The 128,590-nt window shown below is 42.3% G+C and overlaps 1 protein-coding gene across 1 annotated transcript; it reads left to right on the top strand.

Moving 5' to 3' along the window:
* Positions 1-33,019: 33,019 nt before the first annotated feature.
* On the top strand, positions 33,020-110,693 carry RCL1 (RNA terminal phosphate cyclase like 1). Its single transcript, XM_055428280.2, has 9 exons — positions 33,020-33,335; positions 53,222-53,293; positions 55,556-55,731; positions 60,693-60,767; positions 61,696-61,820; positions 76,942-77,067; positions 81,022-81,178; positions 84,901-85,004; positions 98,280-110,693. Exons 1-9 carry the CDS (start codon positions 33,200-33,202, stop codon positions 98,428-98,430), a joined length of 1,122 nt encoding a protein of 373 aa, XP_055284255.1. The 5' UTR covers positions 33,020-33,199; the 3' UTR covers positions 98,431-110,693.
* The last annotated feature ends 17,897 nt before the right edge of the window (positions 110,694-128,590 follow it).

Here is a 128,590-nt window from a genome sequence, read left to right as displayed (position 1 = left end):
GGGACGACAGAGGACAAGATGGCTGAATGGCATCACAGACTCAACGGACATGAGTTTGAGCAAACTCCAGGAAATAGTGAAGGACAGGGAAGCCTGGCGTGCTGCAGACCATGGGGTGGCAAAGAGTTGAACACGACTGAGTGACTGAACAACAAATGATGAGATACCAGTGTATACTACCAGGACAGATAAAATTTAAAACCAGATCATACCAAATATTGAAGAGGATATGGGATGACTACAACTCTCATACGTTGCTGATGTGAATACAAAATGGTCCAGTCACTTTGGAAAAGGTCGGCAGTTTCTTGTAAAGTTAAATGCCCACCTACCAAAAAACAAGCAGTCTCTCTCCTAGGTTTTTACTCAAGAGACATGTAAACATATTTCCAGTATTAACCTGCCTGGGTATTGTAACAAATACCATAGACTGAGTGGCTTAAACATTTACCTTCTTATAGCTCTGAAGGCTGAAAGTCCAAGATTAAGGTGTCATCAGGATTGGTATCTGGTGATAGCTCTCTTCCTGGGTTGCAGATGGCTACTTTCTCACTATGTCCTCACATGTCCTCTTTTCTGTGTGTGTCTGTCCTCATAATGGGTGTAACGTGTTGATTTTTTTTTCTTTTACTTTTCTGTTTCATTTGAAAAAATACTTAATGAGCTCATATAATTTTTACCCCCAAAATCACCTTTAAAAGAATCAAATCTCATTTAATACAATATCACCTTTCAAAAATAAAGTGGATTTTCTTCAGCTTTTTTTAGCTTTATCGAAGTATAGTTAATAACATCACCTTTTTATTATTCATGTTGATTGATTCATTTTGATTCAATTAACATTTACTAATGTTCTAGGAATATAGCAGTGAGCACAACAAAGCCCCTATTCCCACAGAGTTTCCCTTCCGTTATGTGGAAGGGAGAGAGGATAGTAATGATTACTGTGGGAGAAAAAAGAAGAAGAAGAAAGCAAAGGAGAATTTAAATCTGCAGGCAATTCTTATAAAAATAACTGTCTTTTCAGTGAATATTTGCAGTATCTGCCTCATCAAATACTCTCTACAACAGAATGAAGTGACAAAGTCTGAAGAGCTGGGTCTTCAAATTAGAAGAGCTGGGTCCTAGTCCTGCCTCCTTTATTAATTAGCTCTGGAAACTTGGTCAAGTTCTTCACCGTTCTGTGCGTGTGTGCTCAGTTGCTCAGTCATGCGCAACTCTTTGCAACCCTATGACTGTGGCCCACCAGGCTCCTCTGTCCATGGGATTTTCCCAGCAAGAATACTGACGTGGGTTTCCATTTCCTCCTCCAGGGGATTTTCCCAACTCAGGGATTGAACCCGAATCGGGTCTCTAGCATTGGCAAGCAGATTCTTTACCACTGAGACACTTTGCTCTCTCAACAGTAAAATGGAAATCACACCCATCCCAGAGAGTGGTGAGACTCAAAAGGATGTGGCACACTTTATTACTGTGTAAATGAAGGCTCTGTCTTCAAATAATCTTATTGGTCAAAGCTTGTGATTTAAAATTGAAATTCTCTTTTTCATTATTCCCTCCATTTTTGACTCAAGGTTTTAAAGATTGCTATTAAAAGATTAAAGATTGCTTAACTTCTGTTAAGATAGCACATTAAGATACTATCACCTAAAACATATTTATTAAAAAATACCTTTTCCAAAGTTAATCAAGTTAGTCTAAATCGCAGAACTGTGATGCCTCGGGGCACAGTGAGATTGGGGTTCAGATACGGTGGGAAGTCTTCAAGAACAACCTGGTTCCTAGCTCTTGGTGCTTTTAAAGCAAACCACTAGACAGAAAAGTGAATGGAAGGACCCTCAAACCTTGCCCATCTTTGCAGTTTTGCCTTGGGCTTGTGGTTCACTTGTCTGGAGAACAACACAGAATAGGTGGATAAGCAGATGAAGACTATTTCTTAGCAAGCACTAATTGACAAGCTAAAAAGATATAAGATTGACTGTTAGAATTGAAGCCGTGCTCTACATCTCACAAATTTCTTCCAGGAGAGGTCCCCAGTGATATACAGAACCCTGTGGTTGAGTAAGAAATTATCACAGGGCAGTTAGAGAATTCTAAACTGCTCGGAAGATTTGATGCCCAGACTGAAGCCAAACTGAGGAATGGGAGAGTGGTACCAAGGAAACAGGAGGAAAGTTGTGGAACAACTGAGGAAGGGAACCTGAGATAAGGGAAACCTGTAAGCCTGAGGCGAGGATCCCCACTCTGGATGAAGACTGCCGCCTCAGTCATGTGTTGAAGTTCCTGAGACGCACAGAAGGAGGCAACATTCGTGTACTATTCCTCCTGCTCCAACCCCCCAGTGCTGAAACTCCTAGCGACAGGATTTGTCAGTTGTATTTCGCTTTACAGTTTTGAGAGCACTTTCTCATTTGGTTCTTACAACTAGGTGATGATTAGGGGCTGCTCCTATTATCTCCATTTTACAGATAGAAAGCTGAGGGCGGCCAGTGTAACTGAATATTCAGTGTCAGATAATGAGGATGCAGAGCTAGTCTTCCAACTTCTGACACTGCCCTTCCCACTCTCCTGTCTAGAGTAAAACAGGATTGTCAAGTACAGCTGAGAAATGAACAAAGACCCAAAAGCTCCTGACAAAGGGAAAGAAGACCCATTCCAGCAGCCATTCTACGCAGAGAATTAACTTTGGAAACAGCACTGCTGTTATCGGAGGGTCGGAGGTCAAGTTGTGCTCACTCCCAGGTTTCAAATATACAATAAAATTTAGCTTTGTTGGGTCATTCTGTGGTCAGGGCCATGAGTTGAGCTTGGTCAAAGGGAAGGAAGGGTATAAGCTGAAGTGGGTTGGGCACCTGACATTTTTCTGACTCAGTGCCTCTCTTCTCATAGGCATGAAGACACTCAGCATAACTCTTTGGTAGCTACAACTTGCAAAGCTTCTAAAATGATTACTTTTGGGAATTCCCTGGCAGTCCTGTGGTTAAGACTCCATGCGTTCACTACCAAGTGCCCGGGTTCAGTTCCTGGTCAGGGAACTAAGATCAAATACGTTGTGTGGCAAAAAATAAATTTTACCCTAAAAAAAGATTACTCCTGACAAAGGCTGAGAAAGCCTGGTGTGTTGTCAGAGATCTAGGAGGCCTAGGCAGCCTCTACTTTTGAGGAACCTAATGTAGAGATACAAGAATCCCTGAAACAGTGTAAAAATTTGGTCAGAGAATGTTTTCCCATATCAGCGTATTAGTTCACAATTGTTACAGTAATGCTCTGTAACAACAACACTCGTATCTTAGTGACACACAACCACAAACATTTATTTTCTTTCTTACAAGTCTATGGTTTGTCTTGGCCCCTTGGGATTGAGGCTGCTCCCTGGTCTTCATCACTCCAGGCCCAGTGGCTAACAAGGTCATGGTTGGTGAATAGCATAAGCTCAAAAGAACAAGCCAGACATCACGAGCACATTTAAAGCCTCTCCTTGTGTCACAGTGTCACTACTCCTGCACTGGCTAGAGCAAGTCGTGGATGCCAAACAGGGGGATGTACTTTATCCTAGTGCAAAGTCTTTTAGAAAAGGACATGGATGTTAAATTATAAAACATGGAGGGAATGAAACATTGGGGGCAATGACCCAATGTTACCACAGTTAGTAATCTGGCAATGATCATTATTATGAATAATATATAAGGATAATAAAATAATAGTTATCATCTACTGGACTTCCCTGGTGGCTCAGACAGTAAAGAATCTGCTGCAGTGAAGGAGACCCAGGTTCAATCCCTGGGTCGAGAAGATCCTCTGGAGAAGAGAATGGCTACCCACTCCAATATTCTTGGCCAGGGAAGCCCACGGACAGAGGAGCCTGGCGGGCTATAGTCTATAGGATCACAAAGGGTCAGACACGACTGAGCGACTAACACAACACTAAGTCTTATTAAGTGTTAGGCACTTTTGTTAAGTATCTTGCATGCATTAACTCATTTAATCCTCACAACAACCCTATGAGGTAGATACTAATATGGTCTATATTTTACAGATGAAACAACCAAGGCACAGTAGGATGAAGGAAGAATTAAGATCACATAGTAAATGTCAGAGTAGAGTAGTGACATTTATATTAGAAAAGAACACTGCCCATTACCTCTCTCCCTTTTGTGTCTCTCCTACTCTTCTTTGCCCCTCCCCAACCCTGACTCACTTTGTGTGCCTTGTCTTGGGACAGACAACCCAAAACTGGTTATTTGGTTCCTGATAAACCAAACCAGAACCCTTAAGGTCATCCTTAGACCCCTCACACTTGCTCCCTGCCCCGTGTGTGTCAGCCATTAGTTTCTACTGTCTGTACCTTCTTAATTCCTCCCAGTCTGCTCCCTCCTCTTCATCCTGTGCCCATTGCCTTCACTCAGAGCCCTTCTTTACCAAAGGATACTCTGCTTTTCATCCTGCACACTTAGTTTGCTGCCAGAGAGATTTTTCTAAAATACAGATCTGGCCAAGTCAATCTCCTATTTAAAAATTTTCTGAATTCCCTGGGGCTTTTAGGATAAAGTTAGCCTAGTATTCCACACCTTTTGTTTTCTGACACTTGGTCACACTTCAAACTAGCTTCCAAAATTAAAAGACGCTTGCTTCTTGGAAGAAAAGTTATGACCAAACTAGACAGCGTATTAAAAAGCAGAGACATTGCTTTGCTGACAAAGGTCCATTAGCCAAAGCTATGGTTTTTCCAGTAGTCATGTATGGATGTGAGAGTTGGACTATAAAGAAAGCTGAGCACCGAAGAATTGATGCTTTTGAACTGTGGTGCTGGAGAAGACTCTTGAGAGTCCCTTGGACTGCAAGGAGATCCAACCAGTCCATCCTAAAGGAGATCAATCCTGAAATTCACTGGAAGGACTGATGTTGAAGCTGAAACTCCAATACTTTGGCAACCTGATTCGAAGAACTGACTCATTTGAAAAGACCCTGATGATGGTAAAGATTGAAGGCGGGAGGAGAAGGGAACAACAGAGGATGAGATGGTTGGATGGCATCACTGACTCAAAGGACGTGAGTTTGAGTAAACCCCGGGAGTTGGTGATGGACAGGGGGGCCTGGCGTGCTGCAGTCCATGGGGTTATAAAGAGTCGGACACAACTGAGCAACTGAGCTGAACTCAACTGAACACTCCCTGCAGGTCACATGGAATTTCGTGACCTCTTGCCTTTTCATATGGTGCACCCTCTGCCTGGATCTTCTGTTCCACTTCTTCACCTCATCTAGAGTCTTACCTTTGGGGAAGCCTTCTCCAATCTATTCCCTATTCTGATTAGACATCTTTTCTCTGTGTCTTCAGTAGACTCTGCCATAGGATGTGGCATTTACCGGGCTATATTTCAATATTATTCCACTGTCTACTTCTGTTATTAGTTTTTCTCAAAATATTATTTGTGGGCCCCCCCTGCTTCAGAATCACCTGGGAATTTTGCTGAAAATCAAGTTCCTGGGACCTGTCTCAGTCCCATCAACTCAAAATCTTTGCAGGATGGAGCCCAGGAGTGTGCATTTTGGAAATTTCCTGAGATGATTCCGACTTATACCAAGATTCTGACCATCCTAGACAAACCAAAACTGCGGCCATGCTTTCTCGTACTTCTAACATCTAGCATAGTGCTTGACACAAAGTAGGCACACAATGGATGTCTTCCGAATGAATGAGTTAAGTGAGCAGCACTAGTCAAGGCAACACAAATATAAAGCGAGTATTCAGCGGCTGCAATTCCAGATTCCAACAGATGGCGCTGTGTCAACATCTGTGTTTTAACCCGATGGGGAGGAGGAAGACGGGAAATTTTGTTTTACAGGAATTCAAGACTAGACTGCTGCGTAATTGAATTTATTTTTTCCTACCCAGTTTGTCTACCATTGTCCCACTTGAATGACTAAATTGATTTCTGAAGGCATGAAAACTTAGACAAGAAAAACAAGTGGAAAAAGTCTGGTCGCAGAAAGAGCTGAGCAGGTAATGAAAGAGAAGGGAAGGATATGCTAATTACCCCTATTTCCATCCTGTTGATGGAAAGCTGCTCCCAGCCAGCACTAAGTGTTGTGAAATTACCCAGAAAGTTCAAAGAATAAGCCATTTCTGCGTGAGGGTGGAGTCATCCAGTAATTCTGTTAGTCATCCACGTTTCCTTTACAGACTGTCAAATGACTACGTGACTAACCTTTTAAAATCCTTTCCTTAGTAGCACAAAGTCTGAAAGCCTGAGTATTCCTCCTGGGCTGAATATTTTATTCTCCTGAGGTGTTGGAAGCGAGCCTCACAGTCTAGAAGCCCCATAGACCACTCTTCCTCCCGCTTCCAGCCTGCCCTCTCGACCCCCAGGGGCATCCGTGTGCAAATAACTGATAGGGCTGGCATAGGGCACTGGGAAGACTATCAGCTGGGCCAGAACGAGAAGCTGAGCTGTTTTCCACCCAGCACAGAGCCTTCTGCCGGAGGCCCTCTAGGGGGAAGGCGTGGGGGAGGGGCTTCTTAGCGCCCCGCATGCAGAGGGGAGCAGTAGACACAAAGATGCAAAGGAGAAGCAAAACTCCTGCTCTCTCCACAGCCTCCCAGCCTTACTGGGAAGGCGCAACTGAGAGGCATCACACAAATTTCGAACTGGTAGAAAATAACTTTCAAGTTCTGAATGACTCAGTATAAACTAGATGGAAGTGCTTAAAAGAAGTGAGAGACAATACAGTTTCCCTTTTGCTTTCTTTTTACTCCTTGAACTGTCAAGTTCAAAAGTCACTAAACGTCATTTGGTGGGAACTTGGGACTTCCTGGATGGCTCCTGGTCACAGCAGCAGGCAAGAGCATTCTCCCAGATGCCTCACACGGGTCTGGTTGTCCTCATGATGAGGGGTAGATGAGGACAGTGGCGGGGAGGTTGGAGAGCACCAAGCAGGAGAGTGCCGGGTGGCAGATGTTCCTGTCTTTGTCCAGTGTCCCCTCCCCCAACCCAGGAGCAGGGGCTTGTCTGGGCCCAAGGGAGCTGTCCCCTGGAAGCAGGAGGGCCAAGTCTGCTGCAGCTGCAGGTAGCACCCAGTGTCTCTGACCAAACTGAACATTGGGCCTCAGAGAACAAACGTATTTTACAGAATCTGAGCAGCTTGAGGGGTAAAAGCAGAAGCACTACCAGTAATCTTTCCAGGAAGTCGAGGGCCTTGCCCAGGTGGCTGAGGTGAGAGTAACCAGCTGGGGGTAAGTTCCAGGGGCCACACAACGCAACACATGTTACAGCAAGGAAAGCCAGATCTGGCTCATGTGGTCTGTGAAGGGCAGCCTAGAGGAGAGCAGGAGGCCAGCCCGCCAGAGGCCCTGTGGGGAATGCCCTGGCCAACAGGAGTGAACTGAGCAGGGGGCCAGGACTCAGCCTCCGGATGGCCATGGACCAGTGTGGGGCTGACACTGTCTCTGCTGGTAGCAGGGAGGGCACATCGTCCAGACCAGAGACAGGGAGATAGATTTCCTCCTGAACCACAGGGGATTGTGGAGGGCAGTGGTTCCTCCTGGAAGGGATCCTGCCCATGGGAGGATGGCAAGAGGAGGGAGGCCCTGATGGATGTGGGAGTCTTTGGGAGGAATCCGCCTCCCTTAAGTCGGGGGAGGGTTAGGAGCAGGTGCTGCTGGGGAAGAACTCTGACCATACTCTTCCTGCCCTGGAGGCTGTAGAAGATAAACTTGGCCTGATAAAAACCGGGCCAAGGTCACAGTTGCTCTGGGCTGGGTCTGCAACTGGGATAGGGATCAGCCACTGGCTGCCCAGAGGATTGTGTTCTCTCTGTAAGAGCTGGGTTTAAGGGATGGGGTCATGGGAGTCCGTTCCCTGTTGGGTGTTAACTATTGTGATTGCAGGGCTGGTTCCTCCATCTTCTTAGATGGTTGATTAGGTGCAACATGGAATTCCTGATTTCAGTCCTCAAACCCATTCTTCTCTCATATTCCTCATCTCGACTGGTACCACCATCTACCAGATTGTTTAAACCAGGAAGCTAGACGTGCTATTTGGGTCAGCTCTTCCCCTTCATATCAAATCCATTAGCAAGTCCTATCATTTCTGCTTCTTAAATATATCTCTAATATGCCCACTTCCTTCTCTCTCCACAGTAATCAAAACCATCTGTCATCTGCTGCCCAGACAATGGGAGGGCCCACTTTGTTGGTCTCCCCACTTCCTCTTTCAGCAACCCCCTCCCCCATATCAATCCCCCTCCCTGCATATCACCCACCCCAGTAGACCCTCTCTGTGATTCTTGGGCACCCTGGTTATTTATTTCCTTCAGAGCACTTGTCACAAGTTGTATGTTTATTTTTGTCTTGTGCTTTATTGTACATCTCCTTCACTAGCTCATGGCACCACGGGGTGGGGCATCTTGCCTGTTAACTTCGTTGCATTCTTGTATCCTTTCTGCCTAGCCCAGTGCCTGGCACAGACTAGATAGTTTTTAAATGAATGACATTAGGTCTAAGAGTTTAGATTTTAGTTAGTAAACAATGAGGACCTATGACACATTTCAGAAAAAGGACTAATAAAACATAAGGACGTGTGTTAGGGGGAATAATGAAGAAGCAACTGGATGGACATGAATTTGAATCCTCCTTACTAACATCTTTCCAGTTGATGAGGCCTAAATTGGTTGGTATTGTGAAATTCAAGACGGAATTCTGGAGACAGTTTAAAGGAGAATTCTTTCTTCCCCAGTTATATTGAGAAATAATTGATACACGTCACTGAATAAATTAAGGTTCACAGCATGATGTTTTCATTTACGTATGTTGTAAAGTGATAGCTACAATAGGATTGGCTCATACCTGTCTTCTCATAAAGTTGCAATTTAAAAAAAAAGAAAATAATAAAGGAAAAAATTTTCTCAGAGATAAAAGGAGAATTTCTGTCTTGGTAAATATGTGGAGAAGAGAGAGGCATTGATGTTGTAAGTCTGGTGAACCAGAAAACTATCATTACTTCCTCTCTTGAAAAGGGATGACATGACTGGGAAAAAACTCAGATTTGAGCAGAAGATGAGTTCAGCTTTTAGACATGTTGAGTTTGAGATGATTATAAATATTTCTTATGGGCCACTGAAAACAGCCTAACTGGGAAACTTCTTTGATAATTTAGTCAGCCATGTAGTAGTCATTGAGTTTGTTAAAGTTAAGGAATTATAATAAATTCTTTAATTATAGCAGAAAGGAGAGAGTTAAAACTTTAACATTCTGAATCCTGTGTTTAAGGACACAAATAATATTGTGCCATGATTTTGTTACATAAAACACGGCCATTGTCTATTGAATATAGAAAAATTTTATTGTATGAGTACCAGTCATATATGATTTAATTTCTACTTATGACAATATATAATGTTTTATAAATAAGATGAAAAGGGGAAAACTTTTTTTAACTAAAAAATAAAGACTCATTATGTCTATTGCTGACTATCTTTGGGGTGAGCACTTGCCTTTATACACCAAACATATGTAAGCACAAAAGTTACTAAATGTTCCCAGAAATCACTGGAAGTTTCACTCCAAGAAGTACACACATGTTGATGTTTCTTGGAATTCCCTGCAGCTGGTTTGCCCTCTCTGGTTTCCCTCCTCTGGTTTTAGACAGCCTTGGTCCCCAAAATCACTGGGCTAGAATTATACAATAATTCCATTGTTCCAGTACTTCTCCCTGAAGGCAAAATTCAGAGGTTTGTCCTTTTTGTAAAAAAAAAATAATAATAATAAATTATAGTGCCAGACCTAACTATGAGCTATTCTCTGTGTGGTTTTGATCTCTTAGAGGATTGTCCCAGCAAAAGTGTCTTTTATGTTTTTAACTTGGGAAAGTGGTGGTGGAGAGGAGAGGGCAGGGAAGGGAGTAGAGACTAGTGCATATCAAATTCAGAGTCATCTGGCTTATTAGACTGAATGGTCCAGAGGTGAGGGACTGGGAAAGAGAATGGTCTGGAAATAATGACATTGCGAAATAGACCAAATTTAGTCAGTTCAGTCACTCAGTCGTGTCCAACTCTTTGTGATCCCAGGGACTGCAGCACGCCAGGCTTCCCTAACAATCACCAACTCCCGGAGCTTGCTCAAACTCATGTGCATCGAGTCAGTGATGCAATCCAACCATCTTGTCCTCTGTTGTCCACTTCTCCTCCTGCCTTCAATCTTTCCCATCATCAGGGTCTTTTCAAATGAATCAGTTCTTCACATCAGGTGATCAAAGTATTGGAGTTTCAGCTTCATCATCAGTCCTTCCAATGAATATTCAGGACTGATTTCCCTTCGGATGGACTGGTTGGATCTCCTTGAAGGTCAAGGGACTTTAAAGAGTCTTCTCCAACACCACAGTTCAAAAGCATCCATTCTTCGGCACTCAGCTTTCTTTATAGTTCAACTCTCACATCCATACATGACTACTAGAAAAACCATGGCTCTGACTAGATGGAGCTTCATCGGCAAAGTAATGTCTCTGCTCTTTAATTGCTGCCCAAGTTTGTCATAGCTTTTCTTCCAAAGAGCAAGCGTCTTTTAATTTCATGGCTGCAGTCACTATCTGCAGTGATTTTGGAGCCCCCCAAAATAAAATCTGTTACTGTTTCCATTGTTTTCCCATCTATTTGCCGTGAAGTGATAGGACCAGATACCATGATCTTCGTTTTTTGAATGTTGAGTTTTAAGCCAATTTTTTTACTCTCCTCTTTCACTTTCATCAACAGACTTCTTAGTTCTTCTTCACTTTCTGCCATAAGGGTGGTGTCATCTGCATATCTGAGGTTATTGATATTTCTCCTGGCAATCTTGATTCCAGCTTGTGCTTCATCCAGCCTGGCATTTTGCATGATGTACTCTGCATATAACTTTTTTTTTTTTTTACTCTGCATATAACTTAAATAAACAGGGTGACAATATACAGCCTTGACATACTCCTTTCCCAATTTGGAACCAGTCTGTTGTTCCATGTCCAGTTCTAACTGTTGCTTCTTGACCTGCATACAGATTTCTCAGAAGGCAGGTCAGGTGGTCTGGTATTCCCATCTCTTTCATAATTTTCCACAGTTTGTTGTGATTCACACAGTCAAAGGCTTTGACATAGTCAATAAAGCAGAAGTAGATGTTTTTCTGGAACTCACTTGCTTTTTCTATGATCCAGTGGATGTTGGCAATTTGATCTCTGGTTCCTCTGCCTTTTCTAAATCCAGCATGTACATCTAGAAGTTCTCAGTTCATGTACTGTTTAAGACTTGCTTGGAGAATTTTGAGCATTACTTTGCTAGTGCGTGAGATGAGTGCAATTGTGTGGTAGTTTGAACATTCTTTGGCATTGCCCTTCTTTGTGATTGGAATGAAAACTGACCTTTACCAGTTCTGTGACCACTGCTGAGTTTTCCAAATTTGCTGTCATATTGAGTACAACACTTTGACAGCATCATCTTTTAGGATATGAAATAGCTCAGCTGGAATTCTGTCACCTCTACTAGATTTATTTGTAGTGATGCTTCCTAAGACCCACTTGACTTCACACTCCGATGTCTGGCTCTAGGTGAACACCATCATGATTATCTGGGTCATTAAGATCTTTTGTGTATAGTTCTTCTGTGTTTTCTTTCCACCATTTCTTAATATTTACTGTTTCTGTTAGGTCCATACTGTTTCTGTCCTTTATTGTGCCCTTTTTTGCATGAAATGTCCCTTTGGTATCTCTAATTTTCTTGAAGAGATCTCTAGTCTTTTCCATTCTGCTGTTTTCCTCTATTTCTTTGCATTGATCACTGAGAAAGCCTTTCTTATCTCTCCTTGCTATTATTTGGAACTCTGCATCCAGATGGGTATATCTTTACTTTTCTCATTTGCCTTTCGCTTCTCTTTTCTCAGCTATTTGTAAGGCCTCCTCAGACAACCATTTTGCCTTTTTGCATTTCTTTTTCTTGGGGATGGTCTTTATCACTGCCCTCTGTACAATGTCATGAACTTCTGTCCATAGTTCTTCAGACACTCTGTCTATCAGATTCAGTCCCTTGAATTTATGTCTCACTTCCTCTGTATAATTGTGAGGGATTTGATTTAGGTCATACCTGAATGGTCTAGTGGTTTTCCCTATTTTCTTCAATTTAAGTCTGATAAGGAGTTCATGATCTGAGCCACTCAGCTCTTGATCTTGTTTTTGCTGACTGTATACAGCTTCTCCATCTTTGGCTGCAAAGAATATAATCATTCTGATTTCAATATTGACTATCTGAAGATGTCCATGTGTAGAGTCATCTCTTGGGTTTTTGAAAGAGGGTGTTTGCTATGACTAGTGCATTCTCTTGGCTAACTCTCTTAGCCTTTGCCCTGCTTAATTTTTTACTCCAAGGCCAAACTTGCCTGTTACTTCAGGTATCTCTTGACTTCATACCTTTGCATTTCAGTCCTCTATGATGAAAACAACATCATTTTTGGCGTTAGTTCTAGGTCTTGCAGGTCTTTATAAAGCAGTTCAACTTCAGCTTTTTTGGCATTAGTGGTTGGGGCATAGACTTCTATTACTGTGCTTTGAATGCTTTGCCTTGGAAATGAACAGAGATCATTCTGTCATTTTTGAGATTGCATCCAAGTACTGCATTTCAGACTCTCTTGTTGACTATGAGGGCTACTCCATTTCTTCTAAGGGATTCTTGTCCACAGTAGTAGATATAATGGACATCTGAATTAAATTCACCCATTCCAATCCATTTTAGTTCACTGAATCCTAACATGTCAATGTTCACTCTTGCCATCTCCTGTTTGAACATTTCCAATTTACCCTGATTCACGGACCTAACATTCCAGGTTCCTATGCAAATTTGTTCTTCACAGCATCGGACTTTACTTCCATCGCCAGTCACATCCACAGCTGGGTGTTGTTTTTGCCTTGACTCTGTCTCTTCATTCTTTCTGGAGTTATTTCTCCACTCTTCTCCAGTAGCATATTGGGCACCTACTGACCTGTGTAGCTCCTCTTTCAGTGTCATATATTTTTGCTTTTTCATACTGTTCATGGGGTTCTCAAGGCAAGAATACTGAAGTTGTTTGCATTCTTTTACCCAGTGGGCCCTGTAATTGCTAGAGTGTTGTCATAGCAAAACATTGGAAATTGTTGTGGATTGTTGAATAAAGTGGCCCATCCACACAAAGGAAGGTGTAAAGAGAAATGAGAAAGAACTGTGAGTTCTTTTGTGGAGTGATTTCTAACACATATTTATCAGTTGAAAACTGACATGAAGAAAATTCTGTATAATATGATGCTGCTTATCTAAGAAAACTGAAAGGAGAGAGAATAAAACTATATTTTATAAAATAAGGATAAACTAAAAACTTTAAAAAATCTGTCATTTATATGGGGGAGGAAGGGACAAGATAGAAAGGATGGAAACAATAGCAACATTTTTCTACATATACTTGTGTTTTGTAAATTTTACCTAATTGTGAAGCAAAGTTAAACATTTTTTAAGTCCCCAAAATTGGAAGCAAATGAAACAAATAAGCCTAAGTCTATAATGAGTAGATGGCATATCTACAGAGAGTGGAACTATTTTAAGACTTTTAAAACATAGGAAATCTCTTGTACATCCCTTCTGGAGTATACTCTGGGGCCAAAAACAAATGCTGTAAGTTCTTTTTTATAATTGTATTGTTGATGTTAGAATTATTGTTCTGACACTAGTTTTGTGTTTTGTGGGATAAAGCAAATGAGTAATTATGTCCGGGTTCTTAGGAATCAGGTTTTTTTTGGTCGGGTCAATGGAAGCAGAGATACAAATGTAAGAATAATGGAATTAGCTTAAATACCTTGAATCCTGAATGGAAGTACCACTACAAATTCACAGTATATTTTTATCTTAAAAAGAAAAAGTATTTATCTGCTTTGTCTCCTGAGAAAGACTAGAAACAAGGACAATGCAGTAGATTACCCAGATCTACTTAGTGGCCTCCAGTTCCCACTAAAAGAAGTCAGAACTTCTTAGGAAAATGATTGATTCTAGATGAGAGACAGAAAAGATACAGGTTGATTTTGAAACACCATCTCATCCAAGAAAGCAAGGATGTTATTAGGATATACTTGAATAAGGCAAAAAGGTTCAGCAACCAAGTTAAAGAGTCACTTCTTGGGACTTGCCTGGTGGTCCAGTGGCTAAGACTCTGTGCTCCTAATAAGAGGGCCCAGGTTCAATCCCTTGTCAGGGAAGTAGATCCCACATGCCACAACTAAGAATTCACATGCCACAGCTAAAGATCCTGCATGCTGTAACCAAGACCCAGTGCAGTTAAATTAAATAAATATTTAAAAGAAAAAAAGAGAGTCACTTCTTAGAGAGAGGAGATAATTTTATTATTGTTAAGAATACTAACTGCAGTGATTTGAATCATATCAAATATGTTTAAATTAATGAGCTCATAAAGGCTCACATACTCCCAAATCCCCAAAGGACACCTTTGCAGAACTCATTATTTTGAAAATTGGTAGATAAATGAAAAGGAACAAACGCAGATCTTACATTACCTCTGTGAACTGCACCCCAGGTAACCAGATACTAGATGAGAAGAAGTTTCTCCTCATGGAGATATTTGACTTAATAAATGAAAAAGAAATAATTGAGTTTGAAAATTACCATTGTGCAACCCCTCCTGATGAATTAATGGAGGTAGGCAATGCTCATCCCTGGATGCCAACATTAAAAAGAAGAACCGTCTAGATAGTCTGTGCCTCATGACAGAGGTGCACATCCTACCTATAGAGTATGCCTCCTGCTCCCCAGTGCCCCATTACCCTAGATTTGATCCTGAATCTTCTGAGTCCTCTAATATCAGTTACTCTCAATGTTTTTGTTCATAGGAGACATTTGGCAATATCTGGAGATTGTTTTGGTTGTCTCAGTTGGGAGAGGTAGTGCTCCTAGTATCTTGCAGTTAAAAACCAGGATTTCTGGAACTCTCTTGCTTTTTCCATGATCCAGTGGATGTTGGCAACTTGATCTCTGTTTCCTCTGCCTTTTCTAAATCCAGCTTATACATCTGGAAGTTCTCCATTCATGTACTGTTGAAACCTCACTTGAAGAATTTTGAGCATTACTTTGCTAGCATGTGAAATGAGTGCAATTGCATGGTAGTTTGAGCATTCTTTGGCATTACTTTTCTTTGGAATTGAAATGGAAACTGAGCTTTTCCAGTCCTGTGGCCACTGCTGAGTTTTCCAAATTTGTTGACATATTGAGTGCAACACTTTAATAGCATCATCTTTTAGGATTTGAAATAAATCAACTGGAATTCCATCACTTCCACTAACTTTGTTCATAGTAATTCTTCCTAAGACCCATTTGTCTTCACACTCCAGGATATCTGGTTCTAAGTGAGTGACCACACCATTGTAGTTATCTGGGTCATTAAGACCTTTTTGGTGTAGTTCTTCTGTGTATTTTTGCCGCCTCTTCTTAATCTCTTCTGCTTCTGTTAGATCCTTGCCATTCTGTCCTTTATTGTGCCCATTTTGCATGGAGTGTTCCCTAGGTATCTCCAGTATTCTTGAAGATATCTCTAGTCTTTTTCATTGTTTCCCTTTATTTCTTTGCATTGTTCACTTAATAAGCCTTTCTTATCTCTCCTTACTATTCTCTGGAACTCTACATTCAGATGGGTATATATTTCCTGTTTTTCTTTGCTTTTTGCTTCTCTTTTTTCTCAGCTACTTATAAAGCCTCCTCAGAAAACCACTTTGCCTTCTTTCATTTCTTTTTCTTTGGGATGGTTTTGGACACCACCTTCTGTACAATGTAATGGACCTCCATCCATAGTTCCTCAGGCACTCTGTCTATCAGATCTAACCTAATAATGCTCAAAATCCTTAGACTAGGCTTCAGCTATATGTTAACCAAGAACTTCCATATGTACAAGCTGGATATAGAAAAGGCAGAGGAACCAGAAATCAAATTGGCAACATCTGATGGATTAAAGAGAAAGCCAGGAATTCTAGAAAAACATCTACTTCTGTTACATAAACTATGCTAAAACCTTTGACTGTGTGGATCACAACAAACGGGAACATTTCTAAAGAAATGGAAATCCCAGACCACCTTACCTGCCTCCTGAGAAACCTTTATGCAGGTCAAGAAGCAACAGTTAGAACCTTATACAGAGCAACTAACTGGTTCAGAAAGGAATGTTTTAAGGCTGTATATTGTCACCCTGTTTATTTAAATTATATGCAGAGTACATCATGTGAAATGCTGGGCTGGATGAATCACAAGCTGGAATCAAGATTGCCAGGAGAAATATCACCAACCTCAGATATGCAGATGATACCACTCTAATGGCTGAAAGCAAAGAAGAACTAAAGAGCCTCTTAAGGAGGGTGAAAGAGGAGAGTAAAAAAACTGACTTAAAATTCAACATTCACAAAAAGCAAGATCATGGCATCCAGTCCCAATGCTTCATGGCAAATAGATGAGGAAAAAGTTTAAACAGTGACAGATTTTGTATTCTTGGGATCCCAGATCACTGTGGACAGTGACTGCAGCCATGAAATTTAAAGACTCTTGCGCCTTGGAAGAAAAGCTATGATAAACCTAGATAGCGTATTAAAAAACAGAGACATCACTTTGCTGACAAAGGTCCATAGAGTCAAAGCTATGGTTTATCTAGTAGTTATGTATAGATGTGAGAGTTGGACCATAAAGAAGGCTGAGCACTGAAGAATTGGATGCTTTTGAACTATGATCCTGGAGAAGACTCTTGAGAGTCCCTTGGACAGCAAGGAGATCAAATCAGTCAATGCTAAAAGAAATCAACCTGAATACTCACTGGAAGGACTGATGCTGAAGCTGAATCTCCAGTACTTTGGCCACCTGACATGACTAGCCAACTCACTGGAAAAGACCCTGATGCTGGGAAAGATTGAAGGCAAAACGAGAGGGGATGGCAGAGGATGACATGATCAGATTGCATCACCGATTCACTGGACAGGAGTTTGAGCAAACTCCAGGAGATAGTGAAGGACAGAGGAGCTTGGTGAGCGGCAGTCCATGGGGTTAAACTGTCAGACACGACTTAGCAGCTGAACAACAACAAAAACTCGTTATCATCCAAATATAAATGGGACTCAGGTTTATATAACTCAATAGTTCCAACCTTCTTAGATGTTCCCTTAAGAGAGAGGCATTTGTCATAGAAGGACAGACCGTTTGACTTGTATTTCTTGAAACTCAGAAAGTCTGTCATCTCCATCAACACCTTTAACACCTTTCATAAGACATTTAATCAGGTGTAGGAGAGAGCACAGGCTTTGGAAGTCAAATAGATCTGGGTTTGAAAACCAGTGCAATAATTTTCCATTGCTATGTAACAAATTACCACAAACTTAGTTGCTTGAACATGCACTAATTATCTCACAGTTGCTGTGTGTAAGAAGTTCAGGCATGGCTTCGTTGGGTTCTTTGCTTCAGAGACTGTCAGCCTGGACTAGGTTCTTATTTGGAGGTTCTACTTCTAAAACTTCAACTTCTAAACTAGTGACTTTACTTGGATGTGTAGCTTTATGTATTTCATCAACTTTGCAAAGTTTTGGCTCACATATTCTTTCTATCCCTGTCTCTCTCTCCTCTTCTGTGAGACTCCCATTATGTGTATGTAAACTTGTGCCGTTTTTGTTTTTTTTTTTTCTGCCACACTGTGCTGCTTATGGGATCTTAGTTCCTGACCAGGGAATCGAACCCATGCCCCCTGCAGTAGATGTGCAGAGTCCTAACCACTGGACCACCAGGGAATTACCCTCTTTTTTTTTTGTTAACCTTCTCACAGTATGATCCTTAGGCCAGAAGCATCAATATCACTAGGGAAACTGTTAGAAATGTAAATTCTCAGGCCCTAACCTAGAGGTACTGAAGAAACTCTTCAGTATGAGGCCCAGGAATATGAGACCTCCAGGCAATTTTAATGCATAATAAAGTTTGAGAACCAATGTTTTAGCCAGTTATAATTTATTAATATAGGCTAGCCATGCATGTTTCAATGAATTGATTAATTAATCAACTGTAGTCACAGTGATTCAACACCTGTTAGATGCCAAGCACTGGACATACAGTGAGATGACTTCTGCTCTAAATGATAGGACCCAGTCCTCAGGCGCACTGGATCACAGAGTGTTGTTAGGAAGGCTGCCACATAAACAGGTTTCAAGAGGTAATAAGAGGGTATATATGTGGAAATGTACTTGTGACTAGTCATTGTGTGAGTGTAGAGAGGAGAGTGAAAAAGCTGGCTTGCAACTCAACATTCAAAAAGTGAAGATCATGGCATTCCATCATTAAGTGCCATCACCTCATGACAAATAGATGGGGAAAAAGTGGAAACGGTGACAGATTTTATTTTCTTGGGATCCAAAATCACTGTGGTTGGGGACTGCAGCCATGAAATTAAAAGACGCTTGCTCCTTGGAAGAAAAACTATGACAAATTCAGAGAGCATTTTTAAAACCAGAGACATCACTTTTCTGACAAAGGCTCACATAGTCAAAGCAATTATTTTCCAGTAGTCATGTACGAATGTGAGAGTTGGACCATAAGGAAGGCTGAGTGCCAAAGAATGCTTTTGAACTGTGATGTTGGAGAAGACTCTTGAGTGTCCCTTGGACAGCAAGGAGATCAAACCAGCCAATCCTGAAGTAAATCAACCCTGAATATTCTTTGGAAGGTCTGATGCCACCTGATGTGAAGAGCCAATTCAGTGGAAAAAACCCTGATGTTAAAAAAAAAAAAAAAAAGAACCCTGATGTTGGGAAAGATTTAGAGCAGCAGGAGAAGAGGGTGACAAAGGATAAGATGGTTGTATGGCATCACTGACTCAGTGGACGTGAGTTTGAGCAAACTCCAGGAGATAGTAAAGGGCAGGGAAGCCTGGAATGCTGCAGTCCATGGGGTTGCAAAGAGTTGGACACAACTTAGTGGCTGAACAACAACAAGAGAAGGAGCACTGGAAATAAAAAGGCATCCTAAAATTGGAGCAGTGTAAGCATTAGTTCCAGGCTGAGTCGAGAAAAAGCCCATTGAACCATTATGATTTGAATAAAGAAGATGATAAGATAGCAGAGTTGGTGGAAGTGTCGTGTTGAGTAATTTTCTCTATAAACTGGGAAGAATGTGTTTCTACTCTGGCCTGTAAATCTATTGCTGAGCCAAGTATACTATTATCACTATTGAAATGGGAGTAATCATGGAAGTAATTATGAGAAGATATATACCATTTATCATTGTAATATATATAAGTGTGAAGGAAGAATATATTTACATATTTTAAAAATTGTAATGGACAATTCTGAAAATAAAAATAGAATTGTATCATAAAACCCCTATGTACGTATAATCCAACTTTTGAGGTAGTTGTTGTGACCAAATGAGATCATGTATATAAAGCCTTTATACAGAGCTTTAATATCAGTTCAGTTCAGTCACTCAGTAGTGTCTGACTCTTTGCAACCCCATGAACAGCAGCACGCCAGGCCTCCCTGTCCATCACCAACTCCCGGAGTCCACCCAAACCCATGTCCATTGAGTCGGTGATGCCATGCAACCATCGCATCCTCTGTCGTCCCCTTCTCCTCCTACCCTCAATCTTTCCTAGCATCAGGTTCTTCTCAAATGAGTCAGCTTTTCACATCAGGTGGCCAAAATATTGGAGTTTCAGCTTCAACATCAGTCCTTCCAATGAACATCCAGGACTGATCTCCTTTAGGATGGACTGGTTGGATCTCCTTGCAGTCCAAGGGACTCTCAAGAGTCTTCTCCAACACCACAGTTCAAAAGCATCAATTCTTCAGTGCTCAGCTTTCTTTATAGTCCAACTCTCACATCCATACATGACTACTGTAAAAACCATAGCCTTAACTAGACGTTACAGGAATTAAGACCATCCCCAATAAGCAGAAATGCAAAAAAAGGAAAAGGCCTGTCTGAGGAGGCCTTACAAATAGCTGTGAAAAGAAGGGAAGCAAAAAGCAAAGTAGAAAAGGAAAGATAAACCCATTTGAATGCATAGTTACAAAGAATAGCAAGGAGAGATAAGAAAGCCTTCCTCAGCGATCAGTGCAAAGAAACAGAGGAAAACAATAGAATGGGAAAGACTAGAGACCTCTTAGGGCTTCCCTTGTGACTCAGCTGGTAAAAAAGCTGCCTACAATGCAGGAGACCTGGGTTCAATTCCTGGGTTGGGAAGATCCCCTGACCCACTCCAGTATCCTAGCCTGGAGACTTCAAGGGAACATTTCATGCAAAGATGGGTTCAACAAAGGACAGAAACGGTAGGGACCTAACAGAAGCAGAAGATATTAAGAAGAGATGGCAAGAATACACAGAGAACTGTACGAAAAAGATCTTCACACCCAGATAATCATGATGGTGTGATCACTCACTTAGAGCTAGACATCTTGGAATGTGAAGTCAAGTGGGCCTTAGAAAGCATCACTACGAGCAAAGCTAATGGAGGTGATGGAATTCCAGTTGAGCTATTTCACATCCTAAAAGATGATGCTGTGAAAGTGCTGCACTCAATATGCCAGCAAATTTGGAAAACTCAGCAGTGGCCACAGGACTGGAAAAGGTCGGTTTTCATTCCAAACCCAAAAAAAGGCAATGCCAAAGAATGCTCAAACTACCGCACAATTGCACTCATTTCACATGCAAGTAAAGTGGTGCTTAAAATTCTCCAGGCCAGGCTTCAGCAATACATGAACCATGAACTTCCAGATGTTCAAGGTGGTTTTAGAAAAGGCCTTTAGAACCAGAGATCAAATTGCCAACATCCGATGGATTATCGAAAAAGCAAGAGAGCTCCAGAAAAACATCTATTTCTGCTTTATTGACTATGCCAAAGCCTTTGACTGTGTGGATCACAATAAATTGTGGAAAATTCTGAAAGAGATGGGAATCCCAGACCATCTGACCTGCTTCTTGAGAAACCTGTATGCAGGTCAGGAAGCAACATGGAACAATAGACTGGTTCAAAATAGGAAACGAAGTGCGTCAAGGTTGTATATTGTCACACTGCTTATTTAACTTCTATGCAGAGTACATCATGAGAAATGCTAGGCTGGAGGAAGCACAAGCTGGAATCAAGATTGCCAGGAGAAATATCAATAACCTCAGATATGCAGATGACACCATCCTTATGGCAGAAAGTAAAGAAGAACTAAAGAGTCTCTTGATGAAAGTGAAAGAGAAGAGTGAAAAAAATGGCTTAAAGCTCAACATTCAGAAAACTAAGATCATGGCATCTGGTCCCATCACTTCATGGGAAATAGATGGGGTAACAGTGGAAACAGTGTCAGACTTTATTTTTCTGAGGTCCAAAATCACTGCAGATGGTGATTGCAGCCATGAAATTAAAAGACGCTTACTCCTTGGAAGGAAAGTTATGAACCAACCTAGACAGCATATTAAAAAACAGACATAACTTTGCCAACCAAGGTCCATCTAGTCAAGGCTATGGTTTTTCCCGTGGTCATGTATGGATGTGAGAGTTGGACTGTGAAGAAAGCTGATTGCCGAAGAATTGATGGTTTTGAACTGTGGTGTTGGAGAAGACTCTTGAGAGTCCCTTGTACTGCAAGGAGATCCAACCAGTCCATCCTAACGGAGATCAATCCTGGGTGTTCATTGGAAGGACTGATGCTGAAGCTGAAACTCCAATACTTTGGCCACCTGATGTGAAGAGCTGACTCATTTGAGAAGAACCTGATGCTGGGAGAGATTGAGGGCAGGAGGAGAAGAGGACGACAGAGGATGAGATGTTGGATGGCATCACCGACTCAAAAGACATGGGTTTGGGTGGACTCTGAGAGTTGGTGATGGACAGGGAGGCCTGGCATGCTGCGGTTCATGGGATTACAAAGAGTCGGACATGACATAGCAAATGAACTGACTAGGCGGTGGCTTTCAACATTGGCTTGTGTACCAGTCAGCATTCAAGGAAAAAAGCAAAAGAGGTTAATTGTAGGGATCTGACCTTATCAAGTGTGGGGACTAGTTTCATAGTCTATATGAGGCTCTTGTCTTTGTACTTGGTGATAGAGCTCAAAATCAACAGGAATGGGCTGGAAGCTGCATCAGTTGCTCACTGACTCCAAGTCTCTAAATTTAGTGACTAGCAGAAGATGCTGTCCTTTATCATGGAGCCCACGACAGTTGCTAGGATCACGTAGGAGCTAGAGGACCGGTGAGCCTGGCTGTTGCTACATGCCAACAAGGTAAGTATGTGAGCTGCTAGGGAGCCTGGCACCTTGTAGTGACCTTTGAAACATAAAAAGTGTGGCTGTAACTTCACTTTTGCCTTTTAAATCTCATATAAGGTGTTCCTTGCAGTTTGCTTGGCAACCTGCTCTAGTATTCTTGCCTGGAGAATTCCATGGACAGAGAAGCCTGGTAGGCTACAGTCCATGGGGTCGCAGAGTCAGATGCAACTGAGCACACATACACACAACTGAGAATTATGCACAGAAGGGGATTCAGGGACATGTAGTTTTGGTTATTCATTACTGTGTAACAAACTACCCCCAGAGCCATAGCTTAAAATAGTAACAATCATTTATTTAGCTCAGAAATACGCAATTTGGGCAGGCCTCAGTGAGGACAGCTCATTTGTGCTCCATATGGTGTCAGCTAGGGTGTCTCCAAAGACTTGTCAGAGGCTGGCTGGGGACTGGAATCATCTGAAGGCTCCCTCACTCCCGTGTCTGGCGGTTGATGCTGGTAGCTGGAACAGCTGGCGCTCTGTCTGTGTGGTCTCTCTGGCATGGCAGCTTCATGGTAGCCAGACTTATTAGAGTTCAGAGTTCCAAAGACATGAGATGAGAGAGGCAGACAGACAGTGACAGGCAGACAAAGTTTTTGTTCTGGTTCTGCCATTTATTAGTGGTGTCACTTTAAGCATTTATTCTCTCTGATCCTCAGTTCTCAAATATTAAAAACCAAAACTTATATTGGAGTTGCTGAGAAGAAGACCCTTAGGCAAAAATTTGAGTGAAAGTAGTTTATTTGGAAGTTAATCCCAGGAAATATCAGAAGGGAGCTGGGAAGATTACAAGGAAGCCAGTAAAAGGTACTTAAGCAAGTAACCCCTTAGGCAATGGAAGTGTAAAACCTCTGGGGAACCCTGAGGACCCACTGTAGAACTTATGTCTCAGAACTAGCATATCAACTCAAATCAGCAATTGGGTGAGGACTGGGCGGAGGTGGAGAGTGAGGGGGTGGGGTGGGGAGTGGGAGGTGGCTGAGGGAGAATTAATTCCCAGCACTTTTGCCCTGTTAAGTTCCACAGGTGAGAAAAACCCTCAGACAAAGAGATATAGGTGCTGTTGGAGGAAAATTAAGCAGGTTTGCACTGAAAATAGTAATAGCTGAAGGGTTATGAGCACGGCACCAACAGGGGTTGATATAAAGGATATTAGTTGTTTTTTTAAGGTCGTTGAATAACTAAAATGAGATAATACACAAAACATCTTCTACTGGTGTGATGGTTCCAGTTTTTGCTTTGGGATCCTCCACATCAGGATTCAAGGGAGGCATTCAGAGGTCCTGGAACTTTGAATACTGTCAACTTCCTAAAAGTAAGTCTCAGCAAATGACATTAATGTATATGGATTACCACTTCCCTCAATGAACTTCATGGCTGATCATGTTAAACTCTGCATTGTTGTTTTTGTTCAGTAGCTAAGTTGGTTCTGACTCTTTGTGACCCCATGGACTGTAGTAGGTCAGGCTTCCTTATCTCTCACTTCCATGTCCCTCTCATGGAGTCTGCTCAAACGTATGTCAAGTGAGTCGGTGATGCTATCCAATCATCTCATCCACTGTTGCCTCCTTCTCCTGCCTTCAATCTTTCCCAGCATCAGGGTCTTTTCCACTGAGTTGGCTTTTCGCATCAGGTGGCCAGAGTGTTGGAGCTTCAGCTTCAGTATCAGTCCTTCCAATGAATATTCAGGGTTGATTTCCTTTAGGACTGACTGGTTTGATTTCCTTGCAGTCCAAGGGACTCACAAGAGTCTTTTCCAGCACCATAATTCAAAACCATCACTTCTTCAGTGCTCAGTTTTCCTTATGGTCCAACTCTCACATCTGTACATGACTACTGGAAAAACCATAGCTTTGACTATAATAGGGATCTTTGTTAGCAAAACGATGTCTCTGCTTTTTAATGTTTTCTAGGTTTATCATAGCATTCCTTCCAAGGAGCAAGCATCTTTAACTTCATTGCTGCAGTCACTGTCTGCAGTGATTTTGAAGCCCAAGAAGATAAAACTTGTTACTGTTTCCACTTTTTCCCCTTCTATTTGCCATGAAGTAATGAGACTGGATGGCATCACCGACTCTGTGGACATGAGTTTGAGTGAACTCCGGGAGTTGGTGATGGACAGGGAGGCCTGGCGTGCTGTGATTCATGGGGTCACGGAGAGTCGGACACGACTGAGCGACTGAACTGAACTGAACTGATGAGACTGTATCCCATGATTTTCTTTTTTGAATGCTGAGTTTTAAGCCAGCTTTTTCACTGTCCTCTTTCACCCTCATCAAGAAACTTTTTATTTCCTCTTTGCTTTCTGCTATTAGAGTGGTATCATCTGCATATGTTAGGTTGTTGGTGTTTCTCCTGGCAGTCTTGATTCCAGCTTGTGATTCATCCAATCTGGCATTTTGCACAGAAATGTAACGTAATATGCACAGAAGTTAAATAAGCAGGGTGACAATTAACAGTCTTGATTTATTCCTTTCTTAATTTTGAAACAGTTCATTGTTTCATGTCTGGTTCTAACTGCTGCTTCTTGAATTGCATACAGATTTCTCTGGAGACAGGTAAAATGGTCTGGTATTCCCATCTCTTTAAAAATTTTCCACAGTTTGTTGTGATCCACACAATCAAAGGATTTAGCATAGTCAATAAAGCAAAGTAGATGTTTTTCTGGAATTCCCTTGCTTTATCCATGACTGAATGAATGTTGGCAATTTGATCACTGGTCCCTCTGCTTTTCTAAATCCAGCTTGTATATCTGGAAGTTCTCAGTTCACATACTGCTGAAGTCTAGCTTGAAGGATTTTGAGCATTACCTTGCTAGCATGTGAAATAAGTGCAAATTGTGTGGTAGTTTGAACATTCTTTGGCATTGCCTTCTTTGGGATTGAAATAAAACTGAACTTTTCCAGTCCTGTGGCCACTGCTGAGTTTTCCAAATTTGCTGGCATATTGCGTGTAGTACTTTAATAGCATCATCTTTTAAGATTTGTAATAGCTCAGCTGGAATTCCTCACCTCCACTAGCTTTGTTCATAGTAATGCTTCCTAAGACCCACTTGACACACTCCAGGATGTCTGGCTCTAGGTGAGTGGCCACACCATCATGGTTATCTGGGTCATTAAGACCTTTTTCATACAGTTCTTCTGTGTATTCTTGCTACTGCTTCTTAATCTCTTCTCCTTCAGTTAGCTCCTTATGGTTTCTGTGCTTTATAATGCCCATCACTGCATGAAACATTCCCTTGGTATCTCCAATTTTCTTGAAGAGAGCTCTAGTCTTTCTCATTCTATTGTTTTCCTCTGTTTCTTTGCATTGTTCATTTAAAAGTCTTTCTGTTTGCTATGCTCTGGAACTTCACATTCGGTTGGGTATACATTTCCCTTTTTCTGTTGCCTTTCAGATCTCTTCTTTTCCTGGCTATTTGTAAAGCTTTTGCCATCAGACAACCACTTTGCATCTTGCATTTCTTTTTCTTTGGGATGGTTTGGTCACTGCCTCATATACAATGTTATGAACCTCTGTCCATAGTTCTTCAGGCACTCTGTCTACCAGTTCTAACCCCTTGATTCTGTTTGTCACCTCCACTGTATAATCATAAGGGATTTGATTTAGGTCATACATGAATGTGCTAGTGGTTTTCCCTACTTTCTTCATTTTAAGTCTGAATTTTCCAACAGGGAATTCATGATCTGAGCCACAGTCAGCTCTTGATCTTGTTTTTGCTGACTATATACAGCTTCTCCATCTTCAGCTGCAAAGAATATAATCAATCTGATTTCAGTGTTGACCATCTGGTGATGTCCATATGTAGAACCGTCTCTTGTGTTGTTTGAAGAGGGTGTTTCCTCTGACCAGTGTGTTCTCTTGACAAAACTCTGTTAGCCTTTGCTCTGCTTCATTTTGTACTCCAAGGGTAAACTTCCCTGTTATTCCAGATATCTCTTAGCTTCCTACTTTTACAATCTAACCCCCTATGATGAAAAGGACATCTTTTTTGGTGTTAGTTCTAGAAGGTCTTGTAGGTCTTCATAGACTCTGCAGATGACCATTATATCTACTACTGTGGGCAAAAATCCCTTAGAAGAAATGGAGTAGCCCTTATGGTCAACAGAAGAGTCTAAAATGCAGTCTCAAAAATGACAGAATGATCTTTGTTCATTTCCAAGGCAAACCATTCAATATCACAGTAATCCAAGTCTATGCCCCAACCAGTAATGCTGAAGAAGCTGAAGTTGAATGGTTCCATGAAGACCTGCAAGACCTTCTAGAACTAGCACCAAAAAAAAGATATCCTTTTCATCATAGGGGACTGGAATGCAAAAGTAGGAAGTCAAGAGATACCTGGAATAACAGGCAAATTTGGCCTTGGAGTACAAAATGAAGCGGGGCAAAGGCTAACAGAGTTTTGCCAAGAGAATGCACTGGTCATAGCAAACACCTTCTTCGAACAAGAGATGACTTTACACATGGACATCACCAGATGGTCAATACCGAAATCAGATTGATTATATTCTTGCAGCCAAAGATGGAGAAGCTGCATACAGTCAGTAAAAACAAGATCAAGAGCTGACTGTGGCTCAGATCATGAACTCCTTATTGCAAAGTGAAAGTGAAAGTCGCTCAGTTGTGTCCAACTCTTTGTGAGCCCATTGACTATACATTCCACAGAATTCTCCAGGCCAGAATACTGGAATGGGTCAGGAAGCAACAGTTAGAACTGGACATGGAACAACAGACTGGTTCCAAATAGGAAAAGGAGTACGTCAAGGTTGTATATTGTCACCCTGCTTATTTAACTTCTATGCAGAGTACATCATGAGAAACGTTGGGCTGGAAGAAACACAAGCTGGAATCAAGATTGCTGGGAGAAATATCAATAACCTCAGCTATGCAGATGACACCACCCTATGGCAGAAAGTGAAGAGGAACACAAAAACCTCTTGATGAAAATGAAAGAGGAGAGTGAAAAAGTTGGCTTGAAGCTTAACATTCAGAAAACTAAGATCGTGGCATCTGGTCCCATCACTTCATGGGAAATAGATGGGGAAACAGTGGAAAGAGTGGCTGACTTTATTTTTCTGGGCTCCAAAATCACTGCAGATGGTGATTGCAACCATGAAATTAAAAGACGCTTACTCCTTGGAAGGAAAGTTATGACCAACCTAGACAGCATATTAAAAAGCAGAGACCTTACTTTGCAAACCAAGGTCCATCTAGTCAAGGCTATGGTTTTTCCAGTGGTCATGTATGGATGTGAGAGTTGGACTGTGAAGAAAGCTGAGCGCCAAAGAATTGATGCTTTTGAACTGTGGTGTTGGAGAAGACTCTTGAGAGTCCCTTGGACTGCAAGGAGATCCAACCAGTTCATCCTAAAGGAGATCAATCCTGGGTGTTCATTGGAAGGACTGATGCTAAAGCTGAAACTCCAACACTTTGGCCACCTGATGCTAAGAGTTGACTCACTGGGAAAGAGTCTGATGCTGGGAGGGATTGAGGGCAGGAGGAGTAGGGGATGATAGAGAATGAGGTGGCTGGATGGCATCACCGACTCGATGGAGGTGGGTTTGAGTGAACTCCAGGAGTTGGTGATGGACAGGGAGGCCTGGCGTGCTGTGATTCATGGGATCGCAAAGAGTCAGATATGACTAAGCGACTGAACTGAACTGAACCTTTCCTTTTTCCAGGGGATCTTCCCAACCCAGGGATCAAACCCAGGTCTCCCACATTGCAGGCGGAGTCTTTACCAGCTGAGCCACAAGGGAAAGCTCCTACTGCCAAATTCAGACTGAAATTAAAGAATGTAGGGAAAATCACTAGACCATTCAGGTATGACCTAAATCAAATCCCTTATGATTATACAGTGGAAGTGACAAATAGATTCCAGGGATTAGATCTGACAGATTGCCTGAAGAACTACGGATAGAGGTTTGAGACATTGTACAGGAGGCAGTGAACAAGACCATCCCCAAGAAAAGAAATACGAAAAGGCAAAATGGTTGTCTGAGGAGGCGTTACAAATAGTTGAGAAAAGAACAGAGGCTAAAGGCAAAGGAGAAAAGGAAAGATATACTCATTTGAATGCAAAGTTCCAAAGAATAGCAGAAGAGATAAGAAAGCCTTCCTCAGTGAGCAACACAAAGAAAAGGAGGAAAAAAATAGAATGGAAAAGACTAGAGATCTCTTCAAGAAAATTAGAGATACCAAGGGAACATTTTATGCAAAGATGGACACAATAAAGGACAGAAATTGTAAGGACCTAACAGAAGCAGAAGATATTAAGAAATGGTGGCAAGAATACACAGAAGAAGTATACAAAAATGATTTTCATGACCCAGATAACCGCGACGGTAAGATCACTTACCTAGAGCCAGACATCCTGGAATGTAAAGTCTAGTGGGCCTTAGGAAGCATCATTATGAAGAAAGCTAGTGGAGGTGATGGAATTCCAGCTGAGCTATCTCACATCCTAAAAGATGATGCTTTGAAAGTGATACACTCAAGATGCCAGCAAATTTGGAAAACTCAGCAGTGGCCACAGACCTGGAAAATGTCAGTTTTTATTTCAATCCCAAAGGAGGACAATGCCAAAGAATGTTCAAACTACCACTGTTGGACTCATCTCACATGCTAGTAGAGTAATGCTCAAAATTCTCCAATCCAGGCTTCAACAGTATGTAAACTGTATACTTTCAGATGTTCAAGATGAATTTAGAAAAGGCAGAGGAACCAGAGATTAAATTGCCAACATTCATTCAGTCATGGAGAAAGAAAAAGAATCCCAGAAACACATCCACTTCTGCTTTATTGATTATGCCAAAGCCTTTGATTGTGTGAAGTGAAAGTTACTCAGTTGTGTCTGACTCTTTGTGACCCCATGGACTATATAGTCCATGGAATACTCCAAGCCAGAATACTGGAGTGGGTAGCCTTTCCCTTCTCCAGGGGATCTTTCCAACACAGGGAGTGAACCCAGGTCTCCTGCATTGCAGGCAGATTCTTTACTAGCTGAGCCACAAGGGATGCCCAAGGATACTGGAGTGGGTAGCCTATCCCTTCTCCAGCAGATATTCCCAACCCAGGAATCGATCCAGGGTCTCCTGCATTAGAGGCGGATTCTTTACCAACTGCTCTGTCAGGGAAGTAGATCACAGTAAACTGTGGAAAATTCTTCAAGAGATGCGAATATCAGACCACCTTACCTGCCTCCTGAGAAATCTGTATGTTGTCAAGAAGCAACAGTTAGAACTGGACATGGAACAACAGACAGGTAAAGTAGTATGTCAAGGCTGCATATTGTCACCCTGCTTCTTTAAGTTATATGCAGAGTACATCGTGCGAAGTGCTGGGCTGGATGAAGCACAAGTTGGAATCAAGGTTGCAGGGAGAAATATCAATAACCTCAGATACGCAGATGACACCACCTTTATGGCAGAAAGTGAGGAGGAACTAAAGAGCCTCTTGATGAAAGTGAAAGAGGAGAATGAAAAAAGTGGCTTAAAACTCAACATTCAAAAAACTAACATCATGGCATCCGGTCCCATTACTTCATGGCAATAGATGAGGAAACAATGGAAAGAGTGAGAGAGCTTATTTTCTTGGGCTTCAAAATCACTGCAGATGGTGATTGCAGCCATGAAATTAAAAGACAGTTGCTGCTTGGAAGAAAAGCTATGAGAAACCTAAACACCATATTAAAAAGCAGAGATATTTCTGACAAAGGTCCATCTAGTCAAAGCTATGGTTTTTCCAGTAGTCATGTATAGATGTGAGAGTTGGACTATAAAGAAAGCTGAGCAATAAAGAATTGATGCTTTTGAACTGTGGTGTTGGAGAAGACTCTGAAAAGTCTCTTGGACAGCAAGGAGATCAAACCAGTCAGTCCTAGAAGAAATCACTGCTGAATATTCATTGGAAGGACTGATGCTGAAGCTGAAACTCCAATACTTTGGTAACGTAATGCAAAGATCAGTCTTCGTTCCAATCCCAAAGAAAGGCAATGCCAAAGAATGCTCAAACTACCACACAATTGCACTCATTTCACATGCTAGTAAAGTCATGCTCAAAATTCTCCAAGCCAGGCTTCAGCAATATGTGAAGCGTAAACTTCCAGATGTTCAAGCGGGTTTTAGAAAAGGCAGAGGCACCAGAGATCAAATTACCAACATCTGCTGGATCCAGGAGAAAGCAAGAGAGTTCCAGAAAAACATCTATTTCTGCTTCATTGACTATGCCAAAGCCTTTGACTGTGTGTATCACAATAAACTGTGAAAAATTCTGAAAGAGATGGGAATCCCAGACCACCTGACCTGCCTCTTGAGAAACCTGTATGCAGGTCAGGAGCAACAGTTAGAACTGGACATGGAACAACAGACTGGTTCCAAATAGGAAAAGGAGTACGTCAAGGTTGTATATTGTCACCCTGCTTATTTAACTTCTATGCAGAGTACATCATGAGGAACACTGGGCTGGAAGAAGCACAAACTGGAATCAAGATTGCCAGGAGAAATATCAATAACCTCAGATATGCAGATGACACCACCCTTACGGCAGAAAGTGAAGAGGAACTCAAAAGCCTCTTGATGAAAGTGAAAGACGAGAGTGAAAAAATTGGTTTAAAGCTCAACATTCAGAAAACAAAGATCATGGCATCCAGTCCCATCACTTCATGGCAAATAGATGGAGAAATAGTGGAAACAGTGTCAGACTTTATTTTTTTGGGCTCCAAAATCACTGCAGATGGTGATTGCAGCCATGAAATTAAAAGACGCTTACTCCTTGGAAGGAAAGTTCTGACCAACCTAGATGGCATATTAAAAAGCAGAGACATTACTTTGCCAACAAAGTTTTATCTAGTCAAGGCTATGGTTTTTCCAGTGGTCATGTATGGATGTGAGAGTTGGACTGTGAAGAAAGCTGATTGCTGAAGAATTGATGCTTTTGAACTATGGTGTTGGAGAAGACTCTTGAGAGTCCCTTGGACTGCAAGGAGATCCAACCAGTCCATTCTAAAGGAGATCAGTCCTGGGTGTTCATTGGAAGGACTGATGCTAAAGTTGAAACTGCAATACTTTGGCCACCTCATGCGATGAGTTGACTCACTGGAAAAGACTCTGATGCTGGGAAGGATTGGGGGTGGGAGGAGAAGGCGACAACAGAGAATGAGATGGCTGGATGGCATCACCAATTCGATGGACATGAATTTGAGTGAACTCTGGGAGTTGGTGATGGACAGGGATGCCTGGCGTGCTGTGATTCATGGGGTCGCAAAGAGTCAGACACGACTGAGCGACTGAACTGAACTGAAAATCAAAGAACTGACCCACTGGAAAAGACTCTGATGCTGGGAAAGATTGAAGGCAGGAGGAGAAGGGGATGACAGAGGATGAGATGGTTGGATGGCATCACTGACTCGGTGGACATGAATCTGAGCAAGCTCAGGAATTTGGTGATGGTCAGGGAAGCCTGGCGTGCTGTAGTCCATGGAGTCACAAAGAGTCGTACTCGACTGAGGGGCTGAATTTAACACCTCTAATAGCCTATAGGAGTTCAGATCTTCCAGTGGTTCCTCATGACTCTTAACCCACATAAGGCTAGCCACCTTCTTTAATCTTACTCAAACTCTGACCCCTTCCAGAAGCCCCTCTTTCCCCATATGTTCTGGAACTCATGATCTGGTAATATTTCCCGAGAATAGCTGCAAACCAACAGTATTATGGTATTGAACTCCCAATTCTTCAAAATGGCAACCCACTCCAGTGTTCTTGCCTGGAGAATCCCAGGGACGGGGGAGCCTGGTGGGCTGCCGTCTATGGGGTCGCACAGAGTCGGACACGACTGAAGTGACTTATCAGCAGCAGTGTTATCTTCGAAGAGTTTTGAACAGAGGAGTGACATAATCCAATCTTTGCAAAGATTTTGGTGTGCAAGATTAGAAGATGACAGGAAAGAGGGAAAAGCTGTGTGTCTAAGGTATTACAGCTATCCATTTTGAGGCATGAGAGGCCGGAGGACCTGACTTGGCATCAAGCACAATGACAGTAAAGGAAGCCACTGAGGTTAAAGTGGGAAAGCTTCATGTCTAGTGAACAATGGCCTGGTATCTGAAGACTTCGTTTCCTGGGCATGGGGCTACTGCCAGTCTCGCAGTGTTGCTGGTGTTTTCCCCAAGTGTAGGGAAGGAATGACACTACCTCGCAGGGTCACAGAGGGGAGCGAGGGGATACAACTGGTTGCGTGCTCAGCACTGTGTCTGCAACAGGGTAAAGCGCGCCAATTCTGTTTTCTATTAAGAAAAAGCGGGGGGAGATTATACCATCCACATCCCAGAGATTGCCGTTAGTGGTGAGCCTAAGTATCGGGCATGCTGTCCACTCCCCTTCCCTCTAAGGGGGAAAGACCCGAAGAAACTGGCAGGGAGAGTGTGCTCCAGAGCGTCTGCTCCCAGGTCTCTCCGCAATCCACCCCCCCGCCCCAAAGCTCCTCCAGCCGAGAGCTGTTGCCGGGGCCCGGGCGCCGCCCAACTCCAGCGCAGGCCAATGGTAGCGCGGCCTGGGCACCGCCCAGGGGCAGTGACGGCCTATAATGGCGCGGGGTGGGCACCGCCCTGATTCTCCGCCGGCCAATAGCGGCGTGACCCGGTGCGGGGGACCGCCTCCAGCCGGGCGGGTAGGTGGAGAGGCGGTCACCGGCCCCGCCTCACTCCCCTCTGACCCGGTGTCTCGTCTCCCTCTCTTCCTGTTCCAAACCACGTGGACGCGCCGGGGGCTGCGGGAGGGAACCCAGGCCGCCCTTGCCGCTGTCGCCGCTACTGCCAGTACCGCGACCCCCTCGCCCATCCGAAGTCGCCTTGTCCCTGCTGCCCGCGCCTTTGCGGAGGGCGTGCACATGGCGACCCAGGCGCACTCCCTCAGCTACTCAGGCTGCAACTTCTTGCGCCAGCGTCTGGTCCTGTCCACTCTGAGCGGGCGCCCCGTCAAAATCCGAAAGATTCGGGCCAGAGACGACAACCCCGGCCTCCGAGGTAACTCCGGGGCGCGCAGCTCGCAGGGTGGGCGCAGGGTCCGCGGGGAGAACGCGCTCTTGCCCTGGGCGCCGGCAGGCAGGGAGCCTCCGGGTTCCGTGGGCGCGTGGGGGGCTCGCAGCGCGTCACCCCCACACCAGAACGCGCCTGAGGTTGTGGGGAGGCGGGGTCGCGCCCCGAGGACTGAGCTCTGGTGCGCGTGGGCTCCGCGTCTCCCAGGCGCTGGTAGTAAACAGCTACACGTTTTCCAGCATTACGTGTTGCAACATATCCCAGGCATCGCCCCCTCGTTTGTCGTGAGTCCCTCTTGCTCTCGCTGTAAACCTCTCAAAAGAGAGAAACAGTTTGTTGGACCAAAATGTGGTGAATGGGCAGATGTAAAGACGGAGAGAGATGTGGAGAGAGCGAAGTACCACTGGTTGGTTTTGTCCCCTGTCCCAAAACAGGTCTCAGAAGCAGATGTCCCCTTGGTCGCCACCGGCTGTCCCTGTCGCCATGATTTCTCGGCTGCCCTCACACATCTCCTTGCGTGTGGATTAAAGAATTTTTAAAAATTATGAGTTTGTTTTCAGCCGTGAGTGTGATTGGTTTGTGCAGGACAGAATCTTTGAGATAAATTTTTAACAGTCATGGGCCTAATTGCCTTGACATTAGTAAAGGGTTGGTGACAAGTGCTAAACTATAGGCTTCAGAGCTCTCTTTTTGCTGTACAAAGGTGAATAGGTGAAAAATAAGACCCCATTTAAACCCATATCAGGTTAACTGTCCGAATTTCAACTGGTCCCATGGAATAAGACTCATATATTTAAAAGCTGTCTGGTTATTCCGAATTGGGAAAACTTCAAGAAAAAAAGAAAACCTCTCTACATGCTGAAGGAGAAGAGGGTTTGTGGTTGGTCCTGGGAGCTTTCTGGGCCCTGTTGGTGTGTTTAATTTTGCACTGGCTCCTATACTCGGTGGCCAGCCCATTTCATCATCTGTCTGAATGCATTTTTCTGGATGTTTCTGCCTCTCTTAAAGGGTGATTGGTTGCACGTAAGGGGAAATGCCGTGTCATTGATGGAGATAGAAGGTTCGTAAGGAAAGAACCGGATGAAACCCTGTACCATGGAGAGGAACCTGGTGACAGTGAGAAAGGCTTCTGTTGGTACATGATTATTAGTGCCCTTAACTTCCTGAAGAAGTTGAGGGACCGCTAGCACGGTTTTTGCCAGGTGCTGTTCCTCTCAACAATTCTTTTGAATCTGACCCTTCGGTGAAGCAATTGCTTGATTGCTCTACTCTGGCATTCCCTGTCAACTCTCCCATTAGCCCCCTATGTTAGCCTAGAGAACTCATAGCTGCCTGGATGTAGTATGAAGACAGGGTTCTAGGAACACTGGGGATAGCATTTTTAAATAGAAGTACTTTAGCTTCCCAGGTGGCTCAGTGGTAAAGAATCTGCCTGCCAACTCAGGAGACGTGGGTTTAGTCCTTGGGTGGGGAAGATTCTCTGAAGGAGAGAATGGCAACTGACTCCAGTATTCTTGCCTGGAGAATCCCATGGACAGAGGAGCCAGGCGGGCTATAATCCATAGGGTCACGAAGAGTCAGAAGACAAGACTGAGTGACTGAGCATACATTCATACATTAGCCTGTAGACCTGGGATTTCTAATGGCAATATCGTGCCCATGAGATATAATTTAGTGATGTTTCCCTTTCTCCCTCCTGCACTGTTTGTGAGTATCTCTTCACTGCCATACACATAAATGGATCTTGGGCACTTGGCATTTTCCTGAAAAGATACCAGACTCTGGTACCTGGGGACGGTAGTACTGGTTAGCAAAAATGCTGGTATTATATGAGGAGCACTGTGTATAGCCTTCTTTGCCTTACCTTATTAATATACTAGGGGGTAAAAAGAGACCCTTAATTTAGACCTTCTTGGCTGGATTCAAGGCCTCAGAAATTCTGTAGACATGTACTTAATTTCTAAGGAGAGAACTAAGATATATGTGTATATATGCACTCATATATATATCATACCTACATATGTAAGTGTATATACATACACACATATAAATACAGGTAGCCCCTGACACATGACATGATCATAGTCAAATGAGTCTGTAGTAGCTTCAGTGGAGATGTAGCCAATGAATGTTTTATCTTTCATCTGTCCCTTTCTGACTCTTCCTGACTTAGATTCTGAGAGTCAGAAAAAACTCAACATCTCCAATAAAATTTTCAGCTCAGGTGCAAGAATTATATCTCCTGAAGGTGCTTACTTAAATATCTCCTTTGGTGTGAGCTTTGGAGGGTGGAGGTGGCATCTCTGGAATAGTCATTCATAAAAGGTTCATTGAGCCCCAGGTTGAGCACAGCTTTGTGGAGGTGTAAACATGAGAATCTCATTGCTCTGCTCTCAAGGAGCTTTCTGAGGAAGAGCTGAGAGAGTAAATATCCTGAGTAACTTGAGGTAGGAAGTTATAATGGGGCTCCGCAGAGTTATAGCAGCGGGTTGTCCAAAGGTTATGATGGAAGACTCTCTGGATCTTCTGATCTGACCGAATAGGACTGAGATGGTGGCTTCGGGAATCATTGGTGAAAGAAACAGCTTTTAAGTAAAAAAGTTCTTCATTTTCTTTATTTTGTGGAGGTATATACCCTCCAAGGTGGCACAGTGGTAAAGAATCTGCCTGCCAATGTAAGAGACGGAAGAGATGTGGGTTCTCTCCCTGGGTTGGGATGATCCCCTGGAGTAGGAAATGACAACCTACTCTAGTATTCTTGCCTGGAAAATTACATGAACAGAGAAGCATGGCAGACTACATGGGGTTGCAAAGCATCGGACATGACTGAGCACACAAAGATGATGAATAAACTCTTCATTTGTCATGGTCATGGTAGGTTGGGAGTTGAGAGCTTGGGCTCAGTTAGATCTCTGTTTGAAATAGGGTTCTGCTTTTGCTATTAGCTATTGGAGCTCCTGAGCCTCAGTTTTTTTCATCTGTAAAGTGAGGCCATTACTACAACTTCAGAGAGTCATGTGAGAATTAAATGAAATAGTGCTTGAAAGTGCACTCAGCAGAGCCTGGTGTGTAGGAAGAGGAAATATTAGCTGATTTTATTTTTTGTAACTTCTGTTCACTGGTACAGTTCCATTGTCTGGCATTCAAAATCTGTTCCTACTTCTATATGGAAAATTTTCAAATATTTAATTGTACCTTCTCTGTTTTCTATTCAGTCTAAAGGTTTCCTTTTAGGTAATGTCTTCCAAATATTTGTGTGTTATATGTATAATGTAGTGGTTCTTAGTCAGGAGCAGTTTTGCTCCCCGGGGATATTTGGCAGTGTTTGGAAACATTTTTGGTTGTCACAACTGAGAGGCTGCTCCTGGTACCTAGTGGGTGGAGTCCAGGGATGCTCCTAAACATCCTACAGTGCACTGGACAGCTCCCCACACAAAGAACTATTCTGTGCAAAATATCAGTGCTGATGTTGGAAAACCCTGCTCTGCTAGACTTAATTGGGCTTTCCAGGTGGCTCAGTGGTAAACAATCCACCTGGCAATGCAGGAGATGTGGGTTCAATCCCTGGGTAAGGAAGATCTGAAGAAGGGAATGGCAACCCACTCTAGTGTCCTTGCTTGGGAAATTCCATGAACAGAGAAGCTTGTGGGCAACATACAGTTCATGGGGTCCCAAAAGAATCGGACGCACTTAGTGACTAAACAACAGCGACAACTGAATTTAATTGTTAAGCTTTTTCTTTTCTTTGTATCCGTAATGACTGGGAATAGCAGCATGAGGTACCAAGAAAACTGCAAAAAGATTCAGAAGGGGATGAGACACAGGTCAAATTGTGATTTCAGCTATATTTGTTAATCTCTTAAACAGAGATTCCTCCTCTGAATGAGGAATTGTAAACAATGAGAAGAATTTGAATCCCAAAGAAAGAGGATCCTGGAATAATTTTTGTTAATTATGCAGCCACAATGTGCAATATTTACTTCACTTTTGAGGAACATGAACGATTATATTACCTCATTAGATTCTTTCCATCAGGGAGGAGGAAATAAATATTCTTCTGTTGCTGTTTTACTAAAGGTAAAAAAGGCAAGACATGGTTAAGTAAGATAGCTGGTGAGGTTAAATATCCAGTCAGTAACAGAGCCAGAAGCAGACGGCAGCCAGCTCCGATCGGCAAGGCCTGTTCTCCCAAATGACTGCTTGGTGGACTTGAGTCTTCCTCAGATTATAAAGCGACTGTCCAGAGTGCTTCGGTTTCTGGATTTCATGAGGGCTGTATCCTGCAGGGTTCAGTTGAATTAACATTTTCTGGGTAAAGGTGAGGTCCATATGGAAAGAATTCACAAGAATGGTGATTTTTTTTAAAAGTGGGAATACAGAAATGATGGACTTGGGTAAGAGCCATTTAGCACTTAGGACATGGGATTGCTGCTACCCATGTCCCTGAGTAGGTCACATGTTTAAGCTTTGCTGTGAAACTGGAGAGAGGAGTTATTTGGTCCTTGGGGAGTGCTGCACATGGCTTAACCAGATGAGTTTCTGAAAAAGGAGAGGTAAGTGAAATTTTAATAAAAAAATCCTTTAAAATGTGCTGAGGAAACATCCACATGGAGGTCCTTAAAGGTAAAATGTCTTTTGGCAAACTGATACATTGTTTTGGGGATAAATCTGGGTGTTCATGAATTGGATTTTGTAAAAGGATTGTAAGGGCAAATTGTTTTTATTCCCTGCTCTCAATACTTCTGACACCAGATGTGTGGGGTTTCCTTTCCGCACCAGGCAGTTGTCCAGTTCCCAGTGGACATTCACTGCTGCTGCTGCTAAGTTGCTTCAGTGGTGTCCGATTCTGTGTGACCCCAGAGACGGCAGCCCACCAGGCCCCGCAGTCCCTGGGATTCTCCAGGCAAGAACACTGGAGTGGGTTGCCATTTCCTTCTCCAATGTGTGAAAGTGAAAAGTGAAAGTGAAGTCATTCGGTTATGTCCGACTCTTCACAACCCCATGGACTGCAGCCTACCAGTCTCCATCCATGGGATTTTCCAGGCAAGAGTATTGGAGTGGGTTGCCATTGCCTTCTCCGGGACATTCACTGGGTGTGCTACAAATTTAACTCAATTGTGAACTACCTCGGTAGTGATGGCATCAATTCCCACAGGTTAAGGACTTAATCTCAAATCTCAGTCACAAGCCCAGACCATTTATACTTCGCAGCAACCAGTTTTAATTTGGGGGTTCACAAACCTTCTCCTGAAGTCTAATAATTTGCTAACATTATGTCTCATGAAGCTCAGGGAAATATTTATTTGCATCTACCAGTTTATAATAAAGGATATAAAAGATAAAGATGAGTAGTCAGATGAAGAGATACATAGGGTAGTTCCAGAAGAGTCCTGAAGTAGGGTCTTCCATCCCTGTGAAACGGTGGGGGTTTGTTATTCTCTCAGAACGTGGATTTTTTGTTTTGTTTTGTTTTAAACTAACCTGAAGTTCTCTCCTTGTTCAAGAATTTTTACCAGGGCTTGATCTCCAGGCCGACCTCCACACCACACCACCCCCGTAGAAGTCAGTAGGATTGAAAGTTCTAACTGTCTAATCTTTTGATTTTTCTAGTGACCAGCCCCATCCTGAGGCTGTCTAGGCGCTCCATCCTAAGTCACCTCAGCAGCATAAACTCAGGTGTGCTCAAAGGGGACTCTGTATGAGTAGCTTTTAAAGTACACCCCCGTCACTCTGGAACTTCCAAGGTTGTTTTTTTTTTGTTTGTTTGTTTGTTTTTGGAGCTCTGTGCTGGGAACAAAGACTAACTATATTTCTTCTTATACCACAGGATGTACCTATACTTTATTTCAGTATGGTCTGGGACTCAAAGTTGTTGATAGATAACTGGAATCAGGGGAGGCCTGGCCACTATACTAATGATAAGCGTAGATTTCGTATTCCTACCAGTAGTGAAGGAATGATTTAGTTTCTCTACATTCTTGCCAGCATTTGGTGTTGTCACTATTTTTAACTGTAGCCATTCTGATTAATGTGTAGTTCTGTCTTGTAGGTTAATTTGCACATTCCTAGATAGCATATTAAAAAGCAGAGACATTACTTTGCCAACCAAGGTCTGTCTAGTCAAGGCTATAGTTTTTCCCGTGGTTATGTATGGATGTGAGAGTTGGACTGTGAAGAAAGCTGATCGCCGAAGGATTGATGCTTTTGAACTGTGGTGCTGGAGAAGACTCTTGAGAGTCCCTTGGACTGCAAGGAGATCCAACCAGTCCATTCTAAAGGAGATCAGCCCTGGGTGTTCATTGGAAGGACTGATGCTAAAGCTGAAACTCCAATACTTTGGCCACCTCATATGATGAGTTGACTCACTGGAAAGGACTCTGATGCTGGGAAGGATTGGGGGCAGGAGGAGAAGGGGACGACAGAGAATGAGATGGCTGGATGGCATCACTGACTTGATGGACATGAGTTTGAGTGAACTCCGGGAGTTGGTGATGGACAGGGAGGCCTGGCGTGCTGTGATTCATGGGGTCACAAAGAGTCGGACACGACTGAGCGACTGAACTGAACTGAATGGCTAATGATATTGAACAACATTTCATGTCTTTTGCCATTTTCTAGTCAGATTTATTTTTTTCTGTTAAGTTTTGAGAGTTCTTTACGTATTCTAGTCCTTTGTCAAATATGTGGTTTCCTAGTATTTTATCTCACTCTACAGCTTGCCTTTTTATACTGTAACATGGTGTTTTGCAGAGGGAAAGTTTTAATGAAATAGAATTTATCAAATTTTTCTTTTACTGCGTGTACCTTTGGTGAAAAGTTTAAGAACTGTTTGCCTAGCCCTAGACCTGAAGATTTTCTTTTTTTTTTCCTATAAGTTTTATAGGAAAAAAAGTTTTATAGTTTTACATTTTATATTTAAGTTAATTTTATATGAGGTTTAAAACTTAGGTCAGTGTTCATTTTTTTGCTTATGAATGTCCAGCTGCTCTAGTACCATTTGTACAAGTGGCTATCTTCCATTTAATCACTTTTTAACAAATCACTTCGTTTAAAAAAAAAAAAAATTGGGCACATGGGTCTCTTTCTGGGTTCTCTGTTCTGTTCCACTGACCTTTATGTCTGTCCCTTTGTCAGTACCACACTCTTATGATTTTTGTTGTTCAGTCCCTCAGTCGTGTCTGACTCCTTGTGACCCCATGGACTGCAGCACACCAGGCTTCCCTATCCTTCGCTATCTCCCGAAGTTTGCTGAAATTCATGTTCATTGAGTCAATGATGCCATCCAACCATCTCATCCTCTGTTGCTTCCTTCTCCTGCCCTCAGTCTTCCCCAGCATCAGGGTCTTTTGCAGTGAGTTGGCTCTTCGCATCAGGTGGCCAAAGTAGTGGAGCTTCAGTTTCAGCATCAGTCCTTCCAATGAATATTCAGGGTTGATTTCCTTTAGAATTGACTGGCTTGATTTCCTTGAAGTCCAAGGGACTCTCAAGAGTCTTCGCCAGCACCATAATTTGAAAGCAGCCATTCTTCTGAGCTCACTCTTCTTTATGGTCAAACTCTTACATCCATACATGACTACTGGAAAGACCATAGCTTTGACTATATAGACCTCTGTCAACAAGGTAATGTCTCTGCTTTTTAATACACTGTTTAGGTTTGACATAGCTTTTCTTCCAGGGAACAAGTGTCTTTTATTTTCATGGCAGCAGTCACCATCCACAATGATTTTGGATCCCAAGAAAATAAATCTGTCACCATTTCCACTTTCCCCTCAGTCTATTTGCCATGAAGTGATGGGACTGGATGCCATGATCTTTTTTTTTTGAACGTTGAGTATTAAGTGAGCTTTTTTACATTCCTCTTTCACCTTTGTCAAGAGGCTCTTTAGTTCCTCTTCGCTTTTGGCCATTACGGTGCTGTCATCTTCCTATCTGAGGTTATAGATATTTCTCCTGAAAATCTTGGTTCCAGCTTATGATTCATCCAGCTCCGCATTTTGCATGGTATACTCTGTATTTAAGTTAAATAAGCAAGGTGACAATGTACAGCCTTGATGTATTCCTTTCCCAGTTTGGAAGCAGTCTGTTGTTCCATGTCCAGTTCTAACTGTTGCTTCTTAACCTGCTTACAGAATTCTCAGTAGGCAGGTAAGGTGGTCTGGTAGTCCCATCTTTTAAGAGTTTTCCACAGTTTGTTGTGATCCATACAGTCAAAGCCTTTGGTGTAGTTAATAAAGCAAAAGTAAATGTTTTTCTGGCATTGTTATGTATATAATATTTGGGTGGGCTGATATGTTCAACTTCAGTCTTAATTTTCATGAGTATTTTAGCTATTCTAGTTCTTCGCCTTTTCATATAAAGTTTAGAATAATTTTGTCTTTATAAAAAATCTTATTAGGATTTTGACAAGAACTGTGTTAAACCTATATGATAATTTAGGGAAAGTTATCATTTTTACTGTATTCAGTCTCCTAATCCATAAACATAATGTATCTTTCCACTTATTTAAATCTTTGTTTTCTTTCATCAACGTTCTGTAGTTTTTAAGCATTTAAGTCCTGTACATGTTTTGTTAATTTACACCTAAATGTCTCACTTTTTTGAGCAGTTGTAAATGATATCTGATTTTAAATTTTGGCCTCTATGTGTTCATCAATAGTATATAAAAATGCAATTTTTTTTTTTTAATGCTTGTCTTGTGTCCTACAACCGTGGGCTTTCCTTGTGGCTAAGCTGGTAAAGAATCTGACTGCAATGCAGAAGGCCTGGGTTCAGTTCCTGGGTTGAGAAGATCCCCTGGAGAAGGGAAAGGCTACCCACTCCAGTATTCTGGCCTGGAGAATTCCATGGACTGTATATGTATAGTCCATGGGGTTGCAAAGTGTCGGACACGACTGAGTAACTCAATTCCTAGCCCTGCAACCTTGCTGAATTCATTTATAAGTTCTAAATGTGTAGTGGTTTTTCTTTTTTTGGTAGATTCTTTGGGATTTTTTATATGGACAGTCATGTCATCTGTCGAAGAAGGCAGTGGCAACCCACTCCAGTATTCTTGCCTGGAAAATCCCATGGATGGAGGAGCCTGGTAGGCTGCAGTCCATGGGGTCTCAAAAAGTCAGATACGACTGAGCAACTTCACTTTTTACTTTCATGCATTGGAGAAGGAAATGGCAACCCACTCCAGTGTTCTTGCCTGGAGAATCCCAGGGACTGCGGGGCCTGGTGGGCTGCCATCTATGGGGTCACACATAGTTGGACATGACTGAACCGACTTAGCAGCAGCAACAGCAGCAGCGTGTCATCTGTAACTTAGAACAGTTTTATTTCTTTTCTGAACTTTATATCTTTTATTACCCCCTTATTGCACTGAGTAGGACTTCTGGCACTATGTTAAATAAGAGTAATGAGACCAAACTTCCTTACCTTATTCCCTGTCTTAGGGATAAAGCACCCAGTGTTTTGCCACAAAGTATGTTAGCTGTATATTTTTTTTAGAATTTTTTTTTATCAAGTTGAGAAAGTTTGCTTCTATTTTTCTAAGATTTGTATGTGTATGAATGAGTGTTGTATTTTGTCAAATGTACTTTTTGTACCAATGATATGGTCATGTGATTTCTCTTGTTTAGTCTGTTAATATGGTTTATTTCATTGAATGATTTTCAAATATTGAAGCATCCTTGCATTACGGGAATAAACCCTACTGGTCACGATGTATAATTTTTTTTATACTACTGGATTTTATTTTCTAACATTTTGTTACAGATTTTTTCGTATATATTCATAAATGATACTCATTTGTGGACTTCCCTGGTGGCTCAGATGGTAAAGAATCTGCCTACAATTCAGGAGACCCAGGTTCAATCCCTGGTCAGGAAGGTCCCCTGGAGAAGGAAATGGCAAGCCACTCCAGTATTCTTGTTTTGAGAATTCCATGGACAGAGGAACCTGGTGGGCTACAGTCCATGTAGGTTTCTATTTTTGTACCCTTAGTCTGATTTTGATAGTTTAAATAAGAATATACTAGTTTAAAATAAATTGGAAACTGTTTCCTCTTTGTTTTCTAGAAGAGATTGTGTAGAATTGATTTTAGTTCTTTAAACATTTGGTAGAATTCTCCAATGAAACCATAAAGGCCTAGAGATTTCTTTTGGGGGAGTGTTAAAGAATATATTTTCTATTTCCTGAATGGTTATAGGGCCATTTAAATTACCCATTTCGTATGATGAGTTGTAGTTTGTGTTTTTTGGAGAAATGGTCCATTTCATCCAAATTGTTTTATATTCATAGTTCTTTCTTATTGTGCTTTTGATGCATGGAGGTTCTGCATTGATATTCCCTGTTTCCTGATAAACTGTTGATTTGTGTCTTTTTAATTTTTTTTGTCTGTGTTGCTAGAGATTTGGGGTTATTTTCTTAAAGAACCAGCTGTTTCACTGATTCCCACCCCCCCTCACTTTTCTTGTTTTCAATTTCATCTGCCTCTGCTATTTTTATTATTTCCTTCATTTGCTTTGGATTTATTTTGCATTTTCATTTAGTTCAATATGTTTTTTCTTGCCTTTAAGACTTCCGCTTTGATCCATGGATTATTTACAAATGTGTTGTTTAACTTCCAAGTGTTGAGTATTTTCCTGTTATCATTTTGTTATTGATAGAAGTTTGATTCCATTATGTTTAGGGAACATGCTCTGTATATTTCAGTTACTTTAAATTTGTTGAGTTTCTTAAAGGCCCAAGATACCATTATCTTGGCATGTGTTCAGTGTGCACTTGGAAAGAATGTATATTCTGTTCTTTGAGTTGGGTGATATGTAGATGTTGATTAGATCTTGTTGGTTGGTGGAATTGCTGAGTTCTTTCTTCTGTTAGTTAGAACAGTTTTAGCTTCATATATTTTGCAGCTTTGTTGTTTGGTGCATATAGGTTTGCTCTGTCTTCTTGGTGGATCGACCCTTTTAGTATTATGCAGTGTTGTCCTGCTCTGCTTTGAATAATTTTATAAGGTAGAGGAAATATTGCAGTGCATTAGGGTTAGAGAGGGGTCAGTTCAGTTCACTTGCTCAGTCTTGTCAGAGAAGGGTCACCTCCTCTCAATCTGTTTGAAGAAAAAGACTACAACTGGGGAGGTGGGATGCAAATAGAATACTTGAAGGTGCTAAATACAGCATAAATCAGAGAAATAAGCTGTCTTTTGTTGATTTCATTTCTTCAAAGGTTTTTATATAAGCAAGATAAAATATCTAGGAAAATTTGAAGGTAGGAGGCAAAAAAAGTAATCTTCAGTGTTGGTTGTTTTAAATAGAGCATCACAGTTCAAAAGCATCAATTTTTCAGTGCTCAGCTTTCTATAAAGTCCAACTCTCACAACCATACATGACTACTGGAAAAACCATAGCTTTGACTAGATGGACCTTTGTCTGCAAAGTAATGTCTCTGCTTTTTAATATGCTATCTAGGTTGGTCATAGCTTTTCTTCAAGGGAGTGAGCATCTTTTACTTTGATGGCTGCAGTCACAATCTGCAGTAATTTTGGAGCCCCCCAAAATAAAGTCTGTCACTGTTTCCATTGTTTCCCCATCTATTTGCCATCAAGTGATGGGCCCAGATGACCTGATCTTCGTTTTTGAATGTTGAGTTTTAAGCCAACTTTTTCACTCTCCTCTTTCACTTTCATCAAGAGGCTCTTTAGTTCTTCTTCGCTTCTTGCCAAAGGGGTGGTGTCATCTGTGTATCTGAGGTTATTGATATTTATCCAAGCAGTCTTGATTCCAGCTTGTGCTTCATCTAGCCTGGCGTTTCGCATGATGTACTCTGCATAGAAGTTAAATAAGCAGGGTGACAATATACAGCCTTGCCGTACTCCTTTCCCGATTTTGAACCAGTCTGTTGTTCCATGTCCAGTTCTAACTGTTGCTTCTTGACCTGCATACAAATTTCTCAGGAGGCAGGTCAGGTGTTCTGCTATTCCCATCTCTTTAAGAATTTTCCACATAAGTTAGTCGTGATCCACATAGTCAAAGACTTTGGCGTAGTCAATAAAGCAAAAGTAGATGTTTTTCCAGAACTCTCTTGCTTTTTTGATGATCCAACAGATGTTGGCAATTTGATTTCTAGTTCCTCCGCCTTTTCTAAAACCAGTTTGAACATCTGGAAGTTCACGGTTCATGTACTGTTGAAGCCTGGCTTGGAGAATTTTGAGCATTACTTTGCTAGCATGTGAGATGAGTGCAATTGTGTGGTAGTTTGAGCATTTTTTGGCATTTCCTTTCTTTGGGATTGAAATGAAAACTGACCTTTTCCAGTCCTGTGACCACTGCTGAGTTTTCCTAATTTGCTGGCATATTGAGTTTAGCACTTTCACAGCATCATCTTTTAGTACTTGAAATAGCTCAACTGGAATTCCATCACCTCCACTAACTTTGTTTGTAGTGATGCTTCTGAAGGCCCACTTGACTTCACATTCCAGGATGTCTGGTTTTAGGTGAGTGATCACACCATCGTGATTATCTGGGTCATGAAGATCTTTCTTGTACAGTTCTTCTGTGTATTCTTGCCACCTCTTCTTAATATCTTCTGCTTCTGTTAGGTCCCTACCGTTTCTGTCCTTTGTTGAGCCCATCTTTGCATGAAAAGTTCCCTTGGTATCTCTAGTTTTCTTGAAAAGATCTCTAGTCTTTCCCATTCTATTGTTTTCTTCTATTTCTTTGCACTGATCACTTAGGAAGGTTTTCTTATCTCTCCTTGCTATTCTTTAGAACTCTGCATTCAGATAGATATAGCTTTCCTTTCCTGCTTTTGCCTTTTGCTTCCCTTCTTTACTCAGCTATTTGGAAGGCCTCTTCAGACAACCATTTTGCCTTTTTGCATTTCTTCTTCTTGGGGATGATTTTGATCACTGCCTCCTGCACAATGTCATGAACCTCCGTTCATAGTTATTTAGGCACTCTTTCTCTTAGGTCTAATCCGTTGAATCTATTTGTCACTTCCACTGTATAATCGTAAGGAAGTTGATTTTGGTCATACCTGTATGGTCTAGTGGTTTTCCCTATTTTCTTCAATTTAAGTCTGAATTTTACAATAAGGAGTTCATGATCTAAGCCACAGTCAGTTCCTCGACTTGTTTTTGCTGCGTGTATAGAGATTCTTCACCTTTGGCTGCAAGAATATAACCAATCTGATTTCAGTATTGACCATCTGGCGACATCAATGTGTAGAGTCGTCTCTTGTGTTGTTGGAAGAAGAACATTAAAGAGATATCAATTTTATCAAAATATATGGGAGCCTACCAAAGAAAAATTTACCACTGTAAACACTTTGGTAATTAAGAAGAAAAGCATCAGAACAATGAACTAACATATTTAGAAATGGAACAAAATTACAAGCCAAAAACTAAATGAAAATAATTTCAAAAGAAGAGATAAACAAAATAGAAAATAGCAAAAGACATCAAGTTAATTCATTAAAAACATACAAAACAAATCAATAGCCTCATTCATTTGTAAAAGGAAAGAAAGTATGATTGATAAAATAAAAAATAGAATTAATGTAAAAGATCAAGAACATTTGTGGTAGACTGTTCTCTTTTATTTACTAATACATTTGGAATTAACATAGTTATGTAAAAAGATAACAAATCAAAATAGATAAAATGAAATTTTTAAAGACAAAACCAAAGAGAAAACCAAAACAAAAAGAATGCAAAACTTTACCAAGTAATAAATAGAAAAGAGCACTGAAGTTGCTAGAAAAATTCCCCCCAGTATTCAGAGAACAATAATTCTTATTATTTTACACATTCTGAAGAACAAAAAAGAATGTATAGAGATGACTTCAATTGTAGGGTACTTAAGAGCACCGCACACACAAAAATTAAATTACAAAATAACCCCATTTAATGAGGCCAAATGAAAAACCCTAAATAAATGTTTAAAAAATAGATCATAACAAATTTTTAAACTATCCACTATTATTAGGAAGGGTACATCCCAAGAATTGGCTACAGATAAAACACATGGAAAAGTATAACATAATTAAATGTAAGATTAAATACAAAAATGAGAAAAAAAATCACATAACCAGTTTAACTGCTACTGAAAAGACACCTGACAAAATTGAACATCCATCTTTCAGTAAACTGTTTCAAAAACCATGAGGAATAAATTTATTAAATATAATAGTTTCCACATGAAAATAGAAGTTCAAGGAGAACATCTTCATGACCTTGGTGAAGGCAAAGATTTCCTTAAAAGGCCACAGAAAGATTTATAAATTGGGTTCTCACACACTAGCAAAGTAATGCTCAAAATTCTCCTAGCCAGGCTTCAACAGTACATGAACTGTGAACTTCCAGATGTTTAAGCTGGTTTTAGAAAAGGCAGAGGAACTAGAAATCAATTGCCAACATCCATTGGATCATAGAAAAAGCAAGAGAGTTTCAGAAAAACATCTATTTCTGCTTTATTGAGTATGCCAAAGCCTTTGACTGTGTGGATCACAACTAACTATGGAAAATTCTTAAAGAGATGGTACTAGCAGACCACCTGACCTGCCTTCTGAGAAATCTGTATGCAGATCAAGAAGCAACAGTTAGAACTGGACTTGGAACAATAGACTGGTTTGAAATCGGGAAAGGAGTATGGCAAGGCTGTATATTGTCACCCTGCTTATTTAACTTCTATGCAGAGTACATCATGCGAAATGCCAGGCTGGATGAAGCACAAGCTGGAATCAAGACTGCTTGGATAAATATCAATAACCTCAGATACGCAGATGACACCACCCTTTTGGCAAGAAGCGAAGAAGAACTGAAGAGCCTCTTGATGAAAGTGAAAGAGGAGAGTGAAAAAGTTGACTCAAAATTCAACATTCAGAAATCTAAAATCATAGCATCTGGTCCCATCACTTCATGACAGATAGATGGGGATACAGTGGAATCAGTGACAGACTTCATTTTGGGGTGCTCCACAATCACTGCAGATGGTGACTGTGGTCATGAAATTACAACATGCTTGCTCCTTGGAAGAAAAGTTATGAGCAACCTAGACAGCTTATTAAAAAGCAGAGACATTACTTTGCTGACAAAGGTCCATCTAGTCAAAGCTATGGTTTTTCCAGTAGTCGTGTATGGTTGTGAGAGTTGGACTATAGAGAAAGATGAGCACCGAAGAATTGATGCTTTTGAACTGTGGTGTTGGAGAAGACTCTTGAGAGTCCCTTGAACTGCAAGGAGATCCAACCAGTCCATCCTAAAGGAAATCAGTCCTGAATATTCATTGGAAGGACTGATGCTGAAGCTGAAACTCCAATCCTTTGGCTACCTGATGTGAAGATCTGATTCATTTGGAAAGACCCTGTTGCTGGGAAAGAGTGAAGGCAGGAGGAGAAGGGGATGACAGAGGATGAAATGGTTGGATGTCATCACCAACTTGATGGACATGAGTTTGAGCAAGCTCTGGGAGTTGGCGATGGACAGCGAAGCCTGGCATGCTGCAGTCCATGGGATTGCAAAGAGTCAGACATGACTGAGCCACTGAACTGAACTGACGTGATTTACAATTTAGGAAAGATGGGATGTATTTAAGTTCAAATAACTTATTATTTGTCACATTCTGCATAATTATATAAAATATGTAAATGTTTTATATAAGTATTATTTCCAAGTGAGTGAGCATCCTTTAATTTATTCTGAGACTTGGGTATGTATTTGTAATTTCTACCTTTTTTGTATTTAATGTTGAAAATAGTAACTCCTAATTTCATGTGTTAATAGTTTGCTGTCTTTTCTTTTAGTTCTGTCTCTGACGGAATTGTAATCACATTGTATATATTACTTAAAAATTTTTTTCCTCAAAATAGTGTGAACATTTTCTTTTGTAATTAAGCAGTTATTTAAAAAATGATGGCTGCGTTGTATTATAAAGACCTTTCACAGACTTTTAAATGAGAGCAGTGTTTATTGGTTCTTTAAGTTGTGTTACCATACCTTTATTTATTTTTTCAACTTAGTTTTTATGTATTTTTTAAAAAATGTGTACACATGACATGAAATTCAGACAAAGCGGTTTACAGTCTGTCTGTTTCTTTTCTCAATTTTCCTTCCATGTGAAGCAACCGGTGTTGTTGGTTTGTTGTGTTTCTTTTCAGGGCTCTGATTTTCCATAAATAAGCAAATAGGCACTGTTTCCTTTCTCAGACAAAGGCCATTTGCATATTACTTTTTTCCCAGTCCGTATACTATGGAGATGATTCATATCAGTGTATGAAAAATCTCACTAATTTGATAGCTGCAGAGTGTTCTGGTATATAGATGTGTCATAATTTATTTGAGTCATCACAGTACTTTTAAGTTGAATCTGTTTCTTGAGATTTGCTCCTTGTTTTTAAAGGGTAGATCTTTGGATTGTATTCCTTTTTTCAGTCCCCTCCTTTAAGAAATGGCTTTTTGCTTTTCTTTGATGAAGAATGTATCAGACTTAGTGCCAGTATCGAGTCCTCTACAAGTTACCAGTCCCTTTAAAGAAATAATGAACTCCCTTCTTTGGGGGTCTAGGGAAGGGAGGTCATTATGTATGGGAGGTAGTATTTAAGGAATCCTGAAATTAAAGGTCTTAAATGGGACAATTTTGTTGAAAGTGTGAAGTATAATAACATGAGAAATTCATAAAACATAAAAGTAGCTCTTATAGGATTATAAAATGAGCATCCGTGTGATCCCATCCAGGTTAAGAAATAGAACATTGTGCACACCTTCATTGACCTGCTTTATTTACCTCTCCCTTCCATGCCGCCAGTGGTAGCCAGTCTCCTGACCATTATGGCGTTCATGTTGATTCTCCTTACAGCTGTGTAACCTAATTATGTGTTCTTAAACCATCTAGTAAAGTTGTGCTTTTGGGGGAACTTCCTCCCTAATGCTAGATATCTGAAATTCTGTACAGGAGTACAGAATTCTGTACAGGAGCAGTCTTGAAGAAGTGAGGTGGCAGGGAATCCTACACGTCTTGTTTTAACGAAGTTTGAGGCTTCAGTCTATTATTAGGCGAACTTGAGATCTTTTTTGTACCAGGTGATGGAGCTGTATCTTCACAGTTACTAGGATTCAGGAAGTAGCTCTGCATTGGTTCTTTGAGGTGCTGCTTCTAAAGCACCTGTTTATTGTGACCTGGGGATGGTTTTGTCTTGAGGTCTTCACATGTGCTCATTTTCTTCCTACTTGTGTTCTTCTGCTGGGCATTTTTAACTGTGTTCATGCTCAAGAGCCCCTGTGGATTACAAAAAAAAAACCAAAAACCTACTTTAAAAGTAATTTTTTGTTTTCTTTTCTTTACTAATTTATAAAAGCTATGGAGTTTATAATCTTGGACTTTATTCATAAATGCTTGTTTGTCTCACCCATTTAGATAGCCTGAAAGCTTGAACAGGTCAAGTTTTCTTTTTTTGTGCAGAATACCTTACATTTTCTATAAAGATAGGTAGACAGTGGCATGGCATTAATACATCCTGCCTACATTAGAAACATAGAATATTCTATATAAAAAGACCATAGAAATAATATGTAGTTCAATTTTGTAGCTGACTTAACCTTTGAACTTTCATGGTGCTACTTCTACCGTAACCTAATACATATACAAATATATATTGAACTGAGACTAAAATTTCATGAACAACACCCTTACTATGTAACTGATGGTGTTTATTCTGTTCTAATTTCATTAAAGATAAATGTTGACTGGGGACTCCTTAAGTCATCTGTAGGACCTTCAGTAGATCACTGCCTACAGTTGAAAGGTAGTATGAGTTTTTGGAGGAGGAGGTCAGCTTTGAGACATTAAACTGAGCGAGGCAAACCCAGCCCTGGTTTGGTTTGGAGTGTGGACTCTAGAGAAGGGCAGACTTGGGTTCAAGTCTTGACTCTGCCAGTTGGGCCTTAGCCTTCTGTAAAACTGGAAGCACTTCCTGCTTAGTGGTTATGAGGATTACATAAGGTAAGCATTAATACACAGCTGCTGTTATTAGCCATTATGCCTTATTTCAGGACTTAAGGGAGCTTCTCTGACTTCTAGCCTAGTGCTCTTTGTACAGATTGCAGAATCTGCTGTGACAGGAGTTATGGGACAGAGTTAAGTAACAACAGGTGGATGGGAATTGCTTTGTTGATCTGCTCCCCCTTTGGGATCAGTTTAGGTTACTGTTAAGGTCTGTGCTCTCAAGCTCTGCTAGTTTATTGGAGGAGTAGAAACTGCCTGCGGAGAAGGCAATGGCAAGCCACTCCAGTACTTAGAAAATCCCATGGACAGAGGAGCCTGGTGGGCTACAGTCCATGGGGTCACTACTAGTCAGACAAGACTGAGCAACTTCACTCTCACTTTTCACTTTCACACGTTGGAGAAGGAAATGGCAACCCACTCCAGTGTTCTTGCCTGGAGAATCCCAGGGACAGAGGAGCCTGGTGGGCTGCCGTCTATGGGGTCGCACAGAGTCGGACACGACTGAAGCGACTTAGCATGCATGCATGCATTGGAGAAGGAAATGGCAACCCACTCCAGTATTCTTGCCTGGAGAATCCCAGGGACAGAGGAGCCTGGTGAGCTGCCGTCTGTGGGGTTGCACAGAGTTGGACACGACTGATGCGACTTAGTAGCAGCAGCAGGAACTGCCTGAAAGCATCAGGCGGTCACCATGCCTTCAGTACAGAAGACTTGGTCTTCCTGTTTCTGTTTATGGGAGGGATGTTGAAGCTAAAGCTCCGTGTGTGTGTGTATGTATATAATATCAATTCAGGAGAACAGAGAACATATACTCCCGATTCTTCTCTCTGACTTTTCATATTTCACATTTACAATCTACCGCCTCACATATTAGAGAATAACCAGCTTTTGTATTTTTTTAATTAATTTTTTATTGAAGGATAATTGCTTTACAGAATTTTGTTTTCTGCCAAACCTCAACAGGTTTGATAACAATTTATTCATAAAAATAACTGAAGCAAATTTAAACTTATTAAAATTTAAACAAGAAAAATTCATATAAAATGCTACTGTGAAGAGAAACCTATTTATTAACATTTGGTGTTTTTTTCTTCTAATCTTTTCACGCATTAAAAAGGTAACAATAATACTGTATATTCAGGCACCTTGTAATAAAATTAAAAACTGAACTGATTAGAAAGTTCTAGATCAATAAGATAATAGAGGAAGGGAGAAGGGGCACTTTGTTGAACGAGAGAGGCAGTGACCTTTTACTGTCTCTGAGATTGAAGGGTATTCTGCAGCAAGTAAGAGTTTGACTTTAAAATTCTTTCCTGCTTTCTGTTCTTTCTCTCATTTGGCACACACTCCTGAGATCAGAACAAATGGGTGTTATGCTGCTGAAATTAATATCCTATTAGATTGCTGGTAGAGTTCCTATTTTTTGGTGGAATACAAAAACTGAGTTGTTTTTAATAGTTCTACTAAACGTGCATATGGTCTTCCCAGGTGGCTCAGTGGTAAAGAATCTGCCTGCCAATGCAGGAGATGCAAGGGACACGGGTTTGATTCCTGGGTTGGGATCCCCTGGAGAAGGAAATGACAAGTCACTCTAGTACTCTTGCCTGGGATATCCCATGGACAGAGGAGCCTGTGGGCCAAGTCCATGGGGTTGCAAAAGAGTTGGACACCACTTAGCGACTGAACAACAGCAACAGCAAAATATGCAAATGCTAGTCAGTGTTTCTCAACTGCTTCAGATTCCTTAGCTAATGTGCTCACCCAGGTCCTGTGAAGAACCCAGTGTGATGCAGGAAGTAACCTACCCTGCACTGCAGTACTTGGATGGGATGTGCTGTCTGGAAATGATTACCTAATTGGAGGCCAATCAGTTTTCTTTTCTCCCCACAGATTTTGAAGCCAGCTTCATAAGACTGTTGGACAAAGTAACTAATGGTTCTCGAATTGAAATAAACCAAACAGGTAAGCTCCTTTTCTTCCCGTTCCTGAAAGCACTTACATATACTACTTAAATATTCCTCTGTTACTCACTCTTTTTAATGGTATAAATATTGTATTTGAATGGAAAGATCCAGTTTCCTGTTTGTGATATGATTGTCTGAAGATAGTATGTGAAATTGCCAATTTAAGGGACATATACTTGACTTAAGGAAGTGAGAAGAGTGAAAATTTCAGATAAACAGACAAGCACCTCCTCTCTTTTAAACAATAAAAGTGTTTTATACCTAACTTTATGTACAGCTTTTCAATATCCATGTAGCTTATGTAGTCACAATAAAATCTTACAACAAACTCTCTGAGGTAGCTATATGTGATGAATTTTAATTTTTTTAATTTTGTCTTTTAAAATAAGTTTATACAAGTATGTGCAAAAAATGTGAAAATCCATTTACCTGTTTCCCCTTCCATTCACTCTCCCAGGGGCAACCATGGGGACTTTGTCCTGGTCTCCTTTATATGTATTTGCTTCCATGGGCACTTTTGTATCTCAAACTATCAAGAGGATCAGGCTGTTCATACTGTTCTGCAACCAGCTGTTTTTTTATTAGCACAGATGTCTCAGGGAATTTGCTTGCCAGGCACATGCAGGTCCATCTCAATTTTTCAGTGGCCTTACATTGTATTCTGTTGTATGGATACATGATAACTTATTTGACTGTTCCCTGCTGATAAACATTTAGGTTGTTTCTAGCTTTTTGTCTAGTTTTATTTTTTTTTTTTTTTGCTATTAGAAACTATTATCTACATTGTATAGATGATCATGGCAAACATGCTTTGATTGTCTCCATGAGCTACCTGCCTTTGCACATGTATTCAACAGAGTAAACTGAACTTTTCTGTGTGTTGCCTCTGTTAAGGGAGAAGACAAGCTTGGCTTTATAAGAGGCCATGGGGCTTGATCTATAGCTGCATTCAGCCATACCTCACAGAGAACAGGTTTCAGGAGTAAAACATCAGATGCCCTTTGCAAGCTATGATTCCTTTAGTCTTCCTTGACTCCTTTACTTTGAAATTGCTGGGAATGTTTCCAGCGATTTTTTTTGGTGATTGAGAGGACAAGAAATTCTGTTGTTTTGGGGTCATATCTACAGCTTAGTTGAGAAATAAGATATTTATATGATCCTGCTTCCTTTCACCTCTTGTGTCTACCTGCCTCCCCCCGCACCCCACCACTGCCCAGCCTTCATTTTGATGATCTGGTTAGTTTCTTATTTGGTTAATTTGCCAGCATAGACAGATTTTAGTGCAGAGTGTAGTGATTATAGAGTCTTTGGGAGTTGGGGGCTTTTGGACCTAAAAGATTGTTTTGTGTCATAAATAGTATTTAGAATAACTAAAGTAGAGTTTTCCAACTTTGATTAGAATATGATTCTGATTGTGATTATTGTGATTTTGATTTTTTAATATAGTGAAACCTATATTTCTTGTGTCAAACTCCCAAGAGCTGCTTTCCTTTTGGTGATTGAACATAGTTCCTTCCTCTAATGTTAAATTTCTTTATTGGTAAATTGTGCCAGGAGAACTTGACCAGGGATTATTAGTATCAAAAATATATTGTGTTCATTACTTCATATCCCCTGAATCATCTAGCATATTTTATTTGGGTTTTCCTCTAATATGTAAACCTACGAAGAAACTTTTTGGATGATATGCATATTTGAAAGAATAAAGAAAGATAAAGTGTTTCCACTAAAATAGTTCAATAATTTTAGACTTTTCCATTTGTTACTATTAAATTAAAATAGTTAACTATTAATGGAAGTGAGTGCCATAAAGTACTTGCCTTCTCTAGGTACCTAGTTTGGTGACTGTGGTATTGGGAAATCTGATTTCCTGGGCCTAGAAGAAGCTGATTGCTGGCACGATGATTTTAGAACATCATTTGTAAACCCCAACATTGGCACAATCTGAGAGCATGCTGTTGGGAGACTAGAGTGCCTGTTAGGATATATCTCTTCTGTGCCCTGCCATGACTCTGGCAATTCAGATGGCTTAGGGAGGGGTTTAATTTATTACTGTTTATTAAATTACACTCACAGTTTATTATTGTTACAAGGACTTGACAGTAATGAGTCAGCTTTTGGAGTGAAGTATGTGGGCTCTCAGGAATGGCATTTGAACTCTTGGATGCCCTTGCCAGACTTTCCCCTTGGGACTGACTGTTTTGTTGCCTTTGTGACACTTTTTTTTTCCTTCTGCTGACTTTCTTTCCTCTGTTTTAAGGAACGACCTTATATTATCAGCCTGGCCTCTTGTATGGTGGGTCCATGGAGCATGACTGCAGCGTTCTTCGCAGCATTGGGTATTATCTGGAAAGTCTGCTCTGCCTGGCTCCATTTATGAAGCACCCGCTGAGAATAGTTCTGCGAGGAGTGACCAATGACCAGGTTGACCCTTCGGTGAGTAGTGAGGCCACACCACACTGATTTTTGTCTCCTGTCACACCTAACTTCTGAGAAACTAGTTCCTGATAAAACACAGTTTATTGTTGAATTTATTTGTTTTGTTATTTAACTTGAAGTTTAGAGATTAATTACTCCAGAAGGCAGATGAGCCAAGACTCATAATCATCAGATTCAGTGACGATTGTTAATCTTCTTCAAGGTTCCTTTCATTGTTATGTCTAAGAACCTTCCGAACACATGCTTGCAGTCTCATCATGTTTGACGTGAAATATGGCTCTGTTGACTGAAGTGTGTGAGAGTGGAGTTTTCATAAGGTCATGTGATGGTTGAAAGGCAGCAGATCAAAATTTTAGGAAGAGAATAATATCTTCTTGGCATGCTGCAACATAATATTGACTTAGGCTTCAACTGTACACTTTAGGACTTTCTTCTTCTGAGAAGAGTTTGCAGATTTAGAGAAAGAGCATAAGGGCAGGGAAGGTATGTATATATGAGCTTTGCCAGTGTGTGAGCAGCAGCGATCTTCTTATTAAGCATGCTATGTTTGTGGGGAGGATAGTTTATTGTACAACTAGAATATTCATTGTGGCTACCACAGCTGTCTTAATGCCAGTCTGGGATGGGTTTTATTGTGGGTGTGTGTGAGAGAGAGAGGGAGAAAGACAGACAGGTTGGGGAGAGGGAGATTGATGGATTAGAGCAGGCCTGCCTTAGACCTTTCATAGTGAGGCAGTGATCCCTACCTTTGGATGCGCTGCTGTCCAGAGAAGATATCTTCAAGCTGAGGGCCATGATGTGAAGTTTTAACTGAGGATGCTTGTCTTCATCTCTGCAGACGTTAGAACAAGACCACTGAAGGGGTGGCTTCGGAGGCAGATGCGTGTGGCTTCCCTAACCAGGGAAGACCAGTTAGGTGGTGCAGTGAGCCCCAAAGCAGAGACTGCTGGTATTCACCAGGATGCTGATGAGGTTATAAACATGATTAATATGTTCTTGGCAATAAAAGGTTTATTCCTGAATTCTTAGGATTCAGGTACATAAACTCTTCCCAGGATCCAAAGTAGAGTGCAAGATCTGATATTCTTAACTGTAAACGAATGCTGCGTAAACTGTTTAGAATTTCAAAGTAATTTCAAGTGGTTGCTTATTTCTTGCATTTTTCCGGAAGATTCTAGGAAATGGGTTCTTCAGTTTAAGAGAGGAGACCTCTACTATTTCAGATTGGGAGGGGGAGGGGTAGGTGTCTTGACTCTCAGGAAAAGTCCCTGGAGCAGACAGGAGATGTTGGCACCATGTATACCAGTTTTGTACTCTTTTCTATAATCGCCAGTGATCTTAAAAGCTGTTATCACTGACAGTACTAAAAATTTACATATTTATATATTAACAATGACAAAGATTAATAGACAGATTCCCTAGAAATAGTATTTATTCTTTCTAGCAGTATATTAAAAGGCTTTCTTGTTGTTTTCGCATGCTACAGGGCTAAAATGACCTTGGTTAGTACCTGGCTCTAGCCCAGATAAAATAAATACACCTAATCCTGGATAAAGCGTAACTTCTTCAGCCTGTGGCTTCTTCATTTTGAACTTTCTCTTTAATGTGTGGTTTCCCCATCAATTTATGTCCACACCTACTGTCTGCACACGGGGATGAATACGATGAGTTCTGCCCATAGGGAATGTGGTTTCATGGGGTGAACAGCTGTGAACACAGCCAGGGAGACCACAAGGTTGGATACCTCTGGGCTCTGGCAGACACACAAGCCAAGTGCTGAGGGCTGGGGAGGGCTTTCAAGAGGAAGGGAAGCCCTAGAGTCAGTCATGGTTTTAGGAAGATAACTGTAGAGCTGAGAGAAGGGTGGATTGCCAAGGTGTCAACCAGTATGAACTTAATGCAGAGGGAAGTGGAAGGGTAGGGACAGATATGAAGGACAGTGTGGAGGGAGGGGCTTCATAACTCTAAAACTAATTGGAGATGGGATAGGAGGAAGGGGTCACAGGTAACTCCATGATTTCTGTCACGGTTGACTTGAAAGGATAGTGATCAGAAAGAGTTTGACACAGGAAAGAGGAAAATTGTGACGGGGTGATAGTTGATGTGTCTGATTTTGGTCCTGTTCTTGGGATATTGATGGGATATCCATGGGAGATGTCCAGTTGGGAATTACTGTTTGGAGCAGATGCAGCAGTGAGAAGTTCTGTTGAGCTTTAAGAGAACAGTGTCATTAGGGTGCAAAATCATGCACAGGTTCAGATAAATAAGAAATAGAACCATAGAAGGTTGGGAGATTCTTCCAGAATGCTAGATAGGATGTCTCCTTAAGAACTGAGGTTGGGAATTTTTAAGTGAGAGAAACTTGCACTTGTTTGTAGGCTGTAATGGAGAAGGAAAAAGTTAAAATGAAGAGGGTAGAAGGGCTTAACAAGGCCACCTACAGATATCCAGAGGATAGAAACAGCAGTGATGGGATGAGTCTTGTAAAGGGATAGGGACATTTTGGAGACAAAAGATAAGAAATGGAGGGAAATTTTGAGAAGAAAAATTCTAGGAGGTCTCTTTTGAGTCTCAGTGATTTGATACTAGTGCCTCCAGTTGATATGTACTGGTGCCAGCAGTTGGCCAGATGGAGAGTGAAGAGTCCGTCCTCTTTCAGGGCTATCCTGGCAGGGAAAAGAAGTCGCGTGAAGTCTGCTGTGTCCTGGCCACTTGTGTAGCTGGACCTCTGTCAGTATCTGTATTTATTTGATTCATGCTCTTATCACTGTTTCAGACAAGGGAACTGAAGGGAACAGGTTTCTTCCCTTTTTCTGTTTGTTGTGGTGTGTGCTAAGTTGCTTCAGCCATGTTTGACTCTCTGCGACCCTATGGATTGTAGCCTGCCAGACTCCTCTGTCCATGGGATTCTCCAGGACAGAATACTGGAGAATACTCGATTGCCATTTCCTTCTCCAGGGGATCTTCCTGACCCATAGATTGAACCTGAGTCTCTTATGTCTCTTGCATTGGCAGACAAGTTCTTTACCACTAGGCCTACCTGGGAAGCTATGGGTCTGATCATATTTCTACCTGTTGACTGATTGGACTGTAAGGGTGATGCCTTTGCCCTGAGGTTCCACTTTGGTCAGACTTTTGCCTTTCCTCTCTGACTGCAGAGTAACGCAGATAGGTTTCCTTGAAACAGAACCCACAGACCACCCCCACTTTGCTAGATCCAGTGTGTGGAGCCTGAGGAGGTTATGGAACTTTCCAGTCGGGCCCCTCTTTCTACAGCAGGCAGCCAAAGCCCTGAGGAGAAAGTGTCCAGGCCTCAGAGGCTGTAAGAGGCAGAGTGGGGCTCCAGCCCACAGCTGCCTTTCCAGCCCTTGTCCCACCACAGCAAGGGGCCTGCCCTTCGTGTCAGATGCAGAGTGACCCAGGAGACAGGACCACACCAGGAGTTATATTTGGGCTCCTGACTGGCCCTCAGAGTCAATTTGACTTCCTCCTATTTGACTCCAGGTGTGGGTAGGATGAACCAGCAGGGGTGTTCTGTTCCCTTGCCTTTCTCTTCCCCTGGAGAGCTGGAGGCTGCCTAGCTTCAGGAGTCATGCTGACAGAGTAACTGGCATCCTTGCAGCCCCCGCCTTTTCCAGAACCTGGCTTGGTCTTCTCCCCAGCTGCCCTTCATACTAGCCTTGATTGAATTCTTCTTGGTTTCGGCAATTCCAAATGCCTATTTTAAGTTTCTGTGTTGTGTGTAGCTTTAATATTTAATTGAAATTAGCTAATCTTTAATGGATTTTCCCAGTAACTGCTTCTGCCCCTCCTGATCCATGCTGAACATGTTCCTGGGCTACGTAGTTCATTTCTACTTCTGGTTAATTTTCTGATATACGAATATTTAGTTGGGGACTGTTCTCTGCCATAAAGCCCTGTTGGAGTATTGTTCTGTTGAATCTTAGCATGTAAGAGTTGGTAGCAACTTGGAGACAGGCAGGCTGAGCTCCTTACCTTAGAGACAAGGGGGTTTTCTTGTTTGAGGCCACACAGCAAACTGGAGCCTGGACTAGGACCAGGGCTTTTTCCCAGAGCCTCTGCTTGTGCTGCTTGCCCTCAGTGCTTCCTGGTGTGGGATCAGCCCCTGCAGGGCTGAGAAACATCTCTTGTTCCATTGGGAACAAGCAAGGGATTGCTCTTGTTTCCCTAGTTGCTGCTGAGACAGCAGTCACTGACTTCTTCGATAACGTGATTTGAATATCACCTTATCCTCTGTGAGGAATCTGCAAATGAATAAGGAAGGAGCGCAGACCTCCTTGGAGTTTTGAATGAGGAGATGGTAGCAGTTATACTTGATAGTGTCTTGCCATCACCTGTGGATGTCTTCATTGCACTTAGGGGTTTGCGCTGTTTGGTGCAATTTGAGGCTGTCCTCCCTCTGAGGCCCCCACTGCCTTGTAGAATCACCACCACCTTTAACTGCCTGTGTGTGGGTGTCAGCAGCATCCTTAGGTAGAACTGTTAGGTTGAATAGTTGGTTCACTTTAGCCTGGAGTGCCACCAACTCTAAACATGAAATAGTCATGTTGAATAAAGAATACTTAAAGAGGCCATTTTTTTGCTTAGTGTTTATACCTGTAAGAATGAGCAAAGGTCTCAGTTTGTTTTCTGCATGAGCCCAGCAGTTTCCTGGTGCTTTTTGCATGATAACTTGTGATGCTCATGATGACTTATAAGGTAGGGGTATACTACTGTAAGTGTGGAAAAGGGGCTCAGAGAAGCCAGTGGCTTATAAAATCATGGTCTTTAGTCGAGAGCAGAGCCAACCCATGCCCTCAGTTGTAAGCCAGCCTCTTTTCTCTTTACCAGACTGCTTCATCTACCTGGAACCTAAGCCTTAACCTGCTTTGTGGATTCTTTCTTCTTTCCATCTCAAGGTTTATCTAAACTTTTTTTTTTCTGAAATTATTCTACAGGTTGATGTTCTGAAGGCAACAGCACTCCCTCTGCTGAAACAGTTTGGGATTGATGGTGAATCTTTTGAGTTAAAGGTACGAATGTCCAGATTGTTGGTGGCATAAATCAGTGTGAAATATTTTCTTACCAACTCACTGAAGGAGCTGTATGGCTCAGTGTGTATGTGTGGCACGTCTGAAGTCACCATTATAAGAAGACCCACTGGATTCTTGAACCTAGCATTGCAGACTTTGAACTGAAAGGGTCCCTTTAATAATGACAAGAGTAATTGATATATTGCACTTAGTGGTAGGATATGTTTTCAGCATTCTACATACATTAACTCCTTGACTCATACGACTCAGCTGATAAGTCATGGAGCTGGGATTCTGACCATGCTACCTCTCTGATCTGGATCATTTATTTTGATTTGTGTCCAGAGCCTACCAATATGCATGTCCCTGAGACTTTTTAGTACTTTACTTTCAAAACTTAGTTGAAGTAATTTAAGCATCTGTTTGTTTGCTATTTAAGGGAATTATATCAATCCAGTGTGATAACACTGGATATCTTAAGCTCTTTAGTATCTCTGCTTTTTGAAGGGAAATTACTTCATTTTTATTTAATAACTCAAAACTTTTGAGTTTTGATAGACCATTTAATTCCAGAAGAGGAGAAAAGGGTTCTTGGTGGTTAAGAAGTGGGTAAGCTGATGAGCTAGACGAGTCCCTCATTTTAACATTGAGGAAACAAGTTCTGGTGGTGAAGTGACCTATCTGGCTTTGACTGGAACATGTAGGCTTTGTGTCTACTGCTTTTTCTGACACACCATATAGTCCCCTTGCTCAGCATGTGCCCCTGTGGAGCTACCATTAGGTGCTCTTGATCTTGAAGAGATGGACAAGTTGGGTACGAAAGCCTTCTGCATTCTAATGTTGGTTTTCATTCTTGGTGTACACCAGCCTGACTGGGTGTCAGCCACTCTGTTGAATCCTGACCTCTTCTTTTTCACTATGTCTGCAGGTTGTACGACGGGGAATGCCGCCTGGAGGAGGAGGTGAAGTGTTTTTTTCATGTCCTGTGAGGAAGATCCTGAAGCCTATTCAACTCATAGATCCAGGAAAGATCAAACGTATCAGAGGAATGGCGTATCCTTTGCATTCGCTTCAGATTTCTTACTTTTTTTTCTTTGCCTCAGTAAGATAAGAATGACTCATAACAGTTTACTTCTTCCCAGGGTTATTTACATTTCAGACAACAATCCAGTCACTCAGTCATGTCTGACTCTGTGACCCCATGGTACAGCACGCCAGGCCTCCCTGTCACCAACTCCTGGAGCTTGCTCAAACTCATGTCCATCAAGTCAGTGATGACATCCAACCATCTCATCCTCTGTTGTCCTCTTCTCCTCCTGCCTTCAATCTTTCCCAGCATCAGGGTCTTTTCCAATGAGTCAGTTCTTCGTATCAGGTGGCCAAAGTATTATAGTTTCAGCTTCAGCATCAGTCTTTCTGGTGAATATCCAGGACTGATTTCCTTCAGGATTGACTGGTTGGATCTCCTTACAGTCCAAGGGACTCTCAAGAGTCTCCTCCAACACCACAGTTCAAAAGCATCAATTCTTCGTCACTCAGCTTTCTTTATAGTCCAACTCTCACATTCATATATGACTATGGCAAAAACCATAGCTTTGACTAGATGGACCTTTGTCACAAAGTAGTGTCTCTGCTTTTTAATATGCTGTCTAGGTTGGTCATAGCTTTCCTTACAAGGAGCAAGTGTCTTTTAATTTCATGGCCGCAGTCACCATCTGCAGTGATTTTGGAGCCCAAGAAAGTGAAGTCTGTCACTGTTTCCATTGTTTCCCCATCTGTTTGCCATGAAGTGATGGGACCAGATGCCATGATCTTCATTTTTTAAATGTTGAGTTTTAAACCAGCTTTTTCACCCTCCTCTTTCACTTTCATCAAGAGGCTCTGTAGTTCCTCTTCACTTTCTGCCATAAGGGTGGTATCATCTGCATATCTGAGGTTATTGGTATTTCTCCCTGCAACTTTGATTCCAGCTTGTGTTTAATCCAGCCTGGCATTTCACATGATGTACTCTGCATATAAGTTAAATAAGCAGGGTGACAATATATAGCCTTGACATACTCCTTTCCCAATTTGAAACCAGTCTGTTGTTCCATGTCCAGTTCTAACTGGTCCTTCTTGACCAGCATACAGATTTCTCAGGAGGCAGGTAAGGTGGTCTGGTATTCCTAGTTCTTTAAGAATTTTCCAGTTTGTTGTGATTTACACAGTCAGTCTTTGGCGTAATCAATAGAGCAGAAGTATATTTTTCTGGAATTCTCTTGCTTTTTCTGTGATCCAACGGATGTTGGCAATTTGTCTTCTGGTTCCTCTGCCTTTTATAAATCCAGCTTGAACATCTAGAAGTTCTCGATTCACGTACTCTTGAAGCCTGGCTTGGAGAATTTTGAGTATTACTTAACTAGTGTGTGAGATGAGTGCAATTGTGTGGTAGTTTGAACATTCTTTGGCATTGCCCTTCTTTGGGATTGGAATGAAAACTGACGTTTTTCCAGTCCTGTGGCCACTGCTGAGTTTCCATATTTGCTGGCATATTGAGTGCAGCTTTAACAGCATGATCTTTTAGGATTTGGAATGTCTCAACTGGAATACTGTAACCTCCACTAGCTTTGTTTGTAGTGATGCTTCCTAAGGCCCACTTGGTTTCACATTCCAGACAACAGTCTTGGAAAAATCCTAACAGTGAACTTGTAATTATTGACTGAGATAGGGTATTTTATTATCTGCCTCATCATAGCTAGATTGACTGATTGATTCATTTATTTTTTTCAGTTAACACTTAAGCAAACAGTTCCACTGGTATTTTATTATCTGCCTCATCATAGCTAGATTGACTGATTGATTCATTTATTTTTTTCAGTTAACACTTAAGCAAACAGTTCCACTGTTTGTGACACTCTCTTGAGGACTTTGATTTGGGGGCTACCAATGCACTGTAGTCCCTGCTTCAGAAGAGCTCATCGTCTGGTGAAAGAAATGAATGTACAGATACATAATTCTGCTATAATGTATAAAGTGATGTAGATGATGTTCAGTGGGTTGGAGGAATTGAGAGAAGAGTGGCATATTTGTCTGGAAGATGTGAGAGAACTGAGTAATAATGAATAATATCTACCATTTAGTAATTGCTTACTCTGAACTATGATAGTTAATATACTTAATTTATTTTTATTTTTTAAACTATTGAGATGTGGTTGACATACAAAAAACTGTATATATTTAATGTGTACAACTTGAGGAGTTTGGAGATATATATATGTATATACCTGTGAAACCATCAACCCAATCAGTGCCATAAACATTTCTATCACCTCCAAAAGTTTCTTTTCATCCTCTTTATTATTTTAATTTTTTGTGATAAGAATACTTAACATAAGATTTACCCGCTTAGCAAATTTTAAGTATGCAATATAGGCATTACAGTGTATAAGTGTCTAGGACTTACTTAGATTCCTCATATAAATGGGATCATGTAGTATCTGTTCTTATGTATCTGGTTTATTTCGTATAGCATGATATCCTCCAGGTTCACTCATGTTGTCACAAATGATAACATTTCCTTTTTTGAGGATGAATAACATTATTGAATCCATATACCATATTTTCTTTATCCATTTGTCTGTTGGTAGACATTTAGGTTGCTTTTATACCTTGGCTATTGTAAATAATGCTGAAAAGAATGTAGGAATCCATGTGTATTTCTTTGAGATCCTAATTTAAGTTTCTTTAGATATATATCCAGAAGTGGGATTGCTGGATCAGATGGTAGTTCTATTTTTAATTTCTCAAGGAATCACCGTACTGTTTTCCGTAGTGGCTTCACCAGTGCGTGTTCCCACTAGCAGTGTACAAGGACTCCCTTTTCTCCGTACCCTCACCAACACTTCTTACTTATTTATTTTTTGATAATCACTATCCAAAAGGTGAGGTGATATCTCAGTGTAGTTTTAATTTGTAGTTCCTTTGGTAATTAGTGATTATTGAGTACCTTTCCATGTTTTAGTTTGCCATTTGTATGTCTTTTTGGGAGAAGTGTCTATTCAAGCCCTTTGCCCCTTTTAAGTAGAGTTGTCCGTTCATTTTGCTACTAAATTGTAAGATAAGGTGTCCTGTATCTTTTGAGTGTTAATCATATATATGAATTTCAGACATTTTCTCTCATTACATAGGTTGCCTTTTCACTTTGTTGTTTATTTTGCCTTCTTCCCCTGCACCCCCACCCCGCCTTTTTGGTATTCAAGAAATCATTGCTGAAGCTAAAAGTCTTCTTCACTGTTTTCTTCTCAGAGTTTTACAATTTCAAGTCTTACATTTGTCTTTAATTCATTTTGAGTTTATTTTTGTATGTGGTGTGAAATAAGAATCCTGTTTCATTCTTTTGCATATATGTATTGTTTTCCCAACAGTGTTTATTGAAGAGGATATCCTTTCCCCATTGTATGTTCTTGGCAACCTAGTTGAAGGTCAAGTGACTAGATATTCTAAGGTTTATTTCTGGGCTCTCTGTTCTGTTGTCTTTTTTTTTTTTTAATGTTAGTACTATACTGTTTTGATTTTGGTAACTTTGTAACATCGGAGAAGGCAATGGCAAGCCACTCCAGTACTCTTGCCTAGAAAATCCCATGGATGGAGGAGCCTGGTAGGCTGCAGTCCGTGGGGTTGCTAAGGGTCGGACACGACTGAGCGACTTCACTTTCCCTTTTCACTTTCACACATTGGAGAAGGAAATGGCAACCCACTCCAGTGTTCTTGCCTGGAGAATCCCAGGGACAGGGGAGCCTGGTGGGCTTCCGTCTATGGGGTCACACAGAGTCGGACACGACTAAAGTGACTTAGCAGCAGCAGCAGCAGCAGCTTTGTAACATATTTTGGTATCAGGACCTATGAAACCTTCAACTTTGTTTTCAGTTCAGTTCAGTTCAGTCGCTCAGTCGTGTCCGACTCTCCACGACCCCATGAATCACAGCACGCCAGGCCTCCCTATCCGTCACCAACTCCCGGAGTTCACTCAAACTCATGTCCACAGAGTCGGTGATGCCATCCAGCCGTCTCATTCTCTGTCGTCCCCTTCTCCTCCCACCCCCAACCTTTCCCAGCATCAGAGTCTTTTCCAGTGAGTCAACTCGTGGCCAAAGTATTGGAGTTTCAGCTTTAGCATCAGTCCTTCCAATGAACACCCAGGATCGATCTCCCTTAGAATGGACTGGTTGGATCTCCTTGCGGTACAAGGGACTCTCAAGAGTCTTCTGCTTGCTCAGAATTCTTTGGCTATTTGGAGTCCTTTGTGCTTTCATATAAATCTTAGGTTTATTTTTTTCCTATTTTTATTAAAAATAAATGTGAGATTTTGATAGTGATTGCCTTGAATCTGCAGATTGCTTTGGAAAGCATGGACATTTTAACAGTATTAATTTTTCCAGTCTTTGAACATGGACTGTCTTTTCCTCTAAAGTCTTTTAAAATGTCTTTTATCAGTTTTTTGTAGTTTTTAGTGTGTAGGTCTTTCACTTCCTTGGTGAAGTTTGTTTCTAAGAATTTAGGTTGTTTTAAGTGCTATTGTAAATAAGATTGTTTCTTTGATTTTTTTTTTTTTTGCGGGTAGTTTGTTGTTTTTGTGACTGATTTTTGTATGGTGATTTTTTATCATGCAACTATATTGAATTCATTTATTCTAACAGTTGTTTTTTTTTTTTGGATGCTGTTCTTTAGGGTTTCTGCATATAAGATCGTCTTCTGCAGAAAGAGATAATTTTACTTTTTCCGTTTCAGTTTGAATGCATTTTCTTTTTCTTACTTAATTACTCTGGCTAGGACTTCTAGTACTATGCTGAATAGAAATGGCAAGAGTGGGCATCTTTGCTTTGTTCTGAATTTTATAGGGAAAGCTTTCAGTTTTTTACCATTAAAGATAATGTTAGCTTTGGGCTTTTCATATATGGTCTTTATTGTGTTGAGGTACGTTGCTTCCATGCTTAATTTGTTGAGAGGTTTGTTTTTTTGTTTTTTTTTTATCATGACAGTGTTTTTTGTCAAATGCTTTTTCTGCAGCTATTGAGACAATGGTGTGATTCTTATCCTTCATTCTGTTAATGTGATATATCACATTGTTTGATTTGCATATGTTGAACCATTCTTGCATCTCAGGGATAAGTATCACCATGTCATGTTATGTGACCCTTTTAATATGCTGTTGAACTCAGTTTGTTAATTTTTTTGAGGTTTTTTGCATCCGTGTTTGTCGGATATATTGGCCTGTAGTTTTCTTGTATTGTCTTTGGCTTTGGTGATCCTAATCTCATAAAATGAGTTTGGAATTGTTTCCTCTTAGATTTTTTTTTATTGGTATTAATTCTTTGAATGTTTGGTAGAATTCACCATTAGAGTCATCTGCTGAAGCTATCTGGTTGTGGGCTCTTCTTTGTTGGGAACTTTCTGATTACCGGTTTAATCTCTTTACATGTAACTGATCTGTTCAAGCTCTCTGTTCTTGATTCAGACTTGAAAGTTTTTAGGTGTATAGGAGTTTATTTATTTCTTTTAAGTTATCCAGTTTATTGACATATAGTCATTTATAATAGTCCCTCATGATCTTTTCCAATTTCTGTGGCATCAGTTGTAATGTTTCCTTTCATTTCTCATTTTACTTACTTGAGTCTTGTTGTTTCTTAGTCTAGCTAAAGGTTTGTCAGTTTTTAACTTCAAAAAATCAACTATTTCATTAATTTTTTCTATTGTTTTTCTGTTTTATTTATGTCTAATCTGCCAACTTTGAATTTGGTTTCTTTTTCTAGTGTAAAGTTAGGCTGTTTGAGATCTTCCTCTCATAGAATGTTAGCACTTATCAGTATAAAATTTCTTAGTACTCCTTTTGCTGCATTTGTAAATTTTGGTATGTTCTATTTTCATTTTCATTTGTCTCTTGTTGGATTATCCATTCAGCCATTCTGTGTCTTTTGATTATGGAGTTTAATACATTTATATTTTATATACTTTATTCTTAACCTCAAAGTGAGTCTGAATTCACTTCCATCCTATTTTGTGGATGTCGAAACTGAGGCTTCAACACTTAAGGAATTTGCTCCCATGTAACACTGCTAGTAATGGCAGAGCCGGGGTTTGAACCCTGTCTCTGTGGCCCAGGCCTTTAACCTCTGCTTTTTCCTAAAGAGAGGACAGGGCATTGGGACTGAGCTGGAAGAACAGAGGCTTGTAAAGGGGGACAAAGAAGGAGGAATGCTGCGGACAGAAATGCGGGCCTGTGTGGAGGGAGCAGTGCACAGCCATTCTGGGGGTGGCAGGCAGTGTAGTGGGGCCTCAGTGAATGGCAGTCAAGGATGTTTGGCAGTGGAAGATGGGACCAAAGGGGAGAGCAGAAGCCTGTGAAAACTGGAGGCAAGGATGTTTGGCAGTGGAAGATGGGACCAAAGGTGAGAACAGGAGCCTGTGAAGACTGGAGGCTGTGCTGAGGAATTGACCTTCATTCAAGATCAGTAATTTTCTTTTGGAGAGAGAATTTGCACATTAACCAAATAACTCTGGTGGTCCAGAAAGAACTTTTAGCTGTTTTTGGCTCATTGTAGAAATTTTGGTAGGTATGAGTTGGAAAACAATACAAAACAAAAGCACCTCTTCACTGCAGTCACTTAGAGGCAGAGATAGTAGGGAATTATCATGCCCTAAAGAGAGCTGGTCGGAGAAGGCAATGGCAAGCCACTCCAGTACTCTTACCTAGAAAATCCCATGGATGGAGGAGCCTGGTAGGCTGCAGTCCGTGGGGTCGCTAAGGGTCGGACACGACTGAGCGACTTCACTTTCACTTTTCAGTTTCACACACTGGAGAAGGAAATGGCAGCCCACTCCAGTGTTCTTGCCTGGAGAATCCCAGGGATGGGGGAGCCTGGTGGGCTTCTGTCTATGGGGTCACGCAGAGTCGGACACGACTGAAGTGACTTAGCAGCAGCAGCAGCAAAAAGAGCTGGTGAGGGTCGTGGCTTGGGGACAGGTGAGGGCTGCTAGTTTATGGAGGTCTTCTAGAGGCAGGATGGATAGGATGCAGTGATCACCTGGGTCTGTGCTAGAGGAATAGGGAATCCTTGAATATGATTTTGATGCTTCTCATTTATGCCCCTGAATAGACATATTTGTTCAGATAGAAGCTGCAAATGTTTGGGGTGGGGTGTGGCCATGTGGTTGGCAGTGAAAATAAGTTTAGTTTTATTCATGTTGGGTTTTCTGATTCCAGGTAAGTACATGGATAAGTCCAGAAAGGACTTAGAAATTGGGAATGTAGAACTTCCTAGGAAATGTAGAATTCAGGGACAAGGAAAGCTAGAAATGGATGGTTGTGGCAACAGCCACCATGTAGAAGGCAAAGAGAAGAGGGTGGGACCCTGAAAGGTCACTAAGATTTGAAAGCAGAAAGGAAAGTAAGTTCTTCCAGGAAGGGAGACTAGGGAAAATCAGAGTTGAATGGGGAATAAAAAAATCAGTGATACTTCATTAAAAATAAAACTACACTGAGATGCCATTTCTCACTAGTTAGATTAGTTAAGAAACTAAAGCTTGACATCATATTCTGATGAAAGGCTGGTGAGAAGGTGAGATAATGTAACTACTATGATTAAGAATTTGACAGTATCTAGCAAAATTCCCTGGAGAAGGCAATGGCACCCCATTCCAGTACTCTTGCCTGGAGAATCCCATGCACGGAGGAGCCTGATAGGCGCAGTCCATGGGGTCGCTAAGAGTCGGACACGACTGAGCGACTTCACTTTCACTTTTCACTTGCATGCATTGGAGAAGGAAATGGCAACCTACTCCAGTGTTCTTGCCTGGAGAATCCCAGGGACGGGGGAGCCTGGTGGGCTTCCGTCTATGGGGTCACACAGAGTTGGACACGACTGAAGTGACTTAGCAGCAGCAGCAGCAGCAGCAAAATTCCCAGACATCAAGGAAGCTGTCAAAGGCTACTAGAGTCATGTCAGATGGACACAGAAGCCAACTTGAAGTGACTCCTATTAGCCAAAGATGGGACAATCTAACTACCAATAAAAATAACTACAGATTGATTGATTACACATTAAATAAGGTTACCTCCACAAATTTATTATGATACTTAAAAAAAAACAAACCTGTATTGATCATCCTTGGAAATCAACCCATTCTTTTGAAAATTGACCCATTCTTTTGAAAATCGGTAATAAGAGTCAACTGTGAAGAAAGCTGAGCGTGGAAGAATTGATGCTTTTGAACTGTGGTGCTGGAGAAGACTCTTGAGAGTCCCTTGGACTGCAAGGAGATCCAACCAGTCCATTCTAGAGGAGATCAATCCTGGATGTTCATTGGAAGGACTGATGCTAAAGCTGAAACTCCAATACTTTGGCCACCTCATGTGACGAGCTGACTCACTGGAAAAGACTCTGATGCTGGGAAGGATTGGGGGCAGGAGGAGAAGGGGATGACAGAAAATGAGATGGCTGGATGGCATCACCGACTCTGTGGACATGAGTTTGAGTGAACTCCAGGAGTTGGTGATAGACAGGGAGGCCTGGCGTGCTGTGATTCATGGGGTTGCAAAGAGTCAGACATGACTGAGCGACTGAACTGAACTGATTTATTCTACTTTTCCTATACAAACTGATGAAGTTGATGAGGGAAAGTCTCTGTGTATCAAGGTATTGACTCTTTGTTTGTGAATAAATTGCAAATAGTTTTTTTTTTTTTTTTTTTTCTAAAAAAAAATAGAGAAGAAAATGCAGCTTATTAGAAGCCAAGTCAGTGCCTTAAAGGGCCCAGAGGAGTAAGCATTAGGCCAAGCCGAGGGACTCACAGGAGGCTGCCACTGATAACCCTGAGGGCTCTTTCCAGCGGGTGTGGGAGTCAGAGGCCAGATAACCAGTTCTGGGTTGCAGAGTGATGGGGGGAAATGGTGGCAGGCAGAACCTACTCTTTCAAGAACTTTGACAGGAAAGAGAATGGAAAGAAAGATATGGTGATAACTTGAGGAAAAGAATTGAGAACATCCCCTCTCTTTAACAAAAAGATCGATGGTTTGAGTATTTTTGTAGGTTAAGTAGATTTATATATGAGAGAGGGAGACTGACCAAGCAAGGTAACAAGGTGATTAATGCTAAAGCACAGGTGCTAGAGTCAGACAGATGTGGGTTCTAATTTTGGCTTTGCCATTCACTGATGTTGGGATTTTGGCCCCAGACTTTGGTTGACACATTTACCATTGGGCCCGTTTGTAACTGCTGTGTGGGGCTGTTGGTGCCATGCTGTGCTCAGTCTTGTCTGACTCTTTGTGACCCCATTAGTCCTCCAGGCTCTAGTGAAGTTTCAGTGGAGTAATAGATGTATAGTACAAGACACTGGGCTGGTATAAGTAAGTATTTGGTAAATGGTGGCTGTTGTTGTTTTTATTATTATTATTTAAGAGGAGATGGATTGAAAATGCAGGTGTATGGTAAGAGTGGCTCTAGATGGAGCGTTCTGATGATGATCAGAAAGGGGTGGGAGGCATTTTCAGTTTTTACTGAGTTAGGATGGGTTCCAGCATGAGGGGACTGGCAGGGGTGTGATAAGGGAATGTGACAAGGGTGGCGAAGATGTGGCCCACTTAGGCATCGTGAGGGGTGTGTCCAGCGGGGCACAGCAACTCAGGATAAGAAAAAGGCTGTGGGACTGCAGTAAGGGCTCAGCTGAAGTGAGGTGAGGTGTTTTCATGAGGCTAGCTGTGTGGTGTGTGGTAGTCCAGCAGCAGTTGGCAGCCTCGAAGGAGGAGTGGAGGAGGCAAGAGGCCATCTTCATGCAGGACCAGGTGTGGATCGACCAGGTGAGTGAGATGTGCAGAAGGGTGCATTGCAGAGCGTATTGGTGAGCGTGTCATTGGAGCCACGGCCGGTGTACTCCTTACTGAGCAATGCAGCAGAGGCTGCCAGCCTGGAGAAAGCACATGGCCGTGGGGCTGGAAACCGTCACAGTTTTTTTTTCTTCACAGTTTTAATGGAAATAGATGTGTGTGTGGTGTAGAAGAACATGACATTGTGTTTAGGGAGTTGTATTTTGGGGTTTCAGATGTTAAGAGTGGTAGAATTCTAGGTGCCAACAAGATCATGGTAAGGGCAAGTATTGGAGGTGGGGGACCGGATGGGGTTGGGTGATGGCTTTCCTGGTGGGGATTTGATATGAGTAGAAAGGATGTGTCCTTCTAGGGGTGATAGGGGCTTAAAGTAAAGTTTTGTATTTTTCAGGAGGTTTTGGGGGGTGGTCTTACTTGGAGGAAAAGAACTGTGGAGTGGATTGCCTTTTCAGAGGCCTTGACTAGATTGCATAGTGAGTAGTGAGGGCACAATATAGGGTGGATTGCAGAGCCACAGGACAGAGAGAGCTGTTGTTGAGATAAAAGATCAAACTTGGGGTGCTGCCTGAAGTTCTTTTTAGGAATCATCAAGAACAGAGGAACTTGTAATAGAGCTTCCCTGGATTACTGTCTGTTCTCTGCAGGGCTATCCTTGGGCCCAACCGTGGGCCAAGACTTGTGTGTATGGGGGGAGAATGGCTGGTGGAGGAGAAATGGTACCTTTTCGAGGGAACCCCCAGGTTGATGGATGGTTACATTGACGTCTGAGGGTGATGGTCGACTCTCATAGTCTCCAACTCTTAGGAGATAGAAACAGGTTATAGAGGAATGGAAATGTGATGCAAGTGTGTGCTAAGTCGCTTCAGTTTTGTCCGTCTCCTTGCAACCCTGTGGACTGTAGCCAGTCAGGCTCCTCTTGTGTCTTTTATGTTTCCTGCATTGGCAAGTAGGTTCTTTACCACTAGTGACACCTGGGAAGCCTGGTGATGCTAGTAGGTGGGTTTTCTTTTTAAAAACTAAAGATACCTGTTTTGCTTGATGCACGTTAGTTACTTATGTGCATGTTTAGTCGTTTAGGTGTGTCTGACTCTTTGCGACCCCATGGGTTGTAGCCAGCCAGGCTCCTCTGTCCATGGGATTCTCCAGGAAAGAATATTGGAGTGGGTTGCCATTCCCTTCTCCAGGGGATCTTCCCAACCCAGGAATTGAACCTGGGTCTACTATATCGCAGGCGGATACTTTTCCGCCTGAGCCACCAGGAAAGGGAAGCCCCCCTAGTTACTAATAGCTCGACCTCATTCTCCTTAACATTGAATTTCACTGTGTACAAATTCCAAGTTAAACCCTGTTGATGGCCATTGGGATGTCTTCTGTTCTTCACTGTTGCCAAAAATGTTGTGGTTAATGGCCTTGTACACAGAGTCCTACACACTTTCAGAACTATTTCAGTTTGTTTTTTCTATTTAGAGATTTGTTTCTTCAGTGCTGTGTCGTGGCAGTGAACTCTGCTTGGAGTCCATTCTCTCTAGTTTGGAAATGTGATTTCCAGCGTGTGCTCTCTTTGTTTACCACAGTCCTGTGGTAACAACATGATTTGCATGGAGGCTGTTACACCGGGGTCTCACATGTACTCTGTACCAGGTGTACAAAAGCCTCGTGAGTTTTTTGATGCCTTTGATGAAGATGCCAGGAAACAGGGAAAGCTCTGGGATTGTACAGGGTTGTACATAAAAGCTGAAGCAGCTGTTGTACCCTAGGCATCTGGGATGTGACCTTGTTCCTCCCCTGCTTTTTTCTGGTGTTCTTCGAACATTCCTTGTTTAGGCTCTGAGCCAGAAGGATGCTGGTGAGGTTCCAGGCGGTTCCCCCCCTTGAGGCTGGGGATAGGACACCTGTGCCTTCCCCCATCTAGCCCCAACTCTAGTCCTTCCTCTAAACTCCCCACGAAAGTCGACACAGCACCCTTGCCCAGATCCCTGTCTGCAAACCAGACATTCCAGCTGCTGGTCTGCAAAGCTGCCCGTTTCACAGATACCCCAAAGGAATGTGGGTTTGAATTGAGATCACCTTCTTGGCCAGCTTTGGAGCCTGGGAGAAAAGACCTGCCTTTGGAAAAAGCTTTAGCTGGGGTTTGTTCCTTGCAAGGCTAGTTAACAGTCAGGCTGAGCTTGGAGCTTATATTCCCCATAGGAGAACTCAAGCTGGGAGAAATAGCCCCATTCTCTTGTGTGTGTTTGTGGTTTTAACTATTCTCCCTCCCCTGCCACCCCCATCCTTACAGAGTGCCTCTCTGACTGACTGGCCAGGGCCTGGGAGGGAGCTGGTGGTGTTCCTGCCAGCAGTTGTGACTGGACAGTGTGGTTGCCTTTTATTTACTGACACCCACTCTTATTCTCCCCACTGCCTGAGAGAGAAAGAAACATTGTCTTTCAGTTTTGTGATGCTGTCCCAGTAGTTCATGACTGGATGTATAAGAGTCAAGAGAAGCTGGGGTGGAGGCAGGAGAAGGGCGTGAGGTGGAGTTTGTTGGACAGTCTGGTTTCCTTTCTCTTAATTGTAGGGAGGGTACTTAGAGAGTCAGTCTTTTTCTTTGTGTTCACACACACCCTCACTCCTTAGCCTTCTGTGACTTGTAACACCAGGGACGGTGAAGGGTAGGAGTTCCATATGCCCTGTATCCATGAACTTGTCTTTCTTGGATGTGAGTTCTTCGTATGGTACTCATAAAAGGCCCCTGAAATTGTCTGCAAAATTGTGTGTTCATGTGTTTCTTGAGGGTTCATGGTTCAGATTCTCAGAGAGGTCTCTTACTCCTGAGAGGAAAGAACCTCTGCTTTGGGATTTGAACCTTGGACTGCCAGTAGGAAAAGCAGTAGTTGACATTCACTGGGCTCCGACTACATGCAAGGCATGGCTGAGCACCTGACATGCATTGTTTCAATTGAGCTTCCTGATCTCAATTGAAGGAGAGTATTACGATTATTATTTTAGTAACAGTGAGGATACAGAGGCACCAGGTTTTCAAGTAGCAATAATCACACCTTGGATAAAGCTCGTTGGCTATGATACCACCACTGTTCAAAGCCGGAAGCACCAAGAATAGCACATTGGTTCCAGAATGATGCAGTTTGCTGGAGCTGGGACTTAACACAGATAGTCTGATTCCAGAACTCTTAGCCAGTCTTGGTAGGACCTCCGTGCCAAGCCAGAGAGCTCCATAATGACTCTGGGATGCAGCCAGCTTTAAAGTTCCTTTCCTTCATTACTCCAGTGCTTGAATTCTAGTATATGCTTCCATTGGCCCTGATTAGCACTTTTACCTACCGAGTTTCCACATCCCTGGAGGGATCGGGGAAGAAGGTTGCCTTTGGGAAGTCGCATCTGTTTAATTTTGAATCTTGGTTTGGTGATTCAGTTGTCCTCAGTGAGAGCCCTGAAGCAGAAACCCGTGGCCTTACCTCAAGGTTACTGTGAGCATAAAATAAGATGATCATGTACCTGAAAGAACTTTGAAAGCCGCGAGCACCATGGGATTATGTATCAGGATAGTGACATCTGTATTTTCCTGCAGAATGCGGGCACTTCAGGCCTTAGAGGGACAGCACCCTCCTGGTCCAAAGGGTATGAGACTGGGACTGTTTGTTGAAGCTGCCTGTGGTCAAAAGTACGTTCTGGACAGAAGAGGTGGTGATGTAACTGGGCTGTGTCTGTGTGTGTGTGTATTGAAAAATCCCTCTTTACTCTTTCCTCATTTCGGGTTTGTCCTTTGAGTCAAGTCAAATATTTATCAAATATTTCTGAGTACAAAAGTAGTGAATGAGAGACTTGTGAGGGATACAGAGGTAGAGCCCCTTTCGTTATGAAGCGTGCAGTGTTATCGGAGAGCAAAGATGGCCTGAGTGTATATGAAGGAAGACGTGTGGTAAGTTCAAGTGCAGACCGTAGTTGGGGTGTCCTGGAGGATTTCAGGAGAGGGGGAACTCCAGGTTGGAAGAATGGAGGCAGGTAGATCGGGGATTTGGACACTTTGGTTCGTGGAGTTGGGGATGGTGGTGTTGGGTTGGGGATGGACCAAGTAGACTAGGGGTCTGATCTCAAGATCTGGGAGGGCCTGGAGTTACTGGGAGTTTCTCCCTCACATGTGGGAGCTGGATCTTTTGGTGAATGTCCAGGATGGGTCAGAAAGGGGAGCTTGATGCCAGTCAGGTTCTTTGCTTTTTGTTTCTGCAGCTCAAATGAAAATTAAATGTGTTATTGACAGTAATTTTTGAACAGTTGGGCTGGGCTGGGGAGACCACACACTTGGTTTTCCCTGTTGGACTTGTGCCTGGGGTTTGGATCAGAGTAACGGGAAGATCATGTGTTGTTACTTCTTTGTTTCTTTAGCCCCGAGTTCCACATGCACAGCCAGCCCCTAACCATACATTGGACATTGGAAGTGCTTAGTACATACTTAACTTTTTATTTGGTTGGTTGATTTGGGGAGAACCAGTCTCTGTAATAAAGTTTAATTTGAGGCAGTAGTTTCCAGTTCCTCAAGCAGCACTCTTTTAATTTGAGTTGATTTGAGTTGCCAATATCTTTCCTTTCCTTTCTGAGACTGTCCTGTTGTAAAAGTGCTAATTATCACTATATGGACCATTAGGTAGCAGTTGCAAGGTGCCTGTATCATCCATAAATAGCATTGTCACCACTTAAATAATTGAAAATAGGCTCGTAAGTTAAAAACCTGTTTATACCTATATAGACAGCCCCACTATGTTCTTTTACTAATGTTTTTTCTGCTTCTTTTGTCAGCATACTGTGGGGTGGATTGGGTCACCCAGGGGCCCAGGTCAGTCCCCGTGGGGTGTCTGTCCTGGTCTTAGGTTTCTAAGAGAAAGACTTAATGGTAACAGCAGTGGGGATGTTCAGAGAATACTTCAAAGGAAGTCTGGCTCATGCCATACAGGGGGGCAATTGCCTTTACTTGTTCCAAAATTGAGGTAAACCATTTCTAGGGGAGAGGGAATGGGTAGGCAATCTAGAGCAGGGTTGGCAACTTTTATTTTATACTTTCCAAGTGTCTATACTATTTGGATGTTTTTCATCAAGGACTTTTTATAACAATACAAAAATTATATAATAATAAAAATAATAATGTAAAAATTGAGTTATGATACTACAAAGTTAAGTAATTAAATACAGGTGGAGAATAGAATGAAATTAGAAGCATCATTTTGTTATGGCAGTACCACAAATATTGGCTAGCTTTATGACTGAGTTTTCTCCGCTGTGGAGCCCAAGCAGAATGACGCCCTTAACTCCAGGTTGCAGGTATTCGGTACGTGTATCACCTCAGATGGCAAACCGGATTGTGGATTCTGCAAGGAGCATCCTCAACAAGTTTATACCCGATATCTATATTTACACAGACCACATGAAAGGCATCAACTCTGGGAAGTAAGTGTCTGTGCATTTTGGGAGCCTAATTCTGCAGCCTTCGTAAGCATTTTTCATACTCCTGGTCTCTGATTGAAGCTTAAGCTGCCAGCTCTGAGGTTGGGCAGCCAGAGGAAGAATGATTCACAATTTTTTTCCTTCTGACTTACTGCCATTGTCACCACCAAGTATATTCTGAGCACCTATCACATGGAAAGCATCACCATGCCCAGTACTGGGTGATGAGGGTTTGCGATACCAGCCTCGGGGAAGTAAAACCCAGCTATTAATAAACAGTGCCTCCAGCTTTAAATCCCATCTACACTCTGTTCCCACTAAAAAGTAAAGTAAACAAAGTTCTCCCACCCTGAGTAAATAACAATTTATGGAAAAAAATCCTTTGTTGGTCTAAGTGCCAGTTGGCTTCTCTCTCCATCAAGGGGAACGATACTCTTAGAGCCAGAGAAACTTGTTATTGCAGATTTTAATTTGGTTTAGTTAGAGCCTTTGTGGAAAACCTCACGTTAGAACATAAAAAATTAATAATGATGATCTATGTAATGAAAATATCTGTTTTAGGCTTTTGTTATATATTTAGCAACCACTAATTTTTTATTATGAAAATGTTAAGCGTACAGAAAAGTTGGGAGGATAATACCGTGTACACTTGTATATTTTTCTTACTTGTAGGTAGAGATTATTTTGCCAAATTTGCTTTCCTTGTATGTGAGTTTTCTCTGTTTTTGCTGAGCCATTTTAGTGTGAATGACAGTATCTTTACACTGTGCACCCGAACGTTTCAGGTTGTGTCTTATAAAAGTAAGAACATTAGAGACTGACAATTGTGAGATAAGAAATCAGTTTTTTTCCTAAATTGTACCACAGCTTATCCTTTCATAGTCCTTCCTCTGAGCTTTCTTTAACCTCAGCAAAAGAAGGAAAGAGAGGGGAAAGAAGAGGGTGAGTGTGTTATGGGCTCTCTGACCTTCATGAGGCCTAAGGAGAAGATAAAGGAGATTTCACAAATGCAGTGGTGGCTCCTTGTCCAGAGCAACAGAGGAGGTGGTGTCAGGCTTAGAGTTGGGAAAGGATTTGTGTGTGAAGCAGGCCTTTTCTGTGGGAGTTGGGAAGGTCAGTGATGGTCCCAAACTTTTGGTGTATTGCTCAAATACCACTGGTGGTGTCCTCATTCCTAACATGTGAGTGATACTGCCTACATCCCTAGGTTACTGTTACTGTAAAGATGAAAAGATCCCATATGTAAGCCCCTAATGCAATGCCGGGCACATAGTAGGTGCTGCAGAAATGGTAGCTGCTAATGCCATTCTTGCTTTTTTCCACCCTTCTTGGCTGCAGGTCTGGAATTATGGGTCAGCTGTTTTCTGGGGAGAGGGAATTACAAGGGGTGGGGGAGCATAGGTGGTGCCAGCAGCTGTCTGAGTGGCCTGATCTCTGTAGTGCCTTGTCATCTGGCCTCTCGCTCTACAAAGAAGCAGAGCAGACCAGAAGGCTGTGCTCCCAGCTGGAATGTGGCTTTTCATAATGCCATCATTGACCAGCCGACCCTAGTGCTGCTCAAGGCCCAAACTTGCGAATAATGAGTAGGAAGTTCACATGTGTGTGGAGATGTAGGCGTAACGTAGCCTTGTTTTACAGGTAAAATTTACCTATAAAACCAATGCACGATGTTAAATTTGCATTCTGTTTTCTAAATAACAAGTTACGGTTGACAAACAGTGATCTTCCTTCTCCCTTACGAAATTATAGTCATGAGTAGGTGTTTTCCTTTTCTAATTCAGTGAAGTGTCCTAGTGAGTTAAGCTTGCTGAACTCTGGGAGTGAGAGTCCTGTGTGGCCATGCCCTGGGGCTTTGGGAGCCACCAAGGCCTGTGTCTGTTCTTTGTCCAGTGCACGTTTGTCCAGCGTGGTCCCATTTTGATTCCCAAAGTAATGACTTTTTGGAAAATCTAACCCTTTATCAATTAGAAGTTTTGGAGCCCGTTATCTATAAACTGTACTAATGCCATCTTCAGTGAGGTCACTTGGTGATCAGCCGCTTTGTCAGCATAACTTGAAATAAGTCTGATAATATACATATCCCAAATTGGGGGGGTGGGGGATGTCAGCATAACGTGCATAGCGCTTAATATGTTATCGTGTTGTTTTCTGTAAAACAAATACAATATCAAATGGAACAATCTTGATTAAATGTGAAGTTCATTGTAATAAGTGCACATACCTCAAAAATTTCACACGGATGGAAAAGTTTGGAAGTGCTTAGGAACTACAAGTTAAGTGGGTTAGAGCGGTGATGGTGACTTGTCTCCTGGCCCTTCCTTCCTCCGTTTTCTCCTTGTCATTTTGTGCCACTACCTCTGCTGATGAGCTGGGTGCCCCCTCCCTCCTCCTGGTCAAGTGAGTCACAGGCAACTTGAGATTGTGCTTTAAATGTCCCATGATGTTGCTGGGAAGTACAGTGTTAGATTGTTGAGTGTGACTCAGAGTGCCCTGGAACCTGTGTTCTCACTGCTCCCTCTTCCCTTGGCAGGTGTTATTAACCCATGGCTGCATAGACAGTCAATTTTTTTTTTTTTTTTTTAAGAAATTAAGGACCAACCAGTATAGTTACCTCCCTGTCGTGAGCTCATATAGTACATTATTAATTTTACATGTAGTTTTTCTGAAACAAATATTTTGGCTAGTTTTGTGCTAGATGCATAGAAGGTGCTTCATGAACATGTATGTTGAATTGTGTTAAAGGAGGCAGGGCTGTATCATGCTTGCATGTGGAGTGTACTGCTGGGAGCTGGATATAGCTAACCCTGGAACAATGCTTGGGTTAGGAGTGCTGAACTTCCCTGTAGTCGAAACCAGCAGTCAGCTCTCCATCTTTGGTTCCTCTGTATCCGGGGTTCGTACTTGGTGTAAAAAGATCTGTGTAACTGGACCTGAGCAATTCAAACCTCCGTTGTTCAAAGATCAGCTATATTTGTTTAAAAGGCACCGAGCAAGGTAGACGTGAGGTGTCACGTCTAGAAGTTTTGTGGGGAGATGCTTGTGTTTATTATTGTCAACTGATTTTGTTTTACATCAAACTGGTTGTCACTAAGCCTCATGAGAGCAGGGGCCCGTGTGTGCCCCAGTTCCCGGGTATGTGGAAACTTTCTCCTAATGTTTTCTGTGTGCGTGAGTGCACGAGGCATTTGTGGTCCTGGACTGGTAAGGGTGTTAGGTTCTGGCTGCTGGTGGTCAAAACACCTGGGCGAGAACATGATACTGGCTTCTGGATTATATTCATTGAATTCTGAGTTAGCGATGTCCTATGGGGACAAGAACATAAAGGTGTACCTTCTCTAGGCCCTTTCTTCTTGGGTGGTCTTTCTCATCACGGGGCAACAACTTGCTGTTTCTCAAGAAGAGCTGTAATCAGGTGGTCTCCAGGCTGCTTACCTTTCTGGGGAGGTTGAGTGAGGGCCAAGGAAGTGGAGAACCTGTGTGGGCTTTGGCTTCTGGAAGACCTGTGTCTGAAATGCTTATCAGTCTCTTTCTGGCCATGTGGACTTGGTGTTGGTAGCTTGATTTGTCCATTTCCTCAGTTGTAAGGTGGGATGGTAATATTTACTCTGCAGAGTCATGTCAAGCCCCTAGCTCAGAAACTGGCTGAGAGTAGAACTTTATATCTGGTAGCTGTTAGGATGGCTGTATACGTGGAGTGTTACAAATTCTCACAGTGTACGGTGTGGGGGAAGCGAGGGCTGAAAGGGAAAGCAATGCAAATTCTCATCACCTTTGGTTTTGCCGTGTGTGTGCCCTCACTGAGTCATGTGTATTTCCAGTGTGAGCTGGTAGGAACTCTAATAAGGCTTGATATAACCAGACAGAGTGCCATCAAAAGGATGTTTGTCTTCTCTTTTGACTGGTGAATGCAAACCCTGCTTCATACGCTACTCAGTGTCTGTGCCTTTGAACCTCCAGGTCTCCGGGCTTTGGGTTGTCCCTGGTTGCCGAGACCACCAATGGCACTTTTCTCAGTGCTGAGCTGGCTTCCAACCCCCAGGGCCAGGGCGCAGCGATGCTGCCCGAAGACCTCGGCAGGAACTGCGCCAGGCTGCTGCTCGAAGAGATCTACCGGGTATGTCCTCAGCTTCTGCAGGTCTGGGAGAGGAGCTCCTGGAAGCAGTTTCCATGTTTCTTCATTAGCAACTTTCTTTCTCTTTTAAGGGCTTCAGTCAAGGAGTTAACCTCTTCCTACCCTTTAGACAGTTCAGCATTAACTAGCTTAGTGGGTTAGCTAACTAGTCAGTGAGCAGAGACTCAGCCCCATTGGTTTGATACAAACAGCAGGTAAGTTTTAATGATCGGGAGGTCAGAGAACTAGAACAGAGTCATGCAGGAGAGAGGAGATGAAAAATGAAGCAGGTTAGGCAGTGACTGGCCAACTGAAGGGCACACACTGCCCTGCTCAGAGCAGGGACCTTCTCTCAGCCCTTCAGTCATTGCCACGGCATGGGTGAGGGCTCGTTCTCAGATTTTTCAAGAGAAACTGGAAAGCTGGATTTGTATGTGACAGTTAAGTCAGATAAAAAAGTGTCAGTGGGCTCGACTTTGCACAGTGTTCGGGAGCATTGACGACTGTCTAAGGAAGGCAGGCCTGTGTCAGAGCACAGTAGGGGCTTGGGAAGGTGAGACAAAGAAAAGGTGACAGGATGCTGAAGACAAGCCTGCACCACTGGTCATTTTGCTTAGACATTCATCAGCGCTCCTGTCTGTTTGCAGTGGACCTGGGGGAAGTGGATGTCTCTCATTACAGAACAGCCCAGTGGGAGCCCACAGGCACAGCTGGAATGTGGGTTTTATATCTCCATAAATGGCAGATTATAAGCCTCAGGGTGAAAGCACAGTCTACCAGTCCCCAAGACAGAAAACATGCAATCTGGATTAGGTTATTATTTTTTTTTTCTTTACTCTAGTTAAATTCTACTTTAAACCATTTAATTGTGGCTGGACTGAGTTTTTTGTTTTAAATCATTAAGAAAACTTTTGTGGGGTCTGTGATCTTTAATTGCTAAAAAGGATGAAGATGCTTCTTGTTTTTATAATGATTCTTTGTAAGTCTGTGATGTGACATGGTTTAAATAAGTAATAAAAATCCATCTCCTTTGGTACCGTTTATTTTTACCAAAATTTTAATCCTCTGATCTAATCCCTCTTGTTCCATTTATGTCTCATCAGTTACCAAGCCCTCGTGATTCCTTTCCAGACTTTTTGAAACTACCCTAGCCTCTCCATCTCTCTGCTACCATCTACTATCCTCTTCCCTTCCACACCAACCTCCTCTGATTAGACGTACTGGCTTTCCCTTCTTGCAGAGAGGAAATCCTTTCCACATTCTCTCCAACATCCTCTTCAGTCTAAATCTCCCCCTAAAACAGTGATCTGATCTTGTTACTCCTGTGCTCAGAGACCTTCACCAGCTTCTCACTTTCCCAGGATAAAGTCAAAACCCTTGACCCAGTGAGAAAAGCCCTGCCTCAGCCTTCCTGCTCCGCCTTGTCCCTGTAGTTTCACATAGTTCTCAGAGAGCACTCAGCCACTTTCAAGCTGGCCTCCTGGCTGTTCCTCACTGGCCCTGGGTCATATTTTCCCCCATCCTCCTGTTCTTCCCTCTCCAAATCCTGCTCATCACTCCAGGGCCAGCTCAAATCCCAACCTCCACAAAGCCTCTCTTTGGTGCCGGGCGAGTGACTACCCCTACCCTACCTCCTTGGCAGTCCTGGTGCCCTCAGCAGCATAGCTTCATTTTCACCTTGAACTGTTACTGGTTCCTGTCATATCTCATCTTTATAGTGAGATTGAAGCTACTTGGCACAAGGATTGTATCTTCTGCTTTTGCAGTGGCCCCACCACTCCCTCCATGGTGTCCTGTACACAGACCCTAATATATTTATTGCAGTAAAGTGTTGGTTCAGCACATAATAAAAATCAGTTGAGGGACTTCCCTAGTGGCCTAGTGGATAAGAATCTGCCTGCCAGTGCAGGGGACACGGGTTCGATCCCTGGTCCAGGAAGAACCCACATGCCTGTGCTCCAGAAACTGTGCTCCTCAACAAGAGAAGCCACTCCAATGAGAAGCCCTCACACTGCAAGGAAGAGAAGCCCCTGCTAGCTGCAGCTACAGAAAGCCTGCACAAACAGCAGTGAAGACACAGTGCAGCCAAAAATAAAATAAATAAAAATCAGTTGAGAATGGCAGAATAGCAGTATAGTGATAGGAAGCAGAGACTAAAGAGAACAGTTTTATGAAACGGAGTTAGTTCTGTAAAACAGAAATAATGTTGTTGGTCCATATATTCTCCATGGAGTCAGGTTTTCCTTTTAGATGGAAATATATGTGCTATAACTCTTGTTCTAAAATTTTCTAAAGGAGACAAATTTTGTCCTTTATCAACTCAGGTAGATTTAAGAAGAGCAGATTTTCATAAAGCCTGGCTGGAGGACCCACTTCCTGATTTTCTTACTCCATTGTAGGAAGTCTTAACGGCAGAGAATGAGTGTCTGCATCTGGGAATTGACTTACTCCCTACCCTACACACATTGAAAAAGGAGAGAGATGTGCTCACATAAGCAACAGTAGGCGACCACCTAACCTGTTCAAAGTCTGGGAGATGCTAGTCTTGAATGATGATGTGTCATGGTTAAAAACTAGATTTCTTGTGATGTGTGCAAAACATATTGATGTCATCCTGCTTTCACTATTTACCATGCAAGTTTAAATTGTTTTAGGAAGTTCCCTGGCTAAGGGAAGTGGTCCAGTGGCTAAGACTCCATCCTTCCAAGACAAGGGGCCCAGGTTCAATCCCTGGTCAGAGAACTAGATCCCATGTGCTGCAACTAAGAGTTTGCATGTGGCAGCTAAGCATTTGCATGCCGCAACTAAGGATCCCGCATGCTGCAACTAAGACCCGGTGCAGCCAAATAAATGAGTAAACATAGCTATCTAACTGACTGAACTGTTTTAAATAAAGGTATCCCAGAAAGAATGATCTGAAATAAAGACATCGTTTAAAACACGAATGGAAACAGCAGGAATGTACATATCAAGTGTAAGAATGGCTAAAGTGGTTGAGAAATCAGGAATGAAAAAAGAAAGGCAACCAAAGCAGTTATACTTCAGGAGAAATTTTTGAAAAGAATTCTGTTCTGCTTATTGGTTTGGAGGAACAGGGAAAATGAAAGATAATGTATAAATAGTAAGAGTGGAAGGATTAGATTTGGGAGGTTCTCCAGTTCTAAGGCACACAGCAAGAGCTGAAGAGGGGAATCTAATGGGACATGGCATGGAGTTTCTGAATGTAATTAAATAAGTGTTTCAGGTAAGACCCTTGAAAGGGAAATGTCTTCTCGTGTCAGATTAGCTGTGGTGTTCTCTGAAAGATATTAATGAGTAGAAATGTCATTAACTTAACCTTTAAACTTAACCATTAAATTACTTGTGCTTTGCCTATAAATGATTATGTCTTTTTGCTTATATGTCCTGCTATGGGTTTAATTGTGAAGGGAAAGTTTCATTTTTCCTTAGATATACCTCAGTAAACGTCACTGTCTATTGATTGTGATAGTCTCAACTCTTAAAATTATTTTGATTAACTGTTAGTTTAACCCACTACAGTTGTTAATATGAGGATAACTCTTTAAAAAATCCTTACTCAGTTTTATTATTGCTTGAACTTTGCAGTCTGCTCTTCTGTGCGTCTGCTTTGGGCATCTGTTTCTTTTTTTTTCCTCCCTCTGTTTGATTGGTTTTCCATTATCTGATTGGTACAATATTAATCTTTAAAGTGTTTTTATTTACAGGGTGGGTGCGTGGACTCGACCAACCAGAGCCTGGCTCTATTACTCATGACCCTTGGACAGCAGGATGTTTCCAAAGTCCTGCTCGGACCACTCTCTCCCTACACGTGAGTTGTTTTCTTTCAGCCTCCTTATGCTGTCCACTTCTGTTCCCTGATAGCTCAGTTTGTAAAGAATCTGCCTGCAATGCGGGAGACTCCGGTTCTATTCCTGGGTCAGGAAGATCCCCCTGGAGAAGTGATAGGCTACCCACTCCAGTATTCTTAGGCTTCCTTTGTGGCTCAGCTGGTAAAGAATCTGCCTGCAATGCAGGAGATCTGGGTTCAATCCCTGGGTTGGGAAGATCCCCTGGAGAAGGGAAAGGCTACCCACTCCAGTATTCTGGTCTGGAAAATTCCATGGACAGTCCATGGGGTCGCAAAGAGTCAGACATGACTGAGCGACTTTCACTTCACTTCTCTCCTCCAGTTGCACGAAACCACAAAAGTAAACACCGTCCTGTGGATACCTGATTGTACTAATCCATAAATGAGCTGGAGGTTGTCGTTTTCATCTGGTGTCTCAAGGATTTGGCCTTCCTTTCTTTCCTGCAGTTTCTTCCTGTCCATCTGTCGCTCCCATGTCCTTAAAGCAGCGTGATATGTATTTGACAGTTCTGTCTGTGCTTTAGACCTTATTTCCATTTTGGAGGTATACTATTATATATAGCTTGAGTGTTATTGTTAGTTTTTAAAAATTCCTCTTTCCTCTAGCAGAAGGAGAAAGGACTGCCTTTTTATCCAAAAGACAAAGTTCACAGTAACACCACTGGACTAGGAGGGAAATGCAGAAGTGAGTTTGAGGCCAAGGGGTTGTTATCAGAAGTTGACTGCTGGGTTATTGAAGTAGGCATTCTCCAAAAAGAGCAGATCCTCAGAATACTTGAATTCTAAACAGCACAGTGAAAAAGCATTACTGATAGGTTGCTGCGAACAGACCCTTTGAGCACTGATATCTCTGTACGTGTGTCTGTGTACGTGTGTCTGAGCACCTATGGGTGGGTAGCTTGTGAGGAGTGGGCCTTGGGTGCAAGGGAATATTCAGGCAGATATGAGACTGAACTGTCCTTTTTCGGTTATCATGGTACCGATGCTGTATATCTGAAAGGTACAGTACTGTGATAACTGAAGAATGGTGGTGCCATCACATTGAGAAAGGGGCGGGCACTGCAGAGGGGCTGGTGCACACTGGACCATGGTGTTGTGGGCAGAGACCAGGAGATTCTTCTGGAGGATTTAAGTTGATGGTGGAGGACTCTGAAATAAGAAAATGGAAGCTAATACATTCTGTTAGCAGTGTGGAAAGACAGATAAGCAGGAAACTGGTGAGGACAACATTATCTCTTGATAACTTGTGTAAAGTAAATGTTTCACAGGACAGGAAATCTGAAATTGACTAATCCTAAATGACATGCTGACATGAGGAATCAACATTGCTGAGAGAGACTTTACAGTTAGCACAGCACCCTAAGTGCAGAGATTGGCTTTCCGGTGAGGCTTTGCTCTGTGACTGGCAGCTGTGTGACCACCACAGCCCACTCCAGCTTCTTAGCCAGGCTCATCGCTGCTGCTTTCCCAGCCTTGGTTTCGGGGCCTGGCTGCTCACCCAGCCTGAGGCAGTGTCTAGAAATGTGTGTGGTCATGGGGCATGGGGTTTGGCAGAACATTATGTGAAAAATGGAATGTATATTTTTATTTTTCCTTGACACTTTTTTTTTCCCTCTCGCTTTTAGAGTTTTGTTTTTTTTTCAGTTTGCTACAGAGCCTTGTATAGTCTTTTTAAGTCAGAAAACTCTGCGGAGATGGTGAAGATGTGACTGGACATTTTAAAAGTTCCTGTGTCCTTAACACACTCCCTCACTAAACATTAATTGCAGTGTCTTGTCTTCCAGAAACCTTGCCTAAAATTACACATCTCCTGGAAAACAAAGTAGTCTGCCCTGAATGGCGCTTTACAGAAGTGGGACAAATTGCAAAATTTTGTGTTTTGAGCCCTGGGGCTGGAGCTCACAGGACATGTTCCTCTGGGTTACCCACCTCCCAGGGCTTCCTGCAAGAGGGGTGGCCAGGGGCTTGGAAAGGGCAGCCTCTCATCTTTCAGTAAACTAGCACAAGGTGGTGGTGGGAGGGGTCTCTTTTTGAAAACTGTTTCTATTTGGGACCCTTCTTCCCTTAATCATCATGGAAAGCTACAGAAGCCCAAAGTGATGCAGGGCAAAGGTGGGGAGAAATACATGAGCTGAGCTGCAGGGCAGACAAAGTTATCATCTCCTGCTTACATACAGGTGTTATGTACCTTACGTTAATGGTGAAAAGGACAGAATCCACTGTCAGGTAGATGGTGGTGAGGGGATAGCTTATCCCAGTTGGATTCAGGAACTTTGGAGACCAAACTAACACACTTATTTTTTTTAAAATTTATTTATTTAAATTGGAGGCTAATTACTTTACATTATTGTATTGGTTTTGCCATACATTGACATGAATCTGCCCCAGGTGTACATATGTTCCCCACCTTGAACCCACCTCCCTCCCCATCCCATCCCTCTGTTTCCTCCCAGTACACCAGCCCCAAGCATCCTGTATCGTGCATCAAACCTGGACTGGCGATTCGTTTCACATATGATAATATACATGTTTCAATGCCATTCTCCCAAATCATCCCACCCTCGCCCTCTCCCATAGAGTCCCAAAGACTCTTCTATACATCTGTGTCTCTTTTGAAGTCTCATATACAGGGTTATCATTATCATCTTTCTAAATTCCATATATATGCCTTAGTATACTGTATTGGTGTTATGTTTCTGGCTTACTTCACTCTGTATAATAGGCTCCAGTTTCATCCACCTCATTAGAATTGATTCAAATGTATTCTTTTTAATGGCTGAGTAATATTCCATTGTGTATATGTACCACAGCTTTCTTATCCATTCGTCTGCAGATGGACATCTAGGTTGATTCCATGTCCTGGCTATTATAAACAGTGCTGCGATGAACATTGGAGTACATGTGTCTCTTTCAATTCTGGTTTCCTTGGTGTGTATGCCCAGCAGTTTTTTAAGGAATTTCCACACTGTTCTCCATAGTGGCTGTACTAGTTTGCATTCCCACCAACAGTGTAAGAGGGTTCCCTTTTCTCCACACCCTCTCCAGCATTTATTGCTTGTAGACTTTTGGAGAGCAGCCTTTCTGACTGGCGTGAAATGGTATCTCATTGTGGTTTTGATTTGCATTTCTCTGATTACGAGTGACATTGAGCATCTTTTCATGTGTTTGTTAGCCATCTTTATGTCTTCTTTGGAGAAATGTCTGTTTAGTTCTTTGGCCCATTTTTTGATTGGGTCATTTATTTTTCTGGAATTGAGCTGCAGGAGCTGCTTGTATATTTTGGAGATTAATTCTTTGTCAGTTGTTTCATTTTGCTATTATTTTCTCCCATTCTGAAGGTTGTCTTTTCACCTTGCTTATAGTTTCCTTTGCTGTGCAGAAGCTTTTAATTTTAATTAGGTCCCATTTGTTTATTTTTGCTTTTATTTCCAATATTCTGGGAGGTGGGTCATGGAGGATCCTGCTATGATTTATGTCGGAGAGTGTTTTGCCTATGTTCTCCTTTAGGAGTTTTATAGTTTCTGGTCTTACATTTAGATCTTTACTCCATTTTGAGTTTATTTTTGTGTATAGTGTTAGGAAGTGTTCTAGTTTCATTCTTTTACAAGTGGCTGACCAGTTTTCCCAGCACCACTTGTTAAGAGATTGTCTTTTCTCCATTGAATATTCTTGCCTCCTTTGTCAAAGATAAGGTGTCCATAGGTGCATGGATTTATCTCTGGGCTTTCTGTTTTGTTCCATGGATCTATATTTCTGTCTTTATGCCAGTACCATATACTGTCTTGATGACTGTGGCTTTGTAGTAGAGCCTGAAGTCCGGCAGGTTGATTCCCCCAGTTCCATTTTTCTTTCTCAAGATTGCTTAGGCTATTTGAGGTTTTTTGTATTTCATACAAATTGTGAGATTATTTGTTCTAGCTCTGTGAAAAATACCATTGGTAGCTTGATAGGGATTGCATTGAATGTATAAATTATTTTGGGTAGTATACTCATTTTCACTATATTTATTCTTCCAATCCACAAACACGGTATATTTCTCCATCTATTAGTGTCCTCTTTGATTTCTTTCACCAGTGTTTTGTTGTTTTCTATATATAAGTCTTTTGTTTCTTTAGGTAGATATATCCCTAAGTATTTTATTCTTTTCGTTGCAATGGTGAATGGAATAGTTTCCTTAATTTATCTTTCTATTTTCTCATTATTGGTGTATAGGAATGCAAGGGATTTCTGTGTGTTGATTTTATATCCTGCAACTTTACTTACTGTATTCATTGATTAGCTCTAGTAGTTTTCTGGTAGAGTGTTTAGGGTTTTCTGTGTAGAGGATCATGTCATCGGCAAACAGTGAGAGTTTTACTTCTTCTTTTCCAATTTGGATTCCTTTTATGTCTTTTTCTGCTCTGATTGCTGTGGCCAAAACTTCCAAAACTATGTTGAATAGTAGTGGTGAGAGTGGGCACCCTTGTCTTGTTCCTGACTTTAGGGGAAATGCTTTCAATTTTTCACCATTGAGGATAATGTTTGCTGTAGGTTTGTCATATATAGCTTTTATTATGTTGAGGAGTGTTCCTTCTATTCCCACCTTCTGGAGGGTTTTTATCATAAATGGATGTTGAATTTTGTCAAAGGCTTTCTCTGCATCTATTGAGATTATCATATGGTTTTTATTTTTCATTTTGTTAATGTGGTGTATTACATTGATTGATTTGTGGATATTGAAGAATCCTTGCATTCCTGGGATAAAGCCCACTTGGTCATGATGTATGATCTTTTTAATGTAACACACTTATTTTTATGTGCAGTTAAAATAATAAAAATCTGCTTTCTGTAACCTCAGATTTCTAAAGAAAACCAGAAGCAAGATCCTCCTTGGTTTAAAGAAATGTATTTCTTCTGGCAGTTTGCACATTTTGATTTGTATAAATAACTTTAAAAATGTATTTACAGAGCACTGGGATCAGGCAGGATAGTTTTCTTCCAGCAATGTTACTTTCAGAAACCCTTCCTGGAAAATAAGGTTCCTTTGTTTTTCTCCTTTCATCTCTTTTATTTCAGGATGTGACTGGTAATGATTTTCTATGTTACTTGAGAAAGTAAGTCAATATGTGTGAAATTCTTTGGGAAAGCCAGAGATTTTTTTTTCCCCCCAGTAGAATGAAATAGTATTGGATGACATGGTGGTAATGTGGAGAATCTTATTTCTTTTCAGTTTGTGGAGTTCTGGGTGGTTTACAATTGGTAATGGTGATTCTACGTTCCCCTCAAAAAGCTTAGTTTTACAGTTTAGGGACAGTTTGTACTTCATTTAAAATTAAGGTTACATATCAGTGAGCATCTCAATTAGCACTTTCAGAAACCATTTGTGATCGGCGACTGCACTGACCACAGCTCTCTGTGTTCCTCCAGTGTACTGGTTGGTGTTGGAACCCAGCCTATCTGGATTTCAGTTCTGGCTGCACCTTGCCGCACTGGGAGACCATGGACATGGTGTCTCTGAGCCTCAGTCTCATCCACAGAGAAAGTCATTGGTCCTCAAGTCATAGGGTTGTGGAGGTACAGTGAGGCTTTTAGATGAGACTGGGCAATTTGCGCTCCAAACAGCGTGCCTGCTGAAGCTCCATCAGTACTCGACGCACAGGGAAGTCCAGTCTCCTGTTTAGGTTGTTCTGAACACCAGGAGGAGTTGCTGTGGGTCATCTCAGGCCTGAAGTCTGCTGTAAATTGTCTATCTGTAGATCTGCATCCACTGACTTTTAAAATTTAGGACTTAGCTTCCTTCAGTCACATTAATAAACAGATTACACATATTTTATTTACTGTTCCCAAGAATTCTGTAAGTTTATTTAACAACATTTACAGTGTTCACTGTTGGCCAGGTGTTGTTTTAAGTGCTTTAGAAATGCGAACTCATTCAGGTTTCATGATAATCCCACAAGGGTTTAGATAAAGACAGGTACTGTTGCACACTCTATTTTACAGGTGAGGGGATTGAGACACAGAAAGGTCAAGTCACATGCCCAGGGTCACTCACACAGTCAGCAACTGAGGTTTTTGAACTCTGACGTCCTGTCCCTGACCCACTGTGCTCTTCAGTAGAGCTGGGATTCATACATGTCATTGGACTCCAGGTACCTCCCTGCCTGAGCAAGGGTGCTATGCTATATCTTCTCAGAGTCCTTGTTTCAAATTGTCATAAAATAATTTCCTTTTGTCTTTCTTTGGAATTCTAAAGTAAACCATGTCACATTTTTTTATTCCAGTTTTTATCATTGACATCTTTATACTATTTTTGAAGTGCTGGGGAGTGAAGGCCCAGTGTCCTTGTCAGACGCTGACTGATGGGGGTCGTTGGTTCACCCAGTACATAGCACAGCGATGTGAGGATCAAGGCGAGTGATGCACAGGAGTACTGGGAGCTGCTGGTCGAGGCTGCTGCTCTTTGGGTTCGTTGTCTAACTGCTCTGTAGGAGCCAGGACAACACATGCCACTGTATTTACATCTGAGGAGTGGTTTATATGCTGCAAAGCCCTGCCAACTTACTATGCTCTTTGAGCCGCAGAACACATTGGAATATGGTAAAAACAAGTAATATCCTTACTTTTCAGATGAAAAGGAGGTCAGTCACCTGCTCATAGGCTGAACTTGGCCTGGGGCCCCCATCTCCTGAGAGTGCAACCTGCCTGGCTCTCTTGTTTTCTGTTGCCTTATAATGGAGTTTAATAACTTCATTCCTGGAGCAGAGGTCAGTGGGGCTTTGGGAAAGTTGCTCTTTGGCAGAAGAAGTACCACCAATACATCTAAAAGCTGCCGTGTAGTGACTTCAAGGGGCCCCGTTGAGCATATTCTCTTTCCACCCCCAGATCTTCCATCCCCTCAGCTTGCAGATCAACTCCTTAGAGCTCAGAGGTAGGTGATTCCAGTGTCTGAGTGGCTTGGTGGAGCAGGAGGCAGGACCTTTTGGCATGGTTTGATCTGTGGAGCTGCCAGAGGGAGCTCACTGTGACTCCTCTCACTGCCACGCTCTAGCAGGCTCTAAAGGGAGACCTGCTAAGAGGGGCTGTATTTTAAGGGGCAGTGCCAGGCAACCTGTCAAGTTCCAGGCAATTGGGATCAAATGGGCAGATGACCGTGAGCCCAGTGGCTTTCACCTGTTGACCAGCAGTGGTGGTGGGAACAACCTGCTCTTGGAAAATACCCAGGAAAAATCACCTCTGTGTTCTAGGAGTCTCTGAAACCTGCTTGTTAGATGGACTGGAGGCATTCACAAAAAGCAGGTTGTTTATATATATATATAAATCACTTTGTTCTGGGGTGGGGGAAGCTCACTCTGGATACTTCTCTGAGTCAGGATTTAAATTCTCTGCACAGGAGTTGCATAGTCCCAGTTGCCTAAAATGGTTAATCTGAGAAGCTGCCAGTGACACCACATGAGGGTTATCTATAGAGGAGCAGGGCTGTCCTCCGTGTCCCCTGGGTGCCTCTTCTGCCTGGCTCTGTGTCTGGGGTGTATATCTAGCAGGTGTGGGTCTATTGTATGGTGTTTGGAAGAGAAGGAAAGGGGAGTGGTGCCTTGAGGGCCAACATGTGGCTGTGGCCGTGCAGAGCTATGGGGTTGAGGAGGAGGATGTGGACCGGCCCTGAATGTGACTTTGTTCAACTGCATGTAGAGGTGGGTGAATTTATTCTGTTTGGTTTTCATTTTCTTAAGGAGATTGTTAGGATTCCATATCGTCTGAGGTTATTTCTCATAGCAAAAAGAAAGCTATATTTGCTTTTTGCTATCCCATGCAGCAAGAGACTTAGGGATAATGAGGCTGGAGGTGAAGGGGATCATAAGACATACCTTAATCCAGCCCTTACACAGTCTTCTTCAGACTGGCTGGAGGGCTGGCAGAACATTATGTAAGAAGTGAAACTGACTTTGCTTTTTCTAACACTTCCAAAGGCTACAAATACCCCATGCAACTATGCAGGCCTGCACACTCAAGCCTGTGTTTCTTCCCTCCTTCTCCAAGAGATCAGAAGCAGGCTGTGGCCTCTTAGGAATTCTGCCAGATGGGGAGGGTGTCTGGTTTTTCTAGCACAGTTGAGCGATTCAGGTGGAAGAATGAAGTAGCCTGGGGAGGCTTTCGGGCCTGTATTAGAACCGAGGCAGCAGCAAGAGAGAACAGGCTGTTTGCTTCTTAGAATGCAGATGAGTGGTTGAGATGGCTGGCTTTTTCTTCGTTACTGCCAGCTGGAAGCTTTACCCACAGATGTGGACTATTTATCTGTGACTTTGATATGTTTGTTTTCTTTTTTTCCTAGGGCAGGTTTGAGGAGGTTGTAAGGCTGGGACAGAGAGCAAAAATCTGAAAATTTCAATTGGTTAGTAAAATGGGAAAGCCAGCAGGGGAAGAATAGACTCCCCTTAATCGCTCAGAACGTTGAAGTCATTTCTCAAAAGTATCCCTGAGCCCTAACTCCCAGTTTCTGTTGGTTACCCCATTCCTGAGTGCCTTATATGGTTCCTGGCAGGTGTAATGGGTTAAGGTCATTGCCATGGAGGTGCTTATATAATTTGCCAAGAGGGGGCAGGGGGGCAATTATGAGACAGCTATACATGAGCATTTCATGAGACTCCATAAGCAGAGCCAAGAATGCTGTGGAAACCTGGAGGGGTCATTGGCTAGAGAAGGCTTTGTAGATTAGGCAGCAAATAGGATGTTACTTTAAAGATGGAAATGAAATAGCACAATTCAAGGTGGAAGAGAGAGCAAAGGAGTGAGGAATTCTATGAGTGTGCACTCATCACCCTGCTCTCCAGGGTGGACCCTAACCCTAACCCTGTCTCAAGCAGAGAGGATATGCAATTGTGAAGGCTTTCTTTTCCCCTTTTTGCCTTTTCTCTCTTTTGTCAAGATTAATGAGGACAGAGGGGTAGGAGACGGTGGAAAATACAATAGACTTTAGAGTTAGCTTGAAACCATGTGAGGATGGGAGCCAAAGATCAGTTCTTTTGTTTTTCTTAACTTCACAAAATTTTAACCAGCTTTCAGTTCAGTTTAGTCGCTCAGTCGTGTCCGACTCTTTGCGACCCCATGAACCGCAGCACACCAGGCCTCCCTGTCCATCACCAACTCCCAGAGTCCACCCAAACCCGTGTCCATTGAGTCGGTAATGCCATCCAACAATCTCATCCTCTATCGTCCCCTTCTCCTCCTGCCCTCAATCTTTCCCAGCATCAGGTTCTTCTCAAATGAGTCAGCTCTTCGCATCAGGTGGCCAGACTATTGGAGTTTCAGCTTCAGCATCAGTCCTTCCAATGAACACGCAGGACTGATCTCCTTTAGGATGGACTGGTTGGATCTCCTTGCAGTCCAAGGGACTCTCAAGAGTCTTCTCCAACACCACAGTTCAAAACCATCAATTCTTCGGCACTCAGCTTTCTTCATAGTCCAACTCTCACATCCATACATGACCACTGGAAAAACCATAGCCTTGACTAGACAGATCTTTGTTGACAAAGTAATGTCTCTGCTTTTTAATATGCTGTCTAGGTTGGTCATAACTTTCCTTCCAAGGAGTAAGCGTCTTTTAATTTCATGGCTGCAATCAGCATCCACAGTGATTTTGGAGCCCAGGAAAATAAAGTCAACCACTGTGTCCACTGTTTCCCCATCTATTTGCCTTGAAGTGATGGGTCTGGATGCCATGATCTTAGTTTTCTGAATGGTGAGCTTTAAGTCAACTTTTTCACTCTCCTCTTTCACTTTCATTAAGAGGCTCTTTAGTTCTTCTTCACTTCCTGCCATAAGGGTGGTGTCATCTGCATATCTGAGGCTATTGATATTTCTCCCGGCAGTCTTGATTCCAGCTTGTGCTTCATCCAGCCCAACGTTCCTCATAATGTACTCTGCATATAAGTTAAATAAGCAGGTGACAATATACAGCCTTGACGGACTCCTTTTCCTATTTGGATCAGTCTGTTGTTCCCTGTCCAGTTCTGACTGTTGCTTCCTGACCTGCATACAGGTTTCTCAAGAGGCAGGTCAGGTGGTCTGGTATGCCCATCATTTTCAGAATTTTCCACAGTTTATTGTGATCCATACAGTCAAAGGCTTTGGCATAGTCAATAAAGCAGAAATAGATGTTTTTCTGGAACTCTCTAGCTTTTTTGATGATCCAGCGGATGTTGGTGATTTGGCCTTTTCTAAAACCAGCTTGAACATCTAGAAGTTTATGGTTCACATATTTCTGAAGCCTGGCTTGGAGAATTTTGAGCATGACTTTACTAGCATGTGAGATGAGTGCAATTGTGCGGTAGTTTGAGCATTCTTTGGCATTGCCTTTCTTTGGGATTGGAATGAAAACTGACCTTTTTCAGTCCTGTAACCAGCTTTATTGAGATATAATTTGCATACCACACAACTTATTTAAAATGTACAATTTAGTGGGTTTTTAGTTTATTTGCAGACATATAAATGTAACTACAGTCTAATTTTAGAACATTTTGACCACCCCAGAAAGAAAGTCTTGCCTATTTACAGTTATCCCCAATTCCTCTCATCCCACCTCTGCAGCCCCAGGCAACTCCTAATCTGCTTTCTGCTGCTGTAATAGATTTGCTTGTTCTGTCCAGTTCATATAGACATAAACAATATGTGATTCTCTGTGACTGGCTTGTTTCACCAAGCAAAATGTTTTCAAGGTTCATCCATAGTATCACATATATCAATACTTCATTCCTTTTTATGGCTGAATAATATTCCACAAACCACAGTTTGTTTATCTCTTCATCAGTTGATGGGCATTTAGGTTGTTTGTACTTTTCGACTGTTATGAATTTATTCTGTGTACAAGTTTTTGTCTGGATATATGTTTTCATTTTTCTTGTGTATATACCTGAGTGGAACTGCAGGATCATATGGTAACTGACTCCTTGTTTCACATTTTGAGAAACTGCCAGACTGTTTTCCACAGTGGTGGTACCATTTTACATATCTGCTACCAGTGTTTGAGGGTTCAGTTTCTCCACATCCTCACCCATACTTCTGTTATTACCTTTTTTTCTTTCAGCCTTTCTGTTGGTTTGTGAAGTGGTATGTCATAGTGATTTTTATTTGTGTTTCTGTAATAACTAATGATGTTGAGTTTCACATGCTTAATGCTGTATGCATATCTTCTTTAGAGAAATTTTTATTTAGATCCTTTGCTCATTTTAAAATTAGGTTATTTGGTTTTTTATTATTGAGTTGTAAGAGTTCTTTATGTATTCTAGACACCAGACACTTACGAAGTAAATGATCTGCAAATATTTTCTCCCTTTCTGGACATTGTCTTTCTACTTCCTTAATAATGTCCAGACAAGATTTTAATGTTGATAAAGTTCAGTATATATCTATTTTTTCTTTTATCACTCTGCTTTTTATTCTGTATCTAAGAAATCATTGCTTAACCCGAAATCATAAAGATATTCACCTATGTTTTATTCTGTGAGTTTCGTATGTTTAGCTCTTGCATGCATGCCTTTGATCTGTTTTGAGTAAATTTTTGTGTGTGATAGGAGGATAGGGCCTAGCTTCATTCTTCTGTGTGTGAAGTTGTTACAGCACCATTTGTTGAGATTATTCTTTCCTCATTGAATTACCTTGGCACCTTTTAGAAAATTAGTTGACCATAAATATGTGGGCTCATTTCTTGACTCTCAGTTCTGTTCCATTGCTCCTACATGTCAGGATCAGTATTTTGAAAGCTCCTGGGGTGATTCCACATACATTCTGGGTGGTGAGCGTTTGGACAGTTTGATTAGGAGGCAGCACAACGCAAGGTCGCTGAAGTACTTCATGAAAGACGTACAGATTGTCTGTTCTTAACTAAACCAGTGTTTCCCAAATTGGGCAGGTAAGAGTCATCAGGGATGGGGAATTACTTGGGGAGACAAGGCCTGGTAAAGGGTGGAGAGGGGACATGTGGCCTGTATTTTTGGGCTCTCCAACATGGACATTTTCTCTTCTCTGATTGCCAGTTGATTGAAACCTTCAGGAAGCTGCTTGTTTAGTGAACTGTGGTCAGTCCTATGGTCAGTCTGCTGGAGTGATGCTGGATCTGCTTTGCCAGACCAGTAGAAGACTGCATACCTGAATCATGGTCCTTCCACAGAATTGTTCCCACAGTATTCTTGGGGTGAAGCCATCAGTCTGTCTTAAGAGAGATGACGAGAGAGAGCTCCTTGGAACTCCTCTCCATGTTTACTGTGAGCACTTCCCTGGTCACCTTATTTATTGCCTTCTGCCATATATGGGGCTTCCTTGGTGGCTCAGAGGGTAAAGAATCTGCCCACAACGGCTGAGACCCAGGTTTTATCCCTGGGTTTGGAAAGTCCCCTGGAGAAGGGAATAGTTACTCATTCCAGTGTTCTTGCCGAGAGAATTCCACGGACAGAGGAGCCTTGTGGGCTACAGGTCATGAAATTGCAAAGAGTCGGACATGATTGAAAGACTAACATTTTCACTTTTTCTGCCATATACATACAAATATTTTATACGTACATTTCCTTCTCATCTGCCTTGTTTAAATTTCTAATTATGGAGGCAGTATATATATATATATATATATATATATATATATATATATATATATATATTTCAAGGATATTTATGTTGTCTGCCCCACTAGCCTGAAAGCTTCATGAGAGAAGGGAGTTTTGGTTGACGGCAATGTCTCCAGCACCAAGGACAGTGCCTGGCACATAGTAGGCACCTGTAAATATTTGTTGAATGAATGAAAGGCCTGTCGAGATCAAACAATGGAGAGGGCAGCTTCTGTCTTTCAGCATCAGCAGCAGTCACTCTGCTTGGTTTTAGCTTCATGATACTGTGAATCATCAAAGCATGTGTTTCTCTGTATGAACCACTTGAAGATTAATGCCATATTCATGTCCATTCTAATGTGCTTGTAGGACTAACCTCCAAACTTTTCATTTATTTACTGAATTTGTCTACTGATGTGCATTTATTTACTGATGTGCATCTCTGCAAGCTGTCTAAAATCATCTTTGGAATCTAGCAGGCTGTATATAAATGCTGTTTAGTCAGCTTTGATGAGAATTTCTCAATTTCAATCTTTTCTCCTAATCCAGGAAATTCAGTTCTAGGTTGGCAGAGGAGAATTTCTGTAAAATCGAATTCCTCTTTCATTTCTCCCTCCTTTTTTTCCCTCCTCCCTTTTTTTTAATTTTAATTTTTATTTTTTAGGATAGAATTTTTGCGGCATTTGAAGACCTTTTTCCAGATTATGTTTAAAATCGAAACCAAGCCATGTGGTGAAGAACTCAAGGGAGGGGATAAAGTGCTGATGACTTGTGTTGGCATTGGCTTCTCCAACCTTAGCAAGACCCTCAAGTAACATTGTCAGAAGATGAAAGGCCCAAAGGCTTCTATATAACACAGAAGCTGCCAAAGAACCAAAGGGACCAGATTCATCCAGGACTTTGCCTAACTTCCCGTTTGAAAACAATCAGGATATCCAAACAAAAGTCGTCTCTCTACCTTGTGGTTTTCAGCCATTTCTCCGGGGCAGACATTCCTCAGGAGGCCCAGTCACAACAGGAGCTCCCTTGGCTTACCTGGATGAAGAGTGTGCCGTCAGGACAGAGTTGTACTGCTGCAGCATCACAGCTGTGTTTTAGCACTGCTTCCTGAGCCCACGTCCTCGGGCTTCCGAGGCTATTTTCCAGACCTTTGGAGTTTGTTACAGTTACTTCTGCAAGGACTGACCCCCCTGAATCTTGGTTTCTATGTTGGGATTAAATGAGATACTATGAGTGGAAGCCCTTTATGAATAATGTCATGTAATGCAAATGTCAGAAATTGGTATGTTAGACTATTTTATCCCTTGTCTTCTGAATGGACTACTATCTTGGAGGTACACTGCTCCCCATCTGGTTCATTATATGTGGATTTTGGGGGGATGAATGACTAGGGAGTGCAAGGGTCCAACTAAAGTTATTGGATGTTTTCCATATCTCGGGTGTGTGACGCATGTTCTCATTTAATTCTCCCAATAGCCCAGTGATGCAGATTTTATTATCCCTACAAGAGAAATTCAAAAAGGATATTTTGTCCCTTTTGAAAATTGATAATATAGAGATATTAGCTCTCCTGATTTCAAGATCTAAGTATCAGAGTCTGGAATTTTATGCTACTTGCAAGCTAGTAAGTTAGATTATTACTGTTTCATGGATGCTAGCAGAAAACATGAAAATCTCATGTCATAGACAAAAAGGTTTATTACTCAGAGCACAGGAAGCAGCATGAGCTTCACTGGTTTCTTTCTCCAAGTCCCACAAGATGTGGAGGGTCTGCCGGTATGCCATGCACACGAGTGGTTTGCATCACAGGCAAGGAACATGCACATGTAGGAACTCCACCTCGTACAAGCCTGCTCTTTGTTCCAGATAGGGACATTACTTCACCCCTCAAGATTGCTCGCTGTGAACACGTGATAAGAAAGAGCCAGGAAAAAGCCTCCCCAGCAGGAATGGGCAGGAACACTCAGGACTTGTGGCAATTGTACCTGCTGCTAGTAGAGGCTCCAAGTGGTGTTTGTAGGGGTTTCAGAGTTATCGGTGGTAGGGGAAATATCTGATTTTTATATTAGGATTCCAAATGATATTCTACCTAGGGTGGACTTTTGAAGTAAGGCATGGTCCTTACCTCCCCAGGTCTCTAAGTACCCTTTTCTTTTTTCAGTAAAAGGGATCCAGAGGAAATTTGTGCTCTTGTGTCTGGGGGTGTGGGAGGATGTGGAGTGGGGAGCTAACACTGACAGGTCAGGCCATTTTGAACTGTGGTTGTCTACTTACTGAGAGCTCTACATACTGTATTAGATTTCTGTTCTGCATAACCAGTTACCACAAACTTAGTAGCTTAAAGTAGTACCATTTATTGTCCACAATTTTGTAGGTCAGTGGTCCTGGTCTGCTTGCTTGGATTCTCTGGTTATGGCTTCACAAGGCTAATGTCAAGCTGCTAGACTCCAGGCAGGAATACATTTCCAGTCAACCACATTTGGATTATTGGCAGAATTGTTGGAATGGAATTCCTTTTTCTGGCTGGCTGTCAGCTGTGGGCAACTCTCAGCTTGTACGTAGAGGCTGCCTACATTCCTTGTAACTTGGCTCCATCTTCAAGCCAGCGACGATGCACTGAATCCTTCTCATGCTTTGAATCTGACTTCTTGTGATACCTTATCTTAAGGTCATCTGGTCACAGCAGTACCTAGGTTAGTCTTTGAATAGCCGGGACCAGGACTCTTGGACATCTGAAAATTATACTTTCCACAAATCAGTTCAGTTGCTCAGTCGTGTCCGACTCTTTGCAACCCCATGGACTGCAGCACGCCAGGCTTCCCTGTCATGCTCCTTCCTGGAACTTGCTCAGACTCATGTCCATCGAGTCAGTGATGCCATCCAACCATCTCATCCTCTGTTATCTCCTTCTCCTCCTGACTTCAATCTTTCTCAGCATCAGGGTCTTTTCCAGTGAGTTAGTTCTTCACATCAGGTGGCCAAAGTATTGGAGCTTCAGCTTCTGCATCAGTCCTTCCAGTGAATATTCAGTACTGATTTCCTTTCGGATGGACTGATTGGATCTCCTTGCAGTCCAAAGGACTCTCAGAGTCTTCTTCAACACCGAAGTTCAAAAGCATCAATTTTTTGGTGCTCAGCTTTCATTATAGTCCAACTCTCACATCCATACATGACTACTGGAAAAACCATAACTTTGACTAGACAGACCTTTGTTGGCAAAGTAATTTTATTTAATGCTGCTGACGTTCAAACCCAGATCCACCCATGCTCAGATATAGAACTAAGGAACCACATGGCTTTGGCTGTGTCCAGCAGGAACTTTCTGTCCCTTGGCACAAGATTGGGAAATGGGTCCTGTTGGTTAGTTTAGGGTAGACATGTAGACACTGGGCAGATCATTACATCCAGTATAAGGGACGTGAGCCTCCACGTGCTGTCAACAACGAAAGTGGTGGTCTCCAGCCCTCTGACTGGTACAGCTGCTTCTGGAGTGGTAGTAGCGATGCTGTGGGCAATAGGAAGACACATTTAATATTTATTTAAGCAGTCTGCTGCCAGCTCCTTCTCAGGTGCCCGAGAGAAGCAACAGCTCTCCTTGGGTAGAGGTTACTGGTACTTCTTCGTGACATTCTGCTCCTGCAGTCTCTGCCTTGTTCTTAGCTTAGCTCCTAGTTGGTGCAGCCACCCCTAGTATAGTTTGATGGGATATTCCAGCACTTTGACCTTGGCTTTCTATCTTGACCCCTATACTTCCCTCTGTTGACAGAGACAGACCAGTCTGAATTCAATAAGACTAGTAATTTTTTTTTTAAGGCATATACATGTTTTAGGGATCATGACGGAATTATGGCCTTACCTTCCTATTATGTTCCAAGCCCTGCTTCTGTCTTCTACCATCCTTCTCTATTATATTCTGGGTGAATACCAGCCAGCCTCCTTCCATCATGCTTATTTACGATATTCAACAAGACAGTTGATAAGGATGAGGGGGAAGCTAGGGTGTTGCAACATGATGTGCGGATGGGGGAAGAGCAGGAGGAGGCACTGCTGAAATCCAGATTGCCCTCAGAGGGCAGCTGAACCTTGTGGTTTGTTTGTTTGTCTTTATCTTTTCTGATAAAAAGTGGTGAAGGACATCATTGATTACAGATCCAACCAAAAAGCCCCCAAACTTAGGTTGCACTGTGGTGTCTGTCCTCTCATTGTCACTCTACAATGAGAAACGGTGAGGTAGCCATCCCGCTATGTCTTCTGTGTTGGGAGGCTCCTGGGTAAGGCCAGTGCTGCCGGTTAGTTTTGAGGTGGCCAAGTGGAAGAGAGAAGGGTGTGAAAAGGCAGGGAAGAAAGTAGACGATTGGAGTAGAGGAGGCCTAAGGAAGTGGACAAAATTGTAGGTAGATGGAGAAAAGGAAACACCGGGAAACTAAGGGATTAATTTTGGCCGTGCCTGAGGTGGGGGTGGAATTCAACTGGTGAGGTGAGGGGGCCAAAGCAGGGTGCAGAAGTGGATTTTTCCAGGGTATTGGTTATGGTGGGTGGATTAGAATGTGGGGCCTCATTGACTTTATCTGTTGGTGGTTTTTTGGAGACATGTGAATGTACTGGTAGGTGATTATAACAGTCTGTGATGGATAGAGAAGCAGCATCACAGGCCTGTACCCAGCCTGGACCTCTGCTGTTCCTCATCTGACTCCAGAGTGGAGGAGAAGTAACTTGCACTCAATCAGAGTTTCCATGTTTAGACCACCCTGGCCTGTTCTTTACAAATGACCAATAGTTAAGAGGAATGTCAACAGGCCAGCGCAGTTTTTCTGTACTCTAGTTGACTAGGTCTCTGAAGCCATTTGAGTGGGAAATTTATCAGTGTTTGGCACCTTACAGAGACCAAGCCACATCACTCCTTTACTCAAGCAAATAGGGCTGTTATATTTGTCAGGAGCAGACTAGGTCCATGGCTCCTCTAATCCTTGTCTTTCATTTGGCCCTTAATAGTTAGATAGCCTGACTCCATGCCTGAGGCACTGGCCTTTGATCAGCATCTGTAGATGGACTGGGGCAGAGCTTTTGGCACATGGGCCACTTCCTGTCTTCCTGGTTCTTCTGATACTGGTGGTTCTAGATGTGGATCCTGCTCTGCTGATGCCCTTGTTTTAGGTCTACAGGGGAGGGGATGCTGATCTTGGGAGGTAAGAGGCCCAGCTTGCTTTCTGGCCCATTTCAGCTACTGACCAGCTGTTATGGCATAAGTATTTCACTTCTGCACACTTGGATTGCTTTTGGGAAATCAGGGTGGGTGTATGAGGCCTTGTACCCAGCCTGGACCTCTGCTCTTCCTCACCCGACTCCAGAGTAGGTGAGAAGTAATTTGCACTCCATCAGAGTTTCCTGGTTTCAGTGCCCCCAAAACCAGAAAGATGACCTTCATTGCCTCCTCCATGCCACTCCCATCCTCATAACATCGAGATGTTTCTCTGAAATCTCTTAGACACTCTTTATTCTGTGTTTCCTGCCCCCATTCCCAACCCTCTTAAAGAGCTTTACATCTAAAAATTTCAGGTTGATTAGTTTGCTAATAATTTCTACTGTCATTTGTGAAATCATGTGTTCAAACTGATGAAGGTGGGTAAATTCCTAGAAATCAGAGACTGACTTAAATGAACTAGCCCAACAATGACACACTTGGCAGCTTCATGTGTCTACTCTGTGAATACCCTGTCACCACATGGTCCTGAAGGTGGTGGACCTGCTGTTGGACTCACTGGTGGCCATTTGGGTAACTGGTCTCCTCTTGGGAGTGGATGCTGCCCCAAAGGAAGAGGAATGTTCGAGGCAGGTGCCTATTCATGGTGCATCTTGAATGGTAGGACTCCTGAAGATATCACTTCAGTCTTTAAGGGAAGATATTGGTGGGATCATATATTTTGAAATGGTGCCTGGCTTGTTGCTTGGAGGGATCCAATTTCAGGTCATGACAACTGACTTCAGGTTGTTTTAAATGCTGAGTACACTTGGCTCCCCATACTTCTCAAATTCTCCTCTGTCAATGCTCTGTTTTCACCTCTCTGTGGTTTAACTGTTAGGCAAGTAAAGGCATTGTGCCTAATATCTGTAAGGTTTGAAGAACCAATGGGAAGGCTTACCAAAAAAAAAAAAAAAAACTGGCTTCAAGTTAAGCAAAGAAAAAGAGCAAAATGAAACATTTCCAAATGTAAAATGTTGAAAACAATATAAATGAGTTTGTTTCTTCACACATATTTCCAGGCACACACAATAATTGCAAGGAATTATTGCTAGTCATGTATTAAATGAGTTGCTGGTCAACCAAGCAATTTAAAAGGCAAAATTATAAGGAGCCTTTCAGAAATTTGCCATGTGGCTGTATTTTAACATGTGGTTTGGTGACACTGTCATAAGAGGCCTAGAAAGTAAAACCATGTAAGTCCTCCCCCCTCACTGAGTCACCTATAATGTTAGAGTCTCAGCATCTCCGGAGGGACTCCCCCGGCCTATGGGGCATCCCCAACTGCAGGTTCTCATACACCCCTGGGTGCCTTCTTCACACTTCACACCCTCAGTTATTGCTTAATTCTCTGTGTTAACCTGTTTTGATGTGAAGTAGCTTGATCTTTTACAGTTTGGTGTGGCTGTGGTTTTAAAGTGTTTTTTTGAAAGACTATTAAAAAAAGATGAATTCAATCATTTGTGAGGAAAGCTTTTGGCTTCTTGAGTTTCAGTAGAGCACTGTGGAAGTAACAGGCTTAGGAATGAGACTGTGTTTGCATCTTATTAAATAGCTGAGTCTGTAGCCACATGGCATCGGGCGGATCGTCTACCTCATCTATAAAATGGGAAATAGCTGCTGTCCACCCTGGTACTGACAGGACTTATTAAATGGTTATGTGTTAAATGCTTAGGATTCTTTTTAGCTGTTAATCCCCTGATGAGGATTCAAAGCAGTCTTTTACCTAACAGGTTCATGTCTCCACGGGTCATAGGGTTTATCTTTATATCTGATACTTGGATGGACTCAACCAGAAGACAGAGGCAAGATGTGGCACCTGTACATGGATTGGGGTCACAGTGCCCCATGACATGCTATAGAGTTAAAAAGAGTGCCTACAGGCATCTCTGTGAAGTTTGCCATGTTCTAGCAGGACCCACCTGGTCAAGGTGAAGTGAGCAGGCTGCCTCAGGGCTCAGCACTGCTCAGCTACTGTGTGCACCAAACCAAATGAAGAGCTCCAGTGTCATCATGCCAGAGTGTCACCTAAGACTACCATGTGAGTAGCTGCATGCCATCAGAACTCAGCTCTCCCATCTCCCAGTATTGTTTCCAGTGTTTCTTCTCCATCAGGCATTCTCTTGAACATTCAGTTCTTAGCAACCTTGTGGTCAGAGAGATTCTACCCATTAAAAAAAACAAAAAACATCCTCCAGAATTGTGTCTCCCTCTGGTTGACTCCAAAATGACCAGATCTGGGTCCTATTCTCATCCCTGGAGTGGTAGGGATGTCAGCCTCAACCAAACTCTGTAGATTGAGAGGAACGGGTAAAGTGGTTCCTGAAGGAAAATCTGAATGCTCTTACAAAGAGAAAAGACACTGGGAAGGCAGAAATAACAGTTGTCTACTATAGACTGCATTACCTAGTTCCCTGAATACTCTTGGGAGAATATCCTACATTACCGCTTGCCCACTGCCATCTTTCACCATCCAAAATCTTCCAGGATCATGGTATAGAATAGGGTGGACAGAACTTCCCTGGTGGTCCAGCGGTTAAGAATCTGCCTGCCAATGCAAGGGTCACAAGTTTGATTCCTGGTCCGGGAAGATTCCACATCCCACGGGGCATCTAAGCCCATGCTTTACAACTACTGAGCCCATGCACCCTAGAGCCTATGCTCTGCAACAGAAGCCACCGCAATGAGAAGCCCGTGCATTGCAGCTAGAGAGTAGCCCCCACAACGCACAACTAGAGAAAGCCCTCGCACAGCAACGAAGACTCAGCACAGCCATAAATAAATAAAAAGAATTGAGTGTGCAAGAATGAATTCAGTTCAACACGTGTTTCCTGACAAAAGGCAAGAGTTTTGTACCTGGTAGGCCAAAGTTAATATGGACACTGGGCAAAAGTTTATCATTTTAGCTAGTGGTATTCTTGGGCTGGAAGGAGGAGGATACCAGGATAATAACACAGAGGGAGGAGAACTGGCAGTGGGAACACCATGTGGGCTGTGGTCAGCAGGAAGGGTAGGGAGCCGGCTTGAAGAAAGGACACGCAATGCCTGTTGGTGCTTTCCATCGTGGTTCTGTCTTTTTCCACCTCTGGAAAGACAAATTCAGAAGTGGGGAGGAAGATCAGGGCTTTTTTCCATTGCCAGGAATACAAAAATTAAAATGATAATGACAGTGACATGAAAAGCTATCCCTAGAAGAGCATTGAAGACATATATAAGTGATAATAGGAATTAGGAGGGGATCATGATGGGTATTCCTCTTATTTCCAAATAACTTGCACTATTTTGTTTTTATAGTTATATACCTGTTTCTGTGTGTGTATATGTTTACTTATATTAAGAATCTCAGGGGCAACTCCCATTATTTTTCATCAGCTGCAAGGCAAATAAAAGATCAAGTATCCCCTTTGTCCTGCTCCTCTGCACCTTCCCTTAAAACACACACACACACACAGACACACACAAGCAACTTACTCATGATGTGGTTAGGGCCTGTGGAAGGAAATGCCACAGATGGAGAGGAATCCAAGGCCTGCTCATGATACTGCCTAAGTGGCTTACCTCTACCCTTGCCTCTCTTCAGGATTCACTGCTTCACCTCTTAATTAGATTATGTTAGGTCTGCTGTAATGTCTCCCAGAGCATGTTCTGTTGTACATTAGCATCATAGAATGCTTTCCCTGAAAAAGTGAAAAGAAAGTGTTAGTCTCTCAGTCATCAAAGTGTTAGTTGTCTCTTTGAGATCCCATGGACTGAAGGCTGCTTGGCTCCTCTGGGCGAGAATACTGGAGTGGGTTGCCGTTCCCTTCTCCAGAGGCTCTTCGTGATCCAGGGATCAAACCTGGGTATCCCACACTGCAGGCAAATTCTTTACTGTCTGAGCCACCAGGGGAGCCCTTTTCCCTGAAAAGCCAACTTAATACAGGTGTAGACAGTGTTGCAGTTTTACTTACTGCTTTTCAAACTGACTTGGACATTGAACTTACCATACCTCCCACCCACAAAAAAGTATTGCTTGTAGTGCTCTTATTCTGAAAATCATATTTGGCAGGTACTTGGTCTAGTAGGATTTTTTTTTTAGAAAAGATAAACTCTGCCATTTGTGATTGGAAAATTTGTAAGAAGTCAAGCAGTTGGAATAAGAAGTCAAGTGGTTGGAATCTAGTGACTTACCCTTGCCTCCACCTTACAGCATTGACACCCACACCCATGAGCTTCAGATTATGGGCCCCACCTAGTCCCATACCATCTTACCTTCTTATCTGGGCTTCTGGGAATTATAAGGGTCAGAAATGGAACTAGGCTGGGATTTTTGTGTGTGTGTTGTGGTAAACTACAATGTCCCTAATCTCTTGAGGGGGCTTCCCAAGTAGCTCAGTAGTAAAGAATCCATCTGCCAATGCAGGAGATGTGAATTTGACCCCTGGGTCAGGAAGAACCCCTGGAAGACAAAATGGCAACCTACTCCAGTATTCTTCCCTGGAAAATACCATGGACAGAGTAGCCTGGTGGACTACAGTTTATGGGGTCACAAAGAGTCAGACACGACTTAGCAACTGAGCACAATCTCTTTGAGAGTCACATTGACTGTTCTTTCCTTCTCGGCTCAGAACCTTAACATGGCAGTGGAACCCACCTGAGCCCTCAACAGGAGGGGGTCATAAGATGTTCTACTGACTTGGGAGCCCAGGGAGAGTGCCAGAACCCTGTGAGGGCTTAGCCCAAATCTTGGTAATAGGTCAAGGAGAAACCCTTGGGGAAGGAGCACCATAAAATGATTGGCCATATTTTTAGATTTCAAGCCATATTCAAGCCTGAGCCCCCAAACACCTGGACTTTCAGAACTCTGACCTGGGCACTACTTGCCAGCAGCTATCACCAAGATGTGAAGACAGGGCCCTCAAGGCAGTGGGTCTGGGAATGTGGAGAGGCCTTGGGCTTTTTAAACGGGCATTTTAAAAGATGGTGGTTTAGTTGTGCCCGACTCTTATAACCCAAGGACTGTGGCCCACCAAGTTTCTCTGTCCATGTGGTTTCCCAGGCAAAAATACTGGAGTGGTTTGCCATTTGAATTGCACTTGCAACAAGCCCCGACTGGCCCTGCTCCTCTGTTAATAAGCTGTCCAGAAAAGATTCTGCCTGGATACTCTCTGAGTGTCTTCTTTAAAATGTACAACTTAAGTGGGAGCTTTCTTTTTTTTTCTCCAGCATGTTATGATTTTTTATTTCAAGGAAAGTAAAAATGCAACTGAAACACAGAAAAAGATTTGTGTAGTGTACAGAGAAGGTGCTGTGACTGATCAAACGTGTCAAAAGTGGTTTGTAAAGTTTTATGCTGGTGATTTCTCACTGGACAATGCTCCATGGTCAGGCAGAGCAGTTGAAGTTGATAGTGACCAAATAGAGCCATTAATTGAGAAAAATCAGTGTGATACCCAAGTGGATGCTTTTTAAAGCTGTTGATGCTGTACATCAAGGAAAAGCTTTTCCATCTCTTGACAACCTGAGTGGGTACTATTTGCAGTTTTGAGTTTTGTCTTCTGGGAGTTCAGAAGGTGAAATAGTAAAGGTTTAATCAGAGTCCTGAATGTGACCCAGGTTAGGAAATAACAAAACAAACTTGAACTGTTCACCCACCTGAGAGGAAGAAAAATGTAAAAGGAAGTGGAAAACAACCAAACCTCAGATGGAAGGAGCAAGTGGCAAGTGCCCTTCTTAAGAATACCAAGAAAACAACATTGGCACAGAAACCAGACAGTGGTGGGGGGAGCTGCCAGGGGAACAGCAGGGCTATCCTGGTTGTCTCGTCTGTTTGCCCCTGACCTGAGGGGACTGAACACCAAGCATCTCATATGACTTGTATATTCTTGTGTGACTCCAAGTGTTAGGAACTGCCATTGTTATGAGTAGTATACAAATTCACTTTAAAGTAGCATTGAATTCATAAAGTGTTTTCTCAATGAACATGTGGAAAGAGGTCTGTGAAAATTTTAGATATTTAAAAGAGTTCTCATGCTTTCTTGAAAGGATTAGAATGACTGTTATATTGAATGTAATTATTTTCTCCCCAGTGGTACTCTCCTGTTGGTTACCCATCTGGAATGTTTGAGCTTGTTGGCGCAAATCTTGACTGTCTGCTTGTGTCTGGGGAAGGGGTAGGTTAGGAGAGAGAAGCAATGAGAGTATAATAAAGAGTGGCCCTTAGCAAACTGTGGATGCTGTGTGCCATGACCACCGTCCTTCTTCCAGCCTGCCCACCCTGCTACTAGGCAACAGTTAGCACAGGACCTTTAGTGGTCCTGCTCAGCCATTGGTTGTCTCCTCAGTGGCCCCCCCACCCCTCCAAGCAGCCGTCAGTGAGTGACCATTAATGATCCTGCTCAGTCATTGGTCGGTGCCACAGTGGGCCCCTCCCACAAGCGACCAACTGTCCAGGAGCAACCTTAGTGAGGCCATTCGGCCAACCCTCAGTGGAGTTGGTGGTCGTCAGGCAGAGAGTAAGGTAAGAGGCAGATCCTGGCCTCCTCTCCCGTGGCCCTCCAGCTTATCTGGCTTCAGGCCAGTAAGTGAGTGGAGGGGCCCAGAGAATAGGCTGGGGGCTGTGTCCTGGAGGGCTCTAGAGCTCTCGCTAAAGCCACCCACTGGCTGGACCCAGGCCTTGAGGCTACAGTGAACCTCTCCCCTATCCCCACCCCTGTGACCTAATGGCAGCAGCTGTCTGCCTAGAATGTTATCTGCGGGACCTGGCCCCCACCATTTGGGCGGCCTGAGGAGCTGAAGGCGAGAGGTCCCAGGCACCTGGCTCCCTCAGGGATGACAGCTGGGCAGGGTCTGGGGACCTGGCTCTGAAGAAACCATCAACTAAGAGCTTTTCAGCCAGGACCTGGACCTCACAGGGGAAAAGTTGAGCCTTGGGACCTCACCATTTCTTGTCAGAATGGAGAATAACATTTGTTTGGTGGATATTTACAGGAACATTGTTACCTAACCATAACCTGACCTCAAGAACAAAGGCTCTGACACCAAGAAATCTGCAACAACTAACCATACTCCTTTACCTTTCCTAGAAAATGACTTTGCCGAGAGCGTTTGTTGCGGGGTAGATTTGGGAGTTTTAAGGTATGAGCACCATCTCCTTGCACACCCTTGCAATAAACTTTTCTCTGTTCCAAACTCCCACGTTTTGGTATTGTTTGGCCTCACTGTACATTGGACACATAAACTTACTTTCGGGTAACAGGAAGACTGGAGGCCATATCAGTTATTGAGCATTCAAAGAGATGAAGTTCCATTTGGCATCATGATCTGCTGATACTAAAATGTGTCCCAGCTCAGCCTCCTTGCTTTGCGATGAAGTGCTGCTTTCTTCCCTCAGGATGTTTTCTTCTGTAATGTAGCAGCCTTGCAAGGTGGTAAGTGTTCAGATTTCCCTGACTCACAACTCCTACTCCTTTATGGATTTCAAAACACTTCAATGAACATTATCTCGTTTCATCCTCACAGGCACATATATTTAGGCTTAGTGAAGCTGTGAGACTAAATCAAATTCACACAGTTAGTGGAGAAACTGGAACATGAACAAGTATTTGGTTCCATTAGATCTGAACCATGGTATACATGTGTCTCTAGCCGGTCATACCTCTGTGCCCTTTCAAATGGGTATTCTTAAATATTTGTCCAGTACTTAGAGTTGAAGAAATAACAGAAGTAATTCCTGTGAGGAAAGGGTGGAAAAGGAGAATGCTAGAGGTGACATCCCAGCTTTTGCACATCTCAACAAAACAAAAGCCCTGCTTCATCATCTTTGTTGCCCAAACATTCCCCTTGGAAGTTGTGTTAGTCAGGATTGTGTGTGTGTAAGTGTAACTAAGTGGAAAAAAAATAGGCTTAAGCAAAATCAGGAATATATCGATCGTTAAACTCTAGGGAATTAACTTGCTTTGGGCATAGCTGGATCCATGGACTTGAATGATGTCATCAAAGGGCATCATGTTTGCTCCATATTGTCTGTTCTTCTGTTTCATTCTCACCAGGATCTTCTCACTGATGGTGGCAAGAGGCTGTCAATTTTTGGCTTACATCCTATCATTTGAGCAGCTGGAACAGAGTCTCCCTAATAGTTCCCAACAATGTCCCCAAAGAATTGAGCATCATGTAATTGAGTTGGGTCATTTGCCCAACCCAGAAATCAGTGACTATAACCAGAGGAATTTGCTGCTCTGATTGTCCTTGCCTGGGTCACATGCCAGTTCTTACAGCCTGAAGGAGTCAAGCTCCCAAACCATTTGCACTGAGGGTGGGGGAGGTGGTACGTCACAGAAAATATTGCTTCTGATGCCAAAAGACAAGAAGATAGATACTGGGTAGGCCAGTACTATAGAAATGTTCTTCTGTCCACCTTAATGGGCTTCCCTGATAGTTCAGTTGGTAAAGAACCTGCCTGCAATGCAGGAGACCCTGGTTTGGTTCCTGGGTCAGGAAGATCCGCTGGAAAAGGGATAAGCTACCCACTCCAGTATTCCTGGGCGTTTCTTGTGGCTCAGCTGGTAAAGAATCCGCCTGCAATGTGGGAGACATGGGTTCAATCCCTGTGTTGGAGAGATCCCCTGGAGAAGGAAAAAATCTACCCACTCCAGTATTTTGGCCTGGAGAATTCCATGAATTGTATAGTCCATGGGTTCACAACGAGTCAGACATGACTGAGTGACTTTCACTTTCACTTTCCACCTGAATACTTGGCAACTTATCAATATATTCCTTTAAACCAGACTCAGGTTGCTCCCTGAGCAGAGTGCTAATTAATACCATTTTCTCTATTCCATTACATTACAGATTAGTTCCCTGGGTATCTTAACAACTGGCTCCCTCTCATTCCACCTCTCTTTACCAGGTGAGGCAGCTGGAGAGCAGAGGGACTCATCCAGGACAGGGCAGAGTTCTGATCAGATCCTGGCCCTAGACCTTTGGCTGCTGGACCAGCAGTTACCACTGACTTTGTCACTTGAGCAGTCCAGCAGAACATCCTCTCTTGTCTCACAGCCTACCTGAGTTCTACTAGGACCTGAGATTGGTATAAGTTGCAGCTCACTGAGAGATCTATAGACTTCGAAATTAAGCTATCCTGGCCCTAGATAATCACAGCCTACTTAAGGCTCTGCAGAGAGTGGTGGGTCACAGGGTATTCTTCCTGTCATTCAAAATGTGTGCATTGATTTAGTTAAAAGAGCATGCTTGAATCCCCAAAAAGAAACCATGTGGGAAGAAACATACTAGGTATCACTAGAGTAGCCTAGGCTTGTGAGATTGGGGAGGGGACTTTCATTTTTTGCTTTATCTTTTTAAGTGATTTGGAAGGAGGCACCAAGCCATAGTAGGATATCTGGGGGAATCACTTTTGGCCCTGAACACAGGGTTGAAGAAAACTGGCAGAATACTACTGATGGGGAACTGGGTGAGATCTGGGGATTGGAGAGACAATTAAGGACCCAAACATGAGTCTGCTACAGACCCAGAAAAGTGAAGGTGTTCCAAGGATGAGAACTTTCTCTTGCAGTGACACTGACCCTGCTAGGCAATGTACTTGGTCCACTGGACCTGCCAGTGTCAAGACCCTATTGGCTGGTGAGCAATGGTGATCACGGCCCAGCCAGCCTAGCCGCCTCACTTCTGGGAAATTTACAAATAAGAGAAAGATAATTGTTAAACCAACCTCACCTAGAATTTGACCTAAAAGGGACTTGCCCAGCTTCATAGTAAGGCTTTACTCTATATAACTTGCTCCTGTCATCAAATGTGTCCTGAAATGGTAAAGATTTGCCATTGCTGAGGATATCCAGTATTATAAAGTATAAATCTGTGTAAATCCTATAGACAGCAGAAGGTTTCCTAAGTATTTATTACACAGGATTTCTCTGTGGAAATAAAATTCTAACCTTCTCAGGTGATTGCTTTGAGAAGATCCTGTTCATTTACAAAAGCAGGGAAGCACTTTACACCATTGCCTGAGAATGGCTGGTGGCCCCAGCTATACTTGGAACTTTCCTTCTTACTCTTCTCTCCCTCTGCTGATTCCTTCTCAGAATGGGCCTGGGTCTATCTCCACCTTTACTTTGTCTTTCTTCTCTTGTACCAAGTGAAATCTGCAGAGACTAGACTGTCAGTGGCCATGGATGTATCCTTTTGAAGCACTGGTACATCTAAGGATGCTGGTAGTTCTGGACCACTGAATTTTTTCTTGTATTACAAAAAAGGAAGAAATGGTAAAGTTGGATAAAATTGAGTCATATTTTTCCTTTCCTGTTTTTTCTGATCAACCATAAGCAAACCCTTTAGAAAACTGCAGAAGAGATGTACCTGGAATAAGATGCAACTTTAAACGCCCATGGAGGAGGTAAGGTGGAGGTGGGAGGGTGGAGTGGCAGAGGCCCAGATGGGTGGGCACAAAAGTGTGAAAGCAAGCTAAGGGTGGGGCAGCTGGCCAAATCTCTACCGTGCCCCCACTGGGGTCTTTTGATTAAATTTTCACAGGCTTACAGCAGTGCTGGTACATGACATGCTGTGGGAGTGGGTTATCTTTAAAGATAATTCCACCTTCAAAATTTGATACACTTAAAACAACTAGTGGGCAGCTGATGTATAGCACAGGGAGCTCAGCTGTTATAACCTAGAGAGGTGGGATGGAAGCTGGGAGGAAGAGAGGTTCAGGAGGGAGGGGATATATCTATGCTTATAGCTGATTCATCTTGTACAGCAGAAACTAACACAAAACTGTAAAGCAATTATACTCCAATTAAGAAAGAAAAACGAGTTGACTCACTGGAAAAGACTCTCTGGGAGGGATTGGGGGCGGGAGGAGACGGGGACGACAGAGAATGAGATGGCTGGATGGCATCACCAGCTCAATGGACAGGGAGGCCTGGCGTGCTGTGATTCATGGGGTTGCAAAGAGTCGGACATGACTGAGCAACTGAACTGAACTGAAGAAAGAAAAAAGATTTGACACACTTTCAAGTGGTATAGCCAAGACTGAAAGCAATGCCAAAAAAAAAAATCCCAGACCCAGGATTTTATTTCTCCTTCCCAAGACAGTCTCCACTGAAGAACTGTCTTTGGTGACTGTGGAGACACCAGCCTTCCTCAAGCTGAAGAACTTGGTATGATGTGATCCTCTCCCACAGCATCCTCATCCTTATAGCCAGGTTCCCAGAGATTTCTACAAGCTGAGGGCTCAGGTTGGGCTCACAGGTGAGTGAGGAAAGAGTTGGGTCTGGACAGGCCCTGAGGCATGGGCGGGCTTGGGTTGGGGTGAGGGAAGGAGAGAAGAAGCTGCTGGCCCCTGACAGTGCCTAGGGGAGACTCGCATTATGCAGAGAAGCTTGACCTGTATTCACTTACAGCCTGTGAGATCTCGATCACCAAAACCATCTGGACTGAAGGACAAGAACAGCTTGATCTGCTCCTTAGAGCTGACCTCATTTGAACACTAAATCAATAAATGATTTAATGGAGCTGTTGCTGGGAATCAAGTATTTGACATCTCAAATAGATTTTTTTTTTTTTTCCTGAAGCCACAACTCGTTCCTTGTTGCCCTTTGGGTTATTCTCTTTCAGTGGGAAAGTGGCTTCCCACCGTCCTCCCTCCATGCTCCCACCCTTGAGGAGGCTTGAAAACACACTGAACAGCTGCTCCCACAATTATCTGGAAGGGCCCATAGTGTCCAGATCAGGAGATTCTCCCAACATGTAGAATGAGGAGTTAGAGAATGAAAGAGGAGATTATGGTCTTTTCAGAAGAAAATCTTTAGAGGAGAAATATCCGAGTAACAAATACCAGTTCATATTCTCAGTATCTCCCCAGTTCTCCAGGACTCCACTTTCAAGGAAACTGTGTGGCTCTCAGCATGGTGCCTTTTGTCCAGTACTGGTGATGTGCCACTCATCTCCGTCTTCTATCAGTTTGCCATGGAGAACAGGCAGTCAAGCTATGTCTCTCTCTGCGTGTCTTTTCCTAGAGACAAAGACGCCAGCTTCCTACTTCACCTCTTGTCTTTCTCTCTGTTCCTCTCTCTTTCTTGTGCCCTGAGAGGTAGTGTTGGAATGTGGGATTGGCTGTTGGGAATAGAGAAGGATGAGTCCCGTGTTCTCCAGGATGGTTGCCAGACAAACTGCCCGGACAAAGGCTGGGAATGGGGCCTTGGGTGCCAGCTGTTGGGTGCCTGGCATGCTCCCCTCTCTGCCAAGGCACATGGTTCTCATTGTCTCTGTTTTCCCACCTTGCAGCCAGTCTGTGAATGCCCTCTTCTTCAAATACTTGAACTTCTTGGAATTGGGGTCTGAACCCAATTCCACTGGAGTTTAGTCTAGGCTACCCTATCAGAATTTCCATCTAGGCTTTCAGTTATTTTTAGAGAAAAACTATGAGAGGGGAGTAGTGGAATAGAAAAGTGGTCTAAGGACAGTTATTCTGTTGTTGTTCAGTAGCTAAGTCATGTCTGAGTCATTGCGACGTTATGGACTGCAGCATGCGAGGCTCCTCTGTCCTCCACTGACTCCTAGAGTTTGCTCAAATTCATATACATTGAGTTTGTAATGCTATCTAACCATCTCATCCTCTGCCACCCCCTTCTCCTTTTGCCTTCAATCCTTCCTAGTATCAGCATCTTTTCCAGTGACTCTGCTCTTTGCATCAGGTGGTCAAATTATTGGAGCTTCAGCTTCAGCATCAGTCCTTCCAATGAATATTCAGGGTTGATTCCCTTTAGGATTGACTGATTTGATCTCCTTGCTGTCCAAGAGACTCTTAAGAGTCTTCTCGAGCAACACAGTTTGAAGGCATCATTTCTTTGGCAGTCAGCCTTCTTTATGGTCCAACTTTGACACCTGTACATAACTACTGAAAAAGCCATAGCTTTGACTATATGGACCTTTGTTGGCAAGGTGTTGTCTGCCTTTTAATATGCTGTCTAGCATTGTTATAGCTTTCCTTCCAAGGAGCAAGTGTCTTTCATTTTCATGACTGCAGTCACCATCTGCAGTGATTTTGGAACCCAAGGAAATAACATCTGTCATTGCTTCTGCTTTTCCCTTCTATTTGCCATGAAGCGATGGAACTGGATGCCATGATTTATTTTTTCAATGTTGAGTTTCAAGACAGCTTTTTCACTCTCCTCTTTCACTCTCATCAAGAAGCTCTTTAGTTCCTGCTCACTTTCTGCCGTTAGAGTAGAATTATCTGCATATCTGAAGTTGTTGATATTTCTCCTAGAAATCTTGTTTCTAGCTTGTGATTCATCCAGCCTGGCATTTTGCATGATGTACTTTATATAGAAGTTAAATGAGAAGGGTGACAACATACAGCCTTGTCTTCTTCCTTTCCCAATTTTGAACCAATCACTTGCTTCATGTCCAGTTCTAACTGTTGCTTCTTGACCTACATACAGGTTTCTCAGGAGACAGGTAAGGTGGTCTGGTATTCCGATCTCTAAGAATTTTCCATAGTTTTTTTTGTGATCCAAACACTCAAGAGCTTTCACATCGTCAGTGAAGCAAAAGTAGGTATTTTTCTGGAACTAACTTGCTTTCTCCATGATCCAACAAATGATGGCAATTTGATCTCTGGTTCCTCTGCCTTTTCTAAACCCAGCTTGTCCATCCAGAAGTTCTCGTTTCACATACAGCTGAATCTTGGCTTGAAGGAATTTGAGCATAACCTTGCTAGCATGTGAAATGAATGCAGCATTGCCCTTCTTTGGGGTTGGAATGAAAGCTGAACTTTTCTAGTCCTATGGCCACTGCTGAGTTTTCCAGATTTGCTGACATAATAAATGCAGCACTTTACCAGCATCATCTTTTAGGTTTTAAATAGCTCAGCCGGAATTCCATCACCTCCACTAGCTTTGTTTGTAGGGATGCTTCCTAAGTCTCACGTGACTTCACACTGTCGGATGTTTGAATCTAGATGAGTGACCATACTGTCATGGTTATCTGGGTGATTAAGACCTTTTTTGTATAGTTCTTCTTTGTATTCTTGTCACCTCTTTTTAATCTCTTCTGCTTCTGTTAGTTACTTACCATTTTTGTCCTTGATTGTGCCATCTTTACATGAATTGTCCCCTTGATATATCCATTTTTCTTGAAGAGATCTCTAGTATTTCCCATTCTTTTGTTTTCCTGTTTTTTTTGCATTGTTCATTTAAGAAAGCCTTCTTATCTCTCCTTGCTAGTCTCTGTAACTGTGCATTCGTTTGGGTGTATCTTTCCCTTTCTCCCTTGCCTTTCACTTCTCTTCATTCCTCAGCTATTTGTAAAGCCTCCTCAGACAACCACTTTGCCTTTTTGCATTTCTTTATCTTTAGGATGCTTTTGATCGCTGCCTTCTATACAGTGTTATGAACTTTTATCCATAGTTCTTTAGGCACTGTGTCTACCAGGTCTGATCCCTTGAATCTATTTGCCACCTCCACTGAATAATCTTAAGGGATTTGATTTAGGTCATACTTGAATGGCCTAGTTATTTCCCCTACTTTCTTCAGTTTCAGCCTGAATTTTGCAATAATGAGCTCTTGATCTGAGCCACAGTCAGCTCCAGGTCTTCTTCTGGATGACTGTATAGAGCTTCTCCATCTTTGGCTACAAAGAACATAATCATAGCTAGAACATGCAAGCAACCTAGATGTCCACTGACAGATGGGTAGATAAAAGAAGTTGTGGTACATATACACAATGGAATATTACTCAACCATAAATAGGAATGACTTTGAGTCAGTTCTAATGAGGTGGATGAACCTAGAACCTATTATACAGAGTGAAGTAAGTCAGAAAGATAAATACCATATTCTAACACATATATATAGAATCTAGAAAAATGATACTGAAGAATTTATTTACAGGGCAGCAGTGGAGAGACAGACATAGAGAATAGACTTATGGACATGGGGAGAGGAGAGGAGAGGGTGAGATATATGGAAAGAGTAACTTGGAAACTTACATTACCATATGTAAAACAGATAGCCAATGGGAATTTGCTGTATGACTCCGGAAACTCAAACAGGGGCTCTGTATCAATCTAGAGGGGTGGGATTGGGAGGGAAATGGGAGGGAAGTTCAAAAGCGAGGGGATATATGTATACCTATGGCTGATTCATGTTGAGGTTTGACAGAGAACAACAAAATTCTGTAAAACAATTATCCTTCAATTAAAAAAATAAATATATATATAGAAAAGAACATAATCAGTCTGATTTTGGTGTTGACTATCTGGTCAAATCCATTGTAGAGTCTTCTCTTGTGTTGTTGGAAAAGGGTTTTTGCTATGACTAGTGTGTTCTCTTGACAAAAATATTAGCCTTTGCCCTGGTTTATTCTATAATCCAAGGTGAAACTTACCTGTTATTCCAGGTATCTCTTGACTTTCTACTTTTGCATTCCAATCCCCTATGAAGAAGAGGATATCTTTTGTGTGTGTGTGTGTTAGTTCTATAAGCTGTTATAGATCTTCATAGAACTGGTCAATTTCAGCTTCTTCAGCATCAGTGGTTGAGGCATAGACTTGGATTACTGTGATGTTGACTTGTTTGCCTTGGAAACAAACCAAGGTCATTCTGTCATTTTTGAGATTGCACCCAAATACTGCATTTCAGACTCTTTTGTTGACTTTGAGGGCTACTCCATTTCTTCTAAGGGATTCTTGCCCACAGTAGTAGATAAAATAGTTATCTGAATTAAATTCACCCATTCTCGTCCATTTTAGTTCGTTGATTCCTAAGACATTGATGTTCATTCTTACCATCTCCTGCTTGGCCATGTCCAATTTACCCTGATTCATGGACCTTACTTTCTAAGTTCCTGTGTAATGTTTTTCTTTACATCATTGGACTTAACTTTCACCACCAGACACATCCACAGCTGTGTGTTATTCCCACTGTGGCCCAGCCACTTCATTCTTTTTGGAGCTGTTAGTAATTGCCTCTGCTCTTCCCTGGTAGCATATTGGATACCTTCTGGATACCTTCCAGCCTGGGGGGGGACTCATCTTCTGGTGTATCTTTTTGCCTTTTCATACTGTTCATGGGGTTCTCTCAGCAAGAATACTGGAGTGGTTTGCCATTCTCTCCTCCAGTGGACCATGTTTTGTCAGAACTCTTCACTATACTCCATCTGTCTTGGCTGGCCATGCAAGGCATGACTCATAGCTTCATTGAGTTATGCAAGCCCCTCTGCCATGGTAAGACTTCCCAGGTGGCTCAGTGGTAAAGAATCTGCCTGCCATTGCAGGAGATGCAAGTTCAATCCCTTTGTCAGGAAGATCCCTGGAGATGAAAATGTCAACCCACTCCAGTATTCTTGCCTGGAAAATCCCATGGACAGAGGAGCCTAGGGAGCTGTAGTCCATGGGTCGCAAAGAGTTGGACACGACTTTGCAGCTGAGCACACGTGCAAGTTATTCTGAGCTACATAAAATTAGAACCTTGATGGAGGGCAGTGAGTGCAGCACCTTTATTTTACCTGCAACTGTCTTCCAAATAGCGTGTTGTTATTTGGGGACTGTGTTAGTTTCTAGAGCTGCCACAATCAGGTACCACAAATTAGGTGTCTTAAAATACCAGAAACTCATTGCTAACCAAATTGGTAGATTTGGTCCCTTCTGATGGTTCTTAGGGGAGAATCTGTTCCATGCCTCTCTGCTAGCTAGGCGGCTCTAGGCATTCCTTAGCATGTAAATGCACCACTCTAATCCTCCATCTTCATATGATATTCTCTCTTGGTTTCTGTCTTCATATGGTCATCTTATAAGGACACTAGTCATAATGGATTCAGGGCACACCCTACTGCAATTTAACTACATCTTAACCAATTATATCCTCTATGACTGTAATTCCAAATAAGGTCACATTCTGAGATACTTTGGAATAAGACTTCCACATATCTTTTTTTGGAGGGGGATGGTGGTGGGAGAGGACGCAGTTCAACTCATAATGGAGACCAAAAATGGACTGGAAGGAATTATGGGGTTGGGAGCCCCTGCCAAGATAGTGGTCTTTCTGATTCTTTACAAACGGTTGTCTTAATCCAAGACTTCCTAAAACCTTGTCTTTTCTTATATTGCTCCTTTAGTTTGGATTTTGGAGGCAAGTTAATAAAAGTGAACTGACATAAGTCATGGTTGTTTGACTGCAAGTGATGGAAATCCAATTCTTGTTGGCATAAACAAAGCAATAATTGACTAACATAACTGGAAAATCTAGGAATGGATCTGGCTTTAGACAGGGTAGAATCTAAGGTTCAATGTTTCAGAGGTCTTTCTCTCTTGCTCTTCTGCCATCTTTTGGGTTTTGCTTGTCTCTGCTCAATATATCATTCTGTAGACAAGGCCTCTTCACAAAGAAGTAAAAATGGTGGCTGAGTCCCTAATGCACATCATCTCAGTTTAGCCACCTAAGTGGAAATAACTTTCCAACTTCCTGTATCAATCTCAGGAAAGACATTGATTGGCCTTCCGTGGGTCATATGCCCACATACCAACCAATCATTGTGCATGCAGATAGAATGCCCTGATTGACTACCCTAGGCTACCCTATGTACTCACCCTTGAAGGGAGTATTCATGATGATTTATCCTACTCATGAAAATTAGAGGAGGAATTCCCTAGGAAATCCAAAGAATGGGTGGGGAAACATGTTGTTAGACAAACATAATACCTGCAACGATCCACTGTATAATTCAAGCTAGCTTATGAGAAAAAAGGAATTTATTAAAAGGATATAGAGGTATCTTGTGTAATATAAGGACAGGCATATAGCTGACCTTAGAGCTAGTGCCCAGACAGCTTCTTTCTGCCAGTATGTTTCGTTCTTTTCTTTCTGAAATCCTCCTTTCTGCTTAATCTACCCAGTGGGAAGAAAGTGGTTTCCCCACAGCTTCCCAGTTTTTATCGCCTTCATTCTAGGAACTAGCCTCGTTTAAAATTCCCCAGTGTTTAAAATCTGCTTTGCCCAATTGAGTAAGTTCACACCCTCAAACCAATCAATTCTGCTCATGAGGGCTGAGGGAGGTCATACCCTAGAAACACAGTATACCCATGAGAGGAAGGTCTAGTAAATACCCAGTATATTTCTGTTGACTTCCCTGGTGGGTCAGATGGTAAAGCATCTCTGTTAATCTCCTAAGAGTGTACAAAGTTCCTAGAATCTTCCTAAAAATCATTTATTCTAAGACCTTCATTTTGCAGGGGAAGAAATGGAAGCCCCCAAAGAAGCTAAAGACTTAAGATGTCAAATATACACATAGAAGTGATAACTTGCCTAGATAATGACTAGTGCCCAGAATTTCCATTCCAATTTATTCTATAACATCATGTTTAGACTTAATAAGTCCCATGATTTTAGTCCATAAAGAAAAGTAAAACAACAAATAAAACTGAAGACTGGCAAACAGTAAACTTGCCTTGATTCCCAGTCCTTGCTCCTACTGTTCCCTTTGCTTGCAGTGGTGCATCAACCTCTCCCTAAGTCTTGGTTTAGTTAATTCTTACCCATGTTTCAAAATTCTGCTTAACCATGACTTGCTCAAGGATATCCTCTTGACCTGTCAAACCGGCTCAGTTCCTACCCTGTTTTGTGTTTTCATAGTGCTTCTGTTAAGCCCTTCTTTTGTCATTGAATTATTAGTTAGTAAAGTCTGTAATTTGTTCAGTAGGTTCCCTACCCTTGAGTCACAGGTGCTACAGGAACCAAGACTGTAATATGCTGTGTTCAGCATAATGTCTCACAGTGGTAGTGTGTGATGAATTGTTCAGTTGCTCAGTCATATGATGAATATTTTTCAGGAAAACCATAAAGAGTGGGAAGAGAAAAACAAGAAAATGTGAGCCTCTATTGCCACCTTTTCTTTAAAAGGAAAGAAAAGTTTCCTTGAGAACCAGTTTATTTGCTTATTATTCCTGTGAATTCTAAGAGATTAGAAATAAAGCTTCTGAGATGAAGGTTACATCACAAATAATGTCAGAGATAAGGTTCCAAAATTTCCACCTTTCATAATGATGATAATGGCTAACATTTTGGAGCAGCTGTCATCACCCAGGCTCTGGGCTAAGTGCATTTTCTCTTCTAAGCCTCACAGGGAGTTGTTACTATAGGCTCTGAACCTATTAATCCAGAGCAGTAAATATCCTGTCAAGTGACTGGTCTCTTGAAGAGAGCGTTGGGTCTCATTCTTCTTTGCACCCATCTAGAGACTGGCTGGAGACTCAGCATGCTCAGAAAAGGGAGTCGTGTGTTAAGTAGTCGTGTGTAAGCAAGAGCCTTACTTAGTTCCTCTGGCTCCAGAGCAGGAGTATATAGAATTTACAGGAAGGTACTGACCGGTGTTTTCACTGGAGATGAGACTCTACTGTCTAAGAAGCTTCAGAATGGCCAAGGGAATTTTCTGGGATGCTCTAAGCTGTCGTAAGAACTGACTTTGCTTTGGGTGGAAAATGTGGGTGCTGCTATTTCCTTGTAAATGAAAATCTTTTGAAATTCCCAGTCACACTAAAGTTACAGTTTATTTGATTTTTCTGAACCTGTTCTTGATAAATGGGTACTTATAATAACAAACTAAGCCCAAATTGGAATTCTCCAGGCCAGAGTATTGGGGTAGCTAGCTGTTCCCTTCTCCAGGGGATCTTCTCAACTCAGGGACTGAACCCAGGTCTCCCGCATTGCAGGCAGATTCTTTACCAAGCGTGCCACCAGAAACTGGTTAATTTTTTTTCAGACCCTTTCGTTCCCAGTGTCTCACACAGTCCTGTAGCAGCAGCCACCTGAGGTGCGGGTGAAAAGTACCAGATAGGGTTACCTGCAAGGGTGGACAAGGAAGCGTGAGAACCAGTAGGACTTGTTTCTGGTCTTTCTTACTTTGAATGAGAAGTCGCTTAGTCATGTCCAACTCTTTGCAACCCCATGGACTATAGCCTACCAGGTTCCTCTGTCCATGGGATTTTCCAGGCAAGAGTACTGGAGTGGGTTGCCATTTCCTTCTCCTAACAGATTAAGTCTTATCATAATTACAGAGAGCAATTGTCTTCTAGCTGATTAGATTAATTTCTATTTCCCACTGTTCTTTTTTCCAAATTAGTTTCAGTTCAGGCGCTCAGTTGTGTCCGACTCTTTGTGACCCCATGAATCACAGCATGCCAGGCCTCCCTGTCCATCACCAACTCTCGGGGTTCACTCAAACTCATGTCCATAGAGTCAGTGATGCCATTCAGCCATCTCATTCTCTGTCGTCCCCTTCTCCTCCTGCCCCCAATCCCTCCCAGCATCAGAGTCTTTTCCAGTGAGTCAACTCTTCTCATGAGGTGGCCAAAGTATTGGAGTTTAGGCAGTCTTAAATAGCTTTTTCCTTTCCGTGAGTATATAAAATTATTTCTAAAATCTTCAGTCCTGGGAATTTATATTAAAACATTTTGATCCTTTTAACATAAAAAATGTGGCTTTAAATTCACAATTTGTCAGTAAAGTATTCATGATGAAACTTCTCACAAATGTGAATGAGAAAGCTCTATTGTAAGGTTATCAGTTGTCAGGTCACAATACCTCTGGTTGTTATGCACAGTAAAGTAGGTTTAGCAAGCCTAACATAAATATTTCTAAATTGAAGGGTTTTTTCTCTTCCTTTCCCAAGTTTTCATAATTGGTTCTCTAGGATATGGCTCGTACTGTTGCCCAAGATGTTTCACATTTAGTCTTTACTGAGATAAAATTTAGCTTGTTCCAAAATAATGATCAACTTATGCCTTTGGTCTAATTTACCAAATGATTATATATTTTATACTAACATGACAGTGGGGATGATATGTGCAGAAAACATTGTGAAAATAAGATGTATAGTATTACTTTGGGGGTAAGACAAAAACTGCACCTGAATCTAATCTCTCAGCCCAGTGGCCCCAGGACCCCTAGAATCTCCTGTCTGCCCATCACAAGTGCCGGGATCTTACTTTTTATTTTTTATCTTGAGCATTGTCAACCTGCAGGTTAAATAGGTAAATTAGTTCTGAGCTGAATGTGCCACCACAAAGACCTAGGATTTCCCTGGTTGATGCTTTTCCAAGGAGCCACCATGCTCAGCAATGATGTTATGAGCTTGTATTGGTTAGTTTGCTCATTTATACAAATTCACTGAGCACCTTGTATGTGCCAGGCACTGAACTAGACACCAAAGATAGAGTGATGAACAATATATACAAATGTCAGCTCTCACTGAGCTTACATCTAGTGTGGGAGAGAAGTATTAATTAATTATAAAATATTCAATTGCAATTGTGGAAGTGGTTCCAAGGAAAAAGCACAAGGGGAATAAGGAACCCAACTTAATCTGAAGCATGGATGTGAGACTTCAAAGCCCTCTGGAGATGGGACTGTACTAGGCAGAGAGCTGATGTGAGAGACCATGTGGGAAGGCTGTTGGGTAGAGTTTTCTGAGATCCAACTAAACCACTCTCAGGCAACATCCCTTCTGCTCAGCCTTAGTATGGTGCCCTTTGGCACCTTTACCAGTCTCTGGTTCAAAGAGCAATGGCTAAGGCAGGACTTTTGGCTTCAGCTGATGGCAGTAGCTCAAGCCATGACAATTTAGGCAGGGAAGAATGAGTTTGGTTGACCTGTTTCAAAAAGAAGTATGTGTTTGCACCACACACCTAGGCTTTCATTTATTCTTACATTTTTTTCTTGTCCAATAAGGAGACCTGGGTTCGATCCCTAGGTTGTGAAGATCCCCTGGAGAAGGGAAAGGCTACCCACTCCAGTATTCTGGCCTGGAGAATTCCATGGACTATACACTCCATGGAGTTGCAAAGAGCTGGACACGACTGAGCGACTTTCACTCACTTAAACAATCTCAATGATTTAACTCAGTAACCCCAATAATTAGTTGCTACTTGACTTTCTGAGCATCTACTCTGTCACATGCCTTCTTTTAAACTATAAGATCTCATGTGAGCCTCAGTCACTCCCTGTGATAGAATCACTAGGTTCCATCATTACTCCATTAGGTCTGGGTTGTGGAGGGCTCTGTAGTAGGGTTCAATGTGTTACTGACCAGGGTTCTTGGCCGCCTCAATAGGAGGATCAGAGGCCAGACAAGAAATTCAGGCCAGGCTTTTTTGGGGCCGATGCTAAAGCTGAAACTGCAATACTTTGGCCACCTCATGCGACGAGTTGACTCACTGGAAAAGATTCTGATGCTGGGGAAGGTTGGGGGCGGGAGGAGAAGGGGACGACAGAGAATGAGATGGCTGGATGGCATCACCGACTCTGTGGACATGAGTTTGAGTGAACTCCGGGAGTTGGTGATGGACAGGGAGGCCTGGCGTGCTGTGATTCATGGGGTTGTGGAGAGTCGGACACGACTGAGCAACTGAACTGAACTGAATGTGGCAGGGGAAATAAGAACAAACAGGTTCCCTTGTTTGGTCTTTCCCTGAGTGGGGGCAAGCTTAGAGCTTATTCCTTGTTTGGGCTGAAGGTAGAGATGTGTCCAGGGGTCAGGGCAGAGAGGTGGCTTAGGTGGTTTGCCCACTCCTTAGGCGATGTGTATAGGGGTCATCCGCAGTATCCTGCTTTTAAAAGTTCCCGGCTCTTCAGAAGTGGCAGTTGGTTTTTTTAGTCTCTTTGTATCTTTTATCCAACTGCATGCAGCTATTTTTAGTCCCATGTAGTTGCTTTGTATTTTGTTGCTGAGGAAGGTTTGTCCAGGTACAAGCATTGCAGCGCTGCAACAAAGGGTCCCAGACCCTAGCCTGTCTCAAGTGCAGGAAGCAAACACTCCTCCAGGTATATCAAGCAGAAGGAGATTTAGGATAAGGAATGAAGACTTTACAAAATCACTGAAAGGGCTGGAGAAGAGGAAGCCACTTGGCTTTTGGTCTCAAGGTCATTCCACTGTAGCTGAGATCCAGAGGTCTGCTGACCTGTCTGTTTGCCCCTGTTGTTTGTTAGGCTGTCACTCTTGTCCCTAACACCGCCCCCCTCCACCAGCCACAATACAGTGTGGAGTCTGGCCCCTGCCAGCATTTGTTGGAGCCCACTAATTGGACTGAAGCTGCATGGAGAGATGGCAAAATGGAGTTACCTTCTTTCCACTTCCCAAATCTCTCGTGAATACACCTAACTGACAGAACCAGTTCACACCCAGAAGCCTAACTTTGAGGATACCAGGGAAATATATTCTCAGCTTTCCAACTTCTCCATAGAAGAGATGAAATAAGTTTGAGAAAGCCATTTAAATATTCAGCCAATACTGAAAGTTAAAGTCACTCAGTTGTGTCCATCTCTTTTCGACCCCATGGACTGTAGCCAGCCAGGCTCCTCTGTCCATGGAATTCTCCAGGCAAGAGTACTGGAGTGGGCTGCCATTCTCTTCTCCAGGGGATATTTCCGACTCAGAGATCGAACCCAGGTCTCCTGCATTGCAGGTAGATTCTTTACTGTTGAAGCCACCAGGGAAGCCCATTCAGCTCATAAAGCAGGCCCAAATCTGCATGATTTCTGTAATCCATTTTTTAAATTGAGGTCTAATTTTCATATGAAAATGCAGAGGTTTTAAGTGGACAGATGCCTGAATTTTTGTTACCTACACCCCAATCAAGATACAGATTTCCATCATGACATCCTGTCCCCTTGATCCTCTTTTTAGTCAGTCCTTCCGACTTCCCAGTCAGAGGTGATCACTACTCTGATTTCATTAGTTTATTTCATCTGATAATCACAAATCAATATTACCTGTTCTGAGACTTAAAATAGGTATTAATAGAGCTGTGCAATATATATTCTTCTGTGTCTGGCTTCTTTTGCTCAAAATTATATTTGAGAGATTCAATCATGTTAATGTATCAGTAGTTCTGTCCTTTTTAGTGCTGAGTATTCCATTATATGAATATATCATAGACTTTCACCAGTTAATATATGTTGATATTGTTTCCAGTTATAAACAATTGTTCCAGCTGTTTTAATAGCCATTGTTCTAGATATTATAAAAATATCTGCTTAAGACTAGTTTTTTTTAAAAAATTATTTATTTTCTCTATCTGACTGTGCCAGGTCTTAGTTGGGGCATGTGGAGTCTATTAATAGTTGCCTGACCAGGGATCGAACCTGGGCCCCCTGCAGTGGGAACATGGAGTCTTTGCCACTGGACCACCAGGGAAGTCCCAGGACTTTTTTTTTTTTTTAAATAAAAGCGCCTAGTATTTCTGATGCAAGTAGACCACATTTTAAGCAACACAGCTCTAATGCAGAAAAACTGATGCTTAGAAAGGTTACGTAAATTGTCCAAAGCCCCATAGCCAAGAAGCACTTCATGCCAGAGCCCAGGCCTTCCTTCTTGCAGAATAGACCTTGGTATATAGCTGCTTGAAAAGTTGGCTGGAGATGTTTAGGACTGAAATGGAATTCTTCCGTGACAGAGTCAGAGAACGGCCTTGAAAATAAGGCATATGTTTCAATTACCAATTGCTGCATAACAAAACAACCAAATCTTTGGCTTAAACAATAGTTATTTTTTATGATTCTGTGGCAAGGCTGGGAGGTTCTTCTGTTGATCTTGCCTGGGATCTCTTATGGCTCCATTCTCCTGGGAGGACCACTAGATGCTGGGCTCAGCTGGACTTCTCTCTCCAGGAGATTTCATCCTTAAGGAGTCTGTACCAGGCTTCCCCACGTGGCAGTGGCAGTATTCCAAAAGACTATATTGAAATACACAAGCACTTATCAAGTCTGTGCTTGCACTGTGTTCAATAATGTCCACTGGGTAAAACTAAGTCACATAGCCAAACTCAGAATCAGTGTGGGAGGAGGCTATCCTAGTAATGGTGTGATTCTTCAGGGACTGTTAGTGTAACAGTCTCTCATAGCCTGGAAGTTTATATTTCAGAGGCAGTAGGGAGCTAGAAAGGGTAGAACTAGGAAATTAATAACAGAAGATTATAGAAATTTCAATAAAGTCAGAATAGGTTAAAAGAAATACTCTATGAAGGAAGGGCCAGCATTCTTTCTGGTAATCTTTGTGGCCCCCACAGCACTCAGGGAAGAGTTTTACACAAGGTAGGTGCTCAGGAATATTTTCTAAATTGAATCAAAGTATCTCTGATACTCTAAAGTGTTAGAACCTAGAGGAAGGATGGCTAAATGATAATGCACTAAAGGAAACCAGATTTCTTTTTTTAATTGAAGTATAGTTGGTATACAATATTATATAAGTTACAGGTATATAATATAGTGATTCACAGTTTTAAAGGTTATACCCCATTTATGGTTATTATAAAATATTCACTATATTCCCTGCTTGTACAGTATATCCTTGTAGCTTAATTAATTTAAAAAATTATTTTTTTCCATACTACATGGAATGTGGGATGTGGGATCTTAGTTCCCTGACCAGGAATCAAACCTATGCCCCCTGCAGTGGAAGTGCAGAGCCTTAACCACTGGACTGCCAGGGAAGTCCCTTTTGTAGCTTATTTTATACCTAATAGTTTTTGCCTCTTACTCCCCTGTCCCTATTTTTCCACTCCCATCTTCCCCCACCCTACTGGTACCCACTGATTTGTTCACTAATCTCTCAGTCTGAGAAGCCAGACTTTTTAAAGTGTGAAATGAAGACAGACATGATAGAGAATATGAAAACAAACTTGTTCCATAAACAATGTGTCTACCATTTAAATCAGTGTTTATGGTTTGTTTATTTCAACCAATGCTATGCAA

Source organism: Moschus berezovskii, chromosome 7, assembly GCF_049115385.1.
Source record: "Moschus berezovskii isolate FMDL1 chromosome 7, NW_MosBer_1.0, whole genome shotgun sequence".
Classification (NCBI taxonomy): domain Eukaryota; kingdom Metazoa; phylum Chordata; class Mammalia; order Artiodactyla; family Moschidae; genus Moschus; species Moschus berezovskii.
This window is presented reverse-complemented; position numbering and strand designations above follow the sequence as displayed.

Excerpts from the sequence above, each read along its gene's own strand:
- RCL1 (XM_055428280.2), top strand. The coding sequence starts at position 33,200 with ATGGCGACCCAGGCGCACTCCCTCAGCTACTCAGGCTGCAACTTCTTG. Across the intron at positions 53,294-55,555 it reads AATTGAAATAAACCAAACAG|GAACGACCTTATATTATCAG; the intron begins GTAAGCTCCTTT and ends CTCTGTTTTAAG. Across the intron at positions 60,768-61,695 it reads GTGAATCTTTTGAGTTAAAG|GTTGTACGACGGGGAATGCC; the intron begins GTACGAATGTCC and ends CTATGTCTGCAG.